At 43.4% G+C, this 144179-nt stretch overlaps 3 protein-coding genes across 55 annotated transcripts in view; all 3 read left to right on the forward strand.

Annotated features, from left to right (window-relative positions):
* Nucleotides 1-267: 267 nt before the first annotated feature.
* LOC118388583 (FYVE, RhoGEF and PH domain-containing protein 5) lies at nt 268-74938 on the forward strand. 50 transcript variants are annotated; one of them, XR_008144561.1, is made up of 23 exons: nt 268-507; nt 7867-10645; nt 18601-18754; nt 18840-18898; nt 19078-19108; nt 22653-22804; nt 29542-29698; nt 38566-38656; nt 40143-40193; nt 45099-45157; nt 50191-50262; nt 50719-50787; nt 58490-58573; nt 59033-59112; nt 59515-59611; nt 59851-59988; nt 60163-60265; nt 60583-60722; nt 61081-61206; nt 67447-67601; nt 67828-73552; nt 73584-73630; nt 73694-74938. XR_008144561.1 is itself a non-coding variant. In XM_035777794.2 (21 exons), the coding sequence occupies exons 1-21, from the start codon at nt 453-455 to the stop codon at nt 67862-67864; spliced, it is 4689 nt and encodes a 1562-aa protein (XP_035633687.1). In that variant the 5' UTR covers nt 268-452; the 3' UTR covers nt 67865-74938. The 50 variants fall into 50 exon arrangements, 3 of the variants coding, with proteins under 3 accessions (XP_035633687.1, XP_035633689.1, XP_035633688.1); XR_008144566.1 differs by having other exon boundaries at nt 73725-74938; XR_008144571.1 differs by lacking the exon at nt 73584-73630 and having other exon boundaries at nt 67828-73442; nt 73506-73583; nt 73678-74938.
* Nucleotides 74939-91933: 16995 nt separating this feature from the next.
* On the forward strand, nt 91934-123372 carry prkcda (protein kinase C, delta a). Its single transcript, XM_035777802.2, has 18 exons — nt 91934-92118; nt 100687-100822; nt 101053-101252; nt 101331-101400; nt 101802-101961; nt 104033-104064; nt 104263-104348; nt 106922-107051; nt 107134-107234; nt 113069-113162; nt 113408-113538; nt 113766-113939; nt 117061-117152; nt 120926-120988; nt 121241-121379; nt 121567-121755; nt 121871-121999; nt 122270-123372. The coding sequence occupies exons 2-18, from the start codon at nt 100708-100710 to the stop codon at nt 122426-122428; spliced, it is 2064 nt and encodes a 687-aa protein (XP_035633695.1). The 5' UTR covers nt 91934-92118; nt 100687-100707; the 3' UTR covers nt 122429-123372.
* Nucleotides 123373-134203: 10831 nt separating this feature from the next.
* LOC118388584 (scm-like with four MBT domains protein 1) overlaps nt 134204-144179 on the forward strand; it is an 18992-nt gene continuing 9016 nt past the window's right edge. The window contains exons 1-11 of one of the 4 annotated variants that reach the window (XM_035777797.2): nt 134204-134346; nt 137184-137280; nt 137353-137444; nt 137591-137834; nt 140481-140569; nt 140717-140969; nt 141264-141358; nt 141425-141526; nt 142244-142403; nt 143732-143814; nt 143936-144062. In XM_035777797.2, the coding sequence (XP_035633690.1) occupies nt 137256-137280; nt 137353-137444; nt 137591-137834; nt 140481-140569; nt 140717-140969; nt 141264-141358; nt 141425-141526; nt 142244-142403; nt 143732-143814; nt 143936-144062 (1270 nt within the window). In that variant the 5' untranslated portion in view covers nt 134204-134346; nt 137184-137255. The remainder of the gene's footprint in view (nt 134347-137183; nt 137281-137352; nt 137445-137590; nt 137835-140480; nt 140570-140716; nt 140970-141263; nt 141359-141424; nt 141527-142243; nt 142404-143731; nt 143815-143935; nt 144063-144179) is intronic. The other 3 variants (XM_035777799.2, XM_035777798.2, XM_035777800.2) reach the window with 3 other exon arrangements.

Here is a 144179-nt window from a genome sequence, read left to right on the forward strand (position 1 = left end):
AAAGGTACAAATTTAACAATTTATACAAGGTTTGTCTATGTTAAAATTAGGTTACCATGATGAAATTTCACCCTCAAAACAACAGTTTCCATTAAAATCCAATGCATTTTCCACGTAGATTCCATGTCACAATACGTTGACAAATTACGTTGAAACAACGTTGATTCAACCAGTTTGTGACCAGTGGGTTCCTCCTCAGGAAACGCGAGGGAACTCCTCCTGCGCTCAGTTCCCAGTCTCCAGCATATGTTCAGTCGCGACTCTCACCACATATGCACGCGCCACCAGTCGAGGACCGCTACAGCTGGAAAGTAACTTGACACAATAAAAATGACATAAAACTGAGGTTATTGTTTTACCTTTCTGGTCTTTGAATAGCTTTCCTTTCTGTTTCTCGGAATACGTGTGGTCTGGAATATAGCCTACGGGATGTTGCTTTCTCACAAGGATTAATGAACGATAAATGGTTCGGATGCTCGCGCGGATGGTTCCTGAAAATGGATACAGGTATGAGAGCACTTCGATTTGAACAAATGTAGCCTACTAATCGAATAAGCCCTAGGTCTTGACAACATTTGTTCATTTCATAATAAAACGCTGCATTGTCTGAGTTGTTTTATCCCGATAAAAAAAGGACTGTAAGAATGTGTCCTACCCATAACAAAACGGGAACGGGACTCTGTGTGAATGGAGGGTGACAGACTTGTGCTGCCTACAATTTGTGGAAGTTGACAAGACCTGGGATCATAATGCCACAGACTGGGATAGCCTATAGGCGTGGTTGGCTAGCCAAATAGAGGTCAAATTGTTGTTTAGATATAGAACTGGTAATGCAATTCCAATCTTATTATTTCAATCATTGAAATCCCAAGTGTGAAAAGAGTCACTAGGTCTTTAGTCTATATCTGAAACTGTGAACAACTACAGTCCAGTAGTTAGGCTTTCTATGCTGTAGTGTTAATAAGGGAAATGAATGTTGGTGGTCTAAAAATATATCTAATATATAGGATAATCGATTGATCTAATATCGAAACACATGGGTGATTATGAATTTATAGACACCAGATATTCTTTTGATAATGCACATTATAGATTTTTGACAAGTTTGTCAATGGCATTGTTCTGTTGTAATTATGGGGACAGTTTACAAGGACTAAGTAAGCCTGTATGATGCTTGTCACATTGCTGCTTTGTTGAGAATCTGATTGGTTCTTCAAGGTACAGCCAGGGGTGCTGTTTTCCTCAGGTTATGTTGAGGAGATCTTATCACAGGAGGCTGGTGGCACCTGAATTGGGGAGGACGGGCTCATGGTAATGGCTGGTGCGGAGTTGGTGGAATGGTTTGAAATACATCAAACACATGGTTTCCATGTGTTTCCATGATGCCATTCCATTTACTTCGTTCCAGCCATTATGAGCCGTCCTTCCCTCAGCTGCCTCCACGGGATCATATAAATGTAATGTAATGTCCTTATGTAATGTCCTTCTGTGTCCTGTTTGACCATATATATAAATATATATTGTATATATCATATATATATCATATGACCATATGTTTTGTTTTGTCTTCAGTTTTTTTGTCCCTTGAAACTCACAACTTCAAAGGAGCAAAAACAGTCTATGAGAGGGGCTTCTTTCCAGTGAATTGCAGAAAGTGACTTGGGGAAATCCTTTAGTAAATCCTTTAGTAAATCCTTTAGTAAATCCTTTAGTGTTAACTTGTGTCCCTCTGAGCAAAGTGTTCACTGCCAATACGCTTCCCAGGTGCCCTAGTCCAGCGGATAGGGGAAATAATCATGCATTTTGTGATAAAATTATCAAACTTGGTACACTAATTCTAGATACCTTAAGGGGACAATCCGCAGTTGAAATGATAACGCAGGGTCCTCTCTGCCCCTGTTTCGGGTTAAAAGCTGAGGGATGGGGCTGGAAAAATGTAACCACTCTCAAATTCATAGACTGAGCTATGGATGAAGGCCTGAACATCCATGCGATGAAAATGATAGTTTTAACTATGTTTGAGCCTATACAGTGTTTGTTTATATTTACTTTGTTTAAAACAAGCGTATATTTTGGGTTCTGATGGGGTACGACTGTTGAACTTAGCTTATGAGGCATTTATTAATTAATTTAGAAAACCAAAAATGGATGTAGCAACTGCAGATTGCCCCTTTAAGTAAGGAACATTTTAATGATTGGAAGCAGTCTGGGAAGCAAAATTTACATTCGTAGGATAGCCGGAGGCAAAGTAATTAATATTAATAAGTTATTTTGGGTGATTGTTTGAGACAGTAAGAACCGAATGACTTGAGAAACCTACCTTCAGCTTAATTCATTGGGAAATAAATGAAAGCCTCACCAATCTATTTAAGTTTCACTGTTCGATCATTCATAAGAGGAGTCCACTAATCCTTATTTTTACATTTACACAAACTGTCTGTTGCTTGATGTTATCCCAAATGTATCAAAGAATAGTAAATCCACAATTTATTGGATAGTAATGGCTACTGCCTGGTCAGTGAGCTAGCTAGCTACATTTAAGTCATTTAAATGTGGTGGTCAGTAGATAAACTAACTATGACTTGAACATATTTGTCTGAAAACAAACTAGCCAATTATTGTTTCCCATGGTGTTATCATCTTTAACTAGTTTACTATTGTAGCCCGTGTGCCCATGAGCTCCCAAGTCTATCTAGCGTTGTCGTTTGGTGTCCACGATAAGCTAACTATTAGCCAGCTAGTTGGCTACCGCATGGCCAGTGTGAGCCAGTATGCTAGCTAGCTACATTTCAGTCGGTAGCTATCATTCTAAATGCAGTGGTCACTGGATAAACTAGATATGAGTTGAATATATTTGTCTGAAAACAAACTAGTAGCCAGTTATTGTTGCCCATGGTGGAATCACATCTGCAGCTGGCTCCTGAAGCCTATGATGTGTCCATGAGCGACGGTGTGGTCTAAAAGGGATACAGCTTTTGTCAAAATTGACTTTTCGTAGCAGGTTTAGGAGAACTTACGTAGCAGGTTAGGATAATTAAGATAGTAGGATAATTAGTTTAGGAAAATGGTTAGGGTTAGCAAATAAGCAACAACCTTTTACGTCAATTTGACAAAAGCTGCATCCCATCGAGACTTGACCATGAGCTCCCAAGTCTAGACGCAATCTAGCTCAGGTTAGCTAGCCAGCGTCACTAGCTGCACTGTTTCATAAGAAAACGGCTGAGGTAACTCAAACCTTGTAGCTAGCTAGCAAGCCCTCCTTTGCGACAATGTTATTGGCATGCGGGAATATTAGATATGTATTTTCATTTTAAGATAACTGTCCTTAAAGTTGTTGGTTACTACTGGTTTTAGATTCGAGGCGAGATAAAATGTCTGCAATGTATTTTGTGTTTTGGTAAGGGCTCGGAGTGATGTCACACACCCAAGAAGGCTCAGCCAATCACCTGGCAGATAATGACTTTGCCTCTGGCTATCCTACAAAAGTATATTTGCGTCTGGGAAGCCAGTGTGGGGTGGTTAAGATTTTTGTTTTGTCGAACATGCTCTATTTTGGTAGTCTCTGGTACATTCTAATACTAGATTGCATTTTCAACCAGCAACTATCAGGAAATACCACTGATCACATTTTTTCACACTTTCACAGTGTTAGTTTCATCAGCTGTTGTACAATTAAGCAATATGGCCAGATGTGTGGTATATGGCCAATATACCATGGCTAACGGTCCTGCAACAGTCTTCTTCTGGATATTCAGTGGTCCTCACCCTGGCTTGTCCTTTGTTGGTCATCTTGGTTTTTGGTTAAGAGAAAAAAAGTCCTTTAACCTCTAGTGCCCTCTACTGGCCATCCCACCACTGCCGCCATATGAAGGGGATGAACAAGGAGGCAACGAAAGACAACTAGGTAGGGGTGAAAATATTAGGGGTTTTATTTTCCCAAACTTGAAGTTGTTTACAAAGTAAGAGAATTCAAAAACCATAGAGCATAAAAAGAGTACTTTAGGGTATGTAAAATATCAACGTAAAACTGTTCTAAATGTATAACTGCTGTCTACATCGCTGAACAGGCGCAACTCTCAGGGTTAACTGAAGCCATAAGGTTAGCACATATAATATAAAGTGAATGGCCAGTTCCAAATTTCTCAGGCAGGTAGGCTACAAAGATACACGTAAATGATTAAGGATCTATTCCTTACATTTTTAGCATTAACATGATTTTAAGCATTAATATGATTAGTTGTACATACAGTATATCAATTTTAAATAGAAAATTCGAGCATATTTTAAACTGGGGAAATCCATTTTCCCTATGCTGGATGTAGGGGGAATCTCCCCGACGCACCCTTCCATGTCAGGAGAATAGAATGTGCCAATTAGCAGCACGCCCTCTAACAAGCACACCTGGCCACCAAGCTGTAGACAAGGCACCAGAAAAGAGCTGAAATCGTTCAAAAAATTGAAAACAGATTGATAATAAAGTTGCAAATATAAATCAACGAGCATGCACTCAACTTAGAATTAATATACGCAAACAGTAAATAAAAAATGCAACAATTCAATAAAGGTGTGTCTTTGATATTTTAAATTAAAAACATGTGTTGGGTCATTATTTCATTGACACTAAATATTTGGTGCAAATTAATGTTACCATGCAAAGGATAGGGATATTTAGTTCCGCGGCTACATGTATCCAACAGTTTCCATGTGTTTGATGCAATTCTATTTGCTCCGTTCCAGACATTTATAGGAGCCATCCTCCCCTCAGCAGCCTTCTGTGCCAATGCAGATTTAACCTATTATACTGGACCAATTTTCCAAAATGACCACCAACCAGCTGAATTGGTTCTAATTGGACAGGATTCACATTGCCATATTGCCATAAATAACTGGTACATACAACCCAATGATATCTTTAAATGTTTTAAGTGGTGAGGAGAGCACAATAAAATAACCCAACTATGCCATATACTGTATATCTGTCCTTAAACTTTTTGCAAAAAAATGGTAGAAATGTGCCCTCAAATTACTGTTCTGTATTTTGAATTGGCCATAACTTCATTAGTAAATGATATATTAAGCCTAATGATGCCTTAAAATGTTCCAGGTAGTGTGGAAAACACAATCAAATGGATCATGTATGTTTTTGAATGTTTAAAAATGCTGTCTAAATCACAGATTGTTGTTGATATTTTGATCCCTCCATTGAGATGATAACATTTCAGCATGCTCATAACGATTTCAAAATATTGTATGATATCTGTGGATTAGAATGATAGCACGTACTAGAACAGTGCTTGCATAATAAGTAATCGTAGCCTAAGTATTACGTACTATACATCCTATTCAAAATGGTAGAGTTCTATTGGAATGGTTTGGAATTAAGTAAGGTTTCTTGTCACATTGCTTGAAATGGACAAAATACAGAATGTCATATTATTTATCATTGTAATCAGTAGACTTTAGGGAACCCCCCATTTGAAGCCCCTCTGGAAACTTCTTTCTCAAGTTACGGATCCGGATTATGTTCTGCGCATATGTTATTTTATGCACAAACTTTTATACGTACAGTTTACCTTTATGGGGCATTGTGTGTATTGTGCGCTTTGAAATATAAAGTTAAAGTTGGAAGTTTACATACACTTAGGTTGGAGTCATTAAAACTCATTTTTCAACCACACCACAAATTTCTTGTTAACAAACTATAGTTTTGGCAAGTCGGTTGGGACATCTACTTTGTACATGACACAAGTCATTTTTCCAACAATTGTTTACAGACAGATTATTTCACTTATAATTCACTGTATCACAGATCCAGTGGGTTAGAAGTTTACATACACTAAGTCGACTGTGCCTTTAAACAGCTTGGAAAATTCCAGAAAATTATGTCATGGCTTTAGAAGCTTCTGATAGGCTAATTGACATAATTTGAGTCAATTGGAGGTGTACCTGTGGATGTATTTCAAGGCCAACCTTCAAACTTAGTGTCTCTTTGCTTGAAATCATGGGAAAATCAAAAGAAATCAGCCAAGACCTCAGATACAAAATTGTTGACCTTCGCAAGTCTGGTTCATCCTTGGGAGCAATTTCCAAACACCTGAAGGTACCATGTTCATCTGTACAAACAATAGTACACAAGTATAAACAGTGGGAACACGCAGCCGTCATACCGCTCAGGAAGGAGATGTGTTCTGTCTCCTAGAGATGAACGTACTTTGGTGGAAATGTGCAAATCAATCCCAGAATAAAGGACCTTGCAAAGGTCCTTGTGAAGATGCTGGAGGAAACTGGTATAAAAGTATCTATCTAGTATCTATATAGTCCTATATCGACATAACCTGAAAGGCCGCTCAGCAAGGAAGAAGTCACTGCTCCAAAACCGCAATAAAAAGCCAGATTACAGTTTGCAACTGCACATGGGGACAATGATCGTACTTTGGAGAAATGTTCTCTGGTCTGATGAAACAAAAATAGAACTGTTTGGCCATAATGACCATCGTTATGTTTGGAGGAACGTTATGTTTGGGTATGCTTGCAAGCCAAAGGACATCATCCCAACTGTGAATCAGGGCGGTGGCAGAATCATGTTGTGGGGGTGCTTTGCTGCAGGAGGGACTGGTGCACTTCACAAGATAGATGGTGTCATGAGGAAGTGTAATTATGTGGATATATTGAAGCAACATCTCAAGACATCAGTCAGGAAGTTAAAGCTTGGTCGCAAATGGGTCTTCCAAATGGACAATGACCCCAAGCGTACGTCCAAAATGGCTTAAGGACAACAAAGTCAAGGTATTGGAGTGGCCATCACAAAGCCCTGACATCAAACCTTCAGAAAATGTGTGGGCAGAACTGAAATAGCGTGTGTGAGCAAGGAGGCCTACAAACCTGACTCAGGTACACCAGCTCTGTCAGGAGGAATGTGCCAAAATTCACCCAACTTATTGTGGGAAGCTTGTGGAAGGCTACCTGAAACATTTGACCCAAGTTAAACAATTAAGGGCAATGCTACCAAATACTAATTGAGTTTATGTAAACTTCTGACCCATTGGGAATGTGATGAAAGAAATAAAAACTCAAATAAATAATTCTCTCTACTATTATTCTGACATTTCACATTCTTAAAATTAAGTGGTGATCCTAACTGACATAACACAGGGAATTTTTACTAGGATTAAATGTCAGGAATTGTGAAAAACTGAGTTTAAATGTATTTGGCTAAGGTGTATGTAAACTTCCGACTTCAACTGTATATAGCATTCTGTTGGGGGCAAGAATTGTATATAATAATTTAAATTGACAAACTGTAATTGTTGAGTCAAGGGTATTTTTTTGTACCGGTTCAAAACCATGTGCCATGGAATTGGTACATCAAAAATCTCCCATTTACCTTGCAACCTGTATGGCGCAGCTGTCAACATTGTTGTCCTCAGATGAAACTGGTATATTTTTCTATTTATGCCAGTTCCTTTCAGCCAATTTGTATCTGTAATATATGGCAGGCAGATAAGTTCCTTACCTTCTCCCTTATCCACTTGCCTCCTCCATTTTTTTGTGGTAGTGCTGCAATCAATTGGTTGTAAATTTAGATTGAGGAGATATTCACATATATTTTTGCTAACTGCATATGTGACATAACTCCTCCATTTATATTCATAATATCATTAATACATATAATACCATTTGAAAAACAAAATCCATAAAGAATGTTTTTTTTATGAATCAATATGTTTGAGTTTAACCATAACATTTGTTTTTTGTGCAGACCGCTAACCTCACAATTTTCCCCCTCTGTAAATTTTGAATAATCCATTATCTTGTTTGGATATATCTAGTAGTAGCTCATGATGATGTCTTTTGTTTTCTTTTCAGATTTTAAGAAGCCTCCTCTTGCTCCTAAACCAAAACTTGTGAGTCACCTTACCTTCAAGCTTCCTTCCCCCCTTATGTCCCGGCCCTGCTCCTTAGCCAGGGGCCCCAAACCTCCCATCGCCCCCAAACCCACAGTACGACATGACCCTGAGGAGCGCGACTCCTCCCTACTCTGCAACAACGCCCAGGAGGGGTGCACCAACGGGGACCTGCTGTCCTCAGATGAGGACCTTGACCAGGAGAACGAGCCAGAGGACTGTCTGAGTGGAGGGAAGGGGCTAGAGGAGGAGGAGCCAGTGGAACCTCAGTATGACTCATACTCTCTCAGTTCAGGGGTCAACGATCCTGAGAATGGTTATGAAGAGCAGATGGAACCGGTGGAGGAGGAGGAGATGATGCAGGAGAAAGAGGAGGACTGGAGGTTAACTGACAATGTTCAGGCAGAGGAGGTGGATTCTCTGGAAACACTGGGGGACAGTGATGCTGGATTCACAATTTATTCAGTGCACTCGGTGGAGGTAATCGACACGGACATCACTGATGAGATTGACACAGAGGGCTGCTATGCTGGCGAGGCGCTGGCCGACACAGATGGCTTCTCTATCACCAGCATTGAGGAGGAGGAGGCAGCATGCTACTTCTGTGAAACTTGGCCTGGGAAAGAAAAAAAGGAGAATGTGGAGGAAGAGCACCAAATAGAGGAAGAAGAAGCAGAAGAAGAAGCAGCTGATACCACAGCAGATACAGAAACAGAATCTCTCTCTGAGGAACACATAGATCTCCTCGTCAAAGACAACGTAGAGGAGGACCTTGTTACCCAAGAGCCTTCATCCTTCAAGGAGGAGGATGAAGGGGAAGTAGAGGAATCCTCACCTTACCCTGGTAGTCCTACCAATGTCCTACAGGAGGACTTTGGATATGATGTCATTGGTCCCTCAGAGGAGAGAGCACAAAGGTATCAACCATATTCCATAATTGATGAAGAGCCCATGACTGTTCAGTACAGTATGGAAGAGGGTGAGCGCCAACACAGCAAACATAAAGCAAAACAACTTTTCAACACAGAGGAGGAAGCAGTTGACCCTAGCCTGGAACCCTACTACATCTCAACTGAGGACATTGTGGATCCAGAGCAGAGCCCTGCAGAGGGCAAAGGTGACGGATCAGCAGAGAGTGAGAGCACACCGGAAGAATCTTCACTGGTCACAACAGAGACCACGGAGCCCAGTGAGTACGCAGCCATAGGTGACGATGACTCCCTGTGTGAGGACATGGGTCATATTGAGTGTGTCTCTTCTGAGGACTACGTCGAGATAGGAGATGACGATGATGATGATGATGACGACAGGGAGAACATGACAGGTTCATGTCAGAGAAGGATGCCTGTAGTCCAGAGGGTGGAGGCTTTCTTGAACCAGAGTAACAACCAGCCCCGTTTCAGGCTGGTGTCCATCTCTGTGCCAGCGGACACAGACACCTCCCAGGCCTCATCGTTCTCTGACAGCCAGCTGCGCTCCCCAGATGACTCTGATGTGTTCAGGGATGAGGAGGACCTTGAGGGCCACATCATTCCCTACCTGGATGAGACAACCGACATAGAAGGTAACCTTAGTGATGAGCATGTCTACGAAGAGGCAGGCCTGGACTCAGAGGGGGAGAATTTCCTGCCTTTTGACAGAAAATCCATTGTGACCAGGTCCCGGTCGTTGTCAGGGAAAGTGCCTGGTTACGTGCCTGATACGGTTCCTGAGGAGGCGGGCTCCGAGTTCCACCTTCAGAACTACTGCGAGGTAGATTTGGACCGGAGCGGACCCGCGCTGAGCAGCAGTCCCATGTTAAACTCAACCTGGGCCAAGAGCTCATCCAAACAACATCGCTTTCTCCTGTACCCCCGCTCCTTCTCCATGGAGGGACGGGAACTGCCCCTGTGTGTGTACAGGGAGAGCCAGGGTTCCCCAGGGGAGAGGAGGGAGGACAGCCTCTCCCTGCCCTGTGTTATGGGCTCTTCTGGAAGCTTCACCCAGCAAAGTCCCCTGCCCTCCAGCGGCCTGTCCACCCCTACTTCAATGGTGGACATCCCTCCTCCCTTTGAGCTAGCATACATCACCAAGAAGCCCATCACCAAGAGCTCTCCATCCCTGTTCATCGAGGGGGACTCCCCAGACAGGCAGAAAAAGAAGAAGTCCTCCTTCAAGCGCTTCCTGATGCTGAAGTTCAGGAGGAAGACAGAGAGCAAGCTGCTGGTGGACGTCAATGTGTCCTCCTCCAGGTCCTCCCCTGAGTCCAGCCACCACGGCCCTGCCAGGGTCCTTGATTTAGAGAGGCGCAGCACAGGCAGCTCCCCGCAACTCAAGTCCCGGATGGTCAGTAAGCCCCAGCGGTCTCCGGAATCCCCCTCCACCTTCCTGTTCTATAAGGATGGGAAGAGAAAAGGGGGTTCCGTGGCCTTCCTCAACCGCAGTGTGGCACGGGTGGAGTCCTTTGAGGACCGCTCCCGCGCCCCCTACACCCCCCTCCCTCTGACCAAGCCCCGCTCCATCTCCTTTCCCAACACTGACATGTCAGACTACGAGAATATACCTGCCCAGACCCTCAGCTCCGACTATGAGAACATCCAGATCCCTTCCCGGAAGCCTGTACGACCTGGGACCTTTGCAGAGTTCTTTGACCACACGAGTCGGGTGCTGTCCTCTGCCAATGACACTGATGGTTACGTGGATATGAGTAGCTTCCCTGGGTTTGAGAGAAAAGCTCAGTCGCCTGAGCAAGAGCCTGAAAGGTATGGGTAAATTTGAGTTAACTTTTACATCTGCCTTAGATCTCAAGGTGTATAGTTTGCACTGGTAACACACTTGTAATATTCATGTAACATACAACACACTTGTAACATTCATTTTTTTAATGTGTGTACTGTATGAGAGTGCACCACTGAAGTAGATAGATGCTCCCGGTTGTAATATTAGTGATCCCTGCCACCTCTTATACAGAGCACTAGTCTTTTTGATTACTGTGTCCCCGTTGTGTGTGTACTACTCCCTAGGGATAAGGGATTTAGAACCGTTCCCAACGGGAGGGTGCCTTGCTGCCTTGACCACACAGTGGTCAGTCACACGCACACACACGCACGCACGCACGCACGCACACACACACACACACACAACCCTATCCCTATAATCATCATTAAGCATTATAGTCATCATATTGCACATGACATAAAGGAGACCGTGGGACCGCAGGACTGGTGGAGACTGCTTGGAAGTTGTGCTTACATGTTCAGTCACATACAGTAGGAATTAGTTCATCATTGAGGAATGCATATATCAATTCATTTTGGCAGGTCATAGTTTGCTTTGGATGGCTACCTAAGGTATTATACAGACCTCGCCGGATGATTAATTTTCAGAACATTTTGGACTCATCACTCTTCCTTCCAGGCAGGTAATCAGAAAGAAGATTGGGAGATGCAATCTCAGTATTCCGTTATCTCTACGATGTGTTGCCCTCAGCAATGCAGTATAGTAGCCATGTTTACTATTCTGGAGGTGTATGGGAGTTAAACACAAGGGTGTTTTGATACACAGGTCTCTGGGAATCCTCTGAATTAGTGATGCTGTTGCATGTTGTTGCATCACAAGCATCCAAAAGATGTTCAGTTCAAATTAACGAAAGGGGTGTCAAACATACGATCTGGTCAAGGGGGTCCAGTCCGGCCTGCAGGTGGTTTGAGTAAAAAAATCAATATACTTAAAAATGACTAAAACCAAATGGAAACTGTGTAGAAATGATAATGGACCTATATTCATTCAGTTTCTTGACAGTGTCCAGCTGTCATACAGTTTATTGACAGTGTCCAAAAATCGGTGCGGCCCTCTGGACCTCGTTGAAGACCGGATGCGGCCCCTGGTGCAAAATTAGTTTGACAACCCAGCATTAAGGTGACATATTGGTGCACTGCAAATTTTAGATTACAATTTTAATGCCCACATTGTTCAATTGAACACTTTCCTAGTGTGTATAATATGACCCACCGAAATAGTGTTAAACTAACACTTTCAGTGTTGATAAACTAACACCCCAAGAGTGTTGAGTCCCTAACATCAAGGGTTTTGCAAATTCAGACTTAAATGAACACTTTCTTAGAGCTGGTGCTGTTCATAGTGTTAGGGAATTAACACCTGTGTCTTACAGTAACTCATTTTGGGGTGTTGTTTTAACACTGTAGGACAGGGATCATCGACTAGATTCAGCCACAGGCCGATTTCTTCTTGAGTGGATGGTCGGGGGGCCGGACCATAATGACAAATCATTTGTAGACTGCAAATTGACCGCAAGAAGCCGAATATCATGTTTTGACTAAAACATAATCATTTCAAACCTTGCTTACATTTGTATACGGTCACCTCTTCCCCCTTTATTATGCGTGGGAATACTTTGGAACAGATTTCTTATATTAAAATCACTTGGAGCTGATTTCCTGGTTTTAAAAAAAAGTTTTTTTATGTCCTTCAGAAAGTATTCAGGCCCGTGACATTTTCCACAGTTTGTTACATTACAGCCTAATTCTAAAATGGATTAAGTTGTTTTTTTCCCTTCAGCAATCTACACACAATTCCCCATAATAACCAAGCGAAAACAGTAACTTTTTTTTATTTGAGCAAATGTATTAAATATAAAAAACAAAAAGACCTTATTTACATAAGTATTCAGACCCTTTGCTATGAGACTCAAAATTGAGCTCAGGTGCATCCTGTTTCCATTGATCATCATTGAGATGTTTCTACAACTTGATTGGAGTCCACCTGTGATAAATTAAATTGATTGGACATGATTTGGAAAGGCACACACCTGTCTATATAAGGTCCCACAGTTGACAGGTCATTTCAGAGCAAAAACAAAGCCATGAGGTTGAAGGAATTTTCCGTAGAACTCAAGAGAGGATTGTCTCGAGGCACAGATCTGTGGAAGGGCACCAAAACATTTATGCAGCATTGAAGGTCCCCAACAACACAGTGGCCTCCATCATTCTTAAATTGAAGAAGTTTGGAACCACCAAGAATCTTCCTACAGCTGGTCGCCCAGCAAAACTGAGCAATCCGGGGAGAAGGACCTTGGTCAGGGAGGTGACCAAGAACCCGATGGTCACTCTGACAGAGCTCCTTTGTGGAGATGGGAGAAACTTCCAGAAGGACAACCATCTCTGAAGGACTCCACCAATCAGTTCTTTATGGTAGACTGGCCAGACGGAAGCCACTCCTCAGAAAAAGGCACATGACAGCCAGCTTGGAGTTTGCCAAAAGGCACCTTAAGACTCTCAGACCATGAAAAACAATATTCTCTGGTCTGATGAAACCAAGATTGAACTCTTTGGACTGAATGCCAAGCATCACGTCTGGAGGCAACCTGGCAAAATCCCTACGGTGAAACATGGTGCTGGCAGCATCATGCTGTGGGGGATCTTTTTCAGCGGCAGGGACTGGGAGACTAGTCAGGATCGAGGCAAAGAAGAACAGAGCATAGTAGAGAGAGATCCTTGATGAAATCCTGCTCCATTGCGCTCAGGACCTCAGACCGGGGCGAAGGTTCACCTTCCAACAAGAGAGTGATCCTAAGCACACAGCGAAGACAATGCAGGAGTGGCTTTGGGGCAAGTCTCTGAATGTCCTTGAGTGGCCCAGCAAGAGCCCGGACTTGAACCCAATCAAACAGCTCTGGAGAAACCTGAAAATAGCTGTGCAGCAACACTCCCCATCCAACCTGACAGAGCTTGAGAGGATCTGCAGAGAAGAATGGGAGAAACTCCCCAAATACGGGTGTGCCAAGCTTGTAGCGTCATACCCGAGAAGACTCGATGCAGTAATCGTTGCCAATTGTGCTTCAACCAAGTACTGAGTAAAGGGTGTCAATACATAAATGTTTAAATTATGTACATGTGATATTTCCATTTTTTATTTGTAATACATTTCTATAAAATGTATAATTTATAAAATCCTGTTTTTGCTTTGTCATAATGGGATATTGGGTGAAGATTGACGAGGGAAAACACATACATTTTAGAATAAGGCTCCAGTTGGGGAATCCTGCGGATTACAGCATTATTTTCATATCTATTTCCAAGGGTGCCTTTTGAGTGAATTTTAGAAGTAACAGTACCACCCATGACTGTGTTTGCTAGTGACAGAGACATGATTGTTAAAATACTTTGACAGCCTTATTTTACCTTAACACTGTGGTCTTAAACTCCTGGTTTGCAAGCCATATTATGATGGCTTGCTAATTGTATAATTCCTATTGGAATCCAGTCAGTATTAGAATATCCAACAATTGAAACTTTTAATTACTGCAGTTAGAATGACTGCCAAGGTAGGGAAGAGTGATAAATGAGACTACTTCAACCGTCTAAAATGGTACAGCCATCTCAATAATGGGAAAATGTTATTTATCTTTGTGTAGTGTAAGATCAATTACTCAATCAATGTGCATGCAGAAACATATATATTAAAACAAGCTATTTCTAAAAAGCAACCTGCAATAAAGCATACTGGGAAATATGATACTATGGCCCCTTCCCATGTCTTTTTTCACTCTGAGAGAGCTAGCGGAAATGAACTCAACGCAGTCGAGTAGCACCTGGTTAACACTTCATTTATTCACCGCAGGTGGCGTCAATTTCAATCCCACTGGTGTTAACCCCACTAGAATCAACACTCAGATATAACACTCACAACACTTGTTACCTCAACACAGAGATTTTAATACCTACACATTTGTTGTGTGCTTTTAAGGAATTTCTAATGAAATTGTTTGCAAATAAAGGGTCAGAGATCCACTGCCTGTACCAAACACATAGGGTCTTACTGTTTTCTACTCTCTCATTTGAACTGATATGGTTTTAGACTGCACATATTGACTGTCTTTACTTTCCATAGCAGGCTTTTGGCTATTAATCAGTTTGTCATGGTCATGAGAATTACACTGTATGTTGTAGCTGAAGGTTGGTGAGCAGTGGTCAGGGGATTTGCCTGTAGGTGTTGGCTAAAGACAATACAGACTCAAACTTGAATTGATGTTCGACAACTCAGACTCGCGACGCATTTGGCAAGGACTACAGACTATCTGGACAACACCCTGGGTCTGGGCACCACCCTCTACAACTGGATTCCGGACTTCTTGACGGGCAGTCCACAGGCAGTGAAGATTGGCATCAACTTCTCCTTCACACTGATTCTTAACACAGGGGCACCCAGGGATGTGTCCTCAGCCCTCTGCTGTACTCCATGTTCACCCACGATTGTGTGACTTTGCACGACACCAACTCCGTCATCAAGTGTGCTGATGACACCATGGTTGTAGGCCTGATAATCAACAACAATGAGTCCGCTTATAGTGAGGAGGTAAGTGAACTGGCATTGTGGTGCCAGGACAACAATCTCTCCCTCAACGTCAGCAAAACAAAGGAGTTGATGGTTGATTTCAGAAAGCAGAGGACGGAACATGTCCCAATCCACATCAACAGGACTGCAGTAGAGCAGTTTTGAGTTTCTCGGCGTCCAGCCCTATCGTTTCATTCTGAACAGAACCATAACATTTTTTCGTTGCATTCCACTGTTCCGACCAGCAAAATAATGTTCTACACAGGTTTGAATAAAGAAAAACACACTTTTTTTGGGACTATAAAAAAACGTGAAAGTACGTTAATAATCGGTTCCCATGCTTTAAAAAAAAAAATCAGTTCCGAAACAGAACATAATATTTACATTTTTGGTTCGGGTTCTGTTCCTCAAATAATTTGTTATTTTACAGTTTTCTGTTCTGTTCCCCGAGGACTTGACATGGACCAACAACACCACCACACTTGTCAAGAGGGTGCAACAGCATCTCTACTTCCTAAGGTGGCTGAATAATTCCTCTCCAAATACTACTGCTGCACCATTGAGAGCGTACTCCTGACCAGTTGCATCACGGCCTGGTACAGGAATTGCTCCGTCCACGACAGCAAGGGCCTCTAGCGGGTGGTGAAGACAGCCCAGTACATGGACCGTGCTCCCATCCATCCAGGACATCTACTCCAAACGGTGCCCGAGGAAAGCCCGCAGCATCGTCAAGTACACCACACACCCCAGCCACGAGCTGTTCACTCCCTTACCATCGGGCTGATGATATCAGAGCATGAGGTCTGATACCAACAGGCTCAGAGAACGTTTATATCTACAAGCCATCAGACTTCTGAACACTTGAACTGGGCTGACCACACATGTACTCACTCACTCACTCACACACACACATTCATGCTACATACACATCACAACTGCTGCTACCAGAATATTATTATGATTGCTAAATACTGCACAATTGAAACACTTGCCCCCCCAATTTCTCCTTCCCCAAAACATGTGTAAATGTTCCTATATTGTACGTATGCTAAAATGTTTATTATATTCTACTGAGCAGTTTACTGTATGTTCGTATTCTTATCTTTTATTATTTCTTATTGTTGTTGCATTTATCGAGAAGGAACCAGCAAGTAAGCATTTCACTAATAAAACTTGAATTTTAAACTTGAGGTTGGTCAACAGTGGTCAGGGGCTCTGCCTGTAGGTGTTGGCTAGAGGTTGGTCAGCAGTGGTCAGGAGCCCTGCCCATAGGCTAGGTGTTGGCTACAGGAAGGCCTGGGTGTGGGGCCTGTGAGGTCATTGTCAGGTCATCCCTGGGGAGGAAGTGTCCTGCCTTTGAGCGTCCATTTCTCTGTTTACGGGAAATGCCGGAGAAGGGGTGGAGGACTTTAAAGGGCTTTACAGTACATACAGGTCTTGACTTGTTTGTGGTGTTGAACGCAGAAACAGTCAAGCGCCGGGTACACCTCTTGTGATAGCATTAGTAGCACATCACTTAACATACCGAGGCACAATTATTTGTTACTCCAGCCTTCTTTACAGGTATCTTTACTAATTTCGCCACTAGAATAATTACTATCTGAGAAACCAAGTCCTTCAGTATATTTGAGGTCACTGACCAGTGGATACTCACCCTTCCAGTATCAGCAGGACAAACAAATAAGCTCACAAAGAGCCTGGGGAAGCGGGGAAGTATAATTTGTTATCCCCTTTTGTAATTCGCCACTGTAGATTTGTTCTTTGGCTGTAATAAAACATTATAGCACAGAGGCTGCAGAGACCGGATGCTATTGCCATGGTTAAGGGACAAAGTTGTAACATGCAGAGATTAAGATGTGTTTTTGGTTGGAAATGATTTGGAAGCTGAAAACTGGCAACTGACTCAATCGGTTCCTTTGTTCCGATTTAGTCGAGGACACCACTATTAACTGCATCCCATCCCATTGATGCTGGTCCATGGCCTGGGTATGGCTGTGTCGCTGGAGGCACTCTAGGTTTATTGGTGGTCTTTCCCCACACTAAAAAGATCTCTCATCTCTTCTCATAATATCACGTTGTCGCTCTCCATATGTCTGATGTTCCTCCATATAACCTGCTATTATTACAGCAGTCTTGCCCATTCACCCTCTGAATGGCACATATACACAATCCGTGTCTCAATTGTGTCAAGGCTTCAAAATCCTTCTTTAACCTGTCTGATCCCTTCATCTACACTGATTGAAGTGGATTTAACAAGTGACATCAATAAGGGATCATAGCTTTCACCTGGATTCACCTGGTCAGTCTATGTAATGGAAATAGCAGGGAGTCCTTATGTTTTGTACACTCAGTGTAAATGTACTGTCAATGCTGTATAAAGATAATACTTCATGTTGTGGTCTGTAGATAAAGACATTCCTGATGGAAATGCCATACTGTACATTGGAATGGGCAGATAGAATCTTGAAAAATGTCTCTAACAATGTCATTGTTCTCTTCCTGAACAAATGGTTTTTAATTTGTTTCCCTGAGAAACTTTGAGTTGTATTAGCCATTCATCATGGCAGAAGGCCTGACACCGTGACCTATGAGAGATCACTCTGGGGTTGATTAATCCTCCTTTCCATTGATCAGACATGTTCCTCTTCATTTCCTATAAAGAAGCTTTACCAGCCCTCTCTGTGTTGGTTTGAAAATGGATCCTAGCTGAAGACAAGCTGTCTCACTCTGTCTCCCACCTTCATATTCATCTCAGGATGTTTTTTATGTTTTTTTTTTTCCGTTTTTTTTCATGCTAATGATCAGAGTTTGGGATTTTATGAATTTGATCCACTGCCCATCAGATGAGTTACAGCTTCATAATGCCTCTCTGTAAATGTCCTTTGGTTTAGTAATATATTTGATGGGTTTATTGTCTCTCCTCTCTCTCCTCTCCTTCCTTCCTTCACTGGCTCACCCTCATCATTTGCCAGATTTCAGAAAACTGCACTGATAAAACTGCCACTGTATGGTGTGTGTGTTTGTTAACATACATATTTTAATGTTTGAATGTGTATTTGTTGACATGTATGTGTGAACTACACTACAGTAGGATCTTAATTTGAGCCAGATTGCTACAGCAGGAAAATAATCCTGCAGCAACGGGAAATGTGGATTATTATGTGTATTATAATTGACAATACATTTTTCGTAAGAGAAAATCAAGTCTGAAATTTAGAGTGGAAATTACAAACTTCAGAAGACTTTTTTTTAACCTCAAATACACTACATGTTTTACATGTAGGAAAGTTCACCTGCAACAGGCTGATCAAATTAAGATCCTACATCTCTATACGGATGCTCTTATCTGGTCCTGTCCTCTCAGTGCCTATACAGAAGCCTACACCGTGTGCGCCATAGCTGTTGGTTCACCTGGCGGGTCAGAGGTTGAGGCTGGGGGCGGGATAGTGGAGGAGGAGGACCAAGAACAAACCTCTGAGGAGGAGGAGGGAGGAGCAGATAACACATATGACAGACGGGTACGTTTTCAAAACCAAGATATTGTTATTGTATTATGTTTGCTATTCCATAGAGATGTGTTACTGATAATGTTGTTCTTTACAGACCGACGGTCGATCCAGAGCCTTCTACATTGCCAAAGAGCTGGTGGACACTGAGAGATTGTGAGTGACCTGAGTATCACATATAACACTACTAATCAGCATCATTGTAACTCTTTTACTCTGTAACATTGTTGTGTCCTTTTCACCTTGTTATTTCACCTTAATAACCTGTAAATGAATGCATTTTTACATTCATCTGCACATGTAAACCTGACAGTGCCTCAATTCTCTCTCTGCAGACATGTGAAAGCCCTCAAGCTTCTCCAGGAGGTAGGTATGAAGACGTCTCTGAACCAGACATGTATTTCTAGATGGATTAGATTTCCTCTCACCTTCATGTAGCAAACTCTGCTCCAGGAAAGCTCTCTGTCATTGGGCGTTTGGTGCCCCTATGAGTTGGTAGGAAAAAGATACAGGAGATGGATCAGAGAGGCAGACAACAAGGTTTATACAAATCTCCTCTGTTGCAATCCCAATGCTAGGCTAGAAGCAAGGGGAAATAATGTCTAGATGCTTTTTACAGTGGAGATCAAGTTTATGAATTGCCTGACTGGGCTGATGGGACAGTGGACGTGCAGTGATTTCTCAGATAGAACAGTAAACAGGCATTTCACCGTCATAGACGTGGGTTGTTGTGTATAGATAACAGTTGGAAACTTGGCTTGGGAGAGAGAGAAGGAAGGATGTATCTATAATACAATGTAATTGTATTTATTTTTGTGACTTGCAAACCTGCTGTAAAATGAATAAGAGTTCTGGACAAATTAGGAGAGGGTGTCGAGTCATTATTATTCCTTGTTTGCCATTATAGCCAGTGGTGGTCATTGGTGAGAGTGGAGATGGGGCTCTATCTGAGGGCCAAGGTGGCTGGGAGGGCATCAGACACTTCCCTGAAGTATGTGTGGTGCCTCCACTCATCTTACTTTTGTCTCTCTGTGAACCACTTTCCCCAAGTAGAGCCCCACCAACCACTGTACTTTAATTCAATTTTGAAGGTATTACAAACTAATGTGACTTTACTTTCATTAATCTGATTACTTTTATTTATCGAATCAACTATGTTTAATTGTTACCCGATTAAATTAATAATGTAACAATTAACTCATTAGGAATTTGGGGCACCATGAGAGAAGTTGTTTAAAGAGTTACCATGTCCCCGAAACATCCATAAAGCAGTCAACATATTAATGATGACCTCTTATCAGTCATAACCTTCTTGGATCTGCAAAAACCCCAGCCTTACTTATGAATTCAATACTACACAAATTGGTTTAATTGTTTATTTTATAGCTAACTAAATTATAACACAATAAACTTACACACTCAATACATGAGAAAAAGGTCCCTAGTGGACTGACATAACATGGTGGCTTTTTACAAAACGACATGGAGAGGGAGAGAGAGAGAAAAGTAAAGTGAGGCACATCATTTATACATTTTAGAAACTATTCTCACAGTAATCATGTACTTTGCACAAGAACCACCACCTCTTTAGAATTAGAAATCATTAACTTATTTATGTGTGTATGCCTTCGCTCGACGTTTATCACTGTCACAACCAGCCCTCCTCAGCAAGGTTGTTGGCCTTTCAGCAGCACGCTTGTATAGCTATGATTGTCCGAAAGTGGTTTCCCCTTTCCCATCGTCTACTGTTGTTCACTCTGGAAGATGCTCCATGGAAGATAGGGTAGCCAGCTGTGTCGACAGTTCCCATTGGTGATGAGAGTAGTAGGATACAATGATTTGACAAGAGTAGTAGGATGGTAGGATGGCTAAACAGCCGTACCAGTGATTGTCTGGAAGGTGAGCTTCTCTCCGCTTCCGGGTGTTGATATTCAAGGTTCAAACCACTCTGGACGTGAACTGCAGCTCTATACACACCTTTCTGGTCTGGAAGGTGAGTTTATTTTCTTCACCTCGTGTTGAGGTTCAAAGTTCCAACCATTTCAAAAGTTTAACTACCACTTCACATTTCCTGGTCTACTGTTAATTTATCCACCAATCCTTTTATGCACTCTGGCCGAAGGAGATGGCTCCGTCTGGCTGACACGCTCTCTGACCTCACTCAGGGTGTGGCTATATGCTATTCAAAGATTTAGGAGACAAATTATCTTATGGCTCCTAAAATCACATTCCTATCTTAACAGAAGTATTTTCATAATTTTTCATATTTCCTATACAACGTTGAGTATGGAGACTTCATACATGTAGTGTATATAATTTAAGTTACATTATTTCCTTTTTCCTTTATAAACTTTTGAATAACATGACAAAATACATAACAATTTGACATTAGTTTTCTATTGATCATCTCTGACCATTCCCCACGTTCTTTTGTTAGAAATATTGTTTAGTGGGAAAAACTCTGTTAACAAAGCACATTCCTTGGTGGATTTTGGAAGGAGATCTCTCTGGATCTCCTCTCCTTTAATTTATGACAGTGTGAGCTGTCAAACTGGCCCAGTTCCCTCCCCCCCTCTTTTGTGGGTGAGAGAAGGACTGGTTACTGTCATCCATTGCCAAGCTGATCTGACCCATTTGAATCCTCACAGGACAGTCATGACACTGAACACAGTGTTTAAGTGGCAGTCTTTCTCCAATGTATTTACAATGACATAACCCACAGACTGTTGATACATTAGAAGAGGAGTTGGAGCCTAAAAGCCCTAAAAAGGCATAACACCTCAAAGTACAAAGTACTTGCTTCATGTGTGTTCATCTATTACATGTTTTCTCAGCCTACATGTTCACACATTCTATATATGTAATGTATACAATAACTATGTATTCATACTATGACTCTCCCATATCCATGAGATGTCCACCACCCTCATAAAATGTTTTATCTGGTTCTTCAATGATAGGATTAGACCCACCCGTTGTATAACGTGATATGGTTGGTACAGTAATAGGTACACATGCAAAAGCATGTTCAGATCTTGGCAGACATAACATTTTTTGTCTGTGGTGACGTCAAATCGTGTGAATCACTCAGACAAGATAGAATCATTGGGATGGCTTTGAATTATGTAATGGAGAGGGGTACCTACAGACTGGAGAACAGCACTGTCTGCATTAGCTGTGTAGAAGGGTTTTCAGCAGCAGAGAAGCCTATCCTATGTTGGGGGGGGAGTAAGTGGTTCATTACACATTTCAGAGAGAAGGCAAGGGAAGGCAACCCTTCTGTGGTCAAAGTTCATCTCGGTTCACTTCTCGCTGCATTACATCACAAGGCCTTGTCTGTCACCTCTTTCCTGAGAAACCAGGCTTGGATTGGTATGGCACTTTAAAAAGTGGGTCAGCTCTTGCCTTGGGACTGATTCAAAATTCCAACGTGGTTAATGGAATGACACAGCAATTTTACACTGTATTATTTCTAAAATACTGGTTGAGAACAATTGTTGTGATCAATGAGACGCAATTGTAAGATGTAATGAAATTTCCATCACAGAATGTGGTAATGCCCCTCTCCCAGTCATTGACAGGGTGCTGTACTATACTGTACATAGGGAAGCTGGTAAACATACCGTAGAAATCCTACTTACTTCTCATGGCGTATGGAGATAATCTAATGTTCTGTGTTCTGTACATTATATGCTAACTGGCTACTTCATGCAGTCATTTATAGTCAGTCTAAAAATAGACATCATAACACAGACAGACAGAATGCTCACTGAATTGGAAGTTTAGTTATGTGAATGGAGGAGTCGTCCAGCCGTAGGACTGGAAGCACTTGTCGAATTCATACGTTGAGTGTGTATCATGTACAGTTTATTAATAACCCATATGATGAAATCATCTTTGTCTCTGTCAGGACTTCAGGGAGGCGGTGGGGGCTGCAGTAGGGGATGAGGGGGATCCTGTGCTGGAGGAGGAGCGGCTGAGAGAGATCCTCAATGAGCTGCCCGATGTTTACACTCTGCACCGCAGAATCCTCACCGAGTTAGAGAACCGCATCCGACAGTGGTGAGACATTGACTGCACACCATACACACAAATCAAATCAAATTGTATTGCTCACATACATGTGTTCAGAAGATGTTATTGCGGATGTAGCAAAATGCTTTGGCTTTTAGTTCCGACAGTGCAGCAATATCTTACAAGTAATATCTAACAATTTTGCAACAAATACCTAATACACACAAATCTAAGTAAAGTAATGGAATTAAGAGTATATACATATATGGAAGAGCAATGTCAGAGTGGCATAGACTAAGATGCAGTAGATAGTATAGAATACAGTATATATATATATATATATATATATACATACATGGGCTATATATGGGCTACTATATATATATACATACATGGGCTATATATGGGCTACTATATATGGGCTACAAAATGACTGGCACCCCTGACTGGCAATGCAAAAATAATGCTTAAAACCTGTCTAGGACTGGGGTTCCCGCAACAGCCAGTGAAAGTGCAGGGCGCCACATTCAAAACAAAAAAAATCTCATAAGTAGTTTCAGTAGTTCTAAAACATGCTGTGATTTAGCTTAGTGTAACGCTTCTCATTGGTGGAAGGAGAGGAGGACCAAAATGCAGCGTGGTAAGTGTTCGTCATGTTTAATTGAACAAACTGAACACTACACAAAATAATAACGAAGAGAAAACGAAACAGTTCTGCCAGGTGAACAGACACTAAAACAGAAATTAAACACCCACAACCAAAATGGGGAAAACAGGCTACCTAAGTATGATTCTCAATCAGAGACAACGAACGACACCTGCCTCTGATTGAGAACCATACTAGGCCAAACACATAGAAATATAACAACCTAGAAAAAAGAACATAGACTACCCACCCCAACTCACGCCCTGACCAACCTAACACAAAAACATAAAAAAGGAACTAAGATCAGAAAGCGACAGTACCCCCCCCCATCCCCAAAGGTGCGGACTCTGGCAGAAAAATCTGAACCTATAGGGGAGGGTCTGGGTGGGTGTCTGTCTGCGGTGGCGGCTCTGGAGCGGGACGTGGACCCCACTCCACCATAGTCTTTGCCCGCTTAAGTGGTGCCTTTGGAGCGGCGACCCTCGCCGCCGACCTCGGACTGGGGACCCTTGCAGCGGGCCCCGAAAAGATGGGAGACTCCGGCAGCGCCGTAGTGAAAGGTGACTCCAGCAGTGCAGCATTGAAGGGTGACTCCGGCAGTGCAGCAGTCAAGGGCGACTCCGGCAGCGCCGTAGTGAAGGGCGACTCCGGCAGCGCCATAGTGAAAGGCGACTCCGGCAGCTCCTGACTGACGGGCGGCTCCGGCAGCACCTGACTGACAGGCGGCTTCCGCAGCTCCTGACGGACGGCCGGCTCCCGCAGCTCCTGACTGACGGCCGGCTCCCTCAGCTCCTGACTGACGGCCGGCTCCTGCAGCTCCTGACTGACGGCCGGCTCCCGCAGCTCCTGACTGACGGGCGGCTCCCACAGCTCCTGACTGACGGCCGGCTCCCGCAGCTCCTGACTGACGTGCGGCTCCGGCAGCTCCTGACAGACGGGCGGCTCTGGCAGCTCAGGACAGACGGACGAACCTGGAGGGAGGAGACGGAGACAGCATGGTGCGTGGGGCTGCCACAGGACCCACCAGGCTGGGGATACCTATAGTAGGCCTGGTGCGTGGAGGAGGCACCGGATGGACCGGGCTGTGGGGGAGCACTGGAGCCCTGGTGTGCAGCCTTGGCACCACTCCTTCAGGCTGGATGACCACTTTAGCCCGGACCCTCCAGAGTGCAGGCACAGATTGAACCGGGCTATGGGTGAGCACTGGAGATCTGGTGCATACCACTCGCACCTCTCCCTTAGGCTCAATGCCCACATTCGCCCGGCACGGGCGGAGTGCAGGCATAGGACGCACTGCACCCTCCCAGCGCCCCGGAGACACAGCACGCAGAGCCGGCGCAGGATACCCTGGGCCGAAACGGTGTACCGGAGACCAGACACGCTGAGCCGGCACAACACGCCCTGGCTGGATGCCCACACTCGCATGGCACTTGCGGGGGGCTGGCCTATAGCGCACCGGGCTATGAGCGCATACTGGCGACGCCGTGCTCTTGACCGCAGAACACTGTGCCTGACCAGTACTGCACTTCCTCTGGTAAGCATGAGGAGTGGGCTTAGGTCTCCAACCTGACTCTGCCACACTCCCCGTGTGCCACTCCCCCAAAACATTTGGGGGCTGCCTCTCGTGCCTGTCACGCTGCCTTGCTACTTCCTCATATCGCCGCCGCTCAGCTCTCGCTGCCTCCAGTTCTTCCTTGGGGCGGCAATATTCACCAGCCTGTGCCCAGGGTTCCTTACCGTCTAAAATCTCCTCCCATGTCCATGATTCCAGAGAACGCTGCTGCTCGATACCACGCTGCTTGGTCCTTGGTTGGTGGGTGTTTCTGTAATTCTTCTCTTTGGTGGAAGGAGAGGAGGACCAAAATGCAGCATGGTAAGTGTTCGTCATGTTTTAATTGAACAAACTGAACACTACACAAAATAATAACGAAGAGAAAACGAAACAGTTCTGCCAGGTGAACAGACACTAAACAGAAATTAAACACCCACAACCAAAATGGGGAAAACAGGCTACCGAAGTATGATTCTCAATCAGAGACAACGAACGACACCTGCCTCTGATTGAGAACCATACTAGGCCAAACACAGAAATATAACAACCTAGAAAAAAAACATAGGCTACCCACCCCAACTCACGCCCTGACCAACCTAACACAAAGACATAAAAAATGAACTAAGGTCAGAACATGACACTTAGAGCCCCATCAAATTACAGAAAAACTCATAATAAACATTGATACGATAACAAGATACGACTATTATACATGGAACTTTAGATACATTTCTCATTAACCTCTTGATTCTAGCCATCCCGGATCCAGGATCGTGAATACAGCCTCAAGCTCATTACCATAACGCAACGTTAACTATTCATGAAAATCGCAAATGAAATGAAATAAATATATTTGCTCTCAAGCTTAGCCTTTTGTTAACAACACTGTCATCTCAGATTTTCAAAATATGCTTTTGAACCATAGCTAAACAAGCATTTGTGTAAGAGTATTGATAGCCTAGCCTAGCCTAGCATTTAGCCTAGCATTCAGCATGCAACATTTTCACAAAAACAAGAAAAACATTCAAATAAAATCATTTACCTTTGAAGAACTTCAGATGTTTTCAATGAGGAGACTCTCAGTTAGATAGCAAATGTTCCGTTTTTCCAAAAAGATTATTTGTGTAGGACAAATCGCTCCGTTTTTGTTCATCACGTTTGGGTAAGAAAAAACCCAAAAATTAAGTCATTACAACGCAAACTTTTTTCAAAATTAACTCCATAATATCAACAGAAACATGGCAAATGTTGTTTAAAATCAATCATCAAGGTGTTTTTCACATATCTATCGATGATAAATCATTCGTGGCAGTTGACTTTCTCCTCTGAAGAAAATGGAACGCGCATAGATCTGGAGATTACGCAATAATTTTGACGGAGGACACCTTGTAAATGTAGTCTCTTATGGTCAATCTTCCAATGATATGCCTACAAATACGTCACAATGCTGCAGACACCTTGGGGAAACGACAGAAAGTGCACACTCATTCCTGGCGCATTCACAGCCATATAAGGAGACATTGGAACACAGGGCATTCAAAATCTGGACCATTTCCTGTATGAAATTTCATCTTGGTTTCGCCTGTAGCATTAGTTCTGGGGCACTCACAGATAATATCTTTGCAGTTTTGGAAACGTCAGAATTGTTTCTTTCCAAAGCTGTCAATTACATGCATAGTCGAGCATCTTTTCATGACAAAGTATCTTGTTTAAAACGGGAACGTTTTTTATCCAAAAATTAAAAGAGCGCCTCCTATCTCGAAGAAGCAACCGCTGTGTCAGATTTATTTTTAACTTTACGGAGAAAGCAAACCATGCAATAATCTGAGTACAGCCTTTAGACAACAAAGCAGCCAAAAGATACCCGCCATATTGGGTAGTCAACATTACTCAGAAATAGCATTTTAAATATTCACTTACCTTTGATGATCTTCATCAGAATGCACTCCCAGGAATCCCAGTTCCACCATAAATGTTTGATTTGTTCGATAATGTCCATCAGTTATGTCCAAATATCTTCTTTTGTTAGGGTATTTGGTAAACAAATCCAAAAGCGCGTTCAGGTCGCGCCGAACGTCAGACGAAAAGTTCAAAATGTTCCGTTACAGCCCGTAGAAACATGCCAAACTAAGTATGGAATCAATCTTTATGATGTTTTTAACATAAAACTTAATTAATGCTTCAACCGGACAATTCCTTTGTCTGTACAAATGAAGTGGAACGTAGCTACCTTTCACGTGAGCGCGCCAGACCGAGGCTGTGGCACTCTGCCAGACCACTCACTCAACGCCTTCCTTTATAGTAGAATCCTCAAAACGGTTTCTAAATACTGTTGACATCTAGTGGAAGCCTTGGGAAGTGAAACATAACTAATATCCCACGGTCTCTTCAAGAGGGGCTGAGTTCAAAAACTACAAACCTCAGATTTCCCACTTCCGGGTTGGATTTTTTCTCAGGTTTTTGCCTGCCATATGAGTTCTGTTATACTCACAGACATCATTCAAACAGTTTTAGAAACTTCAGAGTGTTTCCTATCCGAATATACTAATTATATGCATATTCTAGCTTTTACGGCTGAGTAGCAGGCAGCTTAATTTTGGCACGTTTTTCATCCAAGCTACCCAATACTGCCCCCTAACCCAAAGAAGTTAAACACATATAAACAATATAATTATAGAGATAAACTCAAAATACCAACATGTGAGAAATACGATACTTTATTAATGTTTCAATGGAATCAAACAAAATAATTTATTGATTTAATTAAAAATCAATGTCCTCCAAATCAAGGTTTCACAATTAATGGCACACTTAAAGATGATTGGAAATAACATATACAAAAATTAAACTACAAATTAAATTCCACTTATTTAAGTTTATCTAAGTCCTAAGGAACTATATTGAGCCATAACATCACTTCCTGTTTCACTAGGGTATAAAAATGAGGTAACACACACACAATATCCCACTGTCATCCAACACCATGAAGAAAACAAAAGAACTGGCATTTCAAAAGAGACAGATGGTCGTAGACCGTCATAAATCTGGTAATGCCTACAAGAAGATCCACAACCGATTGAATATACCACAGAGCACTGTCAGGGCAAATATAAAAAAATGCAAAAGATATGGAACAGTTGAAAACCTCATGGGTAGAGGACACAAATGCATTTTGCCCCCCAGGATAGGGAGGAGGATGGTGAGAGATGCAACAAAATCCCCAAGAATCACTGTGAAAGAATTGCAGGCCTTGGTGGCATCTTGGGGTCACCAGGTTTCAAAAAGCACCATCAGATGCCACCTCCACAACCACAGACTCTTTGGAAGGGTTGCCAGAAGAAAGCCCTTTCTGACCACAAGACACAGACGCAAGTGCTTGGAGTTTGTCAAATGTCATTTAAAATATGACTGGAAGAAGGTGTTCTGGTCAGATGAGACCAAAATTGAACGTCTTGGTCAGATACAGCATCGGCATGTTTGGTGTCGAAACTGAGATGCATACAAGGAGAGGCACCTCATACCCACTGTGAAATATGGAGGGGGGTCAGTGATGTTTTGGGGCTGTTTTAATTCCAGAGGTCCAGGGGCACTGGTTAAGATTGGTGGCATAATGAATTCCACTAAGTATCAGGCAATTTTGGCTGACAATCTGGTTGCCTCTGCCAGAAGGCTGGGACTTGGCCGTAGGTGGACTTTCCAACAAGACAATGACCCAAAACATACGTCAAGATCCACACAGATGGTTGCACTCAGTACTAAATGAGGAGTGCCAACAATTATGAAACCTTGATTTTGGTTCAATTTATTTTGTATTAAATAATTGTATGATTTTGGTTGGTTTCACTGAAACATTAATAAAGTACAGCATTTCTCACATGTTGGTATTTTGAGTTTATCTCTATAATTATATATATATATATATTTTAAAGTATTGTTTGTGCATTGCCAGTCAAGGGTATCGGTAATTTTGGAGCCCACTGTATATGAAATGAGTAATGTAAGATATGTAAATATTATTAAAGTGACATTATTAAAGTGACTAGTGTTATATTTATTAAAGTAGTATGCTGGCTACTTTAGTCCACCTCCACTAGAGGAGCCTCAGCTGACATATACACAACTCAAGGGCTGACAAATCAAATGTTGTATGTCACATGCGCAAACTAACAGTGAAATGCTTACTATGGGCCTTCGCAACAATGCAGAGACAAAAATCTAGAAAAATATTAGCACAAGGAATAAATACACAATAAGTAACAATAACTTGGCTATATACACAGGATACCAGTACAGAGTCGATTTGCGTGGGTACAAGGTAATTGAGGTAGATATGTAAACTGTACATGTAGGTAGGGGTAAAGTGACTAGGCAACAGGATAGATAATAAACAGTAGCAGCAGCATATGTGATGAGTCAAAAGAGTTATGGCAACGAGGGTCAATGCAGATAGTCCAGGTAACTATTTGGTTAACAATTTATTAACAATTTAGTAATGTGTCTGCTGCATACTGAGCCCAGTTTCTAGTGTGCACTCCATCATTTCACTCCCTGTTTTTTGTCTTCATCCCATTCTTTCTCTTCCTTCAGGGAGGAGAGCCAGAGGATTGCGGATGTCATCCTATCCAGGAAGTCAGAGTTTGTGGTCTTTACGACTTACATCGGTCACTACGACCGCAGCATGAGCCTGCTGGACGAAAGCTGCCGGACCTCGCCCGCCTTCTCAGCAATCGTCCGCCAATATGAGGTCAGATGTCAAAGTCAAGTCAAAACTGTTTATAGCAGATAGATTGTGTTGAATAAGATAATAGATGACAAGAGTGTGTTTCTCCAAGTCTGGCTGTATGTACAGTGGGGTTTGAAATGATTGACACCCTTGATAAAGATTAGCAATAATTACTGTATAAAATAAATAATTGAAACTCAAGGTCATACCCTCAAGACATGCTAACCTCTCAACATCACCAATAACAAGGAAGGGTCGCATGTTTTGACCCTCTGTAACTTTCTCACTCATCATTATTCACTATTCAACCAGGATTATCCATAATCATGGTAGCATCCACATTAATGTAGAAGTGTTTTTATTTATATTTACAATAAAGGTGGCTCCAAAATGACACAATACATTATTTACCATTCATTTTTGAGAAAAAAAAAGTATTACTTGTTAAACAAATCTCTTTCTCTGAGCAATTGTGTTAGCATAAAATAATATAATTTCCTAATCTGTTGAGCATACAATATACACTACCATTCAAAAGTTTGGGGTCACTTAGAAATGTCCTTGTTTTTGAAAGAAAAGCACATTTTTCGGCCATTAAAATAACATCAAATTGATCAGAAATACAGTGTAGACATGGTTAATGTTGTAAATGACTATTGTTGCTGGAAACGACAGATTTTTGTTGGAATATCTACATAGGCGTACATAGGCCCATTATCAGCAACCATCACTCCTGTGTTCCAATGGCACGTTGTGTTAGCTAATCCAAGTTTATAATTTTAAAAGGCAAATTGATCATTAGAAAACCCTTTTGCAATTATGTTAGCACAGCTGAAAACTGTTGATCTGATTAAAGAAGCAATAAAACTGGCCTTCTTTAGACTAGTTGAGTATCTGGAGCATTAGCATTTGTGGGTTCGATTACAGGCTCAAAATGGCCAAAAACAAAGGACTTTCTACTGAAACTCGTCAGTCTATTTTTGTTCTGAGAAATGAAGGCTATTCCATGCGAGAAATTGCCCATAAACTGAAGATCCCGTACAACGCTGTGTACTACTCCCTTCACAGAACATTACAAACTGGCCCTAACCAGAATAGAAAGAGGACTGGGAGGCCCGGTGCACAACTGAGCAAAAGGACAAGTATATTAGTGTCTAGTTTGAGAAACAGACACCTCACAAGTCCTCAACTGGCAGCTTCATTAAATAGTACCCGCAAAACACACAGTCTCAACGTCACCAGTGAAGAGGCGACTCCGGGATGCTGGCCTTCTAGGCAGAGTTCCTCTGTCCAGTGTCTGTGTTCTTTTGCCCATCTTAATCTTTCTTTTTATTGGCTAGTCAGAGCTATGGCTTTTTCTTTGCAACTCTGCCTAGTCTGAAGAAGGTCCGTTTTATTGCTTCTTTACTTAGAACAACAGTTATCAGCTGTGCTAACATAATTGTCCGATTTACATGTCCGATTCCTGGACATGTAAAACTGATCATGTCGGGCTGCACTCACCCTAGCCCCAAAACCCTTCACCCATGTATTCTGTCTTGTGTTGGGATGTTTAGTTCTCCAAACATCTACTAGGTCGAACTGATTCATGATGTCCCTTAATTCTTAGGGCTGCAATCCCATTAACAGGATGATATGACAGCCAGGGAAAGTGCAGGGCGCCAAATTCAAAACAACAGAAATCTCATAATTAAAATTCCTCAAACATACATTTATCTTATACCGTTTTAAAGGTAATCTTGTTGTTAATCCCACCAGTATCCGATTTCAAATAGGCTTTACAGCAAAAGCACCACAAACGATTATGTTAGGTCACCACCAACTCACAGAAAAATTCAGCCATTTTTCCAGCCAAAGAGAGGAGTCACAAAAAGCACAAATAGAGATAAAATTAATCACTAACCTTTGATGATATTCATCAGATGACACTCATAGGACTTCATGTTACACAATACATGTATGTTTTGTTTGATAAAGTTCATATTTATATAAAAAAAATCTCAGTATACATTGGCGCGTTACGTTCACTAGTTCCAAAAACATCCGGTGATATTGCAGAGAGCCACATCATTTTACAGAAATACTCATTATAAATGTCGATAAATACAATTGTTAGACATGGAAATATAGATATACCTCTTCTTAATGCAACCGCTGTGTCAGATTTTTAAAAAACTTTACGGAAAAACCATACCATGCAATAATCTGAGATGGCGCTCAGAAAATAAATACAATTATCCGCCATGTTGGAGTCAACAGAAATCAGAAATCATATTATAAATGTTCCCTTACCTTTGACGATCTTCATCAGAATGCACTCCCAGGAATCCTAGTTCCACAATAAATGCTTGATTTGTTCGATAATGTCCATTATTTATGTCCAAGTAGCTACTTTTGTTAGCGCATTTAGTACACAAATCCAAACACTCGTGCAGGTCCATCTGAACATCGGACGAAAACTTCAAAAAGTTATATTACAGGTTGAAGAAACGTGTCAAACTAAGTATGTAATCAATCTTTAGGGTGTTGTTATCATAAATCTTCAACAAAGTTCCAACCGGAGAATTCCTACGCAGGTCGCTATCATGTGAAATGCGCATGACCAGGACCAGGCTCTCAAAGAGCTCCCATCCGGCTCCACAACACAGTAGAAGCCTCATTCAAGTTTCTAAAGACGGTTGACATCTAGTGGAAGCCCTAGAAAGTGCAACTTTATCCATATCCCACTGTGTATTCAATAGGGGCTGGGTTGAAAATCGACCAACCTCAGATTTTCCACTTCCTGTTTGGATTTCTTCTCAGGTTTTTGCCTGCCATATGAGTTCTGTTATACAGTTTTAGAAACTTCACAGTGCGTTCTATCCAATACTAATAATACTATGCATATATTAGCAACTGAGACTGAGGAGCAGGCCGTTGACTCTGGGCACCTCTGGGCACCTTTCATCCAAGATACTCCATACTGCCCCTGCAGCAATAAGAAGTTAACATCCCCACTGACACTGAATGAGGCTCTTCCCCATTTCTGTCTTTCGTAAAATCCATTGTACAGTTCCAGTCCCCGCCGACCACCAGCGTCTCCTCAGGTGCTAACTGTGAGAGTTCCTGTCTAAGACACCCAAATAGAACCCCCCTCTCTCTCCTGTGTTAGGCTCATAGACATTTATAAAGACAAAACCCATGTTGTTCATTTCTGCTTTTTCAACAAGCAGCCTACCCCCTACACACCACCTTTGAGGAGCAAATTTTTACAGACAGACACGGTACAAAAAGGACTGCCACCCCTGCACTAAAATTTGTCCCATGGCTCAACACACTTGCCCCTTTCCACCAGAGCCCCTAATTGACTTTATTCAACACACGCGTCTCCTGCAGAAACAAACTATACTTATTTTTGTTTTAAATATATACCCAACACACTCCTCTTTCCCGCATCTCTGGCGCCATTTATATTAAGCGAGCCTCCCCGAAGAGTCTCCATAATAAGTGGGAGAAAAGCCAGCAAAGAAAGAGACCAATAGCAAAGCTCAAAAATCCCCCATACATCTAAACAGTGTCTGAAGGTAGACCCTTATGCACTGTTGTAAGTCGCTCTGGATAAGAGCGTCTGCTAAATGACTTAAATGTAAATGTAAATGTTGTGACCCACTTACTCAACCTAAATCATTTCCTGGGTGAGAGGACACCATGCCCCTCATTCTTCATAGCATGTTGTGCTGATCTTACAAACTTTCTCGGATCCGAAAAAAAAAGCCTCAATATTAACTTTTTTTCCCCTAGCTCTCATTCAGGAACCTTGTCAGTTCCTTCAATGTGAACTTTGACCCTTCTGCTTGACTGACTGTCAGCTCTGGACCCATTGAAGAGGAGTCTGAAAAAAATAACTCCTCATCAACCTCTTCCTCAGACTCACTTTCCTCCTCATCTCCATCTCCCATCCTGACCACCTGCCCTTCCTCTCTGGTCAGGGCCTCCCCCCCAGCACCAGGCAAAGGTTCCATGGTGCCTTAGACCACTTCCTTTTTCCTTTTCCGCTTGACACCCTCCTCCTCCCCCCTAGTCTCTTACACTTCCCCACTATACTCTCCTCATCCACTAGCATAACCTGACTAGACCCAGCCTCATCTACACAACCCTCCATAGCATGACTAGACCCAGCCTCATCTACACCACCATCCATAGCATGACTAAACCCAGCCTCCACTACACCACCATCCATAACATGACTAGACCCCACCTCATCTACACCACCATCCATAGCATGATTAGACCCAGCCTCATCTACACCACCATCCATAGCATGACTAGACCCAGCCTCAGCTACCCCACCATCTCTAGCCTGACTAGGCCCAGCTTCATCTACACCACCATCCCTGGCATGACTAGGCCCAGCCTCTGCTGTCCGCATCTCATTGCCCCCTGCACGTTCACCTCGATTTCCCCCACTGGCGCTTGTGCCCTCACCTTTTCTATGGCCTTTATGTGGGCACGCAAAGCTCTTATGCCCCAAATACCCACACTCAAAACACCGTAGACTATCTGTGCTAGCAAACCCTGCGTAGAGCCACACCCCATGCCTCCCTTTAAAATGCACATTTAGTTGTTGCTCATTGTTATTCAGAAACATAAACACTTGCCTCCGGAACGAAACCATGTGCTATACGGCATCTGCCTGAAAACCTGCCGACACGAAAACCGCTAGCAAACTTACTGAAATGACTCAGCTCTTTCCTGATTGGGTCATCCATAATAAACTGAGGCAAATTTGCAACTACCACCCTTGTCGAAGGGGTAGAAAGAGGTCAAATTGGCACCAACACACCCCTTACAAATATTCCACTAGTAATTAGCCTACCAACCAAATGTGCTCTTTTCATGAACACAACCACAGCTTTGTTCATTCTAGAAGCGGAATGTATAAAATCAGCTCCTACCTGTTCACCAACTGCAAGCAGAACCTCATGCACTTTAGCTCCATTCTCAGGAACACACCTGAATCCATGCCGTATCGACACGCCCGGGTGAGAAGCCATCGTGCACATCACACCTTTCAAACCTCAGGAAACCAACTCTGTCCTCGTCCACCCTAACTTTGAAAAAGACTGGATACCGCTAAAACAAATCCTGCATTAGCCCTCCACTATAGAAAATACAATTGAAAGAAAAGACCAAGGACAGAATCAAGAAAGATAGTTAGGAAAGAGCCCTCCACACCAAACACTCAAATTCCAAAACTCCCAGCATACAGAGAGAGAGAGACAGACAGAGAGAGAGAGAGAGAGAGAGAGAGAGAGCTGATATGGTCTATGTTACTGTACAGTAGAGTGTTTGTCTGTGGTTGCATTGCTGTTGTCTAGTTGCTGGTGAAGATGATGAGAAAAGCTAATTAGCAGATGGTCAGTCTTTAAAACTCCCCTATCAAATCAACATATTGCTCTGCCAGGACTTTGGCATTGATTTGTGACCCATGCTGTATGTGGGGGGGGAAGTGTGATCATGGATGTGTGTGTGCATGTGTGTGTACATGCTTGTTTGTGTGTGTAAAAGTGCAAGTGTATAGGGATGTTTCTGGAGGGCACTGTAGGGACTATAATTGCTGACCAGCACTATGTTGAGATATTGGCCCTGGCTCGTCACATAAGTGACTTGTAATTCTTCTGAAACTCTTAGAATTAGTGGTGACTTGAGGAAACCTGGAGATCATCAAGGAATCCCTAGAGTTCCTCAAGGAACTATTGCTAGTATCTTCAATGAATGTATCAGAGGCGTATGAGTTCTTAAAGAGCCTAATCAAATCCCAAAGTTGGATCAGTTTATTACTTTACACTTTATTACTGTATGTACGCAGCAATGTCAATATTATATTAGAATGTTTAAAATGCATAAATATTCAAGGAACAGTTTAATTTGCAGTGTACCAACTGAACATGATAAACAGGAATTACCAAAAATAACTCTGCCACACCTCCCGTCTGATAGGCTGCCACCTCTACAATATATTATTAAAGGTCCCGAACAGTTGAAGTTGGAAGTTTACATACACTTATGTTGGAGTCATTAAAACTCGTTTTTCAACCACTCCACACATTTCTTGTAAACAAACTATAGTTTTGGCAAGCCGGTTAGGACATCTACTTTGTGCATGACACAAGTAATTTTTCCAACAATTGTTTACAGACAGATTATTTCACTTATAATTCACTGTATCACAATTCCAGTGGGTCGGACGTTTACATACACTAAGTTGACTGTGCCTTTAAACAGCTTAGAAAATAAAAAAAAATGATGTCATGGCTGTAGAAGCTTCTTATAGGCTAATTGACATAATTTGAGTCAATTGGAGGTGTACCTGTGGATGTATTTCAAGGCCTACTTTCAAACTCAGTGCCTCTTTGCTTGACATCATGGGAAAATCAAAAGAAATCAGCAAAGACCTCAGGAAAAAAATATTGTAGACCCCCACAAGTCTGGTTCATCCTTGGGGGCAATTTCCAAATGCCTGAAGGTACCGCGTTCATCTGTACAAGTAATAGTACGCACGTATAAACACCATGGGACCACGCAGCCGTCATACCGCTCAGCAAGGAGACGCATTCTGTCTCCGAGAGGTGAATACCAGAACAACAGTAAAGGACCATGTGAAGATGCTGGAGGAAACAGGTACAAAGTATCTATATCCACAGTAAAACAAATCCTATATCGACATAACCTTAAAGGCCACTCAGCAAGGAAGAAGCCACTGCTCCAAAACCGCCATAAAAAAGCCAGATTACGGTTTGCAACTGCACATGGGGACAAAGATTGTACTTTTTTGAGAAATATCCTCTGGTTTGATGAAACAAAAATAGAACTGTTGGCCATAATGAAAAACGTTATGTTTGGAGGAAAAAGGGGGAGGCTTGCAAGCCAAAGAACACCATCCCAACCGTGAAGCACGGGGGTGGCAGCATCATGTTGTGGGGGAGGGACTGGTACACTTCACAAAATAGATGGCATCATGAGGGAGGAAAATTATGTGGATATGTTGAAGCAACATCTCAAGACATCAGTCAGGAAGTTAAAGGTTGGTCACAAATGGGTCTTCCAAATGGGTCTTCCAAATGGGTCTTCCAAATGGGTCTTCCAAATGGGTCTTCCAAATGGGTCTTCCAAATGGACAATGTTGTGGAAAATGGCTTAAGGACAACAAGGTCAAGGTATTAGAGTGGCCATCACAAAGCCCTGACCTCATCCTATAAAACATTTGCACAGAACTGAAAAAGCATGTGCGAGCAAGGAGGCCTACAAACCTGACTCAGTTACACCAGCTCTGTCAGGAGGAATGGGCCAAACTTCACCCAACATATTGTCGGAAGCTTGTGGAAGGCTACCCAAAACGTTTGACCCAAGTTAAACAATTTAAAGACAATGCTACCAAATACTAATTGAGTGTATGTTATCTCCTGACCCACTGGGAATGTGATGACAGAAATAAAAGCTGAAATAAATCATTCTCTCTACTATTATTCTGACATTTCACATTCTTAAAGTAAAGTGGTGATCCTAACTGACCTCAAACAGGGAATTTCTACTACGATTAAATGTCAGGAATTGTGAAAAACTTAGTTTAAATGTATTTGGCTAAGGTCTATGTAAACTTCCGACTTCAACTGTAAATAGCCTTTTGACTGGCTAAAATATCACCCATTATGTTTTTGTGAAAAGTACTTTTTCTCTCATTGCTAAGTGCCAGGAAGTTTGAGAAGACAGGCTTAGTGAGCGGGGAGCTTTTATTCATGAGCTCACCTTGACTGACAGCACTTTGAGATGCCTATGTCAATAAACTTGGTTGCAGTGTTGCAGTAAAATAGTCTCAAGCAAGTTTGGCAATACACAAAGCAACTCAAAGAACATTGAAATTTCATCAATTATGTATTTTTTTAAATATATATATATATCTCCTGTTCGGTATGTGTCTTCGGATGTGGTTCTCATCACTGACGGTTGTGTTGACATGACAACTCCGTCAGAGTTTTGAATGACCCTCCTCCCCTTTTGTTCCATGCTGGCTGGAGATTTAGCTAGCCTGTAACTAGCTAACACCAAACACAGATGAAAGGGGAAATATATGTATCTTTGCCATATAAGAATAGGGTAAACTTTTAATAATACTTTCTGACACCCTACAGAAATATTTTGGCACCAGTAGAGTAGCGATCTAGCTATATAAGCCCCACCCCTCTGCAAACATGCCTTCTCTGATGTTGGTTACAAGGTGGTACTTATTTGAATTGGGTAAGAGAATGTCATGTTACCATTGGTGTGTTCACATTTTTGAGTTAGGGTTACGTCACCCTATCCCCTTAACAATCCCGCCTCCTGAATCCACGTGTTTGACATGCGGAAGGGGACCAGAAACATTATGTAGAAGCAACAGTCAGTCATTTTTCATACTTTGGTCATCATACTTTCATCTGGTTTCATCCAAATATCATTACATTTCATGATTTTGACTGTTCATGCCTGTAAAAAGGTTCAACATTGAACACCTCCCATCACAGAAAGGTTTGAACAGTGTTTCCTCAAGCATTCTTTTCAGAGGAGTTGTACAAGGAACCTTTTTAAAATGGAAAGGTTCCGCCGGAATGGCAACCCAAAAGGGTCTTCCAGGCACCTTTACTTTTAAGAGTGTGGAGTGCAATTTACACAGGTCTATCTATCCCCCTCCCACCCGCTCACTGTCTTTTTATTTTCTCTGTCTGTCTACTTATCTGTCGGTGCAAAAGCTCATCATTTGGTCAACCTTTCTCTTACTGTAACAGTGAAGACTTTTTGGAAAGATATGGATATAGGAAATAGCTTTGTGTTATGTGTAGGCTATCAGTAACATGTATGTCTGTTTTTCCCAGCAGCAGAGTCCGGCAGGAGACAATGTCTCTCTCAAACACCAGCTTCTGCAGGTGATCGTACGGGTGGCTCAATACTGCATGCTCCTCAATGGTAAGTTTGTGCGTGCGCGTGTGAATCATTTTTGATTATGTACTGTACCAGTCAAAAGTTTGGACACACCTACTCATTCCAGGGTTTTTCTTTATTTTTACTATTTTCTACATTGTAGAATAATAGTGAAGACATCAACACTATAAAATAACACATATGGAATTATGTAGTAACCAAAAAAGTCTTAAACAAATCAAAAGTAAATGTTGTAATTGAGATTAAATATTCAAAGAGAAATTACAGTCCATCATTACTGTGAAGGTCAGTCAATCCGGAAAATTTCAAGAACTTTTCAAGTTTCTTCAAGTGCATTCACAAAAACCATCAAGCGCTATGATGAAACTGGCTCTCAGGAGGACCGCCAAAGGAAAGGAAGACCCAGAGTTACCTCTGCTGCAGAGGATAAGGTCATTAGAGTTAACTGCACCTCAGATTGCAGCCCAAATAAATGCTTCCCAGAGTTAAAGTAACAGACACATCTCAACATCAACTGTTCAGAGGAGACTGCATTAATCAGGCCTTCATGGTCTAAAGGACACCAATAACAAGAAGATACTTGCTTGTGCCAAGAAACACGAGCAATGGACATTAGACTGTTGAAAATCTGTCCTTTGGTCTGATGAGTCTAAATTTGAGATTTTTGGTTCCAACCGCCGTGTCTTTGTGAGACACAGAGTAGGTGAACGGATGATCTCTGCATGTGTGGCTCCCACTGTGAAGCATGGTGGAGGAGGTGTGATGGTGTGGGGGTGCTTTGCTGGTGACACTGTCTGTGATTTATTTAGAATTCAAGGCACACTTAACCAGCATGGCACCACAGCATTCTGCAGCGATACGCCATCCCATCTGGTTTGAGCTTAGTGAGACTATCATTTGTTTTTCAACAGGACAATGACCCAAAACACACCTCCAGACTGTGTAAAGGCTATGTGACCAAGAAGGATAGTGATGGAGTACTGCATCAGATGACCTGGCCTCCATAATCACCCGACCTCAACCCAATTGAGATAGTTTGGGATGAGTTGGATCGCAGAGTGAATAAAAAGCAGCCAACAAGTGCTCAGCATATGTGGGAACTCGTTCAAGATTGTTGGGAAAGCATTCAAGGTGAAGCTGGTTGACAGAATGCCAAGAGTGTGCAAAGCTGTCATCAAGGCAAAGGGTGGCTGCTTTGAAGAATCTCAAATATAAAATGTATTTTGATTTGTTTAACACTTATTGGTTACTACATGATTCCATGTGTTATTTCATAGTTTTGATGTCTTCACTAATATTCTGCAATGAAGAAAATATAACAAAATAAGAAAAACCCTTGAATGAGTAGGTGTGTCCAAACTTTTGACCGGTACTGTATATCAAAACATTTATACATAAAAATTGTATATGATGAAAAGGATCTCATTCTGTCTCATCTTACTGTGGTTCAATCAATGGCCATCAATGTATCATTTCTCAATTGCTGCTGTTTGTTTTCCTCATCCTCCAGATTACCTGAACAACCTCTCCCCAGACTCCAAAGAATACGAAGATACACAAGGTACAGTGGAGCTCTGCTATAAACACTAGCCATGGTCCCGAGGAGGTGTGGTATATGGCCAATATATCATGGCATGTTCTTATGCATGACGCAACGCAGAGTACATGGATACAGCACTTAGCCGTGGTATATTGGCCATAAACAACAAACCCTGAGGTGCCTTATTGCTATTATAAACTGGTTACAAAAGTAATTAGAGCAGTAAAAATACATGTTTTGTCATACCCGTGGTATACGGTCTGATATACCACGGCTGTCAGCCAATCACCATCCAGGGCTTGAACCACCCAGTTTATAATACCTCCTTAGTCTGTATTGCATTATTCACAAGAGAGCCATGTCGGCTCTGTTTGTATGTGTTTATAAGGGATTTATTTGGGCTCATTTGACATTTTGAGTAACTCACAGGGGAGCCATTTTACCCTATGTTTTTCTTTGTGTGTGGGTAAGTCACTCGGGAGACATTTTGGCTGTCTTGTCTCTGTGTACTGTATATGTAATTCACGAGTGGGTAGCTACTGTGCTATCTTTGGCCCCTCTGGTCTGTGTGTGTCTGTGCACAGCAAATTCTCCAGTGTTAAATCAGGTCCACACTTTTAAGTGTTTAATAACACTGTGCTTAGTGCTGATGCTGTTACACTTTATCAGTGTTAGGGAATTAACACTTTCAGTGTTGTGCAATAACATCTCATATAGTATTTTTTATTATTACACCCCAAGGTCTGTATTTCAGTGTTGGAATAAGGACAACACAACAATATTTAGTTTGCCGTTTGCGAATTTGTTTTTATGAAAGCATTTATAAAGGCATCATAATTAGCAGCAGATATACTCAGTATTTAATTAACACAACCATAAACTGCTACATCACTTCCACTCACGGGTGGCCAAAAATAACTAGTTGAAAGCCACGCCCCCAGTAAGCCACACCCCCAATCTAATTGCCTTTTAAAGTGAATTGTAAAGTTAGCACCCATGACTGTATTTGTTAGTGACAGAGACATGGTTGTTGAATTCATTACTTTTCAATTCTGTGGACTCTCTCAATTGTGTTACTACCGTAGGTGAATGTTATCAGTAAACTGTTTACAGAGTTTTATGTTCCTTGTCGTCCACATCACCAACAAATGATCATGGTCCGAACACACCAAGCCAGTTGTGAAGAGGGCACAACAACACCTTTTTCCCCTGAGGAGACTGAAAAGATTTGCCATGGGTCCCCAGATCCTCAAAAAGTTCTACAGCTGCAACATCGAGATCATCCTGACCGGTTGTATTACTGCCTGGTATGGCGGCGCTACAGATGGTAGTGCGTATGGCCCAATACATCACTGGGGCCAAGCTTCCTGACATCCAGGACCTATATAAGTTGGTGTCAGAGGAAGGCCCAAAAAAGTGTCAAAGACTCCAGTCAGCTAAGTCATAGACTTTTCTCTCTGCTACAGCACGGCAGGCAGTACTGGAGCGCCAAGTCTAGGACCAAAAGACTCCTTAACAGCTTCTACCCCCAAGCTATAAGACTGCTGAACAATTCAACTAATCAAATGGCCACCCTGACTATTTACATTGAACCCCCCTCCTTTTGTTTTTACACTGCTGCTACTCGCTGTTTATTATCTATGCATAGTCACTTTACAAATGACCTCGACTAACCTGTACCCCTGCATATTGACTCGGTACCGGTACCCCCTGTATATAGCCTTGTTATTGTTATGTACATTTCTTTTGTTACCTTGTGATTTTTATGTTTTACTATAGTTTATTTAGTAAATATTGTATTAACTCTATTGCTTGAACTGCATTGTTAAGAGCTTGTAAGTAAGCATTTCACATTTGAAGGTCTACACCTGTTATATTCGGCGCATGTGACAAATTACATTTGATTTGAATTGAAATTAGTTTATGACAATACAGATATCAGGTGTTTTGGTAGTTTTTTTTGTGTTTTTTTTTCTTTTACTGGTATTTCCAGCGGTATCCACTTGATTTTCTGTAGGCAAAACATCCTAGGAAATGCTCTTTAATTGACTCAAACTGTCTCCAATCAGTCATTCAATTTCTGGTACCTGAGTATTTGGTGGGGGTGTCGCCTAATCTTAACTGCACAAAGCCTATTATTTGGCAGGGAATACTATTTGTAGATCAGTGATTCTACACCTCACTATTCACAAGCTGATCCTGTCCAACAGACTAAATCTTTGATCATCTGCGGTTATAAAAATGGGGCAATTAGGACAGTTAAAGGGGGGAGACCATGAGAGAGACTATGAATCCAACCAGAAAATATCACAAATTCGAAATCAGAATATCACTTGAAAGATTTGCGTGCCAATACCCCGCTGGGAAGATCTTTGCAGATTACAACAATATATTCTGCAAAACCTGCAATTTAGCATTGGATTATAAACGGAAAGACAGGATAGACAGCCATCTGACATAATAACAAATTACATTACGGTGTCTTAGAAGAAGGCCCAAGACAACTTTGATTTTCTAACGAATACGTTGTGAAAAATATTTCACAATAATATACACAAATCTAAAGTAAAGGAATGGAAGTAAAAATATATAAATATTTGGATGAGCAATGTCAGAGTGGCATAGACTAAGATACAGTAGAATGGAAAAGAATACAGTATATACATATGAGATGAGTAATGAAAAATATGTAAAGATTATTAAATTGACAAGTCTTCCATTATTAAAGTGGCCAGTGATTTCAAGTCTATGTATATAGGGCAACAGCCTCTAATGTACTAGTGATGGCTATTTAACAGTCTGATGGCATTGAGATAGAACCTGTATTTCAGTCTCTCGGTCCCAGACCGCACCACCCTCTGGAGAGCCCTGCGGTTGCAGGCGGTGCAGTTGCTGTACCAGGCGGTGATACAGCCTGACAGAATGCTCTCAATTGTGCATCTGTAAAAGAGTTTGAGGGTTTTAGCTGCCAATCTAAATTTCTTCAGCCTCCTGAGGTTGAAGAGGCGCTGTTGCTGCATGGCCACACACACCTTCAACTCAATCAGTGCCTTCTTCACCACACTGTCTGTGTGGGTGGACCATTTCAGTGCGTCAGTGATGTGTACGCCGAGAAACTTGAAGCTTTCCACCTTCTCCACTGCCGTCCCCTCGATGTGGATAGGGGGGTGCTTCCCCTGCCATTTCCTGAAGTCCCTGATAAGCTCCTTTGTTTTGTTGACGTTGGGTGAGAGGTTATTTTCCTGGCTCTCACCTCCCCCTGTAGGCTGTCTCGTCTTTGTTGTTAATGAGGCCTACTACTGTTGTATGGTCTGCAAACTTGATGATTGAGTTGAAGGCGTGTGTGGCCATGCAGTCATGGGTGAACATGGAGTACAGGAGTGGGCTGTATGCCCCCCCCCCCCAGATTGCATATGAACACATCATAAGCAATGGCAAAATGTGTAGAATTGCAGGAAATTAGCATTAACGGTCAACATTGGGCACAAAAAAGTGTCCAACTTATCCTCTTTCTCAATTTTCATACAAAAATGGGGTGTGCCTTTGGTGGTTCATCGATGTCTCATTCTGGTGAGGAGACCCATGAGGTGGCGCACAATTGGCCCAGCATCGTCCGGGTTAGGGGAGGGTTTGGACAGCCCTGGATGTCCTTGTCCCATCGTGCTCTAGCAACACATGCACGCTGACATGGTCACCAGTTGTAAGGTGTTTCCTCCGAGACATTGGTGCAGCTGGCTTCCAGGTTAAGCGAGCAAGGTGTCAAGAAGCAGTGGGGCTTGGCAGGATTGTGTTTCGGAGGACACATGGCTCTCAACCTTCACCTCTCCCGAGTCCACACAGGAGTTGCAGCGAGGGGACAAGACTGTAACTACAAATTGGATATCATGAAAAAGGGGTAAAAAATATCTAAAAATGTATTAAGTGTCCAGTGTTTCCAGATTTCTATTAAATATTACAGATAATTAATTACAATATGAGTGAAATAGTTTTCCTTAATTATGTTAAAAAGCAGCTTTTCTGTGTTGGAATGGTGTGGGCGTACCCCAACATCAGAATGGTGTGGGTATATACCGGTCATAAAAAATATTAATGCGAGTAGAACACTGATTGGCCAGCTCATCCTCCTCAGGTGGATGACATCATCCTCTATGAGGAAATATCAAGCATTTTTTAAATGGTCTGTTCGAGATACAAGTTTGAGGTGATTGTTTTGTTGTTTTTTTCTTCAATTTATGCTTTGGCCACAAATACCAGTATAGGATGAGTCAACAACATTATTTGGATGAGTTAACAGAATATGAACTTTTAAAAGTGAGATTTTCACTGGACAGTTACTTTAAAATGTTCTCTCAGCCTCATGGAACAATAGGAAGAATAGCATGACATGAATTGCACATTTTCTATACAAAATGTGTAGAATTGCAGAAAATAAATTCTGACTCATTTTTTTATAAAGCAAATGTTGTGAAATCAAGGAAGTTAGCTGCCCCACCCCAATTTCCATCCCCCCCTTAATAATAATAATAATAATAATACAAAATATTTTTTGTCAAAATACCCCTCCATATACCTCTGAAAACACCCCTCGTCCCCCCAAATATCTACATCACAATTCCCCCCTTGTTGTACTGACATTGTTGAATAATACACTGCCTGCAAATACAGCCAGAACAATTTGTCTGCACCCAGCTCTCCTACAAAATATAGTGTCAGTGGATTCGTCCGTTATTTTGGAGATTCTTTCAGTTTTTTTTTACCAGACTGCACCTCCGTTCTATAGGCTACATTTTCTTAGATAAAAGGGTGGAACATGTAAAGGTCATGAAAGATGAGAATGGTCTCTGTCCCTCTCTGGTTCTCTGTACGTTTAGATTTTTGTTTTAACACCCCTTTACTTCTCTATTTTCTCTGTCTCCTCTCTCTCAGCCGCACTGGTGATAGTATCAGACGTTGCGGATCAAGCCAATGACAGTTTGAAACATGGGGTGAGTTTCAAGTGCGAAGACGAGTGTTTGTGACAGTTCCTCCAACATGGTGTGTGTACAGTATGTGTGCGTGAGTGCTTGCGTACATTCCTGCCTGTATATCTGCCTATATGCCTGCCTGTCTGCCTGTCTATCTGCCTATATGCCTGCCTGTCTATCTGCCTATATGCCTGCCTGTCTATCTGCCTATATGCCTGCCTGTCTGCCTGTCTATTTGCCTATATGCCTGCCTGTCTGTCTGTCTATCTGTCTATATGCCTGCCTGTCTGCCTGTCTATCTGCCTATATGCCTGCCTGTCTGCCTGTCTACCTGTCTATATGCCTGCCTGTCTGCCTGTCTATCTGTCTATATGCCTGCCTGTCTGTCTGTCTATCTGCCTATATGCCTGCCTGTCTGCCTGTCTATCTGTCTATATGCCTGCCTGTCTGCCTGTCTATCTGTCTATATGCCTGCCTGTCTGCCTGTCTATCTGTCTATATGCCTGCCTGTCTGTCTGTCTATCTGCCTATATGCCTGCCTGTCTGCCTGTCTATCTGTCTATATGCCTGCCTGTCTGCCTGTCTATCTGTCTATATGCCTGCCTGTCTGTCTGTCTATCTGCCTATATGCCTGCCTGTCTGCCTGTCTGCCTGTCTATCTGTCTATCTGTCTATATGCCTGCCTGTCTGCCTGTCTATCTGCCTATATGCCTGCCTGTCTGCCTGTCTATCTGCCTATATGCCTGCCTGTCTGTCTGTCTATCTGCCTATATGCCTGCCTGTCTGCCTGTCTATCTGCCTATATGCCTGCCTGTCTATCTGCCTATATGCCTGCCTGTCTGCCTGTCTATCTGCCTATATGCCTGTCTATCTGCCTATATGCCTGCCTGTCTATCTGCCTATATGCCTGCCTGTCTGCCTGTCTATCTGCCTATATGCCTGCCTGTCTGCCTGTCTATCTGCCTATATGCCTGCCTGTCTGCCTGTCTATTTGCCTATATGCCTGCCTGTCTGCCTGTCTATTTGCCTATATGCCTGTCTGTCTGCCTGTCTATTTGCCTATATGCCTGCCTGTCTATCTGCCTATATGCCTGCCTGTCTGCCTGTCTATCTGCCTATATGCCTGCCTGTCTGCCTGTCTATTTGCCTATATGCCTGCCTGTCTGCCTGTCTATTTGCCTATATGCCTGCCTGTCTATCTGCCTATATGCCTGCCTGTCTGCCTGTCTATCTGCCTATATGCCTGCCTGTCTGCCTGTCTATTTGCCTATATGCCTGCCTGTCTATCTGTCTATATGCCTGCCTGTCTATCTGCCTATATGCCTGCCTGTCTATCTGCCTATATGTCTGCCTGTCTGCCTGTCTATCTGCCTATATGTCTGCCTGTCTATCTGCCTATATGTCTGCCTGTCTATCTGTCTATATGCCTGCCTGTCTATTTGCCTATATGCCTGCCTGTCTATTTGCCTATATGTCTGCCTGTCTATCTGTCTATATGCCTGCCTGTCTATCTGCCTATATGCCTGCCTGTCTATTTGCCTATATGTCTGCCTGTCTATCTGCCTATATGCCTGCCTGTCTATTTGCCTATATGCCTGCCTGTCTATCTGTCTATATGCCTGCCTGTCTATCTGCCTATATGCCTGCCTGTCTATCTGCCTATATGTCTGCCTGTCTGCCTGTCTATCTGCCTATATGCCTGCCTGTCTGCCTGTCTATTTGCCTATATGTCTGCCTGTCTATTTGCCTATATGCCTGCCTGTCTATCTGCCTATATGCCTGCCTGTCTGCCTGTCTATCTGCCTATATGCCTGTCTGTCTGCCTGTCTATCTGCCTATATGCCTGCCTGTCTGCCTGTCTATCTGCCTATATGCCTGCCTGTCTGCCTGTCTATCTGCCTATCTGCCTGCCTGTCTGCCTGTCTATTTGCCTATATGCCTGTCTGTCTGCCTGTCTATCTGCCTATATGCCTGCCTGTCTGCCTGTCTATCTGCCTATATGCCTGCCTGTCTATCTGCCTATATGCCTGCCTGTCTGCCTGTCTATTTGCCTATATGCCTGCCTGTCTGCCTGTCTATTTGCCTATATGCCTGTCTGTCTGCCTGTCTATTTGCCTATATGCCTGCCTGTCTATCTGCCTATATGCCTGCCTGTCTGCCTGTCTATTTGCCTATATGCCTGTCTGTCTGCCTGTCTATCTGCCTATATGCCTGCCTGTCTATCTGCCTATATGCCTGCCTGTCTGCCTGTCTATCTGTCTATATGCCTGCCTGTCTGCCTGTCTATCTGCCTATATGCCTGCCTGTCTATCTGCCTATATGCCTGCCTGTCTGCCTGTCTATCTGCCTATATGCCTGCCTGTCTGCCTGTCTATCTGCCTATATGCCTGCCTGTCTGCCTGTCTATCTGCCTATATGCCTGCCTGTCTGCCTGTCTATATGCCTATATGCCTGCCTGTCTATCTGCCTATATGCCTGCCTGTCTGCCTGTCTATCTGCCTATATGCCTGCCTGTCTGCCTGCCTGCCTGTCTGTCTGTCTGTCTATATGCCTGCCTGTCTGCCTGTCTATCTGCCTATATGCCTGCCTGTCTGCCTGTCTATCTGTCTATATGCCTGCCTGTCTGCCTGTCTATCTGTCTATATGCCTGCCTGTCTGTCTGTCTATCTGCCTATATGCCTGCCTGTCTGCCTGTCTATCTGTCTATATGCCTGCCTGTCTGCCTGTCTATCTGTCTATATGCCTGCCTGTCTGCCTGTCTATCTGTCTATATGCCTGCCTGTCTGTCTGTCTATCTGCCTATATGCCTGCCTGTCTGCCTGTCTATCTGTCTATATGCCTGCCTGTCTGCCTGTCTATCTGTCTATATGCCTGCCTGTCTGTCTGTCTATCTGCCTATATGCCTGCCTGTCTGCCTGTCTGCCTGTCTATCTGTCTATCTGTCTATATGCCTGCCTGTCTGCCTGTCTATCTGCCTATATGCCTGCCTGTCTGCCTGTCTATCTGCCTATATGCCTGCCTGTCTGTCTGTCTATCTGCCTATATGCCTGCCTGTCTGCCTGTCTATCTGCCTATATGCCTGCCTGTCTATCTGCCTATATGCCTGCCTGTCTGCCTGTCTATCTGCCTATATGCCTGTCTATCTGCCTATATGCCTGCCTGTCTATCTGCCTATATGCCTGCCTGTCTGCCTGTCTATCTGCCTATATGCCTGCCTGTCTGCCTGTCTATCTGCCTATATGCCTGCCTGTCTGCCTGTCTATTTGCCTATATGCCTGCCTGTCTGCCTGTCTATTTGCCTATATGCCTGTCTGTCTGCCTGTCTATTTGCCTATATGCCTGCCTGTCTATCTGCCTATATGCCTGCCTGTCTGCCTGTCTATCTGCCTATATGCCTGCCTGTCTGCCTGTCTATTTGCCTATATGCCTGCCTGTCTGCCTGTCTATTTGCCTATATGCCTGCCTGTCTATCTGCCTATATGCCTGCCTGTCTGCCTGTCTATCTGCCTATATGCCTGCCTGTCTGCCTGTCTATTTGCCTATATGCCTGCCTGTCTATCTGTCTATATGCCTGCCTGTCTATCTGCCTATATGCCTGCCTGTCTATCTGCCTATATGTCTGCCTGTCTGCCTGTCTATCTGCCTATATGTCTGCCTGTCTATCTGTCTATATGCCTGCCTGTCTATTTGCCTATATGCCTGCCTGTCTATTTGCCTATATGTCTGCCTGTCTATCTGTCTATATGCCTGCCTGTCTATCTGCCTATATGCCTGCCTGTCTATTTGCCTATATGTCTGCCTGTCTATCTGCCTATATGCCTGCCTGTCTATTTGCCTATATGCCTGCCTGTCTATCTGTCTATATGCCTGCCTGTCTATCTGCCTATATGCCTGCCTGTCTATCTGCCTATATGCCTGCCTGTCTGCCTGTCTATTTGCCTATATGTCTGCCTGTCTATTTGCCTATATGCCTGCCTGTCTATCTGCCTATATGCCTGCCTGTCTGCCTGTCTATCTGCCTATATGCCTGCGTGTCTGCCTGTCTATCTGCCTATATGCCTGCCTGTCTGCCTGTCTATTTGCCTATATGCCTGTCTGTCTGCCTGTCTATCTGCCTATATGCCTGCCTGTCTGCCTGTCTATCTGCCTATATGCCTGCCTGTCTATCTGCCTATATGCCTGCCTGTCTGCCTGTCTATTTGCCTATATGCCTGCCTGTCTGCCTGTCTATTTGCCTATATGCCTGTCTGTCTGCCTGTCTATTTGCCTATATGCCTGCCTGTCTATCTGCCTATATGCCTGCCTGTCTGCCTGTCTATTTGCCTATATGCCTGTCTGTCTGCCTGTCTATCTGCCTATATGCCTGCCTGTCTATCTGCCTATATGCCTGCCTGTCTGCCTGTCTATCTGCCTATATGCCTGCCTGTCTGCCTGTCTATCTGCCTATATGCCTGCCTGTCTATCTGCCTATATGCCTGCCTGTCTGCCTGTCTATCTGCCTATATGCCTGCCTGTCTGCCTGTCTATCTGCCTATATGCCTGCCTGTCTGCCTGTCTATCTGTCTATATGCCTGCCTGTCTGCCTGTCTATCTGCCTATATGCCTGCCTGTCTGCCTGTCTATCTGCCTATATGCCTGCCTGTCTGCCTGCCTGCCTGTCTGTCTGTCTGTCTGTCTGTCTGTCTGTCTGTCTGTCTGTCTGTCTGTCTGTCTGTCTGTCTGTCTATCTGCCTATATGCCTGCCTGTCTATCTGCCTATATGCCTGCCTGTCTGCCTGTCTATCTGTCTATCTGTCTATCTGCCTATATGTCTGCCTGTCTATCTGCCTATATGCCTGCCTGTCTGCCTGTCTATCTGCCTATATGCCTGCCTGTCTGCCTGTCTATCTGCCTATATGCCTGCCTGTCTGCCTGTGTGTGTGTTAGCGTGTACAGTCAGTGTTGTGGGATGCACAACATTTTATCTTATTGTTATTGTTTAACATGGAATGTTGGCATAATCTCTCATACAAGCTCTCTCTCCCTTCCTCCCCCCCTCTCTCCCTCTCTCTCAGGAGAACCTGTTGCGTCTGGTCAACATAGAGTACAGTGTTCGAGGCCAGAGGGATCTGCTCCAGCCTGGCAGGGTGAGCTCCGTCCTGCCTGATAACACCATTGTTTCTACCCAGGGCTCCGGGCACCCTCCACCTCTCCATCCCACCCGTGTCGCCCTTTATATAACCAGTCAGCTGGGAATCCCCTGGCCTTCTCTTTGTGTCTAGGTGGGGTGGAGTAGAGCAGGCACACACTTTTAAAGGACTCTTTAAACGCCCTCTCTCCAACTTTCTTGATTCAATGTTAAAACTGACTAATATTTCCCACTGACTGCCCCCAATTGCTATGTAATCTACTTTGTCTAACTAGGGTTATACAATTCTCTAAAAATAAATAAATAAATGTTTATTAAATTCCCTGGTTTTCCAGAAATTCTGGTTGGAGGATTCTGGATTTCCTGCTTATTTTCTATGAGTTCCGGGATTCCTTCGACCAGGAATTTTGTAACCCTATGTCTGACCCTGTGTGTGTGTGTGTGTTGTTCTCAGGTGTTTGTGAAGGAGGGCACTCTGATGAAGGTCAGCAGGAAGTTCAGACAGCCACGCCACCTGTTTCTGGTAAATGTCACTTCCTTTTGGTGGGAGGGTAGGACACTCACCAGCACAAACCTATAGATATACAACTGACAGAACAAGCAATGGGGTTTTTAGCCTAAAAATACCATTGTTTAACAGAATTGTCAATCACAATTGGCTCTAATTTTAACATGGTCATCACACTTGTCATTATGACTACACAACTATGCACCATCTTCTGCCATGTAAATGTGAAAGGGAGAAGCAGCAGTTCTGTTCTGTTTGCACTATATCTATGGCCTGGTCCTCCCAGACCCTGCTATTGAGAGAGCAGTTTCCTGGCAGGATGTTTCTGAATGGGCGCTTCCTGAACTGCTCTTTACTGAGGGGACAGGGAACCTCAGGAACACTCCTCATACACCCACACACACACATACCCCCTGGACCAGATACTCGTTCATTTGAACAATGCTGATACAGCCTCACACACTAGACTTGGTAGGTTTTCTGTTCAACACTGCTGATACAGCCTCACACACTAGACCTGGAGAAAACTCCACTATTTAAACCTCTTTTTGTTAGTTCGTCCAATCATAACTGTCTTTTAAGAAATAGAGCTAAGATAGAAATGTGTAATACTTAGTATGTAGATCAGTAGATGTTCACATGGATGTCCTACTATTGTTTTACCACACCATGTTAATCAAAACTTGTATCATTACTTATTACCGCCCACACCTAGATACTGTCATCTTTCTAAAAAAGAACACGCGCATCCTAAGCAACCCTAAATCTACACTCATGATAGGGTAGTATGGGTCACCTATCTGGGGTAGGAGAGGAGGAGGAGGAGGATAGGGAGGGTGTAATTTATAAAGACATAACTCTAAATAGAGTAACGACTTCAGACAGGCCATTCTTTAGCAGCCTGGCAGCGCGAGTCCCCTTTGTAACCATGCCAACAGAACACTCTGACTGTGCCTTCTCAGAGTGAGAGAGAGGGATGTGAGCAAAAGAGAAAGAGCATAAAACAAGGAATGGTTTACTATGACATATAATTACAGGATAAAAGGGGATTTCGATCTTTTTTCAAATGTCCAGCCCTCTCAGTGGCGGTAAACAAAGATAGAAAGAATAGTTACAGAGTTAAAGGGTCAATCTGCAGTTGCTACATCCATTTTGGACATATAAATTCATGTTATATACCTATTGATTCATGAAGAATATATCACTTATATATAAATGCCTCATGAGCTTAGTTCAACTGTCAACGCCACCAGAACCCAAAATATACGCTTGTTTTACTCCAATGTTTGTAAACAAAGTAAATGTAAACACACATTATATCCTCAAATCATTTTGATATCATGGATGGTCAGTCCTTGCACCCACGGCTCTGTCTATGATTTTGAGAGTGGGCACATTTCCCCAGGCCGATGACCTTTTAACAACGGAGACGTGGTGTTGGCTTTGTTATTGTTTAAACTGCGGATTCTAGCTGTAAAGAAAGACAAACATAACCTGAAAATGAAAAGCTAATCCAAAAATGATGCCTATCCTCGAATGACCAATGACCTTTATTCACATCTATTTATACCCCGGTATTAGTCAACTTTTGTGTTTTATAAGTCGCTGTTGTCAAACTAGAGGGATTTAAGGCGATTTACACAATCATATTTGGAAATATTATCCAACAGGATAAAACTTGATTTCAAATCTTATAGGAAAAGCTGTAGGAACTGCTTGTGGGAAAATCCCTTAAACATGTAAGAATAAACACTGAAGCTATAGGCTGTCAATCCACTCATGATGACACACACAACTATAATCGTCCATTTAATGTTTTTCTACAACAGAGTACTCTCGCTTTGTCAAGGAAGTGGAGTTATGGTGTGCTCAGGGTCTTAGTGGAATGATGAGTAGGGCACATGCCATGCGATCAGAAAAACGTACAGTTCTGAATATAACTACACTTCTCTGAATGAGGGAACGAGGTATAACGTACTATGGGGAGTCAACTGCCAATCATATTCACCGGAAGTGTCCAGGTCGGTGCCATAGGCTTAGACACTGTTCTGAGCTGACTCACGCCTTTCAGGAGCCGCACCAGCAGAGGATGACACCTCGGGGTTGAGCCGTCATGTTGACTCCAATGCTTCACATAGTTGTGTCAAGTTGGCTGGATGTCCTGTGGGTGGAGGACCATTCTTGATACACACAAGAAACTGTTGAGTGTGAAAAACCCAGCAGTGTTGCAGTTCTTGATACAAACTGGTGCAACTGGCACATACTACCATACCCCATTCGGAGGCACTTACATTTCTGGTCTTGCCCATTCACCCTCTGGATGTCACACATACACAATCCATGTCTCAATCTCCTCAAGGCGTGAAAATACTTATTTAACCTGTCTCCTCCCCTTCATCTACACTGATTGAAGTGGATTTAATTAAGTGACATCATTAAGGGATCATAGCTTTCACCTGGATTCACCTTGTCAGTCAATATTATGGAAAGAGAAGGTGTTCTTATGTTTTGTATAGCCTCTTGTAGAGGGTGCACGTGACGACTGTATAGTTGTATTCACGTTCGAAGGTAAACCCCTAGCCGTCAAATCTGCGTTCGTGGGTGCCAAACTTTCCCGTGTGCCTGGGACAATAGATTCCGATGACACGGAACACTCCATGGGTTCCCGCCCAACAGACATATGATCTCTGGGAACCAGGGTTGTCTGTGCCAACGGGGTGCCACCAGAATCAACAACAGACCCTCCTAACGGACCCTCTGCACGGTGGCCTGAATCAGGTCCCCTGGAGGAAACACGTAGAGCAGGGTCCCAGGCCACTGATAAGGGGCCGAGGCCACCAAAACATTCGTTCCTAACAGAGTGCCCAGATCCCTCATTGAGAAGAATAGACAACAATGCGCATTTTCTCATGATGCGTAAAGATCTACGTCGGGCCTGCCGAACTGACCCCATATCTGGGAAACCACCCAGGGGTGCAGTCTCCTCTCCGTAGAGATAGGACCCCCTGGAAAGTAGAACCGCACCCACGTTGAGAACTCCAGAAAGATACTTGTCCTGCCCGAGAGGAAACGTGCGCTGCTCCATACGAGCAGATAATAGGCCAGGTGATGTTGATGTACGCCACCGCTGTCCTGTTGCCGGACCTTATCAACACATGCTGGCCCTCCAACATCGGAAGGACACGCCTCAGCGCTAGCAAACCTGTCAGTAGTGCTGTTTGTGCTGTTGACCAAAACCCCTTTCCCGAGTAAACCACACATGGTGCTCCACATCCCAGTAAGGATGTGTATGTCATGATCATCCTTCGGGACGCTATCCGGCCTATAAGAACTACCTGCAATAGCAGTCGATGTTCCGTCCAAGGAGTCAATGCCCTTAGGCACGAGGAGGATACCTTGAGCAACCAACGGCAGTGGTGCGATGCGTCCAGATGTGTAGCAATCACCCAGAGCTGAAACAGACGTATCAACAGAAGTCCAAGAGGCACCACAGCTATCATAGTGGCCATCAGACCCAATAAACACAGGCACAAGCAAAACGGCACTGAGTGCCCCAGTTGAAACCGTGGCAGACGGAGCCAGATGCATGATTCAGAACCGAGTCCACAACATGACCCAGAAACTGAACGCACTGAGCTGGAGTCAAACTCATTTTCTTTTGGCTCACTATGAACCCCAGAATATGAGAAAGCAGCGTGGCAGTGTGGAGCTCCACCTGTTCCCTCGACTCCGCTACGACCAGCCAATCATCCAGAAAGGTCAATACTCTGATCACCTGGCACCGCATCGGTGCCAAAGTCGCCTCCACCACCATACAAAAGGTGTGAGGCAATAGGGAGAGCCTGAAAAGCAGGACCAGAAACGCATAGGCCACACCCTCGAAATGAAACCTCCAAAACTTTCTGCGGGGAGGATGTTTAGCCACATGACAATACGCATCCTTCAGATCTATGGACATGAACCAATCACTGGGATGCACCGACTGCAATCGCCGGTGAAGTGTGAACATTTTGAACTTTGCAAACTTTGAGGTGCTTGTTTAAAACAAAAACAAAACCACATGCTTTTGTTGTACCACCGTTCTGATACCCAACCCACACCAGGTTTGGGGACTTCCGCAACCAGTAACTTTTCACGAAACCCAGGACAGTACAGCGAGACAGACGCAGCACAAAATCAACCGTAGCATGGATTTTCTCGAAAAGCAATGAAACCGGCTTCGCCATCTCTACAGTCCTATTCAGCTGCAGCAGCAAATCGATATGATACATCTGCATCATTGTGACCACATTCAACAACCGGGCTGCCACACCCTCAGCCTGGTACACTTGTCCAGCTGATCGGCCGACACACCATGCTAGGATTGGCCCCTTCTTAGCCTCTGGAGCTAAGTAACTCGCCAGCTTTCCATCCATTGGTGGTGTGCAAACAAGACCTGCCTCCTTCATACCTTCTACGTTCATGAACTTGCCATAACCTGGTAGCATCAGCCTGGCTGAACGAGGGGAATCCCAGGTTACCTTTAGCTCATCAGCTAAATCCTTAAACAGGGGTAAGCAACGCTCCACCGTTGCAGGGACAGGAGGTAAATACCTTACGCCAAACCTGGAGGAACTCCACTGTGAGGGAGAAGACGACTCCCAGGTGATCTGCCGCCCTACAACACAGGCGCATTAACCAACAATGGTTCACTCTCCCCGACAAATCCAAAACCGCGGCTTTAGGCTGCCCAGGACTGATGTCATTCAATTCACACACTGGAAACCCTCCAGATACAAGGGATAGTATATCCGGAATCCGGATTCTGAACACTGCCTGAGAAACTGGAATGAGCCTCACTCGGCTGGGATGACACCCCTATCAACACTGACCACTGCTGTTGCTCTCTCCCAGCCTCAGACAACCCCATTCCCGAGGTCGCTTCACTGGAAGAGCCTTCGCCAGCAGGCCCAATCTTTCTCACAAAGTCAACTTGACCCCCAATGGAAGTTGAACCGAGCCAGAGACAATAGTCACTCAAACTGCCCTGAGCCTTCCACCCCAGGCAAACAGGACATCACTCGTGAGTATGTTTAGTTTTCATTGTGAAACCACATGCCCGGCACGGTTGGAGGTTCAAACTCAGCTGGTTAACCTTTTTGAACTTACTCTTACCAAAGACCATCCTACCCAAGCAAGGAAGTATTAGCTACACAAGCAGAGCAGAAAGTAGTTTGCTTTTAGCAAACTCAAAAACTGAGACCAAGACCCAAAACACGCAACATCTAGACCCTTCAAACTCAACTCTGGACCTGAAAGCCATTTCCACTGCATGTTCCCATTGTTCCTCTCTAATCAGGGAATGATTTAAACGTGGGACACCAGGCGGGTGCAATTCATTATCAAGTAGAACAGAAAACCTAAAGGCTCCGGACCTCACAATAGTTGAATACCCCTGATCTAGAGGGACGAGTAATCTCTCCCCACTAACAGACACCTAAGTCAGAGCCGAATCTTGTCGTCTTTGTGTGCTTGAAAGGTTTGTAAACTGCGTGACACATTCTTCCTCCAGGCGAGCTGAAGAATTGAGGAAATTAATGCGAGCCCCCGGTATTATAGCCAGGAAGGCGGTGCTTCCGACGGCAGGCTCGGCATCCATTGGCCTGTTGGGCGTGATTTCATTTTTCTTAAGGTGAATGTGATTGGTCGCTTACTCCCCAGAGTATGTTATACCAAGTGACTGAGTTGAGGCATTGGGCGCGTTTGAGTGGTAAGCCCAAAGTAGCCGACTGTAGACGGAAGTCAACAAGTAATGTTGGGGGAGGTACATATGCACAGACAACTAGTCAGACAACTTCTGCTGTAACCAAAAGTTTGCTAGATCGAATCCCTGAGCTGACAATGTACAAACGTCGTTCTGTCCCTGAGCAAGGCAGTTAACCCTATGTTCCCCAGGCACAGAGGACGTGGATGTTGATTAAGGCAGCCCCCCGCACCTCTCTGATTCAGAGGGGTTGGGTTAAATGTGGAAGACACATTTCAGTTGAAGGCATTCAGCTCTACAACTGACTAGGTATCACCCTTTCCCCTAATTCTCAACCTGTATGTTGCTTTTGTCATTAAGCATGTAAATAACAGAATTTGATTAAATCTAATGAAGGACAAAACACTCAAAAATATAACACAATACATATATACCAGTTCACATAAATTACTGGGTAAACAATATGAAAAGGATTAGACTACATGTACATCAGTTCACATAAGTTACTGGGTGAACAATATGAAAAGGATTAGACTACATGTACATCAGTTCACATAAATTACTGGGTAAACACTATGAGAAGGATTAGACTACATGTACATCAGTTCACATAAATTACTGGGTAAACACTATGAGAAGGATTAGATTACATGTACATCAGTTCACATAAATTACTGGGTAAACACTATGAGAAGGATTAGACTACATGTACATCAGTTCACATAAATTACTGGGTAAACACTATGAGAAGGATTAGACTACATGTACATCAGTTCACATAAATTACTGGGTGAACAATATGAAAAGGATTAGACTACATGTACATCAGTTCACATAAATTACTGGGTGAACAATATGAAAAGGATTAGACTACATGTACATCAGTTCACATAAATTACTGGGTGAACAATATGAAAAGGATTAGACTACATGTACATCAGTTCACATAAGTTACTGGGTGAACAATATGAAAAGGATTAGACTACATGTACATCAGTTCACATAAATTACTGGGTGAACAATATGAAAAGGATTAGACTACATGTACATCAGTTCACATAAGTTACTGGGTAAACACTATGAGAAGGATTAGACTACATGTACATCAGTTCACATAAATTACTGGGTAAACAATATGAAAAGGATTAGACTACATGTACATCAGTTCACATAAGTTACTGGGTAAACAATATGAAAAGTGATAAGCCAAGCAGTCTAATGCACTTGGTATTAACCCCACGACTGGTGTCTGGGCTACTTGCTCATTAATATTTCATTTATTTATGTTAGAAATGTGGATCACATGTAGGCCTATGTACATAGATAGTAAGGATGAAGATGTATTTAAGCTCTAAATAGTTATCCACCCAAAACAGTAAACATGCATTGCTAATAACCAACGATAGGTGGCGACATCAACCATTTATGAGCATGTAGTTCCTTTTGAGTCCAAAAAAACAGAAGAAGGTTGTGTCCCACAATGCTTCAGTTCCTACTTCAAGTTGCAGTTGGTGAGGAGAAACTGCAGAAATGTCCAGTTGACTGCAGTTGAAAGATTACGAACTTTGATCACATGGTTGTTGTAAAGGTTATGCAGTCGACATGTAGTCGCAAGTGGAAAAATGTATATACCCTTAATGCAACACATTTTTGAACACGAAAGTGATCAAATCTGATGAAATGATGATCACTAAAACAGCCCGATTCCTCCTTAAAGAACTGATAGTTTCCTCTTAGTTTAGACCGCCATCGTGTGGTCAGTTAGCATGCAGGCATAATGCCAAAAGGATTTTAGTACTGAGAATAAGTCCATGTATGCATTTCACATTGTTTAATTTCTCCGTGCACAACAGCTGAATCAGTGGAATGTTTGTAACAGTATTATCTTGTTCATTGGCTTTGAGAATAAAACATGAAAGTATGCTTGATTCTGAGGCTTGTCAGTGAATAATGAGTGTGTTTGTGTGTTAATAGATGAATGATGTGCTGCTGTACACCTACCCTCAGCAGGATGGGAAATACAGACTGAAGAACACCCTCCTACTGACTGGGATGAAGGTCAGAGTCCCCCTCCCCATCACTCATTCCCCTCTCTCACATTTTTTCCCCTCTCGCCCCCATCTCTCGAACTTTGTCTCTATCTTTTTCACTCCCTCTCACTTATTCTTTGTCCCTCCCTAACATCTCACTTTGCCATTCACCATCCTCTCTCTCTCTCTCTCTCTCTCTCTCTCTCTCTCTCTCTCTCTCTCCCTCTCTCACTCTCGCCATCCTCTCATTGTCGCTTACCTTTTTAAACTTATCTGTCCTCTCTCTCACTTATTCTTTGTCCCTCCCTAACATCTCACTTTGCCACTCACCATCCTCTCTCTCTCTCTCTCTCTCTCTCTCTCTCTCTCTCTCTCTCTCTCTCTCACCATCCTCTCATTGTCGCTTCCCTTTTTAAACGTACCTGTCCTCTCTCTCACTGATTCCTCATCAGTCTATGTCATGTGCTGTTGATGATTGATGTTCCAGGTCAGTAAACCCATCATAGAGGATGTGCAGAACGCTCTGAGGATCGAGGGAGCAGACATCTCCATCACCTTGGCAGCCAGGTGCGTCACACTAATACATACACCTTGGTCGGTATAATGATTGGGGTTCACAGTTCTCGTGGTCACCAATTTTACCGTCTCAACAGTGAATTAACTATAGTGATGCCTCTTGTGCCAGGCTTCTAGGCTGTTTTACAAGAAGTGTCAGTGTTATTTTCCTGACCACGTATGTAGACCACTCCCGGGCCATTTATACCTCTAAAAGTAACATAGTCAAACACCCCACTGGACACACACTGGTTGAATCAAAGTTTCCACATCATTTCAGTAACATTACGTTGAATCAACGTACTGTAGAATAGATGTTGAATTGACGTCTGTGCCCCGTGGGACATTACTGGTAAATGAGAATGAGTACAGTAAGAGGGCTTAATGACCTGTGCTCTGTGTGTCCCTGTGCAGCTCCTGTAGTGAGAGAGAGGACTGGTTCCACACTCTGAGTCGGACAGTGTCTGATCACGCCAGAGGACCTGGAACTTTCAGCAGCTGCTCTGGAGAGGTGAGGAGGACTTTGACTGGGAGACGGTGCCTACATAAAAGTCATGTTAGCAATTTTAGCAATAACATGGTTATGCTCCCCACTCAATGACAATAGCAAACCAATAGTCATACATTTTCTAAAGTTACATAGCATTGCAGGTGTCTGTAGGCTACATTGCAGCCTGTCTCCTCAGTGTGACTGTGAAGTCTAGTGTGGTAGCCGCATGTTGAAACTATATTGTCCTTTCTCTTTCCCAGGCCAGAGAGCGTCTGTGGCTGTCCCTGGGGGAGAAGGCTCCTACTCTGGTGCCTGTATCCCATGTGATGATGTGTATGAACTGCACCTCAGACTTCAGCCTCACACTGCGCAGACACCACTGCCACGCCTGCGGGAGGGTGAGTCTCTCTCACAGACACACATGGAATTCAAATGTTTCAAAGGAATGGCTATGTTACCTAGAAGCATAGTTTTGTGCAGTATGATGTGGCTGGAGTGTATGGTAGTCTATGGTCTGACCTGTGTGTGTTTAGTGTTCTGACGTGTCCTGGTCTTGGTCTTGCTCTACTCAGATTGTGTGTCGGAGCTGCTCCAGGAACAGATACCCTCTGAAGTACCTGAAGGACCACATGGCCAAAGTGTGTGACCACTGTTACAGCGAGCTCAAGAAGAGAGGTACACTACGCCTCCTGCCTTTTACTGTTTTGTATTGTACTAAACTGTACTGTACTAAACTGTACTGTACTATACTATAATGTGTTGTACTATACCATATTGTATTGTACTATACTGTACTGTACCATACTGTACAATACTGTACTATACTGCACTGCACTGCACTGCACTGCACTGCACTGCACTGCACTGCACTGCACTGTACTGTACTATACTGTACTGCCCTGTACTGTACTATACTGTACATGCCCCCCTTGACTACTGGAGCACATTGAATGTGTGTGAGTCCAGTATTAAGGTGATCTCTGCCGCCATAGGAGGAGATGTGTCTGGGGCGAGTGGTACTGACAGTCCTCGTTCTAACCGTCGCTCCAGCCGCCCACTCTCTGCCGTCTTCCAGAACATTCACCCTCCCAGCCTGTGGAGACACCGCAAGGGTACCGCATCTCTGAGCCAGGTATCCACACACACACACACCACTCCTATTCTACCAAATGAGCAGGGAATTGGTTGAGGTTGACATTGACATTGCGAAAGCAATTGTCCACATCCTGCTGTAGCTACATTACTCAGTCCTGTACTGTTATCCATTTGAAAAGTACTCCTTTATTATTGGACCCAAATTACGATGTTAGAATTATAAGATAATTGTAAGAATCGATCATTGTAGAAAATTATTATAGAAAATTCAGCAAAAATATCAATAATTTTTGCCTTCAATTCATGCACCTTGTTTGTACTGAGTAAGTGGCAGTATACTTTTCTTTGTGCACTGTTATGTATGTAACTAATGGCTGTTCCTGTGTTGTCTCCAGGCGAGTGTGTCAGAGGAGGGCTCTATGAGTGGTACTCTACAGCGCAGTAAGAGGAGCAAGAGGAACTGGAAGAGGCTGTGGTTCCAACTCAAAGACAAGGTGCTTTACACCTACCAGGCCCGCGAGGTGAGGGGGAACACACGCTCCCCTTAAACCTGAACCCTCACACACACCTCACCCCTACAACACCTCTCCCTGTAAATCTGTAACTTACACATACCCAACTCAGATGGAGAAAGAGCATTGAGTTTCTCTAGTATAGCTCCACTTTCTTAGTTTCTGAATGCCCACAAAACTAGGGGACTATGGTACAAGTATTCACAAAACTAGGGGACTATGGTACATGTATTCACAAAACTAGGGGACTATGGTACATCTATTCACAAAACTAGGGGACTATGGTACATGTATTCACAAAACTAGGGGACTATGGTACATGTATTCACAAAACTAGGGGACTATGGTACATGTATTCACAAAACTAGGGGACTATGGTACATGTATTCACAAAACTAGGGGACTATGGTACATGTATTCACAAAACTAGGGGACTATGGTACATGTATTCACAAAACTAGGGGACTATGGTACATGTATTCACAAATCTAGGGGTGTAACTGTAATTGTATTTGTAACGAACTGTTCGGTATGGGGACGTCAGTTTGGTCCGCACTGTGAACCCGAATGAATACATAAAACAATATATTTTAAAAATAAAACCCTTGGCTAAACTGCTGTAAATCTGATCTGAAAAAATAATTAGTGCCTATGCGCACTTTGTAATCAAAATTCTAATATTTATTGCCGCATTTCCAACGATCCTTTTGTGAGGTGTAGCCGGGAACTAGTTCTGTACGATGGAGAGCGGCGGGGAACTAGTTCTGTACGATGGAGAGCGGCGGGGAACTAGTTCTGTACGATGGAGAGCGGCCGGGAACTAGTTCTGTACGATGGAGAGCGGCCGGGAACTAGTTCTGTACGATGGAGAGCGGTGGGGAACTAGTTCTGTACGATGGAGAGCGGCCGGGAACTAGTTCTGTACGATGGAGAGCGGCCGGGAACTAGTTCTGTACGATGGAGAGCGGTGGGGAACTAGTTCTGTACGATGGAGAGCGGCCGGGAACTAGTTCTGTACGATGGAGAGCGGCCGGGAACTAGTTCTGTACGATGGAGAGCGGCCGGGAACTAGTTCTGTACGATGGAGAGCGGTGGGGAACTAGTTCTGTACGATGGAGAGCGGCCGGGAGTTCTGTACGATGGAGAGCGGGGGAACTAGTTCTGTACGATGGAGAGCGGTGGGGAACTAGTTCTGTACGATGGAGAGCGGCCGGGAACTAGTTCTGTACGATGGAGAGCGGTGGGGAACTAGTTCTCTACGATGGAGAGCGGTGGGGAACTAGTTCTGTACGATGGAGAGCGGTGGGGAACTAGTTCTGTACGATGGAGAGCGGCCGGGGAACTAGTTCTGTACGATGGAGCGGGAACTAGTTCTGTATGATGGAGAGCGGTGGGGAACTAGTTCTGTACGATGGAGAGCGGCCGGGAACTAGTTCTGTACGATGGAGAGCGGTGGGGAACTAGTTCTGTACGATGGAGAGCGGCTGGGAACTAGTTCTGTACGATGGAGAGCGGCCGGGAACTAGTTCTGTACGATGGAGAGCGGCCGGGAACTAGTTCTGTACGATGGAGAGCGGTGGGGAACTAGTTCTGTACGATGGAGAGCGGCCGGGAACTAGTTCTGTACGATGGAGAGCGGTGGGGAACTAGTTCTGTACGATGGAGAGCGGTGGGGAACTAGTTCTGTACGATGGAGAGCGGCCGGGAACTAGTTCTGTACGATGGAGAGCGGCCGGGAACTAGTTCTGTACGATGGAGAGCGGCCGGGAACTAGTTCTGTACGATGGAGAGCGGCCGGGAACTAGTTCTGTACGATGGAGAGCGGTGGGGAACTAGTTCTGTACGATGGAGAGCGGCCGGGAACTAGTTCTGTACGATGGAGAGCGGCCGGGAACTAGTTCTGTACGATGGAGAGCGGTGGGGAACTAGTTCTGTACGATGGAGAGCGGTGGGGAACTAGTTCTGTACGATGGAGAGCGGCCGGGAACTAGTTCTGTACGATGGAGAGCGGCCGGGAACTAGTTCTGTACGATGGAGAGCGGTGGGGAACTAGTTCTGTACGATGGAGAGCGGCCGGGAACTAGTTCTGTACGATGGAGAGCGGCCGGGAACTAGTTCTGTACGATGGAGAGCGGTGGGGAACTAGTTCTGTACGATGGAGAGCGGCCGGGAACTAGTTCTGTACGATGGAGAGCGGTGGGGAACTAGTTCTGTACGATGGAGAGCGGCCGGGAACTAGTTCTGTACGATGGAGAGCGGTGGGGAACTAGTTCTGTACGATGGAGAGCGGTGGGGAACTAGTTCTGTACGATGGAGAGCGGTGGGGAACTAGTTCTGTACGATGGAGAGCGGTGGGGAACTAGTTCTCTACGATGGAGAGCGGCCGGGAACTAGTTCTGTACGATGGAGAGCGGTGGGGAACTAGTTCTGTACGATGGAGAGCGGCTGGGAACTAGTTCTGTACGATGGAGAGCGGCCGGGAACTAGTTCTGTACGATGGAGAGCGGTGGGGAACTAGTTCTGTACGATGGAGAGCGGTGGGGAACTAGTTCTGTACGATGGAGAGCGGTGGGGAACTAGTTCTGTACGATGGAGAGCGGTGGGGAACTAGTTCTGTACGATGGGAGCGGTGGGGAACTAGTTCTGTACGATGGAGAGCGGTGGGGAACTAGTTCTGTACGATGGAGAGCGGCCGGGAACTAGTTCTGTACGATGGAGAGCGGTGGGGAACTAGTTCTCTACGATGGAGAGCGGTGGGTAACTAGTTCTGTACGATGGAGAGCGGCCGGGAACTAGTTCTGTACGATGGAGAGCGGCCGGGAACTAGTTCTGTACGATGGAGAGCGGTGGGGAACTAGTTCTGTACGATGGAGAGCGGCCGGGAACTAGTTCTGTACGATGGAGAGCGGCCGGGAACTAGTTCTGTACGATGGAGAGCGGTGGGGTTAATAAACCAGGAGGATCCATCATCGTTTAAATCTCCAGTTTGGGAACATTTTGGCCTCCCAGTAAATTACAACAGCGATGAACAGAGAGATGATGTTGCCACTGCTCAACTAGAATAGCCTATGCAGCTACCAACACCTGAAAGATGTTGACACATTTATGCAGTATTCCTACCACCGGATCCAGACGGAAACGCAAAAAACCCATCAACATAAGATTTTCTCTCCACTCTGCATTCAAGCAGCCCCTCTCAACTGATTCTAACCAGGCCAAAGAAATTACAAGAGAGATAGGTATGTTTTTAGCCGCAGATATGCGCCCATTCTCTTTGGTTGAGAATAGGGGGTTTCAGCACTACTAGCACACTAGACGCAAGGGAGGGGTGGGGGGCGGGGGCTGCCCCCCACCCCTGAGGGGCCCATGCGCCTATCATTGGTCATAATGCTTCTCAGGTAGTTCTCCCACTTTAACTGAGCCACTCATTTTCCTTAATTGCCGGCCTCAGCATGTTACGGAAAGAGATTAACTGTAATAGAAGCTCTGGGGACATACGTAGGCAGATGAAAACAGATGATCATCTTTAGCGGGCAACAGTTCTTGAGGGCTCAAACAAAAAAAAAATCACAATTTCGTTCATACTGGTGAACCAGCGTTTGAGTTGTGTGGTTGCAATATCAGCAGTCCCTTATCTCAGGGTATAGTTTCAATTGTGTGCAGCACAATGGACATTTAATATACCATTTCTCAGGAAAGACTGTCCGGGTTGTCAATACTTAGTATAGAAAATAGTCGGGCTGCAACCTACGCCTACAGGCCGTGGTTTGCACACGAACATTCAAGGCAATGCAGTAGCATACTGTAGCTACTTTCTCTTTTCAAGAAAGAAAGAGGAAAAGAGACAGACACAGAGAGAGGCAGCTAGGAATACTTCAGGAGAATTGTTAGGCTATTTGTATTTTGTATAAAAGGTGTATAAATACCAGTTAAATACTGTATAGCTATAGGATACACTGCATAATGAAACTATCCCTAGTAAGCTAGTGTTTTGAGGGTGGACTGACTGTACTATTTGGCATTAATAGACTGGTTTTATTCACAACCACTTTCTTTCCAAGTGTTACCGATGTGAAATGGCTAGCTAGTTAGTGGTGGTGCGCGCTAATAGCGTTTCAATCGGTGACGTCACTCGCTCTGAGACCTTGAAGTAGTTGTTCCCCTTGCTCTGAAAGGGCCGCGGCTTTTGTGGCGTGATGGTTAATTGATGCTTCGTGGGTGTCCGTTGTTGATGTTTTTATTTTTTATTTTACCTTTATTTTACTAGGCAAGTCAGTTAAGAACAGATTCTTATTTTCAATGACGGCCTAGGAACAGTGTTCAGGGGCAGAACGACAGTTTTGTACCTTATCAATTCGGGGATTTGAACTTGTAACCTTTCGGCTGCTAGTCCAACGGTCAAACCACTAGGCTACCCTGCCACCCCAAGTGTGTGCAGAGGGTCCCTGGTTCGAGCCCAGGTAGGGGCGAGGAGAGGGACAGAAGCTATAATGTTACACAAGCTGGGAGAAAGCATGAGGAGGACTCATGTCATGCAGGTTTAGGTAGCCTATACAGGACAGGTGTATATGTATTTTTTTTTAACGATTGGTAGATTATTAGTATGCTGATGCATCAAAAATACATTTTGCAATCTGCATTATTTGAATTTCCAACTTAAATTGCTGAACAAGTAATGACATTGTTATCGCCAGCCAGCAGTCTAACTGTCAGCATTGCGACACCGTGTATAGCTTCGTGAAATGTTAGGCTTAACATGAGAAAATGTGGCAATAAACATTTATCCATTAGCTGAAGCAAAGCTATAGGCTATATGCCCTGGCACAAAAGAAAGCCTATCGTCGATTCGATAGGCAGCTACATAGATAGACATGTCGCAATTTCAGCACCATGGACAGCGATCGGTAATCTATACTTTGTGAGTAGCTGTCTGGCTGACACATTCAATTTTGTATTTTAGGAAAAGGGTAGGGTTCAGAGAAATGGCGTTGCGCCAGTGTCCAGCGCCTCATGAAAGTATTCGAGCCACGTTACGAAATTAGCTCTCTCGCACCAATTTAATCTTCTTATGAAGTTAAGGATCGGCCCCTTTTTTTAAATTTTCGCTTAAATGACATACCCAAATCTAACAGGCTGTTCCTCAGGCCCTGAAGCAAGGAATGCATATTCTTGGTAAAATTTGAAAGGAAACACTTTGAATTTTGTGGAAATGTGAAAGGAATGTAGGAGAATAAAACACATTAGATCTGGTAAAAGATCTAAGAGAAAGAAAAAAAATTGTATTTTATTTTGTACCATCATCTTTGAAATGCAAGAGAAAGACCTTTATGTATTATTCCAGCCCAGGTTACATTTATATTTTGGCCACTAGATGGCAGCAGTGTATGTGCAAAGTTTCAGACTGATCCAATGAAACATTGCATTTCTGTTAAAAATGTTGTATCAAGACTGCCCAAATGTGCCTAATTTGTGTATTAATAACTTTTCATGTTCAAAACTGTGCACAAACAATAGCATGGTATTATTTCACTGTAATAGCTACTGTAAATTTGACAGTGCAGTTAGATTAACAAGAATTTAAGCTTTCTGCCAATATCAGAAATGTCTATGTCCTGGGAAATGTTCTTGTTACTTACAACCTCATGCTAATCTCATTAGCCTACGTTAGCTCAACCGTCCTGCAGGAGACCCACCAATCCTGAATAAGTTTTAACAGTGACAGCCCATCACATTACCCCAGAGTGGTAAATGAGAATTACCGTGCTAGAGACACGCCCCCTTTATGAGAGTCACACAAGTGCCAATCTTTTTCTCTTTGTAAGAAAACATTATAGCATAGGCCTATGCAATGTCTGAGCCATGTTTACATATTGATTTCACATGCATATTTTTTTTGTTTTTGTGTGTTGTTGAGTAATCTTGTGTTTTCATTGAAGAAAATACAAAGTGTTGATGTTCCTGATTGTACTCTCATCAGACATTATATGACTCATGATCATATATGGAATCAGGAATAACAACACTTTGTATTTAATTAAGTAAACAACAATTAACTACAGTAACTGTTGGCATTTAATTTTGTACCGAAACCATGACCCCAAAACCGCAATACGTACCGAACCATGGATTTGGCAAGCCGTTACTTACACCCCTACACAAAACCCCCACAAACTACACCCTGAAGACTATGCTGGTCTCTTTCTGTCTGTATTACTCTCTGTCTCTCTCGTTCTCTCTCTCTGTCTCCAGGAGAAGGTGGCGTCTGAGAGTTTGCCTCTGTTGGGCTTCACAGTGAAGCTGCCTGACAGGCCAGGTGGAGAGGAGACAACCAACGTCTTTGAGCTGTACCACAAGAAGACCCTGTACTACACCTTTAAGGCCGAGAACAACCACACTGCTGAGAGGTGAGCTCTGCACTGCACCTTTTATGACCACATGATCTGACCAGGAGAAACTATGGGCCCAAGTTATAGCCTTTATCCTTTTACTTAGTGAGGTAGAACTCCTGGCCCCAGTTACAGGCCTCATTCAGTAACCTCATAGGTGTGACTCACATTGACAACAGCATCAACACAACAATCATATTGTTATTACAATGTTATTACAATCAGCACTTTCTTCTCTATCCAGATGGGTGAATGCCATGGAGGAAGCCACAGTTTTATAGCAGTGGCCATCTTGGGTGGTTTGTCAAGACTGTGGTTGCGTTCCACTGCTCAGACGTTGCATGTATCAACCAATGATTGCGTGCCACGTCATTGACTGTGTCATCGACTGACAGATTACTATAACATATGATGTGGTTGACTGATACGTAAAATACCTATCCAGGCGTTATAAGATCTGGCAGGCGTCAGCAACGCCTGGACAGAGGAACGCGCCCTATAACTCACCTTTCAGACTTACCCTGGAGTCCTCGCTGCCACTCTCCTACGACACATAGCCATCCCTCAGAATGCCTGAATGTAAAACAAAAAGGGAAGAGGAGGAAGATGCTCATTTTGCCTTTAGTCAGCTGTGACGGTTGTGTCTTACTGTGTGGACTGGGAGAGGAGAGAACAAGGCATGGTGTTCTTAAAGGAGGGGACACGCTCACCTACTTTGTCATCTTCCAACGTCCCCATCCCGCTGCTACAGCAGGTGTGATGCCTAGAGCCAAGAGAGAAGCTGTCCCAGATACGTACCCTTCTGGAAAATTCCACCAAGGCTACCTATGACTCTCCCTCCAGTTTTTCATGGCATTAACCACTCTGGATTACGTATACAAATGGAATGAAAATTACATTCACATTTTTTGGGGGATATCTTATTTTATTTTAATTAAGAACACTGTAAAAACAATGTAGTTGTTTCAACTAGTTATGATTAAATAACCGTTTCCACAGACTTTTCGGGCAGAGTGTTACCTGAACCCAATTTTTGGGGGGGCACAAACTTGATTACATTTTGCATGTTCATATATACAGGAATTCATATCAAATAAAATAACACTTTATTGATCACATGGTTAGCAGATGTTAATGCGAGTGTAGAGAAATGCTTGTGCTTCTAGTTCCAACAGTGCAGTAATATCTAACAAGTAATCTAACAATTCCCAACAACTACCTAATACACACAAATCTAAAGGGGTGAATGAGAATATGTACATATAAGTACACATAAGTATATGAATAAGCGATGGCCGAGTGGCATAGGCAAGGTGCAGTAGATGGTATAAAATACAGTATATACATGTGATATGAGTCATGTAAGATATGTAAACAGTATTAAAGTGGCCTTGTTTAAAGTGACTAGTGATCCATTTATTAAAGTGTCCAGTGATTGGGTCTCAATGTAGGCAGCAGCCTCTCTGAGTTCCTGATTGCTGTTTAACAGTCTGATGGCCTTGAGATATAAGCTGTTTTTCAGTCTCTCGGTCCCAGCTTTGCTGCACCTGTACTGACTTCGCCTTCTGGATGATAGCGGTGTGAACAGGCAGTGGCTCGGTGGTTGATGTCCTTGATGATCTTGTTGGCCTTCCTGTGACATTGGGTGCTGTAGGTGTCATGGAGCGCAGGTAGTTTGCCCCCGGTGATGCGTTGTGCAGACCACACCACCCTCTGGAGAGCCCTTGCAGTATTGAAAATGTCCTCACCTGTGATTTGAAGACACAACCTGTTAGTGCACGCTGAGCCACCATGTCTGTGTCAATGACTGATTTCACCTGCATTGCTACACTTTGCACCTCAAAGTAAATCTCAGCTCTATTAAAAGTACACTCAAGAAAAAATATTTGATTTATCATAGTGATTAAGTCGGTGTTTCCTAAACTCACTCCTTGGGACCCCAAGGGGTGCACGTTTTGGCTTTCACCCTGGCACTACACAGCTGATTCAAGTAATCAACTAATCATCAAGCTTTGATAATTGGAATCAGCTGTGTAGTGTTAGGAAAAAAACTAAACGTGCACCCCTTGGGGTCCAGAGGATCGAGTTTGGGAAACGCTGGATTAAGGAGTAACATTAAAACAGAGTAATATACCCCACCAACATTAAACAACCAGACAGAAAACCATCAAATGAAACAAGTAAATCAAATCAATGATGAGAGAATAGTCAGATTAACTGAGAACAGACACGGGAAGATTGGAATGCCATGAGCCAAAAGGTTGTGCGTTCAAATCCCAGGTGAGCACATGTTGAATAATGGGGACGTGGGGATGGCAGGTAGCCTAGCAGTTGAGGGCATTGGGCCAGTAACTGAAAGGTCACTGGTTTAAATCACCGAGCCTACTAGTTGAAAAATCTGTCAATGTGCCCTAAAGCAAGGCACTTAACCATAATTGCTCTGGATAAGAGCATCTACTATATGAATAATTTCTGTATAAATGACCATGCATGGTAGGTAATCATGTCAACGTGTTAAAAACATTGCATGTTAAAAGCACTTTTTTTTAACTTAAGATGCCCAAAAAAATCATTTACATTAAAATTGACTGAATTTTTGCCTAAGTTTTCACAAGTTGGAGCTAAGTTTGGGCCAACAATTTTTGTTGTTGTTCAGATAACACCAAAAGTTGAGTAAACAGAAAAAAAGGCTGTGTTACTTAATTAATAATAATTAGTTGAAACAACTGTTTTTTTTTCAGTGAACAATAAGAGTAAATGTTATTACACTGCATGTACTACTGGGGTGTAACCCACATCCAGAGGTTATGAAAATGCTGAATCTGTTATTAATACACGTTGACCACATGCCAACGTGACCGTTGTTTTAATGTGATGTCAGAAGAATAAGAGTGGATCTCCATGTATTATTACGTCATCCACCAAGGTTTGAGATGGTGGGTTCATTCACCCCCCATTAGACCCAATATGTGCTGTCATGTTCACAGTGCAAGACAGCCTTTCTAAACCAATATGGCACTACTTACTGAATGAATTCTCAATTTGTTTATTTTATCAGAACACTTTCCTGCACTCGACTTAGCCAGCTTCACGTACCTTAATGCCTGACATTTTAAAGCACAGGTTCTGCTTAAAGGATCACTATTCATGGATTGCACCTCATTCGGTTGTTGCCGATCTAACCAACGTTGATAGATCTCGCGGCATATTGATGTCCGACTGATGGTTGGTTAATGGTCAGTCTTTCTGAACGAGGGCTAATGACTGTTTCATGAAAAGTATGCTATAGAAGCCTGGAAATACGATGACATTGCTAAAGTATACAAATAATTAGTAGAAAACAACTTTGCCATCATTATGATGTTGTCAAGTTTACTTTAGAGAGATGGCAATGTTGCCTTGAGCTAAAAAAGTTTGTTCCCTCAGCCCTATGTTCCCTGGGCCCTATGATCCCTCAACCTATGTTCCCAGAGCCCTATATTCCCCCAGCCCTATGTTTCCTCAGCCCTATGTTCCCTGGGCCCTGTGTTCCCTCAGCCCTATGTTCCCTCAGCCCAATGTTCCCTCAGCCCTATGTTCCCTGGGCCCTGTGTTCCCTCGGCCCTATATTTCCTCAGCCCTATGTTCCCTCAGCCCTATGTTCCCTGGGCCCTGTGTTCCCTCAGCCCTATGTTCCCTGGGCCCTGTGTTTCCTCAGCCCTATGATCCCTCAACCTATATTCCCCCAGCCCTATGTTTCCTCAGCCCTATGTTCCCTGGGCCCTGTGTTCCCTCAGCCCTATGTTCCCTCAGCCCTATGTTCCCTGGACCCTGTGTTCCCTCAGCCCTATGTTTCCTCAGCCCTATGTTCCCTCAGCCCTATGTTCCCTGGGCCCTGTGTTCCCTCAGCCCTATGTTCCCTGGGCCCTGTGTTTCCTCAGCCCTATGATCCCTCAACCTATATTCCCCCAGCCCTATGTTTCCTCAGCCCTATGTTCCCTGGACCCTGTGTTCCCTCAGCCCTATGTTTCCTCAGCCCTATGTTCCCTCAGCCCTATGTTCCCTGGGCCCTGTGTTCCCTGGGCCCTGTGTTCCCTGGGCCCTGTGTTCCCTCAGCCCTATGTTTCCTCAGCCCTATGTTTCCTCAGCCCTATGTTCCCTCAGCCCTATGTTCCCTGGGCCCTGTGTTCCCTCAGCCCTATGTTCCCTGGGCCCTATGTTCCCTCAGCCCTATGTTTCCTCAGCCCTATGTTCCCTCAGCCCTATGTTCCCTGGGCCCTGTGTTCCCTCAGCCCTATGTTCCCTCAGTACCCACTAAACCAATTTCAATCAAAATTGGCATAAATGCTTATTGTCCAAATCATTTGTATTTTAATCAAATACCCAGTGTGCTTTGTAAGTGTTCATTTTCACATAACATTTTGGTCATTTAGCAGACATTTTTATCACACCATAGTGCCATCACACTTCTGATACAAATGCAGTACATTTGGGGTGATAGGAGCCCACAGAAGTGTGAGTCGCTATAAAAAATGGTGTAGAAAAGTATTTTGTATTTTGAAATTGTGTAACTTGTTGCAAAATACATTTCTTTGTAGTTAAGGCCAGTGGAATACAAATTACACTAAATACTCAAAAGTAACTGAAATGCACTACTGTTCAAAAGTTTAGGGTCACTTAAAAATGTCCTTGTTTTTTAAAAAGAAAAGCACAGTTTTTGTCCATTAAAATAACATCAAATTGATCAGAAATACAGTGTAGACCTTACTAATGTTGTAAATAACTATTGTAGCTAGAAACGGCTGATTTTTTGTGGAAAATCTACATAGGCGTACAGAGACCCATTATCGGCAACCATCACTCCTGTGTTCCAATGGCACGTTGTGTTAGCTAATCCACGTTTATCAATTTAAAGGCTAATTGATCATTAGAAAACCCTTTTGCAATTATGTTAGCACAGCTGAAAACTGTTGTCCTGATTAAAGAAGCAATAAAACTGGCCTTCTTTCGACTAGTTGAGTTGCAAAGAAAAATCCATATTGCAGACTGGCCAATAAAATCACATATTAAGATGGGCAAAAGAACACAGACACTGGACAGAGGAACTCTGCCTAGAAGGCCAGCATCCTGGAGTCGCCTCTTCACTGTTGACATTGAGACTGGTGTTTTGCAGGTGCTATTTAATGAAGCTGCCAGTTGAGGACTTGTGATTAGTCTGTTTCTCAAACTAGACACTCTAATGTACTTCTCCTTTTGCTCAGTTGTGCACCAGTGGCTAGATGTGCCAAGATTGTTTGTGTTATTTCTTGTTTATTTCACAAGAAAAAATATTTTGCATCTTCAAAGTGGTAGGCATGTTGTGTAAATCAAATGATACAACCCCCCCTCCCCCATTTAAAAAAAAAAATCCAGGTTGTAGGGCAACGAAATAGAAAAAATGCCAAGGGGGTGAATACTTTCGCAAGCCACTGTATGTGTACATCAAGGATGTGAAAAATATAAGCTATGTCAAATATTTGTAATCACTCCCTTCTTCTGAGGGAACACAGGGCCCAGGGAACACAGGGCCCAGGGAACATAGGGCTGTGGGAACATAGGTTGATGGAGCATAGGGCCCAGGGAACATAGGGCCCAGGGAATATAGGTCCCAGGGAACATAGGGCTGTGGGAACATAGGTTGATGGAGCATAGGGCCCAGGGAACCTAGGGCCCAGGGAACATAGGTTGATGGAGCATAGGGCCCAGGGAACATAGGGCCCAGGGAACATAGGTTGATGGAGAATAGGGCCCAGGGAACATAGGGCCCAGGGAACATAGGTTGATGGAGCATAGGGCCCAGGGAACATAGGGCCCAGGGAACATAGAGCCCAGGGAACATAGGTTGATGGAGCATAGGGCCCAGGGAACATAGGGCCCAGGGAACATAGGGCCCAGGGAACATAGGTTGATGGAGCATAGGGCCCAGGGAACATAGGGCCCAGGGAACATAGGTTGATGGAGCATAGGGCCCAGGGAACATAGGTTGATGGAGCATAGGGCCCAGGGAACATAGGGCCCAGGGAACATAGGTTGATGGAGCGTAGGGCCCAGGGAACACAGGGCCGAGGGAACACAGGGCCCAGGGAACATAGGTTGATGGAGCATAGGGCCCAGGGAACATAGGGCCCAGGGAACATAGGGCCCAGGGAACATAGGGCCCAGGGAACATAGGTTGATGGAGCATAGGGCCGAGGGAACACAGGGCCGAGGGAACACAGGGCCCAGGGAACACAGGGCTGATGTAACATGGACATGGTCCCTCAGAAATAGCTAGAAATGCTAATGTTAGCTAGCAAAAATGTCAGTGCTCTCCCCCCAATTTTACCTAGCTAGCTAAAGTTATACTGCATCTCAAGTCAATCTGGTGACATCACAATGATGACAAAAGCTTATCCTACTAATTATTTGCCTCCTTTTGAAATGTTGTTTCCAAGCCACAGTAATGCACTTCAGACAAAATCTTAATCAGCTCCTACACTCTTAGAAAAAAAAAGGGTTCTAAAAGGGTTCTTTGGCTGTCCCTATAGGAGAACCCTTTTTGGTTCCAGGTTTAACCTTTTTGGGCTCCAAGTAGAACCCTCTTGGGTTACATGAAGAACTCTCTGTGGAAAGGGTCCTACATGGAACCAAAAGGGTTCTGCCTGGAACCAAAAAGGGTTCTTCAAAGTGTTCTCCTATGGGGACAGTCGAAGAACCCTTTTAGGTTCTAGATAGCACCTTTTTTATACGTGTGTATTTAGACTGCATTGCAAAGAATGCTCAGCTGGGCTTCAGTCCTGAAACGAACGTTAAAAACAACATTGTGATTAAATGATATGTCTTGTTTTTTTTGCATTTAGTGTGTTTCTTTGCTATGCATTTTTGTCATGTACTGTATTTTTTGAAATGGCCTTGCATACAGCAACTAGTTCATGTAAATACACATAGATTTTGATAGGCAAATATTGTTTTGCTTTATTTGCACTGATAAAATGAGAATGGAACTGAAATTGGGATGTAAGTGCACTCTTCTCCTAAATGTTATTCTTTAATCCTGTGTCTTGGTCGACCTGTGCCAAACTCACTAAGCCCATTGCCTGGAGTTAGCTAACCATGGATATATCAGTTATATCAGATCAATGACAAAAAAAGAGACTTCAACATTAAGTTACATAACATGTCAAATTCCTATTTATATCAAGCCACAGCTCAGCTTTATAATGAGAGTGGTTTCCCTGATGTGAAACCCTGCTATTAGCCAGAACTACTGTAAGTGGACTTTGTACTGGATGAGTTATTTATTTCCAACCATGGGGGTTTCTCAGACAAGTAAAGTGACTAAGGTCGGATATCCTTTGCATGTGTCAGTTTGTGTGATTTCTTCTAATTACCCTGTGCTAGGGTTGCAAAGCTACTGTAATTTACCAAAGTTCCCAAAATCTTCAGTAATTTTTTTACATTTTTTATTTTACCCCTTTTTCTCCCCAATTTCGTGGTATCCAATTGTTCAGTAGCTACTATCTTGTCTCATCGCTACAACTCCCGTACGGGCTCGGGAGAGACATTGACATTACAGTAGTAAAATAACAAAAAACACTGAAAGTGCGCATTCTGACTTTGAACTTAAGCATGAGAATAGTGTGCTGTTCACGTGAATGTACAGTACATGTGCTCAGGGAGACGGCAACCTTACTGTGGTCCAGGACCAGCACTGTCTCTCTTCAACTCTTGGTTGTCCAAGTGGATTATTATTTGTTCAGATGATGATGAGAACATAAATATGTACAAAAAGGAAAAATACAAAAGGCATGCCCAAACAAAAGACTCAAAAATAAACTAAAGTCTCTGTGGGCTATTTATACTCCCACACGTATTTCAACTGTGTCTGTGTATAACTGTAACTGCACTAATAAAGCAGAAGTGCAATGTATCTAGTTTCAGATCACTGTGAGGGCTTCAGCAGAGCGAGCAGCAGGGCCTGGGTGATACAGACAGACAGCAGTATGCAGTATAGGAGAGTAGGGCAGGAGAAATGGCAGCACTGCTCTGTTCCTTACCTCTCCCTTGAGGCTTCCTGACCCAGAATAGTGAGGGGGGAAAGTTTGTTTTCTGGGGTAACTGAAAGTTGCAGACACCTTGTTCTATATAGGCTGGATCCTTCAACATCCAGTGCTCTCCTTCTTTCCCTCTCCCAGGGTCCCTCTCTTTCTCGTTACTTTCTTCAACAGTATCCCCCATTATTTCAACTCTTCCTCATTCTTTTTTGTCTATCTCTCTTTCTGTTTCACAACGTATCCTGTTTCTCAGTTGTAAGGCTGTTGGTTAGGTCCTCTTTAGTTCATGCAGATTTCATCATACTTACTCATACCTATTACATAGGGCCAGGGGTTTTTCCAGATCTGAGCAAGAACAACTCCATGCTCTACTCATACTGCATACCACTCCAGTGATTCCTACTCCTTTTGACTAATGACCATTCATTTGCTCCAGTTCTTCCCTCTCTACATACAAACCCCTCCCCTGGTACCTGCTGCCCCTGTTCCTATTATCTGGCTTGGGGGTTTTGTAAACACTTCCTTAGCAACTAGGTTGTGCTAATAGCTACTGTTGATGCTGTTACTGTACTTCAGTTATTATTCACAGTACTGATAATTTGCTCAGCAGATGTATCAATCATGTACATGATCAAAGAGGGAAGTGCCAGGTAATAATATGACAATTATCTGACCATCCTTGACTGTTTTTCTTTTCTTTATCAGCCTATAATACCTTCAGTATTCTAATTCTGGCCCCTATTGGCCATCTGTTCTTTAGTCTATATTGTATCAATACCAAAAATGCCATTTTTTTGTATTCCATGCGCCCAAACTGTCTCAAAGGAAACACTGAATGTGAGAGATTAGTGATCATTACAATAGAGACGGGACAGGACAATAATAAACAAGGCGATATAACAATTGTGATGTCTGTACAAGTAAGAAGTAGTGGGGTGGAGAAGTGAGACCTAAAAAGAGAGAAGAGGGAGGTCAGTTCTAATACAGATGTAGGCTCTTAATTTGTATTGTCGCAGCAAAATAATATTAAATATTGCCTGCAGAAACAGGATTTGAACATTTAGTCCATAATGTTGCTTGATTGATGGTTAGCTGGCTAAAATTAGGTTACATGAAAAGTGCAATATTGTTAAAAGTGCATTTATCTGACCATCCTGACTGTTAACCATCAATCAAGCAACATTATGGACTAAATGTTCAAATCCTGTTTCTGCAGGCAATATGTTTGTGTTAGTGAGGGTTTTTTGTGAATTTATGTAAGGCGCAGGAAAATTCTCAGTAACAAAAGCGTGATCAAATTAAGATTCTACATCTGTAGTCATCTTAGTTTTTCTCTGTGTCCTCATTACTGACACTGACTGAGTGTTGAGTACACTGCTTGTTTTAGGATGGAGGTCGAGGGTGGGAGGATACGCTGTTATAGTGGGATGGTACTGTAGCAGCGTCATAACCCAAACACACACACACATGCCCCAGGCATGAGGCACAGAGAGCGAAGCATGCGACTCATCAATGCCACAGAATAGAACAGCTCAATAAGGTCAGCTGCCCTCAGCTCCAATTGTCTCTCAGGCTATTGTCTCTCAAATGCACAGCAAACTGTTAAAGATTGCTCAAATATCTATAAGGAAGTAAACATATTCCTTCTGACCTTAGAGGATGACAAAGTGAGAGCTGCCTTGTGTGAACTCATGGCCAAATTCACGTTGACACACACATGATAGCAAGGATAAGCTTTCTAAGGCACTCACCAGAGAGGCGAATGAGCCGTGTGTGTCTGGGCACTAGCTTCAAATGCAGTTCTGAAACTCATATTGCCATTGGTTACCATATACACCCTCGTCTTCCTGTGTGTCAAGTATTACCCAAATGTGTTTTTTCTGCTGCTTTATGTTCAAAAAGAGAATATGCATCATCAGTAGGGATGTAGGAGGTGGTTTAATCCATTTACAGACACTTAAAGTCATAGAACTGGAGCTGTGAAAGAGAAAGAGAGGAAAGAAAGAGATTGAGAAAAAAAGAGCAAATACATCCTCATGACATTAGCTTGACATTTCTGGGTCTGCACCTTGTCCCGTGTTCCTCCGCAATGCAGTGGAGAGAGAGATGAGAACAGGAGAGGGGAGGAGAGGTAGAGGAGGGTAGAAGAAGAGAGGGACAAGATGTATGTCCCACTTTAGTGACTCTACATGCAGCCCACACTGACAAGTCACACCTCTTCCTCTCCCTCCATTCCGCCATCCTTTCACCAGTCCACTTTTAGAATCCCCCCTCTCTCCCTCCCTGAAACAAACAGACAAATAGGAAGAAAGTAAGCCCCTCAACCCCCCGGCCCTGTGTTATCTATACATGGAGTGTGTTGTGGTTTCCATACTCTGTTTCAGCAATGTTGGTCTGCAGAGAGAGAAACCTAAACATGCGAGCAGCGCTGATGTACGCCACTAAAGATCAGATAAGTTAGATCAAATATACTTGTCTTCAGCTTTCATCTAACACCCCCGATATGCACACGAACACACATTAAGTTTAAAGCCCAGCTCTGAGGACAGGCGCCTGTGTCTATGGTTGTGACCCAGATGGCACCCTATTCCCGAGTGCACTACTTTTGACCAGGGCCCATAGGGATCTGTTCAAAAGTAGTCCACTATATAGAGAATTGATTGTCATTTGAGACTCATGCTATGTCTGTCTGTAGGGGTGCTGGGTGGTATTAACTGTCCCTGTGGGGATTTACGTAAGTATCCTATTGGCTGGGGGTCATTAGCATTAGGAATTGAATGGCTGGGCTTTCATAACAACGCAAAGGGTCATTACGCGCACCACTATGACAGGGTTTCCTCTCCAGTCAATTTAATCAAACAATGAATCACTGATCACATTACCACAGAGCGAGTCTCATTAACTTACCCAAGAGACTCGGCATAAATACTATAGAAGAGATAGTAGTGTCACGAGTCAAAGGCAGAGGAGTCAAAAAGTACATCATGGACCCTCTGGGTGTGATTGTTCCCAGTAACCATGCTTATGTCCCAAATGGCACCCTAGTCCCTATATAGTGCACTACCTTTGAACAGAGCTCTATGGGCTCTGGTCAAAAGAAGTGCACTAAAAAGGAATATGGTGCCATTTACCTCTGCCTCTGTGACCTCGAGCTAGCTGTGACCTATTAGAGAATTAGCGCCATGTATGTCAGTGCAGAGCTGGGGGAGTCAGCTGTGTGGAGCCAGATCCATCAGGAAGCCATCGCTCAATGTAATCTCCACATGCTAAATTTACCTCCATGTTCTGCACCCCAGAGTCAGAGTCAGAAGCTGAGTTCCACACACCCACAGAGTTGTGTAAGGTGAGGAATTCCCCAGTTCTGTCATGAGTCAGGATCTCCCTGTTATGTAATCATGATTGGAGTAGAGCAGTGACACATACCTGTACCTCCCTGTCCCACAGAGGTCTCATCTTACAGCAGGGGACCCCCCCCCCACACACACACATACACACAGTTTAATTAATCCATCTATAATTAAGCCTCTATGTAGGGATAATAGACATATTTATACTGCCGAAATACTGCGCGCTAATCTCTGTGATGGTCTTTAGTAGTTAATGATGTGTGTGTGTGTGTGTGTGTGTCTACGTGCATGCGTCTGTGTGTGCACTTGCTACTGCATTGCGTGTGCGCACATGAGTGTGGGGAGTATCTGCACTTGAAGCCTAAACATTGGATGATGTTCAACAATTTACAGTTTTGGTGCCAGTTTAGCCTGAGGTACAGTGGTAGCCTCAGCAGCAGCCAAATCTACCACCTCCACATCCTCAGAGTTCTGCCCAAACCAGACTACCCCCGCAGCCGAGCCGCGTGATCCAAACCCACACACACCAGGACTTTATGTAAAACTCAGCCCAGGTCTTTTTCCCACGCAGAAAAAACACACAAATTTCAGATTATCTACACGTGATCTCATGTGATTCAATGTGAAGTAAATGTGATAACATGTGAAGCAACATGTGATAACATAACACTACACGTGACATGTTAGCACATGATCTCATGTGAAATTAATGTGAAATACATGTGACAACATGGGGATGCAAAATCTCAACATGTGATACCGTGAAACTACATGTGACATCAGCTGAACATGTGAAAACACGGTCTCGTGTGAAATACATGTGACATCATGGAGATGCAAAATCTCAACATGTGATACCATGACACTGTATTTTTACAACTAAATGAAGGTGTTAATGTGAAAGGACAGTATGATGCTGTATGTTGATTACTTGGGACTCAACCTCACTTGGGATTTGAACTCACAGCCTCTTGGTTGCTAGCTACCTGAAGTTCCTGCCACCAGTGCATTTGGAAAGTATTCAGACACCTTCACTTTTTCCACATTTTGTTGTTACAGCCTTATTCTAAAATTGCTTAAATAGTTTTTCTCCCCTCATCAATCTACACATAATACCCCATTGAGACAAAGCAAAAACAGTTTTTTTTAATGTTTGCAAATGTATTAAAAATAACAGACATAAATACCTTATTTACGTACAGTAAGTTTTCAAACCCTTTGCTATGAGACTCAAAATTGAGTTCAGGTGCATCCTGTTTCCATTGATCGTCATTGAGATGTTTCTGCATCTTGGAGTCCACCTGTGGTAAATTCAATTGATTGGACATGATTTGGAAAGGCACACACCTGTCCATATAACATCCCACAGTTGATGGTGCATGTCAGAGCAACAACCAAGCCATGCGGTTAAAGGAATTGTCCATAGAGCTCTGAGACAGGATTGTGTCGAGGGACATGTTGCAACATTGAAAGTCCCCAAGAACGCAGTGGCCTCCATCATTCTTAAATGGAAGAAGTTTGGAACCACCAAGACTCTTCCAAGAGCTGGCCGTCCAGCCAAACTGAGCAAATGGGTGAGAAGGGTGCTTGGCCAGGAAGGTGCTGTGGGGATGTTTTTCAGTGACAGGGACACGGCAAAGACAACGCAGGAGTGGCTTCGGGAAAAGTCCCTGAATGTCCTTAAGTGGCCCAGCCAGAGCCTGGACTTGAACCCGATCTCTGGAGAGACCTGAAAATAGCTGTGCAGCAACGCTCCCCATTCAAACTGACAGAGCTGAAGAGGATCTCCAGAGAATAAAGGGATAAACTCCCCAATACAGGTGTTCCAAGCTTGTAGCGTCATAGCCAATAAGACTTTAGGCTGTAATAACTGCCAAAGGGTCTGAATACTTATGTAAATACGATATTGAAGATTATTTTAATTTTAATATATTTGCAAAAATAAATAAAACATGTTTTTGCTGTATCTTTATGGGGCATTGTGTGCATAGTGCGCTTTGAAATATACATTTGAAGTCGAAAGTTTACATACACTTAGGTTAGAGTCATTAAAACTCGTTTTTCAACCACTTCACAATTAGATGTTAACAAACTATAATTTTGGCAAGTCGGTTAGGGCATCTACTTTGTGCATGACACAAGTAATTTTTCCAACAATTGTTTACAGACATATTATTTCACTTATAGTTTACTGTATCACAATTCCAGTGTGATACATACACTAAGTTGACTGTGTCTTTAAACAGCTTGGAAAATTCCAGAAAATGATGTCATGGCTTTAGAAGCTTCTGATAGGCTAATTGACATCATTTGAGTCAATTGGAGGTGTACCTGTAGATGTATTTCAAGGCCTACTATCAAACTCAGTGCCTCTTTGCTTGTCATCATGGGAAAATCAAAAGAAACCAGCCAAGACCTCAGAAAAAAATGTAGACCTCCACAAGTCTGGTTCATCCTTCTGTAGCACAGTTGGTAGAGCATGGCGCTTGTAACGCCAGGGTAGTGGGTTCGATTCCCGGGACCACCCATACGTAGAATGTATGCACACATGACTGTAAGTCGCTTTGGATAAAAGCGTCTGCTAAATGGCATATATTATCCTTGGGAGCAATTTCCAAACGACTGAAGGTACCATGTTCATCTGTACAAACAATAGTATGCAAGTATAAACACCATGGGACCACACAGCCGTCATACCGCTCAGGAAGGAGACGCGTTCTGTCTACTAGAGATTAACATACTTTGGTGCGAAATCTGCAAATCAATCCCAGAACAACAGCAAAGGACCTTGTGAAGATGCTGGAGGAAACAGCGACAAAAGTATCTATATCCACAGTAAAACAAGTCCTATATTGACATAACCTGAAAGGCCACTCAGCAAGGAAGAAGCCACTGCTCCAAAACTGCCATAAAAAAAGCCAGACTACGGTTTGCAACTGCACATGGGGACAAAGATTATACTTTTTGGAGAAATGTCCTCTGGTCTGATGAAACAAAAATAGAACTAGTTGGCCATAATGACCATTGTTATGTTTGGAGGAAAAGGGGAGGCTTGCAAGCCAAAGAACACCATCCCAACCGTGAAGCACGGGGGTGGCAGCATCATGTTGTGGGGGAGGGACTGGTACACTTCACAAAATAGATGGCATCATGAGGTAGGAAAATTATGATGATATATTGAAGCAACATCTCAAGACATCAGTTAAAGTTAAAGCTAGTAGGGAACATTAGCATATTTCGGGGCATGGTCAAATAAATGTGCATTTGTGCCAACCGTCAGTGGAAGTGTTGTAGCAGTTGGTTATGACAATGCAAATTATGCATTTCTTTTGATACTGCCTCTTCTGCAAACTTTGTAAGTAAAGTAAATTTCTTACCTAGTAAGTCATTGTAAAATGCACATTAATACTGGCAAAACATTGCCATTAACCTACAAGACACACACTGCTACTAACAATACTTGCCAGTAACCTACTGTACCTTCACTGGCTCTTCTGTTGACAACATGCACATCACCTGCTGATTGGCAGCATACTGTAGCAGCGAAAGAAGATTGTAGCTTTTAGCTAACACTTTTTGTCTCCCATTAATAAGGTGTGTCATCCAAGTTAATGTACTCTGCTGCATTATTTTCATAAACACAAAACTGTCAGTTCTGCAGCCTTGTTAAAGGCTGACATAAGTACTACAAAACAGCCATACAATATTTAGTTTGTCATTGTAATACTCAGCAATTCATTGTTGTCCTCTCTAGTGGACATCAGTTCTTGGTCCGTACCTCAGAGGCCATACAAGCCACTGTATTAAGTCATGTTGTTCTGGGCTTTTCATTGATATCACATGTGTGGGTGAGAGACCTTGGCCACGTTATCTTCCTAGTTCATAACGAAATGGCTGTCAAACTTAGCACATTCTATGGAAATTTGAAAAGAAGTGTGTGTACAGTAATTATTCTAATGTTTGTATTTGGTATTTGGTAGTTTGGTTTTCACATTGTTTCTAGTAAGTGAAAATCTCAGGCATAGTTAAGTGAGTTGTCAGGACTGTGCAATACTTTTTTCACATTCAATAAGACACCTGGTGTAGCGTGGTGCGTAATTGGTGGCAGAGAAGTCCGGCGCAGGAGAGCAGAACTGGGTGATAACCGGAGATTTATTTAGCAAAACCAACGGCATCCAGAACAACAAGATACATGGGCACAAATGTACGACGCTTCGAATCCAGAATAGAGCGAACGGAGTACGCCAGGGCGCCCTCGATGTCCAGAGGGGGCAGAGGAACCTCCCACACCTCAGACTCCTGGAGCAGGCCAACCACCACCGGCCTGAGGAGCGACACATGGAACGAGGGGTTAATACGGTAATCAGGGGGAAGCTATAACCTATAACAAACCTCGTTCACTCTCCTCAGGACTTTAAATGGCCCCACAAACTGCGGTCCCAGCTTCCGGCAGGGTAAGCTAAGGGCAGGTTCCCGGTCGAGAGCCAGACCCGGTCCCCCGGTGCCGAACACCGGGGCCTCACTGAGGTGACGGTCTGCGCTGGCTTTCTGCGATGTCCCTTATCCCCTCCCCGCGCCTGAACCAGTCATTCACCACAGGAGCCTCGGTCTGACTCTGATGCCAAGGCGCCAGAACCGGCTTTACCCCAGTACGCACTGGAAGGGGGAGAGGTTAGTGGAGGAGTGGCGGAGCGAGTTCTGAGCCATCTCGGCCCAGGGCACGAACGCTGCCCACTCCCCCGGCCGATCCTGGCAATACGGCCGCATAAACCTGCCCACATCCTGGTTCACTCTCTCCACCTGCCCATTACTCTCGGGATGAAACCCAGAGGTAATGCTGATCGATACCCCCAAGCCTTCCATGAACGCCTTCCAGACCCTCGAAGTGAACTGGGGACCTTGACAGGCATTATATCCTCAGGCACCCCGTAGTGCCGGAAGACGTGCGTAAACAAGGCCTCCGCAGTCCGTAGGGCCATAGGGAGACAGAGTCGAGGGAGGAGACGGCCGGACTTAGAGAACCGATCCACAACGACCAGGATCGTGGTGTTTTCCTGTGAGGGGGGAGGTCGGTAAGAAAATGCACCGACAGGTGCGACCAAGGCCGCTGTGGAACGGGTAATGGGTGTAGCTTCCCTCTGGGCAGGTGCCTAGGAGCCTTACACTGGGTGCACACCGAGCAGGAGGAAACATATACCCTCACGTCCTTGGCCAAGGTAGGCCACCAGTACTTCCCAACCATACAGCGCACCGTCTGAACAATCCCAGGATGACCAGAGGAGGGTGACGTGTGGGCCCAATAGATCAACCGGTCATGGATAGCAGACGGAACGTACAGACGCCCAGCAGGACACTGGAGGGGAGCTGGCTCTGCATGTAATGCCTGCTCAATGTCCGCGTCCAGCTCCCACACTACCGGCGCCACCAGGCAGGAGGCCGGGAGTATGGGGGTGGGATCCATGGGCAGCTCCTCTGTGTCATACAGTCGGGGCAGTGCATCTGCCTTCACGTTTTGGGAACCTGGTCTGTAGGAAAGGGAAAAAACAAAATGGGTGAACAACATGGCCCACATTGCCCGGCGGAGGTTCAGTCTCCTCGCTGCCAGGATGTCCTCCAGATTGCGGTGGTCAGTCCAGATGAGAAAAGGGTGTTTAGCCCCCTCAAGCCAATGTCTCCACGCCTTCAGAGCCTTGACGACAGTCAACAGCTCCCGGTCCCCCACGTCATAGTTTCGCTCCGCCGGGCTGTGCTTCTTCAAGAAGAAGGCACAGGGGCGGAGCTTCGGTGGCGTACCTGAGCACTGAGAGAGCATGGCTCCTATCCCAGCTTCGGACGCGTCCACCTCCACTATGAACGCCAAAGAGGGATCCGGATGGGCCAGCACGGGAGCCAAGGTAAACAGAGCCCTCAGGTGACCAAAAGCCCTGTCCACCTCAGCCGACCACTGCAAACGTACCGGGCCCCCCTTCAGCAGTGAGGTAATGGAAGCCGCTACCTGACCAAAACCCCGGATAAACCTCTGGTAGTAATTGGCAAACTCCTTTTTCTGTGGGGGGAGTCGGCCAATTACGCACGGCTGAAATGCGGTCACTCTCCATCTCCACCTCCGAGGTGGAAATGCGGTACCCTAGGAAGGAGATGGACTGCTGGAAGAACAGGCATATCTCAGCCTTGACATACAGGTCATGCATGCTCCAACAGTCGACCAAGCATCCTGTGCACCAGGGACACACGCTCGGCGCGTGTAGTGGAGTATATCAGAATGTCATCAATATACACCACTACACCCTGCCCGTGCAGGTCCCTGAAAATCTCGTCTACAAAGGCTTGGAGGACTGATGGAGCATTCATCAACCCGTACGGCATGACGAGGTACTCATAATGCCCTGAGGGAGTACTGAACGCTGTCTTCTACTCGTCTTCCTCCCGGATACGCATCAGGTTGTAAGCACTCCTGAGATCTAGTTTGGTGAAGAAGCGAGGTAGATAAGAGGTAGCGGGTAACTGTACCTCACAGTGATCTGATTTAGGCCTCGGTAGTCAATACACGGGCGCAGACCTCCCTCCTTCTTCACAAAGGAAACTTGAGGAGGCGGGTGAAGTGGAGGACCGAATGTACACCTGACGCAGGGATTCGGAGACATATGTTTCCATAGCCACCGTCTCCACCTGTGAGAGGGGATACATGTGGGGGGAACAGTGGTTTAAGTACACAACAAGTAATTGAGGGAATTGAAACCAGGCTTCTCCTTCATTTTGGACAAAATGGATATGTATATGTTCAAAACTGATCAACTTTTATCTTTCTCTCTCTTTAAGTCAAATATTCACCACATTTTATGCACTGCAGTGCTAGCTAGCTGTAGCTTATGCTGTCAGTACTAGATTAATTTTCTGATCCTTTGATTGGGTGGATAATATGTCAGTTCATGCTGCAAGAGCTCTGATAGATTGCAGGATGTCTTCCGGAAGTTGTCATAATTACTGTGTAAGTCTATGGAAGGGGCTGAGAACCATGAGCCTCCTAGGTTTTGTATAGAAGTCAATGTACCTAGAGGAGGACTGACGCCAGCTGTCCTCCGGTTGAGGCTACTGTTGACCTTCTTTGAAAAATAGTGTGTTTTAATAAATAATTTGGTGACGTTTAGTATAGTTTTATCTGAAAAGGATAACTTCTTAAATGTTTTACCATTTTAATGTTTTATAAAATTCACTGAGGAAGATGGTCCTCCCCTTCCTCCTCTGAGGAGCCTCTACTGACATGAACGCAGCGTGTGTTCTTAACCAAGTGGGAAGTGGGAATTTATACCCTGATGAAGACAGCTTTTCTGTCGAAACGTTGGTTATTAGTTTATAAAATGATTGTATCTGGGTGTGCAGCTCTCCTGTTCTTTTGGAAGTGGGAATTAACACATAAAACTGGGAGAAATCCACTTGAACAGCCCCCCAACTGGTAATTACTACTGTCAAACTTGTCTATCATCCTGAGCTCCCACTTCTCCCACATGCTGACCTCTGACGTCAGCTACTAAGGAAATTACATTTATAACATCATTTTCGGAAGGAAAAATGCAACAACATTATTAATAAAAAGCCATATATTAATATGAATTTTGAACACAGTAATTTGCTTACAAGCATGATAGCTGTACTTTTAGTTTATGGTTAATGCAGCTTGTTGGCCATTAGGCAATCAGCATTTCTCAACAAGTTCAAAGCACATGAATGCAGCCACCAGTTAAAAGTCCCAAATGGACGAACACATTAAATTGAATGTATTGGGTAGAAAATTTTACTATTATCATTCCAGGTTAAATGTTTTCTCATTATTTTCACTATTTTCTACATTGTAAAATAATAGTGAAGACATCAAAACTATGAAATAATACATATGGAATCATGTAGTAACCAAAAAGGGTTAAACAAATAAAATTAAAATAATATTTCAGATTCTTCAAGTAGCTACCCTTTGCATTGATGACAGCTTTGCACACTCTTGGCTTTCTCTCAACCAGCTTCACCTGGAATGCTTTTCCAGCCGTCTTGAAGGAGTTCCCACATATGCCGAGCACTTGTTGGCTGCTGTTCTTTCACTCCAGTCAGTAAAATGCACATTAATACTGGCAAAACATTGCCATTAACCTACAAGACACACACTGCTACTAACAATACTTGCCAGTAACCTACTGTACCTTCACTGGCTCTTCTGTTGACAACATGCACATCACCTGCTGATTGGCAGCATACTGTAGCAGCGAAAGAAGATTGTAGCTTTTAGCTAACACTTTTTGTCTCCCATTAATAAGGTGTGTCATCCAAGTTAATGTACTCTGCTGCATTATTTTCATAAACACAAAACTGTCAGTTCTGCAGCCTTGTTAAAGGCTGACATAAGTACTACAAAACAGCCATACAATATTTAGTTTGTCATTGTAATACTCAGCAATTCATTGTTGTCCTCTCTAGTGGACATCAGTTCTTGGTCCGTACCTCAGAGGCCATACAAGCCACTGTATTAAGTCATGTTGTTCTGGGCTTTTCATTGATATCACATGTGTGGGTGAGAGACCTTGACCTTGGCCAGAGGTAATGCTGATCGATACCCCCAAGCCTTCCATGAACGCCTTCCAGACCCTCGAAGTGAACTGGGGACCTTGACAGGCATTATATCCTCAGGCACCCCGTAGTGCCGGAAGACGTGCGTAAACAAGGCCTCCGCAGTCCGTAGGGCCATAGGGAGACAGAGTCGAGGGAGGAGACGGCCGGACTTAGAGAACCGATCCACAACGACCAGGATCGTGGTGTTTTCCTGTGAGGGGGGAGGTCGGTAAGAAAATGCACCGACAGGTGCGACCAAGGCCGCTGTGGAACGGGTAATGGGTGTAGCTTCCCTCTGGGCAGGTGCCTAGGAGCCTTACACTGGGTGCACACCGAGCAGGAGGAAACATATACCCTCACGTCCTTGGCCAAGGTAGGCCACCAGTACTTCCCAACCATACAGCGCACCGTCTGAACAATCCCAGGATGACCAGAGGAGGGTGACGTGTGGGCCCAATAGATCAACCGGTCATGGATAGCAGACGGAACGTACAGACGCCCAGCAGGACACTGGAGGGGAGCTGGCTCTGCATGTAATGCCTGCTCAATGTCCGCGTCCAGCTCCCACACTACCGGCGCCACCAGGCAGGAGGCCGGGAGTATGGGGGTGGGATCCATGGGCAGCTCCTCTGTGTCATACAGTCGGGGCAGTGCATCTGCCTTCACGTTTTGGGAACCTGGTCTGTAGGAAAGGGAAAAAACTAAATGGGTGAACAACATGGCCCACCATGCCTGGCGAGGGTTCAGTCTCCTCGCTGCCCGGATGTCCTCCAGATTGCGGTGGTCAGTCCAGATGAGAAAAGGGTGTTTAGCCCCTCAAGCCAATGTCTCCACGCCTTCAGAGCCTTGACGACAGTCAACAGCTCCCGGTCCCCCACGTCATAGTTTCGCTCCGCGGGCTGTGCTTCTTCAAGAAGAAGGCACAGGGGCGGAGCTTCGGTGGCACCTGAGCACTGAGAGAGCATGGCTCCTATCCCAGCTTCGGACGCGTCCACCTCCACTATGAACGCCAAAGAGGGATCCGGATGGGCCAGCACGGGAGCCAAGGTAAACAGAGCCCTCAGGTGACCAAAAGCCCTGTCCACCTCAGCCGACCACTGCAAACGTACCGGGCCCCCCTTCAGCAGTGAGGTAATGGAAGCCGCTACCTGACCAAAACCCCGGATAAACCTCTGGTAGTAATTGGCAAACTCCTTTTTCTGTGGGGGGAGTCGGCCAATTACGCACGGCTGAAATGCGGTCACTCTCCATCTCCACCTCCGAGGTGGAAATGCGGTACCCTAGGAAGGAGATGGACTGCTGGAAGAACAGGCATATCTCAGCCTTGACATACAGGTCATGCATGCTCCAACAGTCGACCAAGCATCCTGTGCACCAGGGACACACGCTCGGCGCGTGTAGTGGAGTATATCAGAATGTCATCAATATACACCACTACACCCTGCCCGTGCAGGTCCCTGAAAATCTCGTCTACAAAGGCTTGAGGACTGATGGAGCATTCATCAACCCGTACGGCATGACGAGGTACTCATAATGCCCTGAGGGAGTACTGAACGCTGTCTTCTACTCGTCTTCCTCCCGGATACGCATCAGGTTGTAAGCACTCCTGAGATCTAGTTTGGTGAAGAAGCGAGGTAGATAAGAGGTAGCGGGTAACTGTACCTCACAGTGATCTGATTTAGGCCTCGGTAGTCAATACACGGGCGCAGACCTCCCTCCTTCTTCACAAAGGAAACTTGAGGAGGCGGGTGAAGTGGAGGACCGAATGTACACCTGACGCAGGGATTCGGAGACATATGTTTCCATAGCCACCGTCTCCACCTGTGAGAGGGGATACATGTGGGGGGAACAGTGGTTTAAGTACACAACAAGTAATTGAGGGAATTGAAACCAGGCTTCTCCTTCATTTTGGACAAAATGGATATGTATATGTTCAAAACTGATCAACTTTTATCTTTCTCTCTCTTTAAGTCAAATATTCACCACATTTTATGCACTGCAGTGCTAGCTAGCTGTAGCTTATGCTGTCAGTACTAGATTAATTTTCTGATCCTTTGATTGGGTGGATAATATGTCAGTTCATGCTGCAAGAGCTCTGATAGATTGCAGGATGTCTTCCGGAAGTTGTCATAATTACTGTGTAAGTCTATGGAAGGGGCTGAGAACCATGAGCCTCCTAGGTTTTGTATAGAAGTCAATGTACCTAGAGGAGGACTGACGCCAGCTGTCCTCCGGTTGAGGCTACTGTTGACCTTCTTTGAAAAATAGTGTTTTTTTTAATAAATAATTTGGTGACGTTTAGTATAGTTTTATCTGAAAAGGATAACTTCTTAAATGTTTTACCATTTTAATGTTTTATAAAATTCACTGAGGAAGATGGTCCTCCCCTTCCTCCTCTGAGGAGCCTCTACTGACATGAACGCAGCGTGTGTTCTTAACCAAGTGGGAAGTGGGAATTTATACCCTGATGAAGACAGCTTTTCTGTCGAAACGTTGGTTATTAGTTTATAAAATGATTGTATCTGGGTGTGCAGCTCTCCTGTTCTTTTGGAAGTGGGAATTAACACATAAAACTGGGAGAAATCCACTTGAACAGCCCCCCAACTGGTAATTACTACTGTCAAACTTGTCTATCATCCTGAGCTCCCACTTCTCCCACATGCTGACCTCTGACGTCAGCTACTAAGGAAATTACATTTATAACATCATTTTCGGAAGGAAAAATGCAACAACATTATTAATAAAAAGCCATATATTAATATGAATTTTGAACACAGTAATTTGCTTACAAGCATGATAGCTGTACTTTTAGTTTATGGTTAATGCAGCTTGTTGGCCATTAGGCAATCAGCATTTCTCAACAAGTTCAATACACAGAATGCAGCCAAAAGTTTGGTAAACACCTCCCAAATACTCATTAAATGAATGTATTGGGGTTTTACTATTTTATTTTCACTATTTTCTACATTGTAGAATAATAGTGAAGACATCAAAACTATGAAATAATACATATGGAATCATGTAGTAACCAAAAAAGGGTTAAACAAATAAAATTAAAATAATATTTCAGATTCTTCGAAGTAGCTACCCTTTGCATTGATGACAGCTTTGCACACTCTTGGCTTTCTCTCAACCAGCTTCACCTGGAATGCTTTTCCAGCCGTCTTGAAGGAGTTCCCACATATGCCGAGCACATGTTGGCTGCTGTTCTTTCACTCTGCGGTCCAACTCTTCCCAAACCATCTCAATTGGGTTGAGGTCGGGTGATTGTGGTGCCCAGGTCATCTGATGCAGCACTCCATCACTCTCCTTCTTGGCCAAATAGCCCTTACACAGCCTGGAGGTTACTTGTTTTACATGGGCAATGTCATGTGTTGTCGCTATTCAGCTAAAGTATGACCCAACCTGGAATTTGAACTCACATCTTCTGGATGTGAGGTACACTGACCTTTCTGCTGTGCCACAAAGTATGTATATGCATTCAATACATCTCTGCACTTACATTGATTTATTTCCTCAATTTGAGTGTTTTCTGTCTAGCTGTATAATGTTGGTGGTGCATATTAGTCTGCTTTAATGTTACACCTGAATCCCTATGATAAATAATACTTTTTTTGAGTGTATTTTTTATCGAAGCTGGGGTGTACTTTGAAGTCCAAAAGTGTATGAATAAAGTTGAAATCAGTAATAGACATGGTGGGATAGCAGAATGATCGGAATGCAGTGTTCCAAGCATTTGTGAGTTCAAATCCCAGGTAAGGACATGTTAAATAGTTATTACTGTAAACATATTCAAAGTGTGTCAAATATGTAAAAAAATAATTTTAAAAAGCACTGTGTGTGTATCATAACAACTATATTTGATTGCAAGGCATCACATGTGAAACTTCATGTGAAATATCATCACATGTGAAGTTTTCGAAAAACACATTGTTTTAGATGATTTCACCTGTGCAAAACATGTGGAAATGTCACATGTGAAAAGTGTTTTTTTCCCATAACGGTCCCCCCCATACAGCGATCTAGGACAGACACTCACAGCGCTGCCAATATTGAGAAAGGCTTAAAAAAAGTCACGGTATAAAAAACTGTAGAATTCAATAGGGAAGTGGAGGCAGACTTGACCAAGCACTGTTGTAAAGCTAAGAGTTGAAGAACTTGGAGTTAAAAGAGGGCAATTCATTATTATCACCAATTGGCATAAATGTTTTATGATGCCTATACAATGGATCAATGTCACACAGGAGTCAGGAGATGACCAATAATCAGTGAAACCAAAAGAGGACATGGACCCGTGTATTCTGGGTTGCCGCAAAGACTTCTGCATCCGCAGTGCAGTGCAGTATAGTGCGTGTGTGCGTGCGTGTGTGTGTGTGTGTATGGTCGACGTCACTTCGCTACAGTCTGCGGAGAAGCCTGAGAGCAAGCGAGCAGTAGCTTACTTCCTCGATCGACGGAATCACAGACGAGAAACTGCAGGGAAGAAACGAACAAGAAAACTCACGAAACAAGAAATAATCCACACGTTTGCAAGACGAGGTAAGTCAACGGAAAATGACTTTCGGTCATTCGGCCAATTGAGGAAATATATTTTTGTAACTTTTTTCGGTTTTGTTGCGTTTTGCAACATAGTTTGAGAAGTTTTTCATGGTTGATTATTGAATGCTTAAATAGCCTTTATACTTTTTACTAGTAGTTGAGCTTGCGCGAATAGCGTACTAGTATTTCGAGTAGTAGCCTACAACTGTAATGTTATCTGTTGTTTATGGCGGGCACTGACATGCGCCACATTCCAGATAAAAAAATTGCACAGTAACCTACAGTTTCATGACGTGCAAGAGACGAATGAATCCTTCAAGAGAACGTTGGCCTTGACGAATACTTCAAATGTTTCTAAACTGTAAACGCCGGGTTCTTTTTATGAACAGACGGTCATATAAATCCAGACTTTTCTCAATTATGAGACATCAAGAAACTATTATTTTATATTTGTAGAAAAGAGTGATGATACTGTACATAATAGCCGACCTTGCTTCCAAAGCGCTCTGGGGTTTCTCAAGATCACGACACGTTGAATTGACGTCTGTGCCCAGTGAGAAGGCATTGATGGAGAAACCGTTTTAAAGGCATCCACTTATCAACACTGTTCAGTTAATTTCCAAATTACTCTACATTTCACGACCAATTCTGCATGTTTGTGATTGGCTAATAACTGTGTTGAAAAGAAAGGTACTTGACTGTGAAACGTTGGTCCCCGGGGCCCTTTTGTATGCAGGTTTGCTTGCTAAGGGAATCCCCCTTTCATGTTGCATTGCATTGTGAGTCACTACTGGGCCCAATCACAATGCCTACTGGAGTTGGTGAAGCACATTCACATCCAACTAACAGTGCAAAGATGAAACAAGAAGAAGACATGATCTCTGCACACCCAGCTGTTGGCCAACTTGAACTGATCAGATGATGATGTTGAAGACACTGATCTCATTCTTCTCAAAAGGAAGTGTGTGTGTGTGTGTGTGTGTGTGTGTGTGTGTGTGTGTGTGTGTGTGTGTGTGTGTGTGTGTGTGTGTGTGTGTGTGTGTGTGTGTGTGTGTTCCAGCGCATGGAGTAAATTGACTCTTTAATATCTTATTCCGTTGTGTCCCACTATAAAGACTGGACTGATCATCGTGTTGCAGCCTCCATCACAGAGGGTGATCAGCTTTATCCATACGCTTCACTTTCATTGCCTGGAGTGTAGCCCATTGTGTGAGTGTGCGTGCATGTTTATTTGTGCTGCTCAACAATCAGAAGATCATACCCCGACTGGAACATTGTTCAGCTCACTAGCTGCATGGCTTTGGCTGTGACTGCACTGGAGATGTTATGTCATAGATTAACAGGCTGAATAGTGGTCACTTTGAATGGCCCCATTAGAGTTTGAGTTATGAGTCTGTGTAAGAAGGCCTGTAGTCATTACCGCTTGCTCTCCGTTCATCCATCTCTCCCTCTCTCCCTTCATCTCGGTCTCTCTGTTAGATCATAAGTATTTGTTCTTGCCCGTTGGTTTGGTGACAGACTTCAACTTTATAGGATAAATTGCACTATAGATGGTGACACAAAAGGTGGACGGGGACATATATATATTTTTATCAGGTCAGATGAACACTCCAAACAGCCTACCAGACCGCTCTGAGGCGTCCGCATGGTCCTAAAGCACACCCTGGCTTCGTTTTGGATCACATTTTAATGACAAAACTGTGTGGGGGCAAATGCAATTTCAGAATGTGGGGGGACATGTCCCAAGTGAAAATTGTACAGTTCACTACTGGCCCAGTAGCCTTGAGTTACGAAGGAGGAGATTAGAGTCCAGGTCCTCTACAGTCTACTACAGGTCATGTCTCCTGCAGAGTCTACTGGAAGTGGTCTGCTGTGAAAGAAATAACCATGACTGCCATAGATCGTATGAGCTTGTTCCAGGACTGCTGTCTCACTAGTGTGTGTGTGTGTGTGTGTCAGAGGGGTTCTTTAAGCTTACACCTGTGTGGCGGTCTCTCAGCTATAATAAGTGTCTCTGTGTATGGTGTGTGTGTGCTTGCATGTCTACTAGCATGAGTCTACCGTTGTTTGATCTCCACAGGGTGATGATGCAATGATGCTTCACTTCCCTGTCCAGATCTGTATTCTCTACATAAAAGTTTGGACTAACACACAGTTTCACACTCCACCCACACATGCGCTCACACACACACGCGCACGCACACACGCACACGCACACACGCACGCAGACACACTATTAGTGTTCGGTTTAAAGCGGGAATCCACATTAGGTGAAACAGCGCCAATGGGCCCCAGGCGCATTTGTTACTGTTTTTGTTTTGTTTATGGAAGGAGGGTAGGAGCATCCAGCATATTGGTAAAACAAAAATGGAATATAAACTCTGCTGTTTTACCACATGTGCAATGATGTCCAACGGGGAAGAACTGTCTTTGTTGTGACATCGCAAATGGACATGCCAGTTTCACTGCTCATGAGTCCAGCTTTAAGACCCATGTGATTTGATAGGATGCGTGACGCTTATTTCGTTGTGTGCTGTAATAGAATCATCTACAGCCTTGTAAATACACCTGGCTACCCATGGCTGACTAGTAACTAACACGTTTCCAGTCTGCACTAGTCATTTACCAAAAAGCTCTGCCACAGTTTGCCAGGCTAAAGATGGCCAGTGTACTGTAGCACAGCTGTGTGATGTCATTGTCTGAGGTGCTGTCAGTCAGCTGTCTGTGAGTCAGAAGGGGATGATGTGTGAATGCATGACTGAATTGGGACAATATCCATATGTTTATTCAACACAGTTGCTGTGATTCACTAGATTGTCATACTATAAACAAACAAAGTGTTTGGAGAGGGAGGTGGACAGTGGACACAGGCGATGGGAGAGGAGGAAGAAAGAAAGCGATATGGAAAAGGAGTATGAGCTCACAGCCAGCCTCATTGCTACCACATACAGAGAGAGAGAGAGAGAGAACGGGCTGGTGGACAAGATTATAGTGCTGAGCGATTAACCGAAATATCAGTTATTTTTAGTTTTTTTAAACAACTAATTTACCAACCTATTTGAATTCCATTGAGTTTTTCTTCTTAATGTGAGCTCAATGTCCACACTGCGCTGCACCTTTTCTGGAGATAAATTAGATCATGCCAGAACTGTGTGATATAGTAGTGAGTTGTAGTTTCCAACAGGCCAATGTTTTACATAGTTTAGCTCAGAAAACATGATAATTAACTACAATGACCATAATCCATTTTGCGTCTACTTGTACGGTCTGTGTTTATTTTACTCCTGCTACGTAAGAGACAGAAGGATGTGCGATCAAGAGGATACATAGCAGAGCAGTTTACACACGCTCACCCATCACTCACATGCTACTGATGTACAGAGCAGTTTACACACGCTCACCCATCACTCACATGCTACTGATGTACAGAGCAGTTTACACACGCTCACCCATCACTCACATGCTACTGATGTACAGAGCAGTTTACACACGCTCACCCATCACTCACATGCTACTGATGTACAGAGCAGTTTACACACGCTCACCCATCACTCACATGCTACTGATGTACAGAGCAGTTTACACACGCTCACCCATCACTCACATGCTACTGATGTACAGAGCAGTTTACACACGCTCACCCATCACTCACATGCTACTGATGTACAGAGCAGTTTACACACGCTCACCCATCACTCACATGCTACTGATGTACAGAGCAGTTTACACACGCTCACCCATCACTCACATGCTACTGATGTACAGAGCAGTTTACACACGCTCACCCATCACTCACATGCTACTGATGTACAGAGCAGTTTACACACGCTCACCCATCACTCACATGCTACTGATGTACAGAGCAGTTTACACACGCTCACCCATCACTCACATGCTACTGATGTACAGAGCAGTTTACACACGCTCACCCATCACTCACATGCTACTGATGTACAGAGCAGTTTACACACGCTCACCCATCACTCACATGCTACTGATGTACAGAGCAGTTTACACACGCTCACCCATCACTCACATGCTACTGATGTACAGAGCAGTTTACACACGCTCACCCATCACTCACATGCTACTGATGTACAGAGCAGTTTACACACGCTCACCCATCACTCACATGCTACTGATGTACAGAGCAGTTTACACACGCTCACCCATCACTCACATGCTACTGATGTACAGAGCAGTTTACACACGCTCACCCATCACTCACATGCTACTGATGTACAGAGCAGTTTCCTCGTGAGGTATCTCTACCTGAAAAGACATGATCTAAGTGATTGCTGGTAGGTTTTCAGCAGTCATAAAAGTATGCTTTATTTACTTTGAAGAACTAATAAAATAGTGATTTTGTCAGACCGCATAGACAGCAGGTGTATAGAGATGAGATGATGACTTGGAATGAAATAATAAAGTCAGCAAATAAAACAAATGTAATATACACAACAACTGAAATATTTTATTAAAATAAAGTAATGTCAATAAGTGATTGCTAATAAGTGATAAGCAGTAATGGTCACTACCATCATGGGACTTTTATTCATTGTTTTATTCTGTGTAGTTGCAGCATTCAATCCACATAATGCATAGAGCATTTCATGTTTAAAAAAAATGATCGGGCCTTCTGAGTGACACAGCGGTCTAAGGCACTGCATCACAGTGCTAGATGTGTCACTACAGACCTGGGTTTGTTCCCAGGCTGTATCATAACTGGCCGTGATCGGGAGTCCTATAGGGCGGTGCACAATTGGCCCAGTGTCGTCCAGGTTAGGGGAGGGTTTGACCGGGGAGGGGGAGGGGGGGGGCCTTTACTTGGCTCATCGCGCTCTAGTGACTCCTTGTGGCAGGCCGGGCACCTGCAGGTTGACCTTGGTCGTCAGTTGAACGGTGTTTCCTTCCGATACATTGGTGCGGCTGGCACTAATCTCTGATTGCCTGGTAACACACACACACACACACACACACACACACACACACACACACACACACACACACACACACACACACACACACACACAGAGAGAGTTTTATTATTGATCAACACCCGGAATCATCACAGCTCAAAGCTTGAACACATCGACTCCTGCTTTAATACATGCTGAATGTCATTCCTCTGTCTGTCATTTTTCTGTCCTCTCTTACTTTTTCTCTTTTTTCTTTCCTTGTTTTTGCCATCATTTCTTTGTCTTCTGACATATTTGTGACGTGTATGGGTGGTGGTGTAAAGCTGGGGAACAGAAACACAGGAATGTTGTTGAGGAGCCCTCTTTAGACTTGTTGAGACTTGCTCCCTCCCAGGATGCAGGGAAATACCTTCAGTACCAGAGCTACAGTACACTCCGAGAGAATCACAGAGATCACACACACATTCTTCAACACCTGCTACTATCATTTCACACCATACACACATTCTCACTGACTAAATTATAAACGAAGCTGTTCTTGACAGAAGTGCTTAAATGCCATGTTTTCTGTGTTCCTATTGTAGGCTATGTGTGTGTGTGTGTGTGTGTGTGTGTGTGTGTGTGTGTGTGTGTGTTGGCTTGGATTAGGGTTCTTCTAATGTGAGATTGAACCATCAGAGTTTAAGTTGAACCTTTGGTTAACAGTGTCAGTAAGGTTAAAGTCACATGTGGATGTGAGATATGTGAGAAGGGCGTTGACTCAGCTCCGTTTCTCATTAGTAGGTTTAGGCCTATGTCACAGAAAGAGTTTCTGTTTGTTAAGGTGACTCAGAATATCTTTATTTCTCATACACACCCATACTCTCACTCGCTAAGTAGACTCACTCACTCACTCACTCACTCACTCACTCACTCACTCACTCACTCACTCACTCACTCACTCACTCACTCACTCACTCACTCACTCACTCACTCACTCATGCACACTCACTCACCCACACACACACACACACACACACACACACACACTCCCACATACGCACTCACACACACACACAAATATACTCACTCACATAAATAGTGGCTGGTTGCACCACAGGTGGCTGGTTGCACCTTAATTGGGGAGGACGGGCTCATAGTGATGGCTGGAATGGAATTAATGGAATGGTATCAAACACATAAGAGCAAATACATAGTTTTACCTTTGCTAAGAACACAAAATCTACTTAAGATTTTCCCATCCTAGATAAAGCAAATACATTTTCTTTCCATAGTTGAGTTAAATGAACTGTTATTCACTATTAACCATTTATAACGTGTTAACTGTTATAACCATTACTGTAAAATGAATAGCTCTATGTGTTTGATGCCATTCCATTGACTCCATTCCAGACATTACTATGTGCTGTCCTCCCCTCACCAGCCTCCTGTAATATACACACATATGGATACATACAGTACCAGTCAAAAGTTTGGACACACCTACTCATTCAACGGTTGTTCATTATTTTTGATTATTTTCTACATTGCAGAATAATAGTGAATAGATCAAACTTTGAAATATCACATATGGAATCAGTTAGTAACCAAAAGAGTGTTCAACAAATCAAAATATATTTTATATTTGAGATTCTTCAAAGTATCCACCCTTTGCCTTGATGACAGCTTTGTGCACTCTTGGCATTCTCTCAACCAGCTTCACCTGGAATGCTTTTCCAACTGTCTTGAAGGAGTTCCCACATATCCTCAGCACTTGTTGGCTATTTTTCTTTCACTCTGCAGTCCAACTCATCCCAAACCATCTCAATTAGGTTGAGGTCAGATGATTGTGAAGGCCAGGTCATATGATGCAGAACTCCATCACTCTCCATCTTGGTAAAATAGCCCTTACACAGCCTGGAGGTGTGTTGGGTCATTGTCCTGTTGAAAAACAAATGATAGTCCCACTAAGCGCAAACCAGATGGGATGGCGTATTGCTGTAGAATGCTCTGATAGCCATGCTGGTTAAGTGTGCTATAAGAATTCTAAATAAATCACTGACGGTGTCACCAGCAAAGCACCCCCAACCATCACACCTCCTCCTCCATGCTTCACAGTGGGAACCACACATGAGGCGATCATCCATTCACCTACTCTGTGTCTCACAGAGACACGATAGTTGGAACAAAAATCTCCAATTTGGTCTCATCAGACCAAAGGACAGATCTCCACCGGTCTAATGTCCATTGCTCGTGTTTCTTGGCCCAAGCAAGTCTCTTCTTATTGATGGCCTTGAGTAGTGGTTTCTATGCAGCAATTTGACCATGAAGGCCTGATTCACGCAGTCTCGTTTGAACAGTTGATGTTGAGATGTGTCTGTTACTTGAACTCTGTGATGCATTTATTTGTGCTGCAATTTCTGAGGCTGGTAACTCTAATGACTTATCCTCTGCAGCAGAGGTAACTCTTGGTCTTCCTTTCCTGTGGCGGTCCTCATGAGAGCCAGTTTCACCATAGCGCTTGATGGTTTTTGCAACTGCACTTGAAGAAACTTTCAAAGTTCTTGAAATTTTCCAGACTTTTTGACCTTCATGTCTTAAAGTAATGATGGACTGTCATTTTCCTTTGCTTGCCAGCATATGGACTTGGTCTTTTATAACGACACAAGGCGAGACCCAGATGTAGACACGGGAGGGAGATGGTTTGAGCTCTGATATTTATTATAATCCAAAGAGTAGGCAAAAGGCCGGTCGGGGACAGGCAAGAGTTCACAATCAGGTCAGAGTCCAAAACGATACAGGGCAACAGGCAGGCTCGAGGTCAAGGGCAGGCAGAATGGTCAGGCAGGTGGGCTCAGAGCCAGGACAGGCAAGGGTCAGAACCATGAGGACGAGAAAAACAGACTGGAATAAAACAGGAGAAAAAACGCTGGTTGACTTGACAAACAAGACAAATTGGCACAGACAGACAGAAAACACAGGTATAAATACACAGGGAATAATGGGGAAGATGGGCGACACCTGGGGGGTGGTGGAGACAAGCACAAGGACGGTTGACACGGATCAGGTTGTGACACTTTTACCAAATAGGGCTATATTCTGTATACCACCCCTACCTTGTCAAAACACAATTTATTAGCTCAAACGCATTAAGAAGGAAAGAAATTCCACAAATGAACTTTTATCAAAGCACACCACATGAAGTTGGTTGAGAGAATGCCAAGAATGTGCAAAGCTGTCATCAAGGAAAAGGGTGGCTACTTTGAAGAATCTCAAATATAAAATATATTTAGCTTTGTTTAACACTTTTTTTGGTAACTACATGATTCTATATGTGTTATTTCATAGTTTTGATGTCTTCACTATTATTCTACAATGTAGAAATTTGTAAAATAAACAAAAACCCTCAAATGAGTAGGTGTGTCCAAACTTTTGACTCATGAAACAATGAATGAAACAATTATCCACATTGGTAGCATGTGACTGATGCTGGTGGATGTGTGTGTGTGCATGCGCGTGCCTGCGTGCGTGTGTGCATACCCCTCATAACAGATGGTGATGTTACTGAATCATGGCTGTCATGTGCGTATGAACAGGAGGCTGAGTGACGGACATGTCACTGCAAATATGTTGCCGTGGTTACATTCTGCTTGGCCATGTCTTTGAACAGGTGGCCCAGTGACACATCACCATGGCGCCCTTCTTGCGGATCGCCTTCAACTCCTACGACCTGGGTGTGCTGTCTCCACTGGCCCCTTCTGATCCCCCCTTCTGTGCCATCAAGATGAAGGAGGCCCTCACCACCGGTGAGAATCTGACTATTACTGTAGTTATTACTGTGTTATAGTAGGACTATTTCAGTCCCATTGTGCCATAGAATCACATTGTAACCTGTAACCAGTGTGGTACAGATGTGCACATTTTTGGAATGTTGCACAAGAGTATGAAAAATCAGTCTCTTATCTTATCTTTTTAACCTTTATCTAACCTTTCTCTCTCCTTCCCCCTCTTTCCCTCTCTCCCTCCTTCTCTCCAGAGCGTGGTAAGACCCTGGTTCAGAGGAAGCCCACCATGTTCCCAGCCTGGAAGGCCAGCTTCGATGCCCATATCTACGAGGGGCGTGTCCTGCAGGTGCTGCTGATGAAGTCTGCCGAGGAGCCATTGGCTGAGGTCACAGTGGGCGTGTCCGTCCTCGCCGAGCGCTGCAAAAAGGGCAACGGCCGTGCTGAATTTTGGGTAGGAGGTCTGCAGTCGGATTCTTTACCTTCCTGCCTGAATTATGTGTCTAATTGACAGATTATTGTTTGTGTTCAGGTGGACCTGCAGCCCTCAGGGAAGGTGATGATGGCAGTGCAGTTCTTCTTGGAGGGAGCAACTGATACAGGTGAGAGTCAGGAGACAAAGCCAACCTCTCTTCTTCTCATCCTCCACTTTTCCCTTCCTACCTGGCCTGTTTTGAATGTATCTTTTATGTGATGTTTGTCACACTGAAGGCTTCTGTCTGTTCCCTTGGTTCTCATCTGTTCACTGCACTTACTTCTTGAATACAGACAGAGCAGACAGCACAGCGCACACATTCTTGCAGTCATGTACAGGTCTTGTATATGAATTCCGGTTTTCTAAACATAGTTCTCTATTCTTGGCTTTCCTATATAAGGTTTTGCCTGTTTTCTCATACTAACAGTGGACGAAGCACTCCAAATGTTGTCCCTACTGTTCCTAACGCTACATTAATGTTTCTAAATTGTAGCGCTCCACTGAAGCTTCTCTCCCTGTCACCCATAGAGGGCAAGCTGCCCACGAAGGAGGAGGAAGGGGGGCCCACCATAAACCGCAGGCGAGGAGCCATCAAACAGGCCAAGATCCACGAGGTCAAATGTCACGAGTTCATCGCCACCTTCTTCAGACAGCCCACCTTCTGCTCCGTCTGCAGAGAGTTTGTCTGGTCAGTTATTCAGTCTGTCCAGCCATCTGGCTCTTTACTCCTAGCTCTATTATCTGTTCGCTTGTTGCTAACAGAAGTGATTCAATATTTACAAGTTTTATTATCGGTTCCATTCATCTCATTTAAGTGGCAACGTCTTGGTCAGTCTACTTCATGCTGAGAGACTGAGTGGGGAGATAAGATTAGACAATGTCTTAGTAATCTCCTCCTATCTATCTAACTTTAGACTTAGGGTTGGTGGCTAAGGAAGTTGGTCAGAAATCCTGGATTGTGTGGAAATACCAGCACAACATTTAGCAGTGTATTTGCAAAATCAGCACCGCTTCCACTGCTAGTCATTTATTTTCAAGTGCTGTAGTGTGTTGTGTTCAACTAGAATAGGTGGTGTCTGTAGAGACGGTGACAGAGTCTCCGTTTGCTGCTGTATAAACAGTGCTCAACTGTCAGCTGATTTTGGTCACAACCTCAATTATTGGCAACCTTGATAAAGATTAGCAAAAAATACTGTACACTCTTGGAAAAAAAGGGTTCCAAAAGAGTTCTTGTCTCCATAGGAGAACCCTTTTTGGTTCCAAGTAGAACCCTTTTGGGTTTCATGTGGAACCCTATGTGGAAAGGGTTCTATGTCGAAACCAAAAGGGCACTTCAAAGGGTTCACTCTTTTACACTAGGTTGTAGACAGCACCTTTTTTTTCTAAGAGTGTATAAAATCAACAGCATACAAATACTGAGCTATATTGTATGCTCAAAAAATACTAATACAACTGCACTGAGAAAAAGATGGCTATCAAAATGATTGGCACCCCTGTTTTCAATACTTTGTGCACCCTCCCCTAGCAATAATAGCGGCAATTAGCCTTGTTCTATAATGTTTTATGGGATTGAAGAACACATTGGGAGGGATGTTAGACCATTCCTCCATACAGCATCTTTCCAGATCCTTGATATTCTTCGGTCTGCGCATATGGACTGCCCAACAAGGCCCCATGACCAGTGGAAGCAAAACAGCCCCATAACATCAATATACCATATTTTACAGTAGGCATGCGGTTATTTTCTGCATATGCATCCTTCTTTCAAGGCCAAACCCACCACTGGTGTGTGTGGCCAAAGAGCTCTATTTGTGTCTCATCTGACCATAGCACCTGGTTCTAATCCAAGTGCCAATGTCGTTTACCAAACTCTAGGCGTTTACATTTGTTGGTTTCTCTCAATAAAGGCTTTTCTATGGCAACCCTTCCAAATAGTCTATTGGCATGGAGGTGGCGTCTAATTCTAGATTTGGAGACTTGGCAACCCCAGGATGTGACCAAGTTCTGTAATTCTCCAACTGTTGCCATTGCTCTTTTCTTTGCCTCCCAAACCATCTTCCTCACTGCGCGTGGGGACGAGATACACGTGGGTCCACTTCCAGGCAAGTTTACCATTGTTTCAGTGGTTATAAACTTCTTCATTGCTTCCCTAATAGTGGTAAGCTGTATATATATATTTTTTTTCAGTCTGTTTTTTGTACACATTGCCTGATTTTATGAAAGTCAAAAACCATTTGTCTCTTTTCATTAGTGAGTTCTTTGCCTATCCCCATGGTGATGGGTGACAAATGGACCAACTCCTTTAACCCCAGTGAAACAGGAAGCACTGAAAGGTCACAATACAGTTCCTTAAGCAGAAATGAACTTAAAACAAAGCTGAATGTTAATGCAGATTCAATTTTGTTAGATTGTATTCATAAGAATCGTTAGGGCTGCCAATTCTGCCAAGTATCTTTTTTAGATTTTATTTTATGACTAAAAAAAGTTTTTTTCTCTGAGCAATTGTATTAGTATAAAATAATAGAATTTCCCCATATTGTTTGCATACAAAATAGCTCAGTATTTATGTTCTTTATTTTATACAGTCTTCTTTGCTCGTCTTTATCAAGGGTGCCAATAATTGTGGTCGTGACTGTACAGTATGTACTCCATTCTCACTTTATCTCCTTTCATCATCAGCACAACACCTAATCATTAGGTGATCATCATCTTCACTGGCCCTCCATAATCTCTCACTCCTATACCTTTGTATTCTACAGGGGCCTCAACAAGCAAGGCTACAAGTGCAGACGTAAGTGTACAATAACATGGACTGCTCTGCTATACAAACCAATGCACACAACATCATAGATACACAGTATAAACACTGTAGTTATGAACACTCCCACACTGCAGGGCAGACTATACAGCACTACCAGTGACTTTCATATCTGCCTGTATGAACGGTGCTCACCTGCCATCAATATACTCCATATCCCTTCTCTCCCAGAATGCAATGCAGCCATCCACAAGAAATGCATCGACAAGATCATTGGCAGGTGTACGGGCACGGCCGCCAACAGCCGGGACACTGTGGTACGTTGGGACTACTTATTCATTCATTGATTAGGACATTTCATTATTTACTTGTCCTGTGTCAGTCCAACGTGGAGTTTTCTCCCTCTCCCTGCAACCGTGAGTGTGAGTGTCATTCCAGTTTATCTAATCTGTTTAGTTAGGCTATTACATGTTATACACTGATTATACAAAACATTAACTACACCTGCTCTTTCCATGACATAGACTGACCAGGTGAAAGCTATGATTCCTTATTGATGTCACTTGGTAAATCTATTTCAGTGTAAGTGTAGATGAAAGGGAGAAGACAGGTTAAAGATGGATTTTTAAGCCTTGAGACAGTTGAGACATGGATTGCGTATGTGTGCCATTCAGAGAGTGAATGGGAAAAAATAAAGAAATGTAAGTCCCTTTGAATGGGGTATGGTTGTAATCAATCAGTATTTATGAAGCCCTTTTTACATCAGCCGATGTCACAAAGAGCTATACAGACACCTAGCTTAAACCCCAAGCAGCAGCAATGCAGGTGTAGAAGCACGGTGGCGAGGAAAAACTCCCTAGAAAGGCCAGAACCTAGGAAGAAACCTAGAGAGGAACCAGGATCTGAGGGGTGGCCAGTCCTCTTGTGGCTGTGCCGGGTGGAGATTATAACAGAACATGGCCAAGATGTTTATATGTTCATAGATGACCAGCATGGTCAAATAATAATAATAACAGTGGTTGTAGAGGATGCAACAGGTCAGCACCTAAGTGGTAAATATCAGTTGGCTTTTCATAGCCGATCATTCAGAGTTAGAGACAGCAGGTGCGGTAGAGGGAGAGAGTCCAAATCAGCAGGTCCGGGACAAGGTAGCACGTCCGGTGAACAGGTCAGGGTTCCATAGCCGCAGGCAGAACAGTTGAAACTGGAGCAGCAGCATGACCAGGTGGACTGGAGACAGCAAGGAGTCATCATGCCATGTAGTCCTGAGGCATGGTCCTAGGGCTCAGGTCCTCTGAGAGGAGAGAGAGAATTAGAGGGAGCATACTTAAATTTACACAGGACACCGGATAAGACATGAGAAATACTCCAGATATAACAGACTAATCCTAGCCCCCCCGACACATAAACTATAGCAGCATAAATACTGGAGGCTGAGACTGGAGGGGTCGGTTCCAGGTGCACAGGTTTGTGTCAAGAACTGCAACGCGGCTGGGGTTTTCATGCTCAACAGTTTCCTGCGTGTATCAAGAATGGTCCACCACCTAAAGGACATCCAGCCAACATCTCTTTGGAATGCTTTCGACACCATGTGGGTGTTCAGAGGGCAAAAGGCGGGATGCAACTCAATATTAGGGAGGTGTTCCTAATGTTTGGTATACTCAGTGTATATGACTATGGCCAGTTACTGAGTCTTAAAAGACTCACGTATGGCCGTGTGTCAATTGAAAAGTCAGTAGTTCTCAATGATTTCCTCAGGGACCCCCAGCCGTTCCAGAGTTAGCACACCTGATTCAATTTGTTAATAAACACAATAATAAAATCTATGGATTTTTTACAATATGATATGGCTATTACACCAAAATAAATAAATAAACTCTCAGGTTCTACAAATAATCTTTGAGATTGAGAAATGTTCTTTGTAGAACCTTTCTCCATAAAAAAGGGTTCTATATAGCCCCAAAAAGGGTTGTAACCATAGCGGGGTTTCCTAAACTCGGTCCTCCCCCTTGGTGCACTTTTAGTTTTTTGCCCTCGCATTACACAGCTGATTCAAATAATCAAAGCTTGATGATTAGTTAATTATTTGAATCAGCTGTGTAGTGCACAGGCAAAAAAAAAAAGGGCACCAAGGGGGGGCCCAGGACCAAGTTTAGGAAACCCTGTTTTATAGATCATTAGGAAAGGGTTCTTTATAGCTCCATACAGATTATATTTAGAAACTTAAACATGGTTCTTTATAGAACCTTCAACAAAAGGTTCCATATAGCACCAAAATGTGTTCCGCTATGGTTACAGCCAAATAACCCTTATTTGGAACTACATTTGTTTTTAGTGTGTAGCTGTGATGCCATTAGCTGTCGAAGTGTCAAAGGGTCAGAGTCCAAACTAGCAGGCATCAATCAGACCTGCAACCAATCGGATGAGGTCCCCTCACATTCCAGTCAATATGAATCAATAGAGTGGACAAAAGAGCACAGATAACTGAGCTTAGTTACATTCAAAAGTGAGGGACTCTGCATTCACTCACACCTGAGGAGTGGTGAGAAGGGGCATGTTCTGAGTGAGAGAGGGGCTTAAATAAGGCCATCTGTAGACTAGAGATAGAGCAGGAGAGGAGACCAAGAGAAAGTGTGTCTGTCAGTCTGTGGCCTTCTAAGGAACCCCACGGACACTACTACAGGAAGCATCACACCACGGGATGCAAAACCAAAGGAGAGAGGGAGAGAGCATGGCAGGAGAGAGAGAGACAGAGCGAGAGCGAGGAAGAGAAATGGGGATGATGAGACAGGTGCGCAGGGCCATGAGGTACCCTCCCAGGCGGGTGTTTTGCCCCCAGTTGGTACCGATGGATCTGGGTGTTGATGAGTTGTGTCTGTGTCCGTCACAGTTCCAGAAGGAGCGCTTTAAGATTGACATGCCACACCGCTTCAAGAACCACAACTACATGAGTCCTACCTTCTGTGACCACTGTGGCAGTCTGCTGTGGGGCCTGGTCAAACAGGGCCTCAAGTGTGAAGGTAGGGAGCTGTGTCTGTTGTGTTTGTGTTGTCATTGTATTTACCTATACAGTATACTGTAACTCTTTCTATTCTCTTGTAGATTGTGCCATGAATGTGCATCATAAGTGTCAGGATAAAGTGGCCAACCTTTGTGGAATCAACCAGAAACTACTAGCTGAAGCACTTACTCAAGTCAGCCAGGTAAGTGAGAGAGTTTCTCGTGTGTATGTGCAAGCGTGCAGGCTTGTGGTCTGTGTGTCCCGTGTATGTGGACGTACGTTCTTGCAAGCGATTGCAGCAAAAGCAGTCATCTCGCTGTGATGTTCTCAGATGGATTTAGAGCTCTCAACATGTAAAAATACAAAATCATTTTGTGGAATTGAACAAGACCACTTTCTCTTGGTTACAGACAGCCAAAATCAATGTGTGCTTAAAGCTGAAGTTGCAATGAGTCAGCAGGCATTTGAATGGCGTCTCTGCGTTGCTCAGAGGACGATGGACAGAAAATGCACTGTCGTCAGTTATATGAAATGGTGCCAATTTTGTACTGTCACTAAGTATGATCATATTTATTTTACAGTTATAAGAAAGGTGAAATATTATAGTAAGTCATTTAGAATTAGATTGTTAGTATATTTAGAAATAATTTCAATCATTTCAAGCACTATTCCCCTACTTTTTTTCAATAGGAAAAAAAATCTTACATGATTTTTCATATTTTAATATTTTTTATCATGTTTGTACTGTGTACTTGAGCTTGTGTCCTCAAAAGTGACTGCACATCACCGATGTATACATTTTTTTACCAGAAAGGTGAGATTTGAATCTTTCTGGCAGTATTAGAATTGTTTGTATTTATTATCAATCCCCGTTAGCTGCTGCCAAGGCACAACATATTAAGTGTGTGCCCTCAGGCCTCTACTCTACTACTACTTATCTATAACACAACATCTATGTGTATATGTGTGTATATTGCGTATGTTATCATTTGTATGCATGTGTCTATGTTTGTGTTGCTTCAGAGTCCCTGCTGTTCCATAAGGTGTACTTTTATCTGTTTTTTTTATCTGATTTTACTGCTGGAATGAGTTACTTTATGTGGAATAGAGTTCCATGTTGTCATGGCTCTATGTAATACTGTGCACCTTCCATTGTCTGTTCTGGACTTGGGGACTGTGAAGAGACCTCTGGTGGCATGTCTTGTGGGGTATGTATGGGTGTCTGAGATGTGTGCCAGTGGTTTAAACAGATAGCTTGGTGCATTCAACATGTCAATACCACTCACAAATACAAGTAGTAAGGAAGTAATTCTCTCCTCCACTTTGAGCCAGGAGAGATTGACATGCATATTATTAATGTTAGCTCTATGTGTACATCCAAAGGTCAGCCATGCTGCCCTGTTCTGAGCCAAATGCAATTAACCTAAAGTCACTCTTTGTCGCACCTGACCACACGACTGAACAGTAGTCCAAGTGTGACAAAACTAGGGCTTGTAGGACATGCCTTGCTGATAGTGCTGTTAAGAAGGCAGAGTAGCGCTTTATTATGGACAGACTTATCCCCATCTTAGCTACTGTTGGATCAATATGTTTTGACCATGACAGTTTACAATCCAGGGTTACTCCAAGCAGTTTAGTCACCTCAACTTGCTCAGTTTCCACAATATTCATTACAAGATTTAGTTGAGGTTTAGGGTTTAGTGAATGATTTGTCCCAAATACAATGCCTTTAGTTAGTACAGATTGAAAAAAGTAACGGGCCTAGACAGCTGCCCTGGGGAATTCCTGATTCCCCTGGATTATGTTGGAGAGGTTTCCATTAAAGAACACCCTCTGTGTTCAGTTAGACAGGTAAGTCTTTATCCACAATATAGCAGGGGGTGTAAAGCCATAACATACAGTGCCTTGCGAAAGTATTCGGCCCCCTTGAACTTTGCGACCTTTTGCCACATTTCAGGCTTCAAACATAAAGATATAAAACTGTATTTTTTTGTGTAGAATCAACAACAAGTGGGACACAATCATGAAGTGGAACGACATTTATTGGATATTTCAAACTTTTTTAACAAATCAAAAACTGAAAAATTGGGCGTGCAAAATTATTCAGCCCCCTTAAGTTAATACTTTGTAGCGCCACCTTTTGCTGCGATTACAGCTGTAAGTCGCTTGGGGTATGTCTCTATCAGTTTTGCACATCGAGAGACTGACATTTTTCCCATTCCTCCTTGCAAAACAGCTCGAGCTCAGTGAGGTTGGATGGAGAGCATTTGTGAACAGCAGTTTTCAGTTCTTTCCACAGATTCTCGTTTGGATTCAGGTCTGGACTTTGACTTGGCCATTCTAACACCTGGATATGTTTATTTTTGAAATTCCATTTCCATTTGTAGATTTAACATTGCTAACCATGTTATGTGACAAATAAAATTTTTTGATTTTGATTTGATTGTAGATTTTCTTTATGTTTTGGATCATTGTCTTGTTGGAAGACAAATCTCCGTCCCAGTCTCAGGTCTTTTGCAGACTCCATCAGGTTTTCTTCCAGAATGGTCCTGTATTTGGCTCCATTCATCTTCCCATCAATTTTAACCATCTTCCCTGTCCCTGCTGAAGAAAAGCAGGCCCAAACCATGATGCTGCCACCACCATGTTTGACAGTGGGGATGATGTGTTCAGGGTGTTGCTTTTACGCCAAACATAACGTTTTGCATTGTTGCCAAAAAGTTCAATTTTGGTTTCATCTGACCAGAGCACCTTCTTCCACATGTTTGGTGTGTCTCCCAGGTGGCTTGTGGCAAACTTTAAACAACACTTTTTATGGATATCTTTAAGAAATGGCTTTCTTCTTGCCACTCTTCCATAAAGCCCAGATTTGTGCAATATACGACTGATTGTTGTCCTATGGACAGAGTCTCCCACCTCAGCTGTAGATCTCTGCAGTTCATCCAGAGTGATCATGGGCCTCTTGGCTGCATCTCTGATCAGTCTTATCCTTGTATGAGCTGAAAGTTTAGAAGGAGGGCCAGTTCTTGGTAGATTTGCAGTGGTCTGATACTCCTTCCATTTCAATATTATCGCTTGCACAGTGCTCCTTGGGATGTTTAAAGCTTGGGAAATATTTTTGTATCCAAATCCGGCTTTAAACTTCTTCACAACAGTATCTCGGAGCTGCCTGGTGTGTTCCTTGTTCTTCATGATGCTCTCTGCGCTTTTAACGGACCTCTGAGACTATCACAGTGCAGGTGCATTTATACGGAGACTTGATTACACACAGGTGGATTGTATTTATCATCATTAGTCATTTAGGTCAACATTGGACAATTCAGAGATCCTCACTGAACTTCTGGAGAGAGTTTGCTGCACAGAAAGTAAAGGGGCTGAATAATTTTGCACGCCCAATTTTTCAGTTTTTGATTTGTTAAAAAAGTTTGAAATATCCAATAAATGTCGTTCCACTTCATGATTGTGTCCCACTTGTTGTTGATTCTTCACAAAAAAACACAGTTTTATATCTTTATGTTTGAAGCCTGAAATGTGGCAAAAGGTCGCAAAGTTCAGGGGGGCCGAATACTTTCGCAAGGCACTGTATATATTATGGCTTGCCCCCCCTCAGTCCGGCTTAACTTACTCTTGAGAGTTGAAATAGTAGAATGCACAAGGTGCAATTTCGATTTTTTTTAGCGCATCACCAGTTCCTCTTGTCATGTTAGTCATTGCATACCATAAGAGAGCTATTACTTGTCAGAAATGTCCAGATCAACTTTGGTACAGCAAATTGGCCAGTGTTACCTAGTGTTGATTTTTCAGTGTAACATTTCTAGTGTTGATTCAGGAGTTGTTGTCTAGTGGACGGGTTGGGTGTTGGGGTTGAGATTTGGGTTAGTGGGGTTGGGGTTGGTGGTGATGGCCCTTTCCCTGCCGGTGTAGGAAGTGGCCCCTTTTCCAGCACAGGTTGCAGCGGCGTGTTGAGATACAGTCTGAGGTGGGATGGATGTCTTTACAGATCTTACAGATGATGGCTGTGCAGGTTGCGGCCAGATGGCCCAGGTGGCCGCAGTTCCTGCATAGTTTGGGCATGCTGGAGTAGTGGACGGAGCACCTGTTGTTCCCAAGTGTGATGGTGTTGGACTCCGCCCACTCCATTTGATCCGGTCTTAACTGGACCAGCCATTTTCGTGCCCCAGTCCAGACATTGTTACCTTTCCTTCAAATCAAATCAAATGTATTTATATAGCCCTTCATACATCAGCTGATATCTCAAAGTGCTGTACAGAAACCCAGCCTAAAACCACAAACAGCAAGAAATGCAGGTGTAGAAGCACGGTGGCTAGGAAAAACTCCCTAGAAAGGCCAAAACCTAGGAAGAAACCTAGAGAGGAACCAGACTATGAGGGGTGGGCCAGTCCTCTTCTGGCTGTGCCGGGTGGAGATTATAACAGAACATGGCCAAGATGTTCAAATGTTCATAAATGACCAGCATGGTCAAATAATAATAATCACAGGCAGAACCGTTGAAACTGGAGCAGCAGCACGGCCAGGTGGACTGGGGACAGCAAGGAGTCATCATGCCAGGTAGTCCTGAGGCATGGTCATAGGGTTCAGGTTCTCAGAGAGAGAGAAAGAAAGAGAGAATTAGAGAGAGCATACTTAAATTCACACAGGACACCGGATAAGACAGGAGAAGTACTCCAGATATAACAAACTGACCCTAGCCCCCCAACCCATAAACTACTGCAGCATAAATACTGGAGGCTGAGACATGAGGGGTCAGGAGACACTGTGGCCCCATCCGATGATACCCCCAGACAGGGCCAAACAGGAAGGATATAACCCCACCCACTTTGCCAAAGCACAGCCCCCACACCACTAGAGGGATATCTTCAACCACCAACTTACCATCCTGAGACACGGCCGAGTATCGCCCACAAAGATCTCCGCCACGGCACAACCCAAAGGGGGGCGCCAACCCAGACAGGAAGATCACATCAGTGACTCAACCCACACAAGTGGGTTGAGTCACTCTACTTCATCCATCCAACTTCAACCCACTCAACTTCATCCATAAGCCCTTCGGGTGTCGGGTGGACTGGGGTGTCAGGTCGGGCCGCAGTCAAGCCACTGTTACCTTTCCTTCTTCCCCAGTCCTTCCGGGGTGTTGAGTGGTCATGGACTAGGGGAACAGCACTAGCCGCGGTAAAGCCACTGTTCGAAAGAAAATCAAATACAAGCGAGACAGATAGAAAAAGATGGTAGAGAGAGGGATACAACCCCAGGACATCCCCACCACACAGGGATGGGCATAATAAAGAGAAACCAGAGCTGTAACTATTTACATTTTAGGTTCATTTATTTGGTTATTTCAAAATTCATTACATGTTAAAATGTTAAATCAAATTCCAAATAATAAACAATTCAAACAACAATCTGAGGAGCAAGCAGCCATGGAAGGGTGCCCGAGACCCAGAGGTCAATTGTGTCACTCCCCTGTGGTCCGCTCGCTCCTGGTGAAGGTCTGGTGTTTGGTCCCTCGTCTGGTGCTGGGACTGGCCAATTGGTTCTGGATTGGTGCTGCTTCTGCAGAGGGGAGGAATGACAACCTGAGGAGCAAGCAGGCACACAAGGGAGCCCTAAATCCAGGGGTCAGTGATGGCATTCGCCTGTTGTCCGATCGCTCTGGGTGAAGGTCTGATGTTTAGCTCCCCCCTCCTCCCTCTTGTGGTGGTGGCTGGTTCCTGGTTGTGGGCTGGTGCCGGTTCTGTGAGCGCGATAGTGGGAGGTAGGGATAGAGAGACATGGAGAGAGCGAGGAGTAGAGATTGTGTCCATCGGCCTTGGTTGGCTTGGAATGTTGACCGTTTCCATCAGACTTCACTCGCATAGAAAAGTTGGATGGAAACATGGTTAGTGTTGATTTAAGACTGAAGAATTTGCTGTGTGGATATGTCAGTGGTGAAAAGGAAAGTGTTTTTATTTGCTTCTCCCTCTCATCACCCTTTTGTAAACATTTTCTCTCTCCCTCTGTCGCCTGTATGTTTTTCAGAAATCCTCCTCTCGGCGCTCAGACCCAACCCTACCTGACCCAGATATAGGGGTCTATGAGGAAGTCATTAGGAACTCCATTGGTGGTCTGGATGGTCAGTGTGTTTTTGATTTTATGAACATATTTGATGATGATGTGTGATGTTAAATTCACTGAAATCAAGTTGGTGTAAATTGTTTGAAGACAAATATGTTTTTATATTTACCCTTACAGAAAAAACACGATTTAACATGTGAAAAGTGTGTGTTTTTTTCCATAAGGGTAATGTTAATTATAATAAGGATGATGATAATGACGATTGGGATGATGACTTTATAATGACCTGTGTGGGTTCCCCAGACGGCCCCTCCTATGCCAGGCTGTGGGAGGGCTCAAGCCCTCACCCCCCATCTCGCCTCACCCACCTGACACGCATCAACGTAGACAACTTTGTTTTTCACAAGGTCCTGGGCAAGGGCAGCTTTGGCAAGGTAAGCCTGGTACAACAGACAGTCAGGATCCTAGAGCAGCACAGTTCACATACTGGACACCAGTAGACACAACAGACTTTATGGGAGGATATTACCACCAATATAATATTTAAATCAGGTTCACCCCTCTTCTTTTGTTTTCTCTTGTCTTCTTCTCTTCTTTCCTTTATTCTGTTCTTTTCCTCTAATTTTATTCCCCTTACTGTCCCCCACCCTTCTCTCCCCAGGTCCTGCTGGCAGAGTTGAAAGGTCAGGGGGAGTGGTTTGCGGTGAAGGCTCTGAAGAAAGACGTGGTTCTGATGGATGATGATGTGGAGTGTACCATGGTGGAGAAGAGAGTCCTGGCCCTGGCCTGGGACAACCCCTTCCTCACACACCTCTACTCCACCTTCCAGTCCAAGGTACGGACTCTAGCCCTACACACACTCCTTGGTCCTCTTACTGTGTGTCAATCTGGCTATTACAGCAACATATAGCAATGTGATGTGCTGAAGAGAAGCAAAAACACAACAGAAAGATTAGCTGTTGTTTTTTTTCTGATTAGCATTAGCAAAAGATACAGTGCCTTGCGAAAGTATTCGGCCCCCTTGAACTTTGCGAACTTTTGCCACATTTCAGGCTTCAAACATAAAGATATAAAACTGTATTTTTTTGTGAAGAATCAACAACAAGTGGGACACAATCATGAAGTGGAACGACATTTATTGGATATTTCAAACTTTTAACAAATCAAAAACTGAAAAATTGGGCGTGCAAAATTATTCAGCCCCCTTTACTTTCAGTGCAGCAAACTCTCTCCAGAAGTTCAGTGAGGATCTCTGAATGACCCAATGTTGACCTAAATTACTAATGATGATAAATACAATCCACCTGTGTGTAATCAAGTCTCCGTATAAATGCACCTGCACTGTGATAGTCTCAGAGGTCCGTTAAAAGCGCAGAGAGCATCGTGAAGAACAAGGAACACACCAGGCAGGTCCGAGATACTGTTGTGAAGAAGTTTAAAGCCGGATTTGGATACAAAAATATTTCCCAAGCTTTAAACATCCCAAGGAGCACTGTGCAAGCGATAATATTGAAATGGAAGGAGTATCAGACCACTGCAAATCTACCAAGAACTGGCCGTCCTTCTAAACTTTCAGCTCATACAAGGATAAGACTGATCAGAGATGCAGCCAAGAGGCCCATGATCACTCTGGATGAACTGCAGAGATCTACAGCTGAGGTGGGAGACTCTGTCCATAGGACAACAATCAGTCGTATATTGCACAAATCTGGGCTTTATGGAAGAGTGGCAAGAAGAAAGCCATTTCTTAAAGATATCCATAAAAAGTGTTGTTTAAAGTTTGCCACAAGCCACCTGGGAGACACACCAAACATGTGGAAGAAGGTGCTCTGGTCAGATGAAACCAAAATGGAACTTTTTGGCAACAATGCAAAACGTTATGTTTGGCGTAAAAGCAACACAGCTCATCACCCTGAACACACCATCCCCACTGTCAAACATGGTGGTGGCAGCATCATGGTTTGGGCCTGCTTTTCTTCAGCAGGGACAGGGAAGATAGTTAAAATTGATGGGAAGATGGATGGAGCCAAACACAGGACCATTCTGGAAGAAAACCTGATGGAGTCTGCAAAAGACCTGAGACTGGGACTTAGATTTGTCTTCCAACAAGACAATGATCCAAAACATAAAGCAAAATCTACAATGGAATGGTTCAAAAATAAACATATCCAGGTGTTAGAATGGCCAAGTCAAAGTCCAGGCCTGAATCCAATCGAGAATCTGTGGAAAGACCTGAAAACTGCTGTTCACAAATGCTCTCCATCCAACCTCACTGAGCTCGAGCTGTTTTGCAAGGAGGAATGGGAAAAAAATTCAGTCTCTCGATGTGCAAAACCGATAGAGACATACCCCAAGCGACTTACAGCTGTAATCGCAGCAAAAGGTGGCGCTACAAAGTATTAACTTAACCTCTTGCTCCTACCTGACACGCAGGCGTCCCATCTAGACATCTGGAAATGCAAATGCGCTATGCTAAATGCTAATAGTACTAGTTAAAACTCAAACGTTCATTAAAATACACATGCAGGGTATTGAATTAAAGCTACACTCGTTGTGAATCTTGGCAACAAGTCCGATTTTTAAAATGCTTTTCGGCGAAAGCATGAGAAGCTATTGTCTGATAGCATGTAACACCCCAAAAGACCCGCAGGGGACGTAAACAAAATAATTAGCATAGTCGTCGCTACACAAACCGCACAAATAAAATATAAAACATTCATTACCTTTGACCATCTTCTTTGTTGGCACTCCTAGATGTCCCATAATCACTATTGGGTCTTTTTTTAAATTAAATCGGTCCATATATAGCCTAGATATCGATCTATGAAGACTGTGTGATAAACGAAAAAAAATAGCGTCTTATAACGTAACGTCATTTTTTTAAATTAAAAAAGTCGACGATAAACTTTCACAAAACACTTCAAAATACTTTTGTAATGTAACTTTAGGTATTAGTAAACGTTAATAAGCGATCAAATTGATCACGAGGCGAAGTATATTCTTTACTTGTCCGTCTGGAAATAATGTCCGGGTAAATCTCAACCAAAATATCCGGTCGGAGACCGGAAGAACTGCGCTGCCTTGCCTCTGTTTGACCAAGAAACAAATAGTAGGCAAATGACAAGACTCTCGATGTGTGGAAGCTGTAGGTATTGCAACCTCAGCCCCATTAAATGTGGTTCACCTTTATATAAATAATATGCCATTTAGCAGACGCTTTTATCCAAAGCGACTTACAGTCATGTGTGCATACATTCTACGTATGGGTGGTCCCGGGAATCGAACCCACTACCCTGGCGTTACAAGCGCCATGCTCTACCAACTGAGCTACAGAAGGACCACTATCAATGGGTTCAAGTCGCACATGGATATATTTTTCCATTTTCAGTGATCAGATTTTCCTGCACTTTTCGATGAAACGCACGTTCTGTTATAGTCACAGCCGTGATTTAACCAGTTTTATAAACGTCTGAGTGTTTTCTATCCAAACATACTAATCATATGCATGATACTATATTCCTGGCATGAGCAGCAGGGCGCTGAAATGTTGCGCGATTTTTAACAGAATGTTCGAAAAAGTAGGGGGTAGGAGTAACAGGTTAAGTTTGCTGAATAATTTTGCACGCCCAATTTTTCAGTTTTTGATTTGTTAAAGTTTGAAATATCCAATAAATGTCGTTCCACTTCATGATTGTGTCCCACTTGTTGTTGATTCTTCACAAAAAAATACAGTTTTATATCTTTATGTTTTGAAGCGTGAAATGTGGCAAAAGGTCGCAAAGTTCAAGGGGGCCGAATACTTTCGCAAGGCACTGTAAGTGTCTACAAATGCTGTCTCCAATAAGAAGTGATATAAACGCATAACAAACTCACTTTCATAGCTTATTACACTACTACTGTACTGGGGACTATACATTATGTGTTATGATGCCTGACGTTGAGCGTGTTGTCCACAGGAACACTTGTTCTTTGTCATGGAGTATCTGAATGGAGGAGACCTGATGTTCCATATTCAGGAGAAGGGACGCTTTGACCTCTACAGGGCAACGTGAGTTTCACCTGTCAGAAACGCTGATAGTGTATAGATAGTTTGAGTGAGGTCAAACACAGAGGAGGTACAGAGTCTCGTGGCTGTTGAGCTCTTTTGAGTGTGTATCTGAAACTGGATGTTAAACTAACTGGTGCTCAGTTTGGGAATTTGGAGATGTTCAGTCCTCGGGAGCCTGTATAGCCTCTGTGCTCAGGACAGGTGAGATGAAGAGGCATTCACTTCGACACGGTTGCCAACGATACCTGATCCAGCATGGGCTAGACAGTTTCAGAGAGAGAGAGAGAGATATTCACCCTCTGGCTGTATTAATCATTAACCAATTGTGCGTGTGTATGTTTGCACACCACACAAGCTGGCATCACAGAATGAAGTCTTGGTTTGGTTTCTTGGACAGATTGGTAAACTGCTGAGTTTCCAATGAGTTTCACTATCTCAGAACATAATGAACCTGTTTATCTATTCACTGACTGACCCTGACCTCTTAACCCAGTGGCACAGACACAGTGGGCCATGACTAAATCACACTTAAGACATTACAGTAAATACACACTGTTTCTTACAGAGTTGCCTCTTCACCATTTGGCATGTATTGTGCGGTTCCCTCAGACACAGTGTGTGTGTGTGTGTGTGTGTGTGTGTGTGTGTGTGTGTGTGTGTGTGTGTGTGTGTGTGTGTGTGTGTGTGTGTGTGTGTGTGTGTGTGTGTGTGTGTGTGTGTGTGTGTGTGTGTGTGTGTGTGTGTGTGTACACTCGCGCGCGTGTCTACATGCATGTGTATCACTGGCTACTTTAATAAATGGATCACTAGTCACTTTATATAATGCACTCTAAATAATGCCACTTTAATAATGTTTACATATCTTACATGACTCATATCACATGTAAACTCAGTAAAAAAAGAAACGTCCTCTCACTGTCAACTGCATTTATTTTCAGCAAACTTAACATGTTCATAAAAATATTTACACATAACAAGATTCAACAACTGAGACATAAACTGAACAAGTTCCACAGACATGTGACTAACAGAAATTGAATAATGTGTCCCTGAACAAAGGGGGTGTCAAAATCAAAAGTAACAGTCAGTATCTGGTGTGGCCACCAGCTGCATTAAGTACTACAGTGCATCTCCTCCTCATGGACCACCAGATTTGCCAGTTCTTGCTGTGAGATGTTACCCCACTCTTCCACCAAGGCACCTGGAAGTTGCCAGACATTTCTGGGGGGAATGGCCCTAGTCCTTACCCTCCGTTCCAACAGGTCCCAGACCTGCTCAATGGAATTGAGATCCGGGCTCTTCACTGAATGTCAGAACACTGACATTCCTGTCTTGCAGGAAATCACCCACAGAACGAGCAGTATGGCTGGTGGCATTGTCATGCTGGAGGGTCATGTCAGGATGAGCCTGCAGGAAGGGTACCACATGAGGGAGGAGGATGTCTTCCCTGTAAAGTACAGCGTTGAGATTGCCTGCAACAACAACAAGCTCAGACCGATGATGCTGTGACACGCCGCCCCAGACCATGACGGACCCTCCACCTTCAAATCGATCCCGCTCCAGAGTACAGGCCTCGGTGTAACGCTCATTCCTTCGAAGATAAACGAGAATCCGACCATCACCCCTGGTGAGACAGACAAAACCACGACTCGTCTGTGAAGAGCACTTTTTGCCAGTCCTGTCTGGTTCAGCGAGGGTCGGTTTGTGCCCATAGGCGACGTTGTTGCCGGTGATGTCTGGTGACAACAGGCCTACAACAGGCCTACAAGCCCTCAGTCCAGCCTCTCTCAGCTTATTGCAGACTGTTTGAGCACTGATGGAGGGATTGTGTGTTACTGGTGTAACTCGGGCAGTTGTTGCCATCCTGTACCTGTTCCGCAGGTGTGATGTTCGGATGTACCGATCCTGTGCAGGTGTTGTTACACGTGGTCTGCCACTGCGAGGACGATCAGCTGTCCATCCTGTCTCCCTGTAGCGCTGTCTTAGCCGTCTCACAGTACAGACATTGGAATTTATTGCTCTGGCCACATCTGCAGTCCTCATGCCTCCTTGCAGCATGCCTAAGGCACGTTCCCGCAGATGAGCAGGGACCCTGGGCATCTTTCTTTTGGTGTTTTTCAGAGTCAGTAGAAAGGCCTCTTTATTGTCCTAAGTTTTCATAACTGTGACCTTAATTGCCTACCGTCTGTAAGCAGTTCGTGTCTTAACGACCGTTCCACAGGTGCATGTTCATTCATTATTTATGGTTCATTGAACAAGCATGGGAAATGGTGTTTAACCCCTTTACAATGAAGATCTGTGAGGTTATTTGGATTTTTACAAATGATCTTTGAAAGACAGGGTCCTGAAAAAGGGCCGTTTCTTTTTTTGCTGAGTTTATATACTGTATTTTATACCATCTACTGCACCTTGCCTATGCCACTTGGCCATCTCTCATCCATATTCTTACATGTACATATTCTCATTCACCCCTAGATTTGTGTGTATTAGGTAGTTGTTGGGGAATCGCTACAGTCGCATTAATATCTGCTAACCATGTGTATGTGACAAATAAAGTTGGATTTGATTTGATTTAGTATACTATGGTATAAATACTATAGTATTCACTGTTGTGTTTTTTAAGACTTTATTGTAGTATTCACAGTATTTTTTTGTTTTTAATATCCAATCTTTAAAAATCGAGCTGCTGTCACGCCCTGACCTTAGATATCTCTGTTTTCTATATATTTTGGTACGGTCAGGGTGTGTACTCTAGGTTTTTTGTATGTCTAGGGTTTTTTGTATGTCTAGGGTTTTTGTATGTCTATGTTGGCCTGATATGGTTCCCAATCAGAGACAGCTGTTTATCGTTGTCTCTGATTGGGGATCATATTTAGGCAGGCCTTTTTCCCACTTTCTGGTGTGGGATCTGTTCTATGTTTAGTTGCCTGTCTGCATTATTCGTATAGCTTCACGTTTCGTCTGTGCTTGTTTGTTTTGTTTTGCTGAGTTTCGGTTTTATTAAAAACATGTGGAACTCCTCTTTATAATGAACGTGACAGCTCTACTACAGTATGCTGGGAAATCTGAAAATGATGAGCATGGTTTTGATGGGAATGTTTTACTCTCCACAAAGTAAAACTGACTCAATCACAATCTCACACTCAACACTTGTTATTAACACCAACACCACTAGTGTTAAAACCACTAGTGTTAATTTCACTCTTAGAGAGTTAATGTAACTCCTGAATCAACACTAGATTGTTACACTGAAAAATCAACACTAAGTAACACTGGCCAATTTGCTGTGTACTTGTTAGTGATTGTGAGTGTTGAGTGAGAGTCAAGGGAGAAACCTGTCTGCACAAAATCCACTTCCTGTCAATCAATCAGTCTCTTAATCCTAATCTCTCCATCCATATCAAGGCCCAATCAGTTCCCCCACCCCAGAGGTGAAAAGAAAAGCAGGTCAGAGATAGGCTAATCCTTTAGCTGTGGCTAGGCTGGGGCCACTGGGCCAAGAGCATCTCTCAGGTTTCATTCATCCTTACAGTATGCAGCCATTGTTCAGCTGCCTCCTCTGTGTACCACTCTATACAAATGCCATCTTCAGTAATGCAGCTAGCTACACACTGGACTGGAGTCCTCAGGGACAGACAGCATTGTTCAGGGGCCAACTCAATAGGGAGATGGATAGATAGAGTAGTACTCTGCTGCCAGCTAGCTGGACCTCTAGACTGTGTAGTGATGTTTATTTATTTTTCCTCCCTCCTTTCTTCTCTCCCTCCCTCCAGGTTCTACTCTGCTGAGATCATCTGTGGCCTTCAGTTTCTGCACTCCAAAGGGATCATTTACAGGTAAGTCACAAACACCATCATCGGCACTCTAATGTACACTCACTAACCACTCACTCAATCACATTACCATACAGATAAAAGAGATTGGCCAGAGCCCCTCCACCAAGGATTGATATAGTGATGGTGTCACATTGTGGGACAGTGAGTATGTGATTATTATCTGTCATAACTCTAGTCACACTCTCACCCTTTCCCCTCCACACCTATCTTTCCTCCTTCTCTCCCTGACTTGTTTTGTCTCTCTGCCCTCAGAGACCTGAAGTTGGACAATGTGATGTTGGATCATAGTGGTCACGTAAAGATAGCAGACTTTGGCATGTGTAAGGAGAACGTGTTTGGGGAGAACCAGGCTACAACCTTCTGTGGGACTCCTGACTACATCGCTCCAGAGGTATGGAACACAGACATATACATGGATGCATCATCTCAAACGACACCCTATTCCTTATTTAGTACCCTGCTTTTGACCAGAGCCACAGTAGTGCACTTAATAAGGAATAGGGTATTATTTGAAAAACTATCACTGTGAGGGTCTCACTATGATGATATCACTCACTGTATCTTCCTGTCTCTTTTAGATCCTGCTGGGTCAGAAGTACTCCTTCTCTGTGGACTGGTGGTCGTTTGGAGTGCTGCTATACGAGATGCTGATTGGCCAGTCCCCCTTCCATGGTGATGATGAGGACGAGCTGTTTGAGTCTATCCGTACAGACACGCCCCACTACCCTCGCTGGATCACCAAGGAGGCCAAGGACCTGATGGAGAGGGTCTGTATGCCCCCCCCCCCCCATACAGTGTCCCAATTCTGCCGCTGAGTTTGTTTCTCTCCTCCTTCGTGTTTTTATCCCTTTCTCACTGTGTTTCTCTCCTCCGCCCCTGCAGCTGTTTGAGAGAGACTCCACTCGCAGGCTAGGCATCGTGGGTAACATCCGTGTTCACCCCTTCTTCAAAACCATCAGCTGGTCTGCCCTCGAGAAAAGGGAGGTGGAACCCCCCTTCAGACCCAAAGTGGTACGGTCTAGACATGAGGTTTTATAGTGACGATATAGGACAGTTGTAATAGGCCTACCACAATATAACATATTTGGGGTAGTTTCAAAGGGGAGAAGAGGCTGTCACTGACAGCCATTCGTGTATCAAGTCAAAGATCTACAGTAATTCAACTACTGAATGCTCTGTAGAAATCCGGCATTTGCTGTTTATTATTTGATTCATCACTTACTGTCTCCATCTATCATGTATCCACTCTTCTGATTGGCATATCTCTTCTGCCAATCACAGAAAGCCCCAAATGACTGCAGCAACTTTGACAGGGAGTTCCTCAGTGAGAAGCCCCGCCTCTCCCATGGTGACAAGAACTTCATGGATTCCATGGACCAATCAGCTTTCGCCGGCTTCTCCTTCATCAACCCAGAGATGGAGCACCTCTTGGAAAAGTGACGGAGGGGTCTCTCAGCCAATCCCCATGCTCTTAGTTCTCAGTGACATCACTGGGGTCATAGGGGAAAGGTGAAGCCAGGATTACATTACTACTGTTTTAGGGTCACTTTGTCAAGGTGTCCTCATTCATGTGATCAAACCTTCAACTTGAGTGAGCTGTTCTACGTTCAGTATTTGTGACTGTAATAGAAACACAAGTTTCCTCTTCGGGTACTTACTTAGTGAAATGATAAGAGTTAAACTTATACAGGAATTGGCCTCTGTTGTACAGATAGGTGTTATTGTGTGCATGCTAGAGTGTCCAGGTGTACTAGGGGCCTTATTTTAATGGTCGTGTGTGTGTGTGTGTGTGTGTGTGTGTGTGTGTGTGTGTGTGTGTGTGTGTGTGTGTGTGTGTGTGTGTGTGTGTGTGTGTGTGTGTGTGTGTGTGTGTGTGTGTGTGTGTGTGTGTGTGTGTGTGTGAAATGTAAATGTCAATGCTGAGGGTTTTGTGTGAATGAGCTGTTTGCATGCATAAAGACCTCATACCAACACCAACCACCTCTCAATCTCAACAACCTCTGAATGTGTGTCACGTACTCTTGAAAGATTAACTGAATCAAAGTTCAGTTTGTCACTGCATGGGGAGCCCTTGCATCTACTAGCCAAGTACGAGGGAGTTGTGGTCTGTGTTTGCCATAACAAGACCAAGTTCAGACTGAGCAACTACAGGTATCCCTGCCATTCCATGTAGCGTCATCTGGGACAGGGACAGATTTGGTGTAAGTGAATAAGTGCTTATTGTGTATGATGCTATATGAATGTCTTTATTTGAGTGGTACTTAGTGAGATTATGTATATAGATCTATATGTATATTGATGTTGCGTATATTATTGGTGCGCTTAAGGATTAGCGTTTTTTACTGTCTCCATTTTACATCTTAATAAAAAATCATCAACTCCCAGTGTCTTTAGTCACTTGTCAAGTGTTACTCACTCTGTGATGAACATACAAAACACAGTGATGTTTTATAAACCACACTCTCAGTGAACTCATCAAGAAATTGCCTATTAGCAAGATTAACCAATCAAATACCTTTGCTTTCTGCAAATTGTGAACTCTTTTTTTTTTATTGTAAATGTGAATCTAAATTAAATTCCCATGAGAATTTACCTTAATTTCTGATTTAGTTCTTGTATCTAAAAATCAATATTGGAGTGACGATGCCTCCTAGCGGGCCACTTGCATAATGTACACATCGTTCTGGCGACGTAATGGATCTTCACCATAGATATTGGTCGTTACTAGTTACCACAGCCACAAAGTCATAAACCCGCCTAAATCTGAAAATAAACTCAATCATTGGTTACAAAGGGATTTATCTCTGAATGGTAGAATATTGCTCACAAAGGCTGAGGGTATTTCCAGGCTCACTTATGCTGCATGTCGAAAATAAGATAAGCAAGAACATTGATAATGTGCCTTTTAATCTTGTATGGAAGAACAGGACACATTATATCAAGACATCTGTGATTATGAAGAGGGTTGGTCTCAATTTTCTTGATTTTCCCACTTTGAATAGCACTCAAGATTAATTTGATTAAGCAATTCCTGAAGAATCCTAGCTGTATATGGAATTGTATCTCTCGATATGTTTTTTCTCATTTAGGTGGCCTCAAAATGTTCCTAATGTGTAATTACAATATTGAAAAAATCACGACTAATTCATCTAATTTCCATAACAATCCCTTTTTAGCTTGGTCTTTGATCTACAAGCACAATTTTTCTCCATACAGATATTTTATCTGGAATAATAGATTTAGACATTTTATACAAAGGCAAGTCCCTGTTTTTTGGTAAATGGTTCCTAAACAATCTATTGGTGAGTCAACTGTTTGTTCAATGATAAAGGTGTTTTCTTTTATTATGTCAAATTGTTTAGCTTTTCATAAGATACTGATAAGTCCAAAGGAATTTACTGTAGTTTTTTATGCAATCCCCTCTGTAGTTATTTAACTTTTTAAGGATGTATCCAAATCTATGCCCTCTTCTTCACCATCTCTTGATCGAGCTGACTCACCAGCAGGCAAGATATGTTTCTCTCCTACTGTTTGTAACAACGTTATGAAAATACACGCCTTATTTTAATGTAATATTGTTTCAGTCCCATACGTGATGTCTTTCTGGAATGGGCTTTAAGGAAATATTCATTTAAAAAAATGTTGTCTCTCTCAGAAGTTTCTTTTAACTAATAAGATGACATACGTTTCATACAAATTAGTCCACAAGTGCTACCCTACTAAACATGATATTGAAAAGTTAGAAAAATACATTAATATTTATTGTACCTTCAATAATTAACAACCGGAGACGTTTTTACATTTAGTTTGGCTTTGCTCTTATACCCAAAAGCTGTGGCAAGATACAGTATCTGTACATTTCTTTTAGATATATACATGTTCATTTTTCTCTTCTCCTTAAAAATGTGATATTTTGTTTTACATTGTAAAGAAAAGTCTATGCAAAGCCTTTCCTTTTAATCCAAGTCATTGTTATTTTAGCTAAATTCCATATTCACAAATGTAAATATAAGCGTCAAAAGCCTCTGTTATTTTTGAGAATGAAATTGAACAATATATAAACACAATTTCTTCTTTCATAACATAAAATAAATAAAAACGTTGAATGTTTGTAATTTTTACAAGGTCTTTATATAATGTATTGACTTTATTCCCTTGACTGTTGTTTGTAATGTGTGTATACTCTGTTGAATACTCGGTTTGTTTTTCTATATTATATATTTGGAATTTCTTTATAATATACAATATATATATATGAAAACCTAAACCTGCATATTTCTAAAATGTATCTTCTTAAAATGTCATTTTAAACCTTAACCACACTTCTAACCTTATGCTTACCCCTATCCTTAAATGAAAAAAATAAAAATAAATCAATTGTTTTCATACATTCTGACGATATAAGTTAACTGTGCTATGTAGTGAAATCCACGTAATGACGTTACATGTATACGGATGTTGGGTGCATGAAGCAGAAATCTCTCTAACTAGCTGTTGTCATATGTTCAAACCAGCCACCAGAAAAGACCAATGGCACTAAAAATGCTACAGATTTGAACTGTCCATATCTTTGATTATGACCCTTTTCACGGTCCACATTCAGGAGAAACCTCATCATACAGGCAAGTACGGAGGAGGACTAGTTAACTGCAAGATGAGTTCCCAAGATGTGCTGGAAAATGCCTCTACTCTCGCATCATACAATGTCTTGCTTCAGGTAATGTAGTTATTATATTTAGCTATGATGTCAAACTAATTTTTGCACTTGATGACAGCTATCTAGTGTCCTTGCTGAAATTCCTTATATCCACTCCCTCAGAGTAATGAGGAAAGAGGAAAGATCTGGCTTGTGTAGCTACTTTTTCTGAATGCATAGATTGTGTAGCAGTTGTTGATTTGATTCATGTGTGTGTGATGCCCTGAGGCATTGAGTCGTAAAATATTAAAGTGGCAGAAAGACATCTACAGAGCAATCTCGATTCCACAGTTCACTGATTACATTTATATATTTTGTATATCTATTTGTGTGTGACTGAATATGCTCCTGATGATTTTTAGGTCATGTTTCGTGCACTCACCTTTCTGTTGAACGTGTTCACGCTGCGCTTTATGTCCAAAGAGCTGATTGGCGTGGTTAACGTCAGGTAAGACTGGTTTACTACACCTGGGGTGTATTCATCACCCGGATCCCGTTGCAAAACGTTTGGCAAGGGAAACTGTTTACTCCAAACAGAACACATTTTACAACGAAAACGAGAGTTTCTATAGGACAAATTTCAGAGGTCCCTCCCCGTTTAGTTTGTTTGCTCTTTTTGCTTCCATTTGTTTCTTAAACAGTTACCATGTTACCATGATGAATACACTCCTGCTGCAGTATGAGCTGCTGTGAACCTGCATTGAAACAAATGCTAACACCACATAGACATTGTGTGTGTGTGTGTGTGTGTGTGTGTGTGTGTGTGTGTGTGTGTGTGTGTGTGTGTGTGTGTGTGTGTGTGTGTGTGTGTGTGTGTGTGTGTGTGTGTGTGTGTGTGTGTGTGTGTGTGTGTGTGTGTGTGTGTGTGTGTGTGTGTGTGTGTGTGTGTGTGTGTGTGTGTGTGCACAGGTTGACTCTGCTGTACTCCATGCTGGTCCTCTTATCCAGAGAAGCCTTCAGGAGAGCCTGTTTGTGTGGCGGAACAGATCACAACTGGAGACACGTCATCAACCTGCTATGGCTGCCACGAGTCGGACTATAGGGGAGCTACTGCTGCAGTGTTGTTGGCTCTTTCATCAGCACAATCTGCTCTACATCTTCTCTGCTGCTCAGGTACAGGTTGGATGATGCTGCCTCATCCCCTACACACTGATCTCATGTCAGTTTTGTCTACATTAGGATTTTGGGTAGTGTAATCGGATCCTTCGTTGAGCACTCAGGTACAGAGGAGGAGGGACAGGGAAAGAGGATAGGTGCAGAGGGTGTAGTCAGAGGAAGCTGTAGACAGTGAAAGAGAATATATACAGTACCAGTCAAAAGTTTGGACACCTACTGATTCAATGGTTTTTCTTTATTTTTACTATTTTTCTACATTGTAGAATAATAGTGAAGACATCAATCCTATGAAATAACACATATGGGATCATATAGTAAACAAAAAAGTGTTAAACAAATCAAAATGTATTTTATATTTGAGATTGTTCAAAGTAGCAACCCTTTGCCTTGATGACAGCTTTGCACACTCATGACATTCTCTCAACCAGGTTCATGAGGTAGTCACCTGGAATGCATTTAAATTAATAACAGGTGTGCCTTGTTAATTTGTGGAATTTATTTTCTTCTTAATGCGCTTGAGCCAATCAGTTGTGTTGTGACATAGTAAGGGTGGTAAAAGGAAGATAGCCCTATTTGGTAAAATACCAAATCCATAGTACGGCAAGAACAGCTCAAATAAGCAAAGAGAAACAACAGTCCATTACTTTAAGACATGAAGGTCAGTCAAGCCGGACATTTTCAAGAACTTTGAAAGTTTCTTCAAGTGCAGTCACAAAAACCATCAAGCGCTATGATGAAACTGGTTCTCATTCGTGGATCAGGCCTTTATGGTCCAATTGCTGCAAAGATACCACTACTAAAGGACACCAATAAGAAGAGACTTGCTTGGGTGAAGAAACACGACCAATGGACATTAGACCGGTGGAAATCTGTCCTTTCAGTCTGATGAGTCCAAATTTTAGATTTTAGATTCCAACCCCTGTGTCATTGTGAGATGCAGAGTAGGTGAACGGATGATCTTCGCATGTGTGGTTCCCACCGTGAAGAATGGTGGAGGAGGTGTGGTTGTGCTGTGCTGGTGACACTGTGATTTATTTAGAATTCAAGGTACACCTAACCAGTATGGCTACCACAGCATTTTTGCAGTGATATGCCATCCCATCTGTTTTGCGTTTAGTGGGACTATCATTTGTATTTCAACAGGACAATGACCAAACACACCTCCAGGCTGTGTAAGGGCTATTTGACCAATTAGGAGAGTGGTGGAGGGCTGCATCAGATGACCTGGCCTCCACAATCACCTGACCTCAACCCAATTGAGATGGTTTGGGATGAGTTGGACAGCAGAGTGAAGGAAAAGTAGCCAACAAGTGCTGAGCATATGTGGGAACTCCTTCATGCTAGTTGGAAAAGCATTCCTCGTGAAGCTAGTTGACAGAATATTTGGGTGTGCCAAGAGTGTGCAGAACTGTCATCAAGGCAAAGGGTGGCTACTTTGAAGAATCTCAAATATAAAATATATTTTGATTTGTTTAACGCTTTTTTTGGTTACTACATGATTCCATATGTGTCATTTCATAGTTTTGATGTCTTCACTAATGTAGAAAATAGTATAAATAAAGAAAAACCCTTGAATCAGTAGGTGTGTCCAAACCTTTGACTGGTACTGTATTTTTAAATTTTTTAATACTTTGTTTATTGATTTTTCAGCACCAGCATTTAGAAAATAATTGCCCTTGTAAGCTATTTGGTAGTAGTATAAAACAACACATCAAAGACAACAATACAGCAGAACATAGAGAGAGAAAAATAATACAAAATGTAAAACTGGTTTTCAGAGTAAAATAAAAATAATAAGGAAAAATACACTGCTCAAAAAAAATAAAGGGAACACTTAACCAACACAATGTAACTCCAAGTCAATCACACTTCTGTGAAATCAAACTGTCCACGTAGGAAGCAACACTGATTGACAATAAATTTCACATGCTGTTGTGCAAGTGGAATAGACAACAGGTGGAAATTATAGGCAATTAGCAAGACACCCCCAATAAAGGAGTGGTTCTGCAGGTGATAACCACAGACCACTTGTCAGTTCCTATGCTTCCTGGCTGATGTTTTGGTCACTTTTGAATGCTGGCGGTGCTTTCACTTTAGTGGTAGACGGAGTCTACAACCCACACAAGTGGCTCAGGTAGTGCAGCTCATCCAGGATGGGACATCAATGCGAGCTGTGGCAAGAAGGTTTGCTGTGTCTGTCAGTGTAGTGTCCAGAGCATGGAGGCGCTACCAGGAGACAGACCAGTACATTAGGAGACGTGGAGGAGGCCGTAGGAGGGCAACAACCCAGCAGCAGGACCGCTACCTCCGCCTTTGTGCAAGGATGAGCACTGCCAGAGCCCTGCAAAATGACCTCCAGCAGGCCACAAATGTGCATGTGTCTGCTCAAACGGTCAGAAACAGACTCCATGAGGGTGGTATGAGGGCCCGACGTCCACAGGTGGGGGTTGTGATTACAGCCCAACACCGTGCAGGACGTTTGGCATTTGCCAGAGAACACCAAGATTGGCAAATTCGCCACTGGTGCCCTGTGCTCTTCACAGATGAAAGCAGGTTCACACTGAGCACATGTGACAGTCTGGAGACGCCGTGGAGAACGTTCTGCTGCCTGCAACATCCTCCAGCATGACCGGTTTGGCGGTGGGTCAGTCATGGTGTGGGGTGGCATTTCTTTGGGGGTCTGCACAGCCCTCCATGTGCTCGCCAGAGGTAGCCTGACTGCCATTAGGTACCGAGATGAGACCCTCAGACCCCTTGTAAGACCATATGCTGGTGCGGTTGGCCCTGGGCTCCTCCTAATGCAAGACAATGCTAGACCTCCTGTGGCTGAAGTGTGTTAGCAGTTCCTGCAAGAGGAAGGCATTGATGCAATGGACTGGCCCGCCCGTTCCCCAGACCTGAATCCAATTGAGCACATCTGGGACATCATGTCTCACTCCATCCACCAACGCCACGTTGCACCACAGACTGTCCAGGAGTTGGCGGATGCTTTAGTCCAGATCTGGGAGGAGATCCCTCAGGAGACCATCCACCACCTCATCAGGAGCATGCCCAAGTGTTGTAGGGAGGTCATACAGGCACGTGGAGGCTACACACACTACTGAGCCTCATTTTTACTTGTTTTAAGGACATTACATCAAAGTTGGATCAGCCTGTAGTGTGGTTTTCCACTTTAATTTTGAGTGTGACTCCAAATCTAGACCTCCATGGGTTGAAAAATTAGATTTCCATTGATAATTTTTGTGTGATTTTGTTGTCAGCATATTCAAGTATGTAAAGAAAAAAGTATTTAATAAGAATATTTCATTCATTCAGATCTAGGATGTGTTATTTTAGTGTTCCCTTTATTTTTTTGAGCAGTGTATATATTTTGATACTGTTATAGGTCAACTAGTACAGATAATACCGTCCTTAACATCCGAGATGTCGTGTATGGACATACCAGGCCTCTTACCTCACCAATATATAAATATACATCATCCTGGAACGGCAGGGAAATGTATTCGTTTAAAAAAGGAAGGGAGCCCATATTGCATAGAATTTGTCTACAGACCCATTGAGTGTGCGTTGAATTTTTTCCAACTTTATGCAATTCAAAACAGATTATATTTTTGATGAAGATTATATTTTTGGTGAAGGAGGAGTAAGGGCCTGTAACGGAGGAGTGAGCGAGGGAAGACAAGTGATGCCAGTATAGACGAGGCAGCCTCCATCTCTAGCCAAATTGGGGGTGGGAATATCTCTCTGCTCTGCAACCAGTAGTGAATGATCCTAAGGTTAGCGGCCCAATAATAGATTCTGAAATCCGGTAGAGCTAGACCGCCGTCTGGTTTCGGCCTCTGCAAAAGCTGTTTTCGCATCCTGGGAGGCTTTTTGTCCCATATAAACGGTAGTATTAGGCCGTCAATCTTTTTGAAAAATGTATTGGGAAGAAAAATCGGAAGGCACTGATAGAGATATAAGATTTTTGGGAGAGTATTCATGTACCTCGAGATAAATAAAACTACTGTGAGCAATTTTAAATGGCAAGTTATGTAAAGGGGATTTTTTTTGCGGCCATATTCAGCAGCATCAATTCGCTTTAACTGAGATTCAGTTTATACCCTGATAAGTGACCGAAAGGATGTGAAAGTGGTAAGGGCAGCAGGAACAGAGACAGAAAGGTTGGATGTGTATGATAATAAATAATCTGCTTATAAAGACAGTTTGTGTTCGTGTCTGTATCTGACTATACCTTTGATGAGGGGGTTGAAGCGAAGTGTTATTGCAAGAGGTTCTATGGCAAGGGCAAACAGTAATGGACTTAAAGGGCAACCCAGGCGTGTTGATCGTTGCAAAGGGAGGCAGTCTGAGTGTTATTAGTCCTGACAGAGGCTTGAGGGGATGAGTACAGAAGTCTTATCCAAGCCATGAATTTGGAACCAAAGCCGAATTTATTTAGAGTGTAAAAATGGTATTTCCATTCCACCCAATCAAACGCTTTCTCCGCATTCAGGGATATAATGGCTTCAGAAGTATTGACGACAGAAAGATTATATAAAATATTAAATAATCATCGAGGATTGAAGAATGAGTGTATTTTTAATAAATTCTGTTTGATCCGGTAATTAATGGGAGGACTGTTTCCAGAAGCGTTGCCAGAAGTTTGGCTAGAATTTTATAGTCAACATTTAGCAGGCTAATTGGATGGGATGATGCACAGTCAAGAGGGTCTTTGTTTTTTTTAAAGAATAAGACAAATGGTTGCCTGAGTGAGAGTCTGTGGGAGAGCACCATTTACAAATGCTTCATTGTACATTTCAATTAGAATAGGGGCTATTTTGGAGATAAACTTTTTATAAAACTCTGCCGAGTAGCTGTCAGGCCCTGAGCTTCTCCCAGATTGAAGGGATTTGACAGCATTAGACAATTCTTCAACAGTGATTGGCTGTTCTAATTTTTTAACCAAATCCCGGCTGACAAAAGGCACAGGAAATGAGTGGAAGAAATCATCCAATTCCAATGTATCCGCTTTACATTCTGAAGTATATATTCTTGAACTCATCATTGATCCCTCTAGGATCTAATGATATCCCAGATGATGTACGAATTTTAGGAATCTGAAATGATGATAGTTGATGTAACTTGTGAGCTAATAATTTACTGGCTTTTTCTCCTTGTTCATAGTAAGTGCTCCTAGACTTGACAAGCAGTTCAGTAACCTGGTCTGTTAATGTGTCAAATTCTGCTTGCAGAGTTAAACGTTCCTTGTAAATATCCGGGGATGGTGAAATGCCATAAATGTTGGATGTGCGCTGTGTTAAGAAACAGTGCGGCTTGGTTGGGTATCGGAGGATGCATGACTTTCAACCTTCGTCTCTCCCGAGCCCGTACGAGAGTTGTAGCGATGAAACAAGATAGTAGCCACTAAAAACAATTGGATACCACGAAATTGGGGTGAAAAAGGGGTAAAAATTCAAAAAAATAAATAATAATGGTATGGGAATAATAATGCATTTTATTTTGTAATGGGGTTTCTTGCATCAAACAACACATTTTCAGTGACCTTGTGTGAAGGACATTTGGATAAACAGGTTAATGTCAAGTCCAGCATGTTTTTAAAAGTCTTGTAGACTGAATGACAGAAAAACAATTTCCATGTTCAAATGTTATGGTATGCATTTTATCCATTGTTTTTGATGGAAGGCAACTCTGATAGGCCTACAGTATGATCAAGTAGCCTACTTCACCACTGACTGACACTGTAACTTAAAGCTGGTACAGCCTGTGTTCACAGCAAACGTGCACTGGAAGTTGCACAGACCTAACATTTGATCAGTGGTAAAAACAATATGAGGGAACATTGTATGCGACCACATACTTCCACGAGAAGGTGGGAATCGCTGTCTCAGGCGCCGCTCCAGAATCTCCCATAAGTGTTCAATCGGGTTGAGATCTCATATACAACACCCCCTTTTGAGAACCCTCTTTCAAAGTCACTGAGATCTGCTCTTTCAGCCATGGTAGCCAAAATATTTGGTAACTGGGCATTTTTATGCATGACCCCAAGCATGATGGGATTGCTTATTTAACTCAGGAACCACACCTGTGTAGAAGCACCTGCTTTCAATAGAATTTGTATCCCTCATTTACTCAAGTGTTTCCTTTATTTTGGCAGTTACCTGTATGTGAGCAAGTCTACAGTCATTGGAGCAAGCACTAAAAACACAGTTTCACCTGGACGTTTTGTAATGCTTCAGAGGTATTTATGTATTTAATTTACTTTTATTTAACTAGGCAAGTCAGTTAAGAACAAATTATTATTTACAATCACGGCCTACAGGTGGATTTTGGCTGATTGTTTTGTTGTAGCCTAGGCCAGATAAGATACTAGTGCATTAGGGCATCTTGTCGTCCCATATTGTTGTTAAAAACATAGCAAAATAGTACATTTTTAGTTTTGTAGAACGCGCATGTAATATAATGGATCTACCTATTTACTCTGCATGATGGCAGGGAATATTGTCTAGTATAAATTATGGAAATTCAATGGAAGTATTTGCACCGAGTTTCCCACCACCCCACATCTGTCCTTTAGTGCGTCTCTTGGTGCTGTTGCCATGGAAACGGAGCAGACCTAATTACTGCTTGAGTCTCCGCCCTGCGAGAGAAAAAAACGTCTATAGTCATATGGGAAAAAAAGTATATAATCCTACCTGCCGAGTCTAAACCAACGTTGTCTTTTGGCCTACAGAAATATACCATACAAATGAAAAGTTGCCTTTAGTCTATAGAGAATTCGATGCAGGCAAGTCAAACGATAGGGTATTGAATTGCATTGTTGATATATCTACTGGTCTGAATAAATATAGATAGCAAGACAGATGCACAGCACTGTAAATACAGAAAGCTAAAACATACATGGCTAAATATACGCACAATCCACAAGACAGCACTTTGCAATCCATATTGCGTTTCATACAGTTAGTGTGCTGTATAATTTATTGCCCGGCACAGCCAGAAGAGGACTGGCCACCCCTCAGAGCCTGGTTCCTCTCTTGGTTTCTTCCTAGGTTCTGGCCTTTCTAGGGAGTTTTTCCTAGCCACCGTGCTTCTACACCTGTATTGCTTGCTGTTTGGGGTCTTAGGCTGGGTTTCTGTACAGCACATTGTGACATCGGCTGATGTAGAAAGGGCTTTATAAATACATTTGATTGCATGGCTCACGACGACAGCCTGTGTAGGCCTATTTTCTTTCTTTTGCTTATCCTTGACCGCGTGTCTTTGTTTTTTAATTTATTTAGATATGCTGTTGTAATTTAAACATAGACATCACAAAGTTTGGGGCAGAGTATGTTCATATGTTTCCTCTAATCGCTGAATTATATGACCAAGTCCATCGGTGCGGGACGCCTTTTCCTCTTGACAGCCCCAGTTTGAGAAAGTGAATGATCGAGCATGCGCAGTTTAGGTTTGTGACATATTGCAAGGAAGCAGAGAACAAGCGAGGCTTGCGAGGGAGATGTTTTAAATTTACTTGGAAAAACTAGGAAACGGTGAGATTCACGTAAGTTTATAAAATACTTAGCTAATATTTACAATGTACTAACGGGCAAACGTATTTTCAGCTGCCTTAGTGGCTCACGTGTGTTTTTTCCTGGTATCAAAGAAGCTGTGTTGTGCTCTATTGAGTACGCAGCGCCATACTAATACTTGACATTTCGGCTGCAAACTTGCTCGTGGACAGTGGGAACGGTGTGCAAGCTTCGCGCACCCGATCATTTTCATTGCACAGATTGATATCCACGATCTCTTTTCAATGTTGTGAATTCAATTTTGATCACGACCACAATATAGAATTTAAAGTTGAGCTGGGCGCATGACGCCTTTGCCTGCAATATTGTGTCAACAGATTGTCATATTGCTGATGCTGACAACCTTTCCCTGAAAAGTCTGACTAGTTTTTTTTGTAGTCAATATGTTTTATTTCATGGTTGTTTAGCTTGCGATGTATCATTGCAAGCGTCTAATGTAACATTGTAAAATAATATACAGTGTAGCCGATTACAACGTTCCAGGCTATTCTGTGGCAAAATGTGACCTATACTGTTTATTGCAACCTAACATAAACAAAGTATCAACAAATGTGTAGGCAGCTTTAGCATTTTTGTGCTGGTTTTGCCACGCCATGGTCCACCTACCCCTTTTCTGAGATGGGACGTCGTTAACCTACTGGCGGGAACACCTGTCACTGCAGGCGGGAGGCAGAGTATGCTGTATATATATATATATATATATATATATATATATATTGATATCACTGCTTTGTCACATTGACGTTATCGGAGGATATCAGGCAGGGATTTCTCAGGATGAGTTCAGTTAATTACTTCTTAAATGAATAAAGATGTCAACAACTCATAGGCTGGTCGAAGGCTGTGTGTGTGGTAGGAATGGGTCTAGGCCAGACAGCCTGCTTTAAGCAGGGCTCTAATCCTTCCTGAGACTGATCACCCCCGACAGAGAAGGGAGAGAGATGGACAGTCTATTGAATTGAAAGAAAGCTTAAAGGCAGGGCCGGTCCTTGACCTTGAAAATACGTCTAAAATATTTTCCAGTTTAGGTTCTGAATTATGGGGGGAAAGTAAGTATTTTCCAGGACGTTGAAAAAGCATGAAAGACATTGAAAAATACATATATTCCAGATGTTGAAGTCAGGTTCATTTTTGGTTATGAATTAAAGTTTAAAATGAGTGTTTCCCGTATGTTGAAAATACCTATTTTCCAGACTTTTAAAATATATATTTTCCGCACGTTGAAATCCGGACCGGACCAAAAATCAATGTCCGTTGATGTTGAAATCAAGGCTGGTCTGGACCACACCAAATCTGAACCAAATTTAGACGTCTATGATTGGTTCATATTTGGTCCTGACCAAAATCCAATGTCCGTGGAAATCAAGGCCGGTCCAGACTGCAACAAAAAAAACGACCTCCAAAAGGCGACGGCTAAGTGGTAAGCCTTACAGTTTGTAAAACACCAAAACAATACGTCGGTTCCTGTTTACTTGGGTGTGGCCTACCATGTCTGCCCGCAATGGAATTTTATGAATGCCCATCCATGTGGTAGGCCCACCATTTGTAAAACAGGCCGTTGCATTGACTGTATTAGTCCTTATTCCTGTGTTAAATCAATTAGACTATTTTAAGCTCTGAATATCAGCTACCCAACTTTTTAGGAGTTATGGTGAGCCTATTTGCAATGTGTTTACACAGCAGGACATGCAGAAGTATCATATCTTTTCACATGATCAGCTTGTCAAAAATGTACAGATACCAACTTGAAACCACTGATCATGACAATGGGGTGAAACTCCTGAACAACAGTTGTGAATGGCCATTCCATATTGTCCGTTTTACTTTGACCTGGCCTGTTTTTAGGATATTTTTGTTAACATATCTTTTATTTGATTGGGCAGCATTTAGGTTAGGCTATTTGATTGGAGAAACCTGCATGATGTAAAAAGTGTCAGTCTCAATACATTCATACAGTCTATCTCCAGCCTGTAGGCTACAGAAAAGGCCATAAACTTTCCCGTAGCACGCGCTAGCACACGCTCCAGCAGGTATATTTCACTGGTCACCCCCAAAGCCAATTGCCTTTCCTTCCAGTTCTCTGCTGTCAATGACTGGAACAAATGGCAAAAATCACTGAAGCTGGAGACTCGTATCTCCCTCTCTAACTTTAAGCACCAGCTGTCAGAGCAGCTCACAGATCACTGCACCTGTACATAGCCCATCCAACTACCTCATCCCCATACTGTTATTTTTTTCTCTCTCCTTTGCACCCCAGTATCTCTGGTCGCAGTTGTAAATGAGAACTTGTTCTCAACTAGCCTACCTGGTTAAATAAAAGTGAAATACAATTTTGGGGTGGAGCACCGCAGCGATGTGTCTCTCCAACAGCACCCTGGAGGGGCGCGCTGGGAATGGACAAGCAACATATTTTGCACCCCAGCCTTTGACAAAGTGGGCACTGCTTATCACAGGGCGGCATCAACCCTCACCTAAAAAGCCCATATGCCACTGGTTGAGAGAAATTGTCATTGTTTTGGGGCAGAATGATGTTTTGTTGTTGAAGGTGCGTCTTGGTCAGTTTAGCTCAGAAAATGCCGCCCTTGTCAATCTGCCGCCATAGGCAGATGCCTAATGAGCAGGCCGGCCGTGCCTAAAGGTCCCACATTCAAAACGGACAGCAACTCTCCTCTCAACCTACCTAAATCTTCATGAGTGCTAACCTTTTTTTTGTCTTGGAAGTGGAACTGTATAAGTGTGTTGTAGTTACTGAGTACTAGGCACTAAACACAGACATGTATATTTAATGTCGTCTTTGTATCTTTTTCAGGTGGATCTAAAGTGGTTTTAGCTACTGCTAATACAGTCTTCTGGGTGGTGTTGGGAACACAGTGGGGGCATCATGAACCCCGAGGCACAGGAATCTGGTGAGTCTCACAATGGTTCAATGGCATTGGTGTATTTTTCTGTCTTTATAAATGAGTTTGTGTGTCTTTCAGCAGGGGGCTCTGACCTGGAGTCTGACTTCAACTGGGATGAATATCTGGAGGAGAATGGACTATTGGCAGTTCCACATCACGCCTTCAAACATGTATGTCTTATTTCACTGCATCAGGGCCCATTTGCAGATATGGTACTTATAATTAGGGCCCAGTGTTTTTCCTGGTCACGGCCCTATTTATTGTATATCCACTCACACATGAATTATAGTTGTCTTTCCCCTTCCCTCCCTGTCAGGTGGACTGTAGCCTGCAGACAGGGCTGGCCCCAGGGATGATGCTGGAGGTGTCTGTGCGTTCAGAACCTGACCAACCCTACTGGGTGGCTACCATCATCACTGCCTGTGGCCAACTGCTGCTGCTGCGCTATGAGGGTTACCACGACGACCGACGAGCAGACTTCTGGTCTGACATCATGACCTCTGACCTCCACCCTCTGGGGTGGGGTAGGCAGCAGGGGCGACCAATGAGACCACCCAATGGTGAGGGGGTGACATAGGGGTTAATGGCAAAATACGTTTGTGTTGCTGTGGACCGGTTGGGCCCTGTGCTCAAATAAATGTATTGGAATACACAGTTTTTCATATACAGTTGAAGTCGGAAGTTTACTTACACCTTAACCAAATGCATTTAAACTCAGTTTTTCACAATTCCTGACATTTAATCCAAGTAGAAATGACCTGTTTTAGGCCAGTTGGCATTACCACTTTATTTTAAGAATGTGAAATGTCAGAATAATAGTAGAGATAATTATTTATTTATTTCATCACATTCCCAGAAGTTTACATACACTCAATTAGTATTTGGTAGCATTGCCTTTAAATTGTTTAACTTGGGTCAAACGTTTCAGGTAGCCTTCCACAAGCTTCCCACAATACGTTGGGGGAATTTTGGCCCATTCCTCCTGACAGAGCTGGTGTAACAGTCAGGTTTGTAGGCCTCCTTGCTCGCACACTTTTTCAGTTCTTTCTATAGGATTGAGGTCAGGGCTTTGTGATGGCCACTCCAATACCTTGACTTTGTTGTCCTTAATCCTTTTTTCCACAACTTTGGAAGTATGCTTGGGGTCATTGTCCATTTGGAAGATCCATTTGTGACCAAGCTGGAAGCTAGGGGACACTAGTTTTATTTTTGGAAAAATAACGCTCCCAAAGTAAACAACCTATTTGTCAGGATCAGATGCTAGAATATGCATGTAATTGACAGCTTAGGATAGAAAACACTCTAAAGTTTCCAAAACTGTAAGTATAACAGAACTGATATCGCAGGCGAAAGCCTGATAAAAATCCAATCAGGAAGTTACTCTTATTTTGAAAGCTCTGTGTTCCTATGCATCCCTATTGACCATTGAAAGGGATATCAACCAGATTCCTTTTTCTATGGCTTCCCCAATGTGTCTACAGCCTTTAGACATAGTTTCAGGCCTTTATTTTGAAGAATGAGCGTGAACGACCACAATATGTAAGTGGTCAGGTGGGGGCACTCAGAGTGATTTATGCGCAAAAGAGAGAGGCAGCCATTGTTCCTCCCGGTCCTAGTGAAAAGCCAACTGTCGTCCCGGTTGATATATTATCGAATAGATACTTGAAAAATACCTTGAGGATTGATTATAAAAAACGTTTGACATGTTCCTGTCGACATTATGGATATAATTTAGAAATTTTGTCTGCGTTGCCGTGACCACTATTTCCGGTGGATTCCTGGGCATAACGCACCAAACTAACGGAGGTCATTTGGATATAAAAAATATCTTTATGGAACAAAAGGAACATTTGCTGTCTAACTGGGAGTCTCGTGTGTGAAAACATCCAAAAATCAACAAAGGTAAAGGGTTAATTTGATTGCTTTTCTGATTATCGTGACCAAGCTACCTGATGCGAAGTGTACATAATGCTATGCTAGGCTATCGATAAACTTACACATGCTTGTATTGCTTTCACTGTAAAGCATCATTTCAAAATCTGAGACGACAGGGTAATTAACAAAAGGCTAAGTAAGCTGTGTTTCTCTATATTTCACTTGTGATTTCATGAATATGAATATTTTCTCGTAATATTTTATCAGCGTTGCTGATGACAAATATACCGGATCCGGGATAGGTAGTTCGAAGAGGTTTTTAACTTCCTGACTGATGTCTTGAGATGTTGCTTCAATATAATTTCCACATAATTTTCCTCCCTCATGATGCCATCTATTTTGTGAAGTGCACCAGTCCCTCCTTCAGCAAAGCACCCCCACAACATGATGCTGCCACCCCCATGCTTTACGGTTGGGATGGTGTTCTTTGGCTTGCAAGCCTCCCCCTTTTTACTCCAAACATAACGATGGTCATTATGGCCAAACAGTTCTATTTTTGTTTCATCAGACCAGAGGACATTTCTCCAAAAAGTACGATCTTTGTCCCCATGTGCAGTTGTAAACCATAGTCTGGCTTTTTTAACGCGGTTTTGGAGCAGTGGCTTCTTCCTTGCTGAGCGGCCATTCAGGTTATGTCAATATTTGACTTGTTTTACTGTGGAAGTGGATACTTTTGTACCTGTTTTCTCCAGCATCTCCACAAGGTCCCTTGCTGTTATTCTGGGATTGATTTGCAGTTTTCGCACCAAAGTACGTTCATCTCTAGGAGACGTGGTACCTTCGGGCATTTTGGAACTTGCTCCCAAGGATGAACCAGATTGTGGAGGTCTACAATTTTTATTCTGAGGTCTTGGCTGATTTCTTTTGATTTTCCCATGATGTAAAGCAAATCGGCACCGAGTTGGAAGGTAGGCCTTGAAATACATCCACAGGTACACCTCCAATTGACTCAAATGATGTCAATTAGGGCACAGTCAACTTAGTGTATGTAAACTTCTGACCCACTGGAATTGTGATACAGTGAATTATAAATTAAATAATCTCTCTGTAAACAATTGTTGAAAAAATGACTTGTGTTTCATGCACAAAGTAGATGTCCTAACCGACTTGCCAAAACTATAGTTTGTTAACAAGAAATTTGTGGAGTGGTTGAAAAACGAGTTTTAATGACTCCAACCTAAGTGTACAGTATGGGAACTTCTGACTTCAACTGTATACAGGAATTAACAGCTTAAAGATGCACACAATTTATGAATGTGATGTGGGTCCAGGTGTCCGTGAGAAACATAGTGACTGGGAGGCTGTCCTAGAGGAGGCTCTGGCTCAGGGAGGGAGTGCACCAGCACACCTGCTGCAGGGGGTGAGTGGGAGAGGGAGGAGTGGGGACACCAGGACCATAACTACAGCTAGGACCTATTCAACATCACCTCTCATGTCAGAAAAACTTGATTATTTTTTACATTTATTTTTCAGTATTTTTTAAATAAAAAAATGTCAACATGTCCAGGCTCAGGCAGGGGGAGACCCAGCAGACCTGTTTCCCATGGGGTGGTGTGTGGAGCTGCAGGACAGTGTGGACCCAGGGGTGGCCTGGGGGGCGCAGGTGGAGGACAACATAGGGGGCCGTCTGTGTCTGCGCTACGCTGGGACAGAGGGGCTAACCCAGTCACTGGCCAGGCGATGGGTATTCTACCTGGACCCCCTCCTGCACCCACCTGGCTGGGCTGAGGAGAACAGCTGCTCTCTCATCCCACCTGCTGGTAAGGAACAGAACTGCCTCTGCACCTTGTGGTGCACCTTGTGATGCTGTTGACCAACCCTGGTCCTTGAATAAGGTGTATTAATGCTGGGCTGGTTGCCTGCTGACCACTGTTGCCTGCTGACCACTGTTGCCTGCTGACCACTGTTGCCTGCTGACCACTGTTGCCTGCTGACCACTGTTGCCTGCTGACCACTGTTGCCTGCTGACCACTGTTTGTGTTTGTTTGGATGCTTTGTGTGTGTTTAAGTATTAATGAGAGTTACTTAGTGATAATGTCACTGCTGTGTTTCAGTGCTTTGTGGTTTGCGCAGTGAAGCAGAGTGGGAGGAGGTGAGAAAGACCATCAGACAGCCTAAAGAAGAAGCCTTCAATCGAGACTTCTTTAAGGTATGCTTTACATCTCCCCCTCTGCCCTCTCTGTCTCCCTCTGACATATCTTCTGTGTGTTTGTAGGACAGGCCAGTCCTCTCTCCTCACTGCTTCTCTGAGGGGATGAAGTTGGAGGCGGTGAACCCCGCTGCCCCCTTCAACATCAGCCCAGCTACTGTCACCAAGGTAATGCCCCCATGTCACCAACGGACTTTAAACACTTTTTTTGCATTGAAGTGTGTAGACTACCACTGTAAGCAGTAGGCCTCTACTGTAGACAATGTTTCAGAATTTGTGGGCAATGCAGCATATTTAGGTTTGGGGAAAAGTATATACAAAATATTATTGATATATCAAACAATCTTTTTACTGGTCTTCAACAATTTCCAATTGGTTTTGTCTTTCTGACATGTTCAGACACAGCAAAAGTCAAAGCAAAAGAAAACATTCTGCCAACCTCTCCAAAGACAATTGATTAAGTTCGCCTTGCATTGCTATTTCCTTAGAAACTGTCTTGGCCTAATTCCAATACTTCCAAAGTATACAGCAAATAAGGGCATTATTGTCACCATAGAAGGTGAATGATGGGCAGTTTTCATGTGGAGTTATAATGCTCGTTCACGCATACACAGTTTCACCACAGGTCTGATTTATAACGGGAAACGTGTGGTGTGCTCCCAAGTTTATAAATCTCAATATTTTTGTGCGTGCACAGTCTTTTCAGAAGTGGCACATAGCTATTTAGTGTTACAGTTACACAATGGTTATAAATGGTGTCACCAAAGTAACACCCCCACCGCACCCACACAGCTTCTTCCGTGTTTATCAATTACGTATAGTGTGTGATAGGTTGCACCTAGTTGTATGGGGCTGCAACAGTGATGTCATCATTGTGTTCCCCAGGTGTTGAATGAACAGTACTTCCTGGTGCAGATGGACAGTCTACAGGGAGACAGTGAGGGGGCGGGGCCTGGCTCATCATTCCTCTGTCACCATGGAAGCACTGAAATCTTCCCTGTCCAGTGGAGCCTTAAAAATGGGGTACCCCTCAGTCCCCCTCCAGGTGAGGCAGAATAAACCAGAGGTGTGGAGGAGTCACATGACTTGATAGAAAATAAAATAACTTCAGACTTGGAGCATCAAGACTCGTGACTCGACTTTGACTTGAGACTGAACTTATCTGACCAGGGTTTTGTCACTAATTTTGTTGCAGAGAGTCTCCGGATATTCAATGTCTGCTTTTTATTTAATTTTTTACCCATCTAGCAATAGGTGCTCTTTGTTGCGAGGCATTGGAAAACCTTCCTGGTCTTTGTGGTTGAATATGTGTTTGAAAATCACTGATCGACTGAAGGACCTTACAATTATCTGTATGTGTGGGGTACAGAGATGAGGTAGTCATTCAAAAATCATGTTAAACAATATTATTGCACACATACAGAGTGAGTCCATGCAGCTTTTTAAAATGTATTTATTAGGGAAGTCATTTAAGAACAAATTCTTATTTACAATGAAGGCCTACCCCGGGCTAAACCAGGACTACGCTGGGCCAATTGTGCGCTGCCCTATGGCACTCCCAATCACGGCTCGGGTGTAATACTGCCTGGAATCGAACCGGGTACTGTAGGGACGCCTCTTGCACTGAGATGCAGCACCTTAGACTGCTGCGCCACTCGGGAGCCCGTTATGTGAATTGTTGAGCATATTTTTATTCCTGAACGTATTAAGGCTTGCCATAACAAAGGTGTTGAATACTTATTGGCTCAAGACATTTCAGCGTTTCATTTTTAATTAATTTGCCAAAATATCTAAACGTAATTACACTTTGACAGTACAGGGTATTGTGTGTGTGTAGGCCAGAAACACAATCTCAATTTAATCCATTTTAAATTCAGGCTGTTTCAGAACCACTAAGCTAGCGAACAGATGGCTGATTTCCTGGCCAGCTGAAGGATCGGGTGCAGCACAAACTGCACTTTGTAGGGAGAGCGGTTTGCCATGAATAAATATGCAGCTCCAAAAATAGTTTGGTGATCAAGAATATTAACGGTTTACTTTGCAAGCTCACCAGTAATGGGGCATCAATCAACAATGACTAACATAGGTCTGCTGGTCTTTTGGTATGTCAAAATTGCTTGAAATTGATCAATGAAAAGGGCTGCCTGGTAGCTTAAACATTTCTTTTTAATAAAGGTTTGTTTTTTACTTGTGACTTGACTTGCCCTTAGATTGCACAACTTGGACTTGACTCGGCCGGTTCTCGACTTGAGACTCGGACCTTGTGACTTAATAATAGTGACTTGGTCCCACCTGTGGAATACACTCATCTCATGCACTGTACTGCAGTTACCAGTTAAATTTTACTGTGTTCCTGGGTATGTGGGTGTGTAGGTTACCAGGGTCAGGACTTTGACTGGGCGTATTACCTGAAACAGTGTGGCGCAGAGGGAGCGCCAGAGAGCTGTTTTCCTGTGGTGAGACATACACACACACACACACACACACACACACACACACACACACACACACACACACACACACACACACACATATATATATTATACCACTGACTAATGACAGGTGTTTTTCCTCCAGGAGCAGAGTGATCATGACTTTGTTGAGTTCATGAGGCTGGAGGCGGTGAATCCCATCTCTCCTAAATACATCCACATGGCAACTGTAACCAGGGTCAGAGGTCAGCACATCTGGCTAGGTCTAGAAGGTGAGAACAGAACAGCTGTAGAAGGGAGAGAAAGTGCTGGGTTGGAGAGATGTAAGGGTTTTGGGGGAAGGATGTTGATCTTGTGAATATTATCACTACGACCAAGTCAGTTTTGTG

The sequence above is a fragment of the Oncorhynchus keta genome, chromosome 10 (assembly GCF_023373465.1).
Source record: "Oncorhynchus keta strain PuntledgeMale-10-30-2019 chromosome 10, Oket_V2, whole genome shotgun sequence".
Taxonomy (NCBI): Eukaryota; Metazoa; Chordata; class Actinopteri; order Salmoniformes; family Salmonidae; genus Oncorhynchus; species Oncorhynchus keta.

Coding starts and splice junctions, on each gene's coding strand:
- LOC118388583 (XM_035777794.2), top strand. CDS start 453: ATGAACGATAAATGGTTCGGATGCTCGCGCGGATGGTTCCTGAAAATG. Junction 18,899..19,077: donor CTGGTGGACACTGAGAGATT/GTGAGTGACCTG, acceptor CTCTCTCTGCAG/ACATGTGAAAGCCCTCAAGC. Junction 22,805..29,541: donor GAGAACCGCATCCGACAGTG/GTGAGACATTGA, acceptor CTCTTCCTTCAG/GGAGGAGAGCCAGAGGATTG.
- prkcda (XM_035777802.2), top strand. CDS start 100,708: ATGGCGCCCTTCTTGCGGATCGCCTTCAACTCCTACGACCTGGGTGTG. Junction 100,823..101,052: donor GAAGGAGGCCCTCACCACCG/GTGAGAATCTGA, acceptor CCTTCTCTCCAG/AGCGTGGTAAGACCCTGGTT. Junction 101,962..104,032: donor GTCTGCAGAGAGTTTGTCTG/GTCAGTTATTCA, acceptor TGTATTCTACAG/GGGCCTCAACAAGCAAGGCT.